General features: G+C 38.7%; 2 protein-coding genes across 2 annotated transcripts; both read right to left on the bottom strand.

Moving 5' to 3' along the window:
• Positions 1 to 1016: 1016 nt before the first annotated feature.
• On the bottom strand, positions 1017 to 36387 carry LOC139723005 (DNA replication ATP-dependent helicase/nuclease DNA2-like). Its single transcript, XM_071634284.1, has 27 exons — positions 36346 to 36387; positions 35502 to 35558; positions 35087 to 35147; positions 32015 to 33834; positions 31300 to 31454; positions 29625 to 29693; positions 28787 to 28948; positions 28314 to 28338; positions 25787 to 25849; positions 25075 to 25160; positions 23216 to 23338; positions 22640 to 22763; positions 21607 to 21705; positions 20434 to 20551; positions 19913 to 20090; positions 19114 to 19299; positions 17662 to 17772; positions 16800 to 16943; positions 12591 to 12710; positions 7954 to 8135; positions 7273 to 7388; positions 6534 to 6662; positions 5498 to 5691; positions 4394 to 4598; positions 3510 to 3671; positions 2505 to 2693; positions 1017 to 1205 (listed from the first exon to the last, which is right to left on the bottom strand). Exons 1-27 carry the CDS (start codon positions 36385 to 36387, stop codon positions 1017 to 1019), a joined length of 5109 nt encoding a protein of 1702 aa, XP_071490385.1.
• A 13820-nt stretch (positions 36388 to 50207) lies between these two features.
• Positions 50208 to 102427, bottom strand: LOC139723067 (uncharacterized). Its single transcript, XM_071634341.1, has 12 exons — positions 102280 to 102427; positions 101982 to 102015; positions 99503 to 99680; positions 62343 to 62458; positions 60572 to 60687; positions 60032 to 60120; positions 59058 to 59657; positions 57941 to 58096; positions 56365 to 57115; positions 52595 to 52805; positions 51389 to 51516; positions 50208 to 50790 (listed from the first exon to the last, which is right to left on the bottom strand). The coding sequence occupies exons 1-12, from the start codon at positions 102318 to 102320 to the stop codon at positions 50721 to 50723; spliced, it is 2490 nt and encodes an 829-aa protein (XP_071490442.1). The 5' UTR covers positions 102321 to 102427; the 3' UTR covers positions 50208 to 50720.
• Between the last annotated feature and the right edge of the window lie 7997 nt (positions 102428 to 110424).

Raw genomic sequence — 110424 nt, forward strand, 5'->3', positions numbered from 1 at the left:
AGCTGATGTGATGAGATGGTTAAGGATTCATTATGTCAGTATGAAGTTAGACCTGTCTATCTTCATAGACTCGTCAAAACTGTAAATCTAGATCACGCCGATTCTGTTCTTACAGTTTCACTTTAATACTGCAAGTCACGTTTGAAAGAAGAGATACAAATATACTGTAAATGCTGCTATTTTCACATACAAATATTTCAGCATATGACAGTTGACAGACATTTCTGGTTCCATGACATTTGCTCCTGCAACAATTGCTCCCATGAAATATCTGCACATTAGGCAAAACATAAATTCTACCCTAAAACATAGCCCTCACCCTAATCCTGATCCTCATATCAAACTGAACCTAAAACCCTATCACAACCCTAACCCCAACCCAAAGTCCTCCGAGAAAATAAGACCCAAGCAATTGTTGCAGGAGCAAATGTCTTGCCATCCCTTTAAGGCTGTATTTCTCACTAAATCACAATGATTTTTTTATTCTTTTTTTCCCAAGGAAACTGACAGATGCTTCAAATAAATCATGTCTGAGCTTTACTACTGGACGGTCATATCAATCATGTGAATTACCGGTAACTTTCTTGTTAACCATCAGCTGTCATGTTACATGATTTCTCCACATCAAGATGACTAAAACATTCTAATCTTTAACCTAATCAAATTTACTAGAAATATATGTTACCAAAGGACAGGAATGCATCCCCAGGTCATTAAACTAATGGGATTAACACATATGCCATGATAGACCTGCAAATCAAAGAAAAAGGAACAAAACAAAAATGCAAAAAACAAAAACAACAAAAGACAGTCCAAAAATTTGCCAGTACTGTATTTACAAGGAAGCAACCTGTGACCTTGGACTCTGCAAAAGACGGAATACTGAGGGCAGCATCAGCAAAACTAACAGGAGTCTAAATTTGACCACCTACACCTCAGTATAAAATTTCAACAATACCCAGAAGCTAAGTTTTTCATAATATAATATTTTAGTAATATGCACATACACTGTACTGTTAAACTTCAACTGTGGTCAAGAATTCGTGCAAAAAGGATATCAGGTTGTTTTGGTGCAAGAAGGTGATAAGTCTCTCGAGGGGCTGGAACTGCTTGAGGACCCGTAGACTGCCGATGAGGAGGAGTTTGTGCTTGGCTCGCGTGATGGCCACGTTCAGCCGTCGTATATCACTCAAGATGGAACCCCCCTGAAAGTGGAGGAGAAAGAATTATATCCAATGCAGATCAATTACCACCACTGCAACAAGAAAATGATCCATTAGAAGCAATACTGAGCTACCTTGAGCTTTACAAGCTCAAGTGTTATGCAAACCTTAACAGAAAGGTTGCCTGAAGCCTCCCCAAACAGAAACAAGTAATGCATACAAAGTGGATTCCAAGTATTAAGATGTATTCAGTACACACGTGAGTGGAGACAGCTTATCACTTGGTTGTCAAAGGAACTATATTCATGAATTTGACTACTTTACTAAAACGGTCAATCAGGCAGCAAATGGAAAATCAGTGATTCTTGCATAAACTTTAATTGATATTAACCCTTTGATCACAGGACGTTCCAAATATCCATAAGGGGGAAATCCACCCTGATCATATCGGGGCAATTCCCCCCCCTCCCCACCCCCCCCCCCCCCCCCCCCTTATTTTGTCACCACGGTCTTCCTGTTAGACTGAGGCACATTGCCACACCTGAGTGAGCTTGGCTGCTTTACAACGAGATTAAGTCTGGCAGTATAACTGAATGCTAATGAAGATGTTTGGTAGGTTAAGCTACTGCATACGCCATTATATTTTGTAAGTATAATTTTTCGCAAATCAAGACTACCTTTTCACAAGTGATTAAAGGTGCATGGTTCCCGTAGTTTAGTCAAATGCGTACGCGGGTGCACGGCGCAAGTTTCCTATAGAGACCTACGCTATCGATTCCTCTTTAGCGCTTACGCTTTGGCCCACTTCCCCAAGTCCGAAGAAGTCTGATTCACTGTAGTCAGTGGTCCGATCACAGTTCGGCTCATGATTCGGCTGAGGGGGATGACAGCTTCAGCAAACTTCTTTTGTGATGTCATAACAAGAAGCACATATGCACGCACCCTGGCATTACTACAGACTGCGCGATGCGCAAAGAAGACAACGAAGGCAACGTTACTTAGCAACACCTACGCACTTTACTCTTGATGACAGCTCAGTTTCGGTAATCTTCGTATCAATGCTAACGGTAATCGGCAGTATCATCAACAGCGCCCTCTACACTACCGGGACTTTGCACCTTTAAAGTCACAATCATGGAGTACAGTAATGAAAGGAGAAATGTGCACATGCACATCGCATTTGTGCCAGGATCAGGCTTAATATATTTGTGCATTCTTTGCTTCTTGAATAGTATCCCAGTCGCGAAATTTGAGAGAAAAAAAACAAACCACGAAACATATGGCGTGTACCTGAAGTGTCAAGGTACATAAAGGGTAAAGCATGCTTTTGGTCTTCATTACCTGGGAGTCGAGGGCGCTGTGGGAGAATGACACCACGATGACCTTCTTGTCACGTCCCTGGTATTTGTCCACTGTGTTGACCTCCACAGCCTTGACCCCTGACCCAAGGTCAGCCAGGGTGGAGGTCAGGAGCTTGCACTGTCTGCGATAGGGTGATATGACCCCAATGTTACCGGCATCACAGCCACACTTGTGTACGGAGTAAAAGATAAGCAATTGAGATATTAAATAAAGTAATGCAGAAAATATAAAACATGAAAATGATAAAGATATTACCCAAGTCTGCATCTAAAACCTTACACATTTCTTTCATTTTGGTTACATTGGTTCATACTCACAGGGCCTTTTCCTCATATTAGGATTAACATAGGCCACTTAATATACTAAGAATGACATATTAACCCGCTGAAGACAAGTCCCAAGAATATTCAGGCAGGTGTCATGGGAAATGCGTGTAATAGCAAAATCGGTCCGTCCTCAAAGGGGTAATATCAAACTTTTCGCAGGTTACATTCGTGTTGATGATCAATGCACAATGTCTATATGACCATGACACATACAGTGACATTTACAAGAGGAATTTACCCTTAACACATGTGGATTCAGTGAATTGAGGAAGTATTAATAAAAAAAGTTCCCCAAGTTTGAGGAAACTTTAATAGACAATCTATACAAAAGTTATGAATTCTTTTTGGAAAAATTCATGAGTCATCATTGCTGGATGAGAAGACAACTTTTCTTTGTGATGTCTGCAATTTAAAGGGGATGGCTAGTTACTGATCAGTGAGAATCAGTGGGAATGCTGGGGGATGATTGTTCCAATTCTTGTGGGATTCATTTAAGAGTACTTTATAAATCCATTGTTGTGTGAAAATTATTTGCTTCAGAATGGTCTCATATTCAAGTAATGTGCAGTTCAATGTTTCCAGGTTAGCATGCCTGTACAGTGACAGGGCGATCATTAACAGCCCGTTAACGTACACTGTAGTACATCATGTTTCATACCTCAATGAGGCTATGAATAATCTGTTTCACTAGTCTTGCTTCAAGCACATTTGTGTTTGCATCGGTTGTGTCTGTGCGGGAGGCAACCTGGTCGGTGTTGAGGAATGACACCACTGTCGAAGGACGAAGGGCCTCGACTAGCCATGCCTCAGCAGATGGAGTCTGTAGAGGACATAAAATGGAGGACAAAGATTGCATTTAAAGGGGAATGATACCCAAATAATATTATCAATTTTAATTGAATGAATACTGCAATAATTCTAAAACGTGTCAGTGAAGTTTTAGAAAAAAGCAGACAACCGGTTCAAAAATTATCAACCCTGGTACCGCCATCACTGGATGAGAAGACTACAACAGTGTGTGTATCACTGCAGGACAAACATACTGTATAAAGAAAATATAAAGACAATTCAACAAAATTTCATTCTTTATGAAAAGTGCATATTCCTACAAGCTGTTACTGACTAGCACTGAACTTAAAATCACCGAATGTTTGTTTTGGTTTCAACAATGTGTATGGAATGTTCTAAAATTTGTATTGTCATAAAAAAAAAAAAATATCATATGTATATACATTTGAGTTTATATATATGTATATGCCTATGTATAAATATCAACATATGTACATATGGGTATGCATGTATATATGTACTTCAACAATTTAACCATTGAGATTGAAGAAACCATTGCAATTGAAGTAATATTTTGTTTTTATGCTCAATCTATCATTTGCAATATTATGAAGTTGTGATTTAGACAAATGTTTCACTCATGGGAGGCCAACCTATGCAAGGCTCTCTATTCCTTATTCTCATCCCCCCCCCCCCCCCCCCCCCACACACACACACACAGACACACATTTAGCATCAGTTGATACCCCATACCTGGCACCAGTCATCAAACGATGGCATCCCGACTGTTGCCGTGGAGACCGTCTCATTGCCACACCTCATGGCTCCATCATAGACGAGGTGGTTAGACAGGGACATAATCTCGGCATTCATCCTGAACTGGAAGCTGAGCTTCACGGCGCATGAGTTGTGAGCAGACACCAGTCTCTGGAACAGACTCTCATCCATTCCCAGGTTCCTACCACACAAGAGATTATAAATTCACAAAAATCATGACTCACAGGTAAAAAGTCAAGAGTAGCATCCAATGCCTGCTTATGAAAATGACAAATATTCAAATGGTAAAGCATGCAATCACAAACATTACCTTAGCATCTCTTGTTGTGTTGATCTTCTTTCTTGTGTGCCAACTCTAACCTTGTACTAAACATGCATAAATTCTTGTTGGGGTCCTTGGGCAAGAACAGTTTCGATCCACAGGACTACAAAATTTATCACACTTTTTGAGAAGCGGATAACATCTGAGCATTGTGAGTGGTCCACGATTGTTATATGAACAACAGCCACTTGTTTACTTTTGCAGAAGTCCATAGAAAGAAACCCAAGTAAACAATTGAGGAAATGCATCGATATTAGTAGAACACACCAGCAAAGTTTGAAGAAAATCAGACAATCTGTTCAAAGGTTATGAATTTTCAAAGTATTGGTGCAGCCGTAGTTGGGTGAGAAGACTACAACACTTTGTGACATCATGTATGGAAAACGACATAAAGAAAATGTACAGATAATTTAACATGTTTTCACTTTCCTAGCATAATGAAAAAGCACTAGACTTACCTCTTCCTGAAAGCAGGGGTAATGATATTACCCTTCACATATGTCAGTAACCAATCAAGAGAATGTGCACTTTTCATAAAAAAATGAAATTTGTGGAATTATCTTTGTACTTTTGTTATATTGTTTTCCAGTGTAACACATGAATATGTTTACACAGACATGTGAATGTATGTGATACACATGAAATGTTAGAGAACCTCTCTATAGCAGCCACCCGTCTATAATGGTTACTCTTTTAGTCTCCCTTGGGTTAGCCGCTTCAGACAGGTTTGACTGTAATATATCACATCCAAACAGTACCTAGCTCTGGAGCTCTGCACAAGTGGAGGAAGCTGGCACTGGTCGCCCACCAGGACAAACTTGGACGCCGAGAAGAGTGGTCCGAGGCACACCAGCTGGCTGATCTGCGACGCCTCGTCCACGATGCACACGTCAAATGTGTGCCGCGTGAAGAGGGCGTGCTTCATCCCAAGAGCAGTGGAGGCAACAACTTGCTGTAGGGGGGTCAGCCAAAAATCAAAGAGGTATCGTGCAAATCATTGTCATGGAACATGTGATCTGCATTCTTTCAATTGAATCAACATCAGCACTGTTTGCCATTCTACACCACTGTTCCTATGCAATCCCTCATCCTACAAACCCAGTACTTTTTTTTAACACCCTTTGCTTTTCTATCTTTATCTTTATTGCACCTTGAAGTTTGCAGCATGTCAATAGTATATGTGCCAACAATTCTTTCTCAATTGAAGTTCAAATAAAAGCTCAGTAAAAAAGATACTAATTCATGCACTGAACACAGCCAAGAAGAGCTAACTGTATAGAATAAAAAGCTTTGGGAATGACAGATGCAAAGATCAAACTTACGAGCTAGACTGAACCCTTAAAACAGCTTACAAGGTCTCTTGAACAATGCCAAGACAAATTAGATGAGGACTCCCTCCTCTCTCCCCCCCCTCAAGAATTTCTCATTATATAACACTACATGAGTGAACATGTGGCAAAAATATAACCATAACATAAAGATATCTAGATGTTGCACAACACAATATATAAGTACTGTAAAACCAGAAACATTCGTGGCATGAAACTTTTGCAAAGTAGAGCTGACGGCCTTTTTCACGGAATCAAACTTTCACGACTCACCTCTGACATTCAATGCATTGTGTAGAAAAACACTTTTCTGAATCTTGGCTCCTGGTGAAATTCGCAAAAGTTTCATGCAAGTGCAAATTTCTGGTCTTTCCCATACTTTTTATCCCTTTGTTTGTCACTGCCACATCCCATGACTATTTCTCCTTCACTATATATTTTCTGCTCATGAGAAACACTTCATCACCTTCCCCTCCATCTCCACGGCAAGCTGAGCCACGCCCGACGTCTTCTTCATCAACCTGGAGTCCAGATGACGTCTTACTTTTGGGTGGACGTTGTGCTCTGCTCCCAGACGAAGGAAGTCTATGTCATACTATAAGAATTAAAACAAATAATAGTAAACGCATGGATTTTTTATCAAAATGTAAGGTACAAAGAGGGGCAGAGCAAGACACTGAAGATAGAATATGTCCATTTTAATTCTATATGAAAGTGTGAAAACTTTGGCATTTCTCGGGAGCATGGTCTGATTTTAAGAGATTCTAGCAGATACCAGCTATTTAATGTATGAGCAGATATAGTACCACTTGCCGTCAGGCAAAATTGCAGTGAGTGAAGCCTTAGATGCACTTTCAAGTGTTGCTTAAAGTTTACTGATGCCTCCTTTTTTTTTTTCTTCTTCTTTCTTTCTTATGAGCACTTCTGTGGAGACAATCATTATTACGAGCTCCCTTGTGGAGACATTTCATTAGCATAGGCTTAAATATTATTGTTTGATCTGTTTATATCATTTTATTTCGTATCAATACTGGCTGGGCAAAGTATTTTCAGTAAGGACCCATTCCCCCCCCCCCCCCCCATAAAAAACAATAACTTTACAATTTTACAAATGAGACACACCATACAAACCAAACTCATCTGACTGTGGATAGATAGATCAGTGCCATGCATTGCACATAAATCAATACAAAATGCTGTCTTACCTCGGCTAGCTTGAGAAGAACGTTGTCCACAGCAGAGTGGGTGTAGCTGGTCAGGAGGACGGACATATCGCAGGCCACAAGGATTCGCACCAGAGCTACAATAGTGGTCGTTTTTCCTGGAAAGCAAAGAAGATTGCCAACATTAACTCGTTGTCCTCCAGTAAAACATAAGCTGCTCTGACAGAGTACAAGATTAAAGACTGAATGTTATAAAATTGATGTTTAACAAACTAATAAAAGCCTTGATGGACTTACAAAGACACCACACAGACTAAACTGGCAGAGTTAACATCCTTTGAGAAGCCATTAAAACCTTAAAAATAAATCTAAAAAAATCCTTCTACCCGGAATATTATGTTGGCTGTCAATTGAATGTTGAATAGGGGGGGGGGGGGGGGGGGGGGGGGGGTTCAAGAAGCATGAACGCTTGCTAAAAAAAATGTCCGTGCAAACTTCTCTTCTGGGACCAGAGCTCATAAGAGTGTATATTAGTCATTTCCATTACAAGACATTCTGGCTTTCATCTGTTTTGACATGTCATTATTAACGATCCCATCATACCTCCAACTCTATATGTAGGCCATACAGTGGCTTTTGAAGGCATCGATTCTATGGGCTCATCAAACAAAGAACATTTTAAACACAACATCAGATATTGAAAGAGAGAGGGAGGCACTTTACCTGTGCCTGGCATTCCAATGATCAGTGTGTAGTCTTGGCTACGAAGAACTGCCTTGACCGCTGCACGCTGGTCCTCATTTAGTTCCTTGAACACTGCTGCCACCTTCCCCCTTGCCTTGGATGGCAGGTTGGGCTTCTGGATTGAGGTGGGGGCGTGTGTGTCCACAACAAGGTTCCGCAATCTACATGGGACAGCACATATACAAAAACATTAGACCTCCCAACAACTTTCAGTTAAAAGTGTCTTGAGAAAATGATTCTGTATGCACTGTAGATGTGAAATACAAACCACTTTAAATCACGCGTGAAATCCCTGATTCAGCGGAGACAAGTTGCCTTCCATAAGAACAAGAACGAGTGGAGAAAATTACGCAACAAAGTCCAACGGGAAATCGTGAGCGCCAAAGTGATGTTTTATCGCGATCGCGTCCAGAACCTAAAACGCGAGAACCCATCTGACTGGTACAAATTTCTGAAAGTTATGACCTCCCAAGAGAAGAAGAGCCTACCATAACGGTGCCGGGCATCTCATCCTCAGACAAAGCCGGGATAGCCGATGCCGTCAACTGCCACTTTGCAAATATCGCTGACGATATCCCCGAACTTGATCTCTCCAGTCTTCCTGCGTTTCTTCCCTCACCTGTGCCGATCCCTCACGTTCAACCCTGGGATGTTGAAAGGGAATTGAGGCGAATCAAACCTGGCAAATCCGGTGGGCCAGACGATATCCCTGCTCGGATTATTCGGACTTTTTCCGTTGAACTAGCTGAACCATTGTGCGAAGTGCTAAACTCGTCATACGAAAGCTGCTACGTACCACACCAATGGAAGGATGCAATTGTGTGCCCAGTTCCTAAAGAACAATCACCAGCACCTGTGGACAAACTACGCCCTATTTCTCTGACTAACCACTTTGCAAAAATCCTTGAGCTGTTCGTCTACAGACGCGTTATGTCAGAGTTAGCTCCTCAACTTGACCCAAAGCAATACAGAGCACGTGCTGGACATTCCACTACGCATTGCCTGGTTGACCTGATGGACTTCCTCTACAGGAACATGGAGACCGCCGGCCAAGAGATTACTGTTTTGTCAACTGATTTCAGCCGCGCATTTGATCGGGTCGACCACACAATCTTGGTGAGGAAACTCGTGGACTTACAGCTTTCCCCATCGATAATCAGATGGATCTGTGAGTTCCTCACTAGACGTAGATGTCGTGTCCGATACCAAGGAGCGTTGTCACCATGGCAACCTGTCACAGCCGGCGTCCCACAGGGTACTCGTCTTGGTCCTGCATTGTTCCTCGCTCTGATCAATGACGCGTTGTGTGGTGATCTTGACAGCAGATGGAAGTACGTGGATGACATGTCGCTCGCACTGTGCCCTGATCGCTGTTGCAACCCATACAACCGCATGCAGGATGTCCTCACCTCGTTGGAAGATTGGTGTGACAACAATCGTGTGAGGCTCAACCCCAAAAAGTGCAGTGTCATGAGGCTTTCCTTCGGGAAACGAAGCCTCCCAGATTTCGATTTTACACTTTGCAACGAAGTGATGAACGAAGTCACGTCAGTGAAGCTCCTAGGCGTCATGATACAAAGTGATCTCAAGTGGGAGTGCCATGTCCGTACCATGGTATCGCGGGCAAACCGTCGCATGCACATGCTCCGAATGTTGAAATCATTTAACATGCCTAGTGATGATCTTGTGTCTGTGTATATTGGGTTCATTCGACCGCTTCTGGAATACGCGTGCCCAGTGTGGCACTCAGGTCTCACGGTCGCACAGGCAGGTGTACTAGAACGGGTCCAGAAGAGGGCACTGAGGACCATTCTACCGCACTGCAACTACGATGTAGCACTGGAAACAGCCCAAATCTCCAGCCTAGAAGTGAGACGCGAGGAGTTGTCTCTGAAATTTGCGCAGAAATCGGCAAACTCTGTACACTTCCAGAAATGGTTTGTGTTGAACGCGTCCTCTCGAAAACTCAGACACACAAAGCGCTACATGGAAAAAAGATGTCGCACTAAACGCTTTGAGAATAGTGCAATTCCTTACCTCACAAGGCTGTTGAATTCTAAATTAATGTAAATTATTTTGAATTGTTATCCCGGGTTAAGATTACTGATAAGTCTCTGTGTGGTGAATGATGACACGCCCCTCATACTCATTCCTTACACTTTTTTTCTCTCTCTCTCCTTCAGCCTTTTCCTTCTTTCTTGTTCATAAAATGTCATCAAGGTCATAATTTTTACATCATTACCCGATTACATAATACAAATGAGTTCTATCATGCTATTTTCTTAATGGATAACTTTCCCGATCACGTCACTATTGGACTTCTGAGTAAGGTTGTACATGCATCTATGGCTGTGTTCGCATATGCATACCTATTTGTGTATACACACATTCACATATTCCTTTCTTTATCTCTCCTTCTCCTACTCTATCTTTACTAGACCCCTCATTTACCCATTCTACCCTGGTCTTTCCATCTGTTTTACCATCAGGTGAAAGCCTTCATTCACTCTGTTATCATTTTGATGGGGCCACCTTCCCTTTCACGTTGTTGTATCTCTTTATTTTTGCAATTTTTAAAGTGTGCGGTCCATGATAATATGTATGTATGCATTTATTACTGTGAAAGCTAAATAGGATATAATGTGTCATTTTTCATTCTGCATCCCCATACAAACGTCTCCATTTATGTACATGCATATGACTGTGTACGTATGTACAGTATGATTATACCTATATATGCATGTATTACATAAACATCAAAATATTGGTTAGACCCTTTTTTATCCAGTTTGCCCTGTCCTTCCCATCTGCTCCGGCAGGCGAAATTTTTCACTGATGTTATTATTTTGATGGGGCTATTTTTCTGATTATGTTGCTGTTCATTACCGATTATTTTTCTATTTTTTCAACATATATTAAAATCAGATGTGGTTTATGATATCTGTTTTACTGAGAAAGCTATGTAGAACATAAATATGTTATTTTTTTAACTCTGCCCCCCCCCCCTAGAAAGGTTCGTTGTGTGTACATGCAAATGACTGTGTATTTGTGTGTATTGTGTACACCTGTATATGTATTGTATACACATATCTACTTATTCCTATCTTTATCTCTCCTTCTCCCCCTATTCCTCTTGTATCTCTACTCCACATCTCTTCCGTATTGATACTTACGTTGAGAATCACTCTCACAACGTTATCGTTTCCCCATATTTCTGCAAATTCTGAATGGAGAAATATGAAATTTGTATCCATACTTTTGTACAGTTAGACGAATTTTTCTGTGAATTTGATGTTATTTTGATGATGTTTAAAGAAGAATGTGGGTTACGGGGCTTTGGAAGGGTCGGTTGAGAGTGCTATATGTAGGGTATATAAGTCATATGTGATAACTCAGCCATCAGAATGAAATTTTGTTATGAAATGTAAAAACAGTGATTTAATTATATTTGGGGTTGTGCAATCACATTTCGAAATACCTTTTATTTATCAGTCATGTAAACCTGATGTTTTGAGTATGATGTTTTGTAGTTTTAATGGAGTAGAGGCAAATCAGTCGTCACAGTATTTTTTGTGTAATTCTGTTTGTTTTGACAAATGCGGAATATGTTCTTATCTTGCATAATGCTCAACTTATTGATTTCTGTAATTATGATATTTTCCCACTTATTTCTATCACACGTGTAAATGCTTTATTCTGTAATTGTCTGAATGTTTGAATTTGTATGTACATATTTTATGTTATATTACACGCAATTTAGCCCTTGGGCTACGAGATGTGATATGAATAAATAAACCTTTCAATTTCAAAAAAAAAAAATTTGTCTTTTTTTTTCAATGATAAGACCATCTTTGAAATGACAAATGACTATCAGTGCTTTTTCTTGTTAACATAGCTCAATGGCAACAGAATTACCACCATGATGAAAATGAAACACAATAATTATTGGGGGCTACTATTAGCATACTCTCTATCTCAATCTCATGCCTGTGATGCCTTAAAGACCCCTGTTTCATTTAAGCTGTTTGTAAAGTTACGCATGACTTTACGAACGACTGGAATATGAAGTGCTGAATTGTGTGCCCATTTTTTTTTCTTACGTTTTAACAAAGTATGACTGCATGTCAATATTTCATCTACTGTACATTGGGGCAAAAACACACTTTGGCTTGCCATATTTAAGTCATTTGTAAAGTCATGCATAACTTTATGAACTACTTTATGAAACAGGGCCCTGTAGTGCGGGAAGAAAAGGATGGCCCAATTGCACTGATCTCCATTTGCAGCCCACCAGGGTACAGCGTACGTTCGAAAAACCACAACTATCGCAGGCCTGCTATAACAGAATTGCCTGTCAGCGAATTAGTGCATCAAAGCGTACGTTGATCTGTAAATCAGTAATGTTTGACTCTCGTCGAGATTTTTCTGCCACGTATGTACTTACATAGAAATCAGTGACGCAGCTGCGCACAATTCATTAGGTGGATTTTCTAATGTATCTGACTCCGGCCAGCCTTCCTATTGCATGACATCCCCACGCTCCCAGGAATTTTCAAGTATTGTGGTAGCTACCTTCAGAGCAGAGCTCTGATTTGCCAGAGTCTAGCGGGACTTACCTGGTGTACTCCGGCATCATGAGCTTGGCTAGATTCACCAGACTCGCTGCCATGCTGTTGTAGCTGGCATCCTTGTCAATGCGGTACATGGTGTGGCTGCCATTACATGGCTTTAAGTTGCTGCAACACAATAGAAATGTTGTGGATGACTTTTTATATTAAAGTCTTCTTGATTGTCAACCTGCCCTTTTTGCTTATTCTGAAGTTGCATTATGATAAAGATTTGTACATAATACTTATGATATTTGATACTTGATGGGGTAATCCCTCTTGCAGCTCTATGAAGCTATACTGGGATGAACTACACATGTGTGTCACTGGGGGTGTCATGGTCACAGCATCTTTATTTCACAACAAGAGTGTGCACTGTGTGAGTAAAATCTGAATATACCTTTCTCGAGAGAATAAGAGATCCAAAAGAAGGCTGCAAAGTTGCAATAAGTAGGTCATGGGCGTCACCAGGGGGGGTGCGTTGGGTGCGAACGCACCCCCCTTTAAAAAAAAAAGCGACCTCAACGCCGGACGCTAACTAATTATTCTTTTTTATTTTTTTTTATATTTTGCACCAGGGACATGACACACACACACACAAAAATCGTCGGCAAAAACAATTCGCACCCCTGGTTCTGGCAGCACTGATTTTTTTATACATATCTATTAGCATTCTACAGTGTTTACTATTTATCGACCTTACTGTACATCCGTACGATACGGAGCACTTATACACGTTTGCATGTACATGTGCTACTTACAAGTATGAGGGTCTATGTACGTTACTTCTGACCAATCCATATTGCCAGCCCAAGAGCGAGCCTTAGCCTCATTAAAAAAAAAGAAAAAAAATGGAGGGGCAAGCATATTTTAGTTTTGCCCCCCCCCCCCCAATAATTAATAATTCCCAAAATTAGAAGATTTTCTTGAAGTTGACAGAAAACAAAAATGTTGCCCCCATAAAAATATTGGAAGGCAAGCGCACCATTTGGACATTGTTCAAAAAGCCTGGACCCGACAAAAGATTGTGATTCCTGATTGGCATTCTGCATATAAGCAGGATGTGCGCAGTGTACTCAGAACATCCGAACAGCAAAAAGAGTCGTTACAATATTGCGCAATGTGATGTAGATTTTACACCTTTGTACCTTACGCTTCGTTATATCGAAGCTAGATAATTGATTTTGCAGTGTTGCTTTACATACTAGTCTATATAAAAATGTCTTGCATTGCCAATAAAAATACTTGACCTGGGCTAATTCCTAACTTTTCCATGTATATAATACACACACACAAACAAACACGCACAATAGTTTATAGGGGATGCTCTAAAGTGCAGATTTTGGACATCCTTTCCCCGCTTGGTCACTTCGACGCCACCTCGCTGGTCATACCTCCCCCAGTCATAAACATAAACCCACACCCTTGACTACCAGTGGCGGATCCAGGGGAGGGGCGCACCGGGCGTCCCCCCTTTAATTTCCAAAGCGAAAAAAAAATAGCTGCAAACGGCAGTTTTTGGACAGTAAAATGTAAAAATTTTCAAGCTCGCTCGCTCCTCTCGTTCGCATTTATTCGTAATGCCATTCTCCTGAAGTTGCTGCCACTAATTGCCGGCAGTTGCGCCTGGTGCGCCCCCCCCCCCCCCCTTAATTTCCAAAGCGAAAAAATATAGCTACAAACGGCAGTACGGGGACTGTAAAACGTCAAAATTTTCAAGCTCGCTCGCTCCGTTCACTCGCATTTAATCTTTATGCCATTCTTCTGATGTTGCTGCCAGTAATTGCCTGCAGTTGCGCCCGGTTCGCCCCCCTTAATTTCCAAAGCGAAAAAATATGGCTAAGAACGGCAGTTTTTGGACTGTAAAATGTAAAATTTTCAAGCTCGCTCTCTTCGCTCGCTCGCATTTAATTGTTATGCAATTCACCTGATGTTGCTGCCAGTAATTGCCAGCAGTTCAGCCCGGTGACCCTCCCCTTTAATTTCCAAAGCGAAAAAATATGGCTAAGAACGGCAGTTTTTGGACTGTAAAATGTAAAATTTTCAAGCTCGCTCATTCCGCTCGCTCGAATGTAATCATTATGCTCTCCTGATATTGCTGCCAGTAAGTAAGAAATATAGCTACAAACGGCAGTTTCTTTGTTTTTTACTGTAAAATGTCAAAATTTTCAAGCTCGCTCGCAGTTAATTGTTACGCAATTCTCCTGATGTTGCTGCCAGTAATTGCCGGCAGTTGCGCCCGGTGCGCCCCCCCCCCCCTCCTTTATTTCCGAAGCGATAAAATATGGCTCCAAATGGCAGTTTTTGGACTGTAAAATGTCAAAATTTTCAAGCTCGCTCGCTCACTCGCTCGCATTTACTTGTTATGCAGTTCTCCTGATGTTGTTGCCAGTAATTACCGGCATTTGCGCCTGTTGCGCCCCCACCCCTCCTTTATTTCCAAAGCGAAAAAATATGGTTCCAAATGGCAGTTTTTGGACTGTAAAATGTCAAAATTTTCAAGCTTGCTCTCTTCGCTCATTCGCATTTAATTGCTATGCCATTCACCTGATGTTGCTGCCAGTACTTGCCAGCAGTTGCGCCCGGTGCGCCCCCTTAATTTCCAAAGCAAATAAATATGGCTACAAACGGCAGTTTGAGGACTTTAAAATGTCAAAATTTTCAAGCTCGATCGCTCGCTCGCATTTAATTGTAATGCAATTCACCTGATGTTGCTGCTAGTAATTGCCAGCAGTTGCGCCCGGTGCGCCCCCCCCCCCCTTAATTTCCAAAGCAAAAAAATATGGCTACAAATGGCAGTTTTTGGACTGTAAAATGTCAAAATTTTCAGGCTCGCTCGCTCGCTCGCTCACTCGCATTTAATTGTTATGCAATTCTCCTGATGTTGCTGCCAGTAATTACCTGCAGTTGCGCCCGTTGCGCCCCCACCCCTCCTTTATTTCCAAAGCGAAAAAATATGGCTGTAAATGGCAGTTTTTGGACTGTAAAATGTCAAAATTTTCAAGCTTGCTCTCTTCGCTCATTCGCATTTAATTGCTATGCCATTCACCTGATGTTGCTGCCAGTACTTGCCAGCAGTTGCGCCCGGTGCGCCCCCTTAATTTCCAAAGCAAATAAATATGGCTACAAACGGCAGTTTGGGGACTTTAAAATGTCAAAACTTTCAAACTCGCTCTCTTTGCTCGCTCGCATTTAATTATTATGCCATTCACCTGATGTTGCTGCCAGTAATTGCCAGCAGTTGCGCCCGGTGCGTCCCCCCTCCCTTAATTTACAAAGCAAAAAAATATGGCTACAAACGGCAGTTTTTGGACTGTAAAATGTTAAAATTTTCAAGCTCGCTCGCTCCCCTCGCTCGCATGTAGTCGTTATGCCATTCTCCTGATATCGCTGCCAGTAATTTGTCATTTCACACCGTCATTACATAATCCATTTATAGGGGGTACAACCCCCTCCGGCACTTCCACACCCTCCCCCCACCCTTGCTCGCTCCCTCGCATACTAACCCCCCCCCCCCCCTTAAAATCCTAGCTACGCCGGTGCCCTTTCCCCACTTGGTTTCCCTCAAAAAACAGTAAAAGTCTAGGGAGTGAGAGCTTCCTATATTCCAAATGTCTTTCCAAAAAAATCACGTAAACATTTAGTGTCAAAGCGCACCCCCCTTGAAAAAAAGCTGGTGACGCCCCTGTAGGTGGATGAATAAAATATATGATACAATAAATCAATGTATTATCCCTTTGATACATAAATAATACATTTAACCCGTTGAAGATGAGTCCAGAGTATACACAGGCAAGTGTCAATGGCAAATGCGTGTTGTAGCAAAATCAGCCTGTCCTCAACGAGTAAAACAAAGAAATACACCAATAACATAAATCCCAACATTCCTGATAACCTAATGATTGTACAAAGGAAACTGTAATCAGTAAAACCCAGAACGTTTGCACGCATTTTAATTTCGCAAATTTTGCGTGAGAACAGATTGGCAAAATTAAAATGCACGCAAAAGTTTTTGTAAACACTGTATGCATTTAATTCCAGTGACAATTTACAAAAATTTCACACTGCGAAAAAGGCTGTCAGCTCCAATTCGCAAAAATTTCATACCGTGAAAATATATTTCTTTTACAGTACATGGTATGATGGTAAAAAATGTAGAGTTAAAATATTTTGTCATGAGCTTATTGAATCAATCCAAAATGATTGCCAGAAACTCACCTGTCAGTTGTAATCTTCACAGAGGAGTCTGACACTTCCTCAATGAACCCAACACAGATGGCCACTCTTCTGGTACCCTCTTCACTGACCACTACTCGATCTCCTTTGGTCAGCAGGCAGCGGTCAATGCCAGTTTCCTTCACACTGTGTTTGATATCACACAAGAGATTGAGAAACAGTTTGTGCTTCCTCTTCTTCATACATTACACTATAATGTCAGGCCCAGATGACTTTTCAAAACTTATGTGACTTGGTCGCCTGATACTTTGTGCAAGAAATAGGACAAATACTTGAGATTTTGTCGGTAAATTTCATAGTTACTTATCTTTTGTTTTATAATGTATAAGGACTTCTCTAACAAGACATAATTACACAACAATATGTTATAGATGTACCTGAGGTAAGGACACAGATATAACATAGGTCTCAAGAAAAGATGACATCTCTCAATAAATAATGACAAAAAACAAATAAATTAGGGAAAAAAACAGAAAATTTAACTGCTGTAGAAAGCGGTCCATTTTGGTTGATGGTTTCTATTCTGTTTCTGAAGTAAAGTTTTCGTAATGAATTGCATTCACTGCTAATATGTCAGACAAGACTCAAGACCAATTCAAGGAAATTTTTGGCAGCAGTGATAAAGCCTAACTAACGAAGCAAACATGCACAAAATTTGACTATATCAGAAAAAAAGTATGGGCCCTGTTGCATAAAAGTTCAGATCAATCATAAGTCAGAAATTCAAACATGATTCTCTGAATACTCAATTCTGATTGGCTGATACCCCACTTATGTTTGATTGCATGTTTTCATGCAACATGGGCCCTGCTCATGTGTAATGAGATGGGAAAGTTCATTTTACCCTGATGTGCCTTGCTGTCTACTGAAGGCCAGCAAGAAGCCACCATGTTGCTGGTCCTTGGGCGTGGTGCTCCTTAGCATCATACCACTCCAACACTCTCCATCCTTCTCTCTGCAAATGGAGCAACATCACAAACATAGAATTCAGATCTGCTTATCCACCTTAGATTTACCTGGTAACAACAAATCAACAGCTCAATCAAATTCAGATACCAACATTCGAAGGTCAACATCTGCTCTATAATCACAGCATTTACAAGTGCATGAGAAACAGTATGTGTTCTCCTGTGAATAGTTGACAATTTGAGGATAGGACAAAAAACATGTTGGCAATCTTCAAACTAAAAGCATTATGATCTAATGATAAATGTGACCCACTACAACAAAAAGGTCCTAAAGTCGCGCATGGTCGAAGCCGTGAAAATCGAGTTTGAAGTCAGAGCATTAAAATTGGTCAAAACTTAAGATTTTCTGATTTTGATATATTTTTGGAGTCTAACATGTCTTCTATTATCTGTCGAAATTTTGAAGCAAAATGATGAAAGGAAAGATTAAAAAATAGCGTTTTTCTGAGCCATGTTTTTTGGCATTTCAACGAAGCAGAAACTGGTTCGAAAATTTTGATTGAGCGCCACAGATAGGTTCCGCCCCTAACAACGACCAGAGTGATCTCATTGGTCAGTTTGTTGGTTGCTGCTAACCGAAGCGTGAAGCTCGCACACTGTCGACTGGTGCGTGCGGGCGGGGTGCGCTATGCTCAGCCGCTTCTCACATCCTGGTCACTGATTGGTTGGTGAGGAGACCGCCGACGCTGATGTGCTTGAATGAACTCTTCGGGGGTTGCTAGGGCTTACCTTCTATTGTCCAGAGGTGAAAACTGACTTGCGTGTCCCTTGATTGCGATTGCGTCGAAAGGAAGACTTTTAGGGCGCTTTTCTCGAAACAGTGATTTTCCAGACGTCTTGACATGCTCTCTTTTAAACATCGATATCTCAGCAGCCGATTATTTTTATAAAATGTGTTATATATCAATTTAAAGCAGAAAGATTAGGGGATTATATCATGCCATTTTCAAATAATCGACCTCACCCGACTTTAGGATCATTTTGTTGTAGCGGGTCACAAATTCATTTCACTAAGCTATCACTGAGCATGTGCACATCTTTTTCACAGGACCTCTGACAGTAACTACTCCCCCCCCCCCCCCCCCCCCCCCCCCCCATTATCATTTCCCTGTATGGTCTTTTGGTATAGACTTGATCATGCACACAAATTTTTGTGAATATACAAATAATACAAATCAAATCATATAATTTCAAGAGATTGAGCAGATTATTTGATCTGCTCTTGGATATGGCATACATTAAAATTGGGTGTTGACCCTATCTTGCTTTTAGAGTCAGGAACCACATAACATTCAGCAAATAATCTATAGGGATTTTTGTTACCTTACCTGTCACTAGCCTCCTTGCACCAGATGTTTCTGGTGGTATTCTGCTTCTGTGCTGCTTCGTGTTCCAGTGAGCACAGCAGGTACCAGTGAGCGAAGTACTGGAGGTGTGAGTCTAACAGGTGGTTGGTCTTTTCACTGAAGAGTTCTTGCATGGAGGAAGACAGCTGAGAAGCATATCCAGAGATCCTGCAGACAGAGGTGTGCATCAAAAGAGGTAAACTAAAAATTTCTGCAATACAATGATGGTGTATGCTGTGGCCTATAAGACAACATAAAAAGGACAGAAATATCAAAATTAATCAGTTTTATTATTTTTGTTTTCCAAGGGTGATGAGAAATTTTGCAATGTGGCACTTTCATGTTGACTGTATGTACCATCTACCTACAACATCTGGCAAAGATATGATGGTTGTGGAAATAAAGGTTGATGCACATTGTTAGTATGCTGTAACACAAAAACAAAACAAAGAAGAAACGGTTACAATGCAAGAGGGGCCTGAATATCATCCACCCAAGAGCTGTTTGAATACAAAAGGACCTAAACTCCAGATCGACATGACCTGAATTTAGGCTTTTGCCGTAACTCGTGGAGGACGAGTCCCGAGTATACTCGGGTAGGTGTGTATGGGAAATATGTGTTGTTGTAAAATCAGCCCATCCTCAGCAGGTTAAAAACTGGCATCCTGGAACTAAGATTTTGAGAAACACTTGTCTTGCCCATCAGCTCTTTCAAGTCCTGGTTGCCGTGGATCATCTTTTACTACCGACATCCACAAACAGGCACAAGTATCTCACTCACTTGCTCAGCATGCCACAAGAGACAGCATGCGCACAGCGACTGCAGGTGAAGTCGTCCTGGATTGGTTCCGGCAGAATGGGCGGGGCAAAGGTGGGCGGGGCATCTGGACTCTGGCCAGCCAATGGGCGGGCAGTTCTTGACAGGTGGAATGCAAGCTGGTTTCTGAGGTGAATCAACTCTGCAAACATATAAAAATCTCAATATATTATCTTTGAAAAATAAATGTGTCCATAAGCTTATATGAGCTTACAATCGTTCTAATTTTTAAACATCTGTTTTATACAGCTGCAGAGAAGCATGAAAAATAGACGATATGACAATCATTTCAGGATTTCAAGCATACCATTTTTTGACAAGCTTGCAAGGGACTGTTGAAGACTCACTAATAAAAGTTTCAGCAAAGACATAGAAATTGAGAATAACACTGTAATATAAGAGATGACAATAAGCCAGCTCGAAGTAAGCTCATGTACACATAGGTACAAATGACCTTTCTTTTTCTCAGTTGGTTCGCCACACACCTCTCTTGTCCAAGTGATTGGCAGGAACAGCTTTCATGGCAGCAGTCTTGAGGTAGAGCAGAAAGCCTAGGTCTGGGGATGGCTTTAGGTCCCCTAGCATCAGGCTGTACAGAATCAGCTGTGGGTCAGATACCAACGGTCAAGAAGTGAAACCTTCACTGCAGGGTCATTGTTCGTCATGAAAGACAAAGTCTACAATTGCAACTGATTCGATTGACAAATTGCCCCTTTATCAACATAAAGACACACCGATTGTTCAGTATTTTTCAGTAATAGCCATGATAAATATCATGGGCATACATATTTGGGTGGGATTCGAACCCATGACCTCCTGATCGCTGGATACGCGTCATATCCACTAGATTACTGAGCCTCGCCCAATAGCCTGTGATGATTCTTATCCCTTAGTGCAGCAGGTACTACATAGTTCTTCAAATTACTGATTCTTCCATTGAGTTGCTTTTTTGGTTGCAGCTGATTGACAAATTGACAATAGCCCCTGCTATGGGACCAGAACCATCAATGGCTATTGGGCATAAGCTCAGTAGTCTATTGATATGACACCAGTCTAGCGATCAGGATATCGTGGGTTCAAATCCCACTCGAGGGTGTACATACATGATTTTATCATGGCCACTACTAAAACACAATGAACAATTGGTGTGAATTTATGTTGATGAAGGGTACTTTGTCAATCAGTTGCAATAAAAAGCAACTTGATGCACGAATCATTAATTTCAAAAGTTCTAAAATGTTTCAGATAAGACATAATTTATCAGATATCAGAATGGGCACAACAGACACTGTTATAAGTATTTCTAATTCAGTATTAGACATACAAGATTTGAATAAGACTTGTGTGCATTATGCTCAGGAAATATAAGTCAATCCAGTGCTTGCAGACCTGGCTGACTTACATTGTGCTTGGTTCATTACTGCTATGATTCAGTCTTGAATATTTACACAAGTGGAATGGTTTTGTGTTAGTGCATATCAAAGCACTTCAAAATTTTAGACCTTCCCAGAGGTACAGTTCAGAGTCAAGGTAATTATTTTGTGACTATACCTCACAGGACATACTAAACATACAAACCAGACAGTCACATAAAATACCATAACACAATGAGCTGTTGGGTAGTCTTGATCAAAAACCTAGTTGTACTTCAGTCTCACCTGACTGCGATGCTCAATGGAATTAGTATCCCTCCCAGTCTTCAGTTCCAGTGGTACAGTGTGTATCACAGGTTCTGCTTTGGCATTAGGTTTGTGAATCTGAGGAAAGTTGTACAAAGACTACACTTAGACCAGAGTAACGCATATAAAGAAGCTGGCTGTGGGTAATGGGGGTAACTCCGTAGGCCATGTTGACATTAGTTGGACAAAAGGCTGAGGTGCCTTAGTTAGGCTACAGTTTACCTTTGTGGGTGGTTTTAGGTGGTATTGCCAAGGCAGTCATAGTCAAAATTGTGAAATTTTAACATATTCACTTAACTTGACCTTTGACCACATGGCCAAAATCTTTCTCTAAAGAATCACTGTGCAGTAATGCATTGAGCAATCTCCTAGGTATGGAGAAAGAGGGTGATTTCAGCATTAAATCATAGAATTGTAGCTTTTTAACCTGACCCTTGACCTTTGACCCCATGACCCCAAAGTTCCCAAGAGAATCATTGTCAGGCAGTAAGTGCATACATGTCTTTATACTAAGTTTCATGAAGATACCTTGAGCCATTTCCCCGACATGGAGAAAAAAAGTGAAACTTTTAACATTTTTACTTGAGCATTGACCTTTGACTCCATGGTCGAAAACCTTCTATAGAGAATCTTTAGCTGATATGCATGTATACACAGAGTTTCAAAGAAGACACCTTCAGGCATTGCATAGATATGGGGGAAATAGTGCAATTTTAAGAATTTAACCTTGACCTTTGACCTTGAGCATGTGCCCCAACCATGCAACCCAGCCACAACTTTGTCCACTCATACACAAATATGATGAGTTTGATCGAGACACCTCAAACGGTTTTTAAGTTACGCTGTCCACAAACTTGATTATGAACAGAAAGATGTACACAACAACAGAGGGACAGAAAGACAGACAGACAGACAACCCGAAAACATGATGCCTGCGGTGACACTTCATGGCAGAGGCATAAAAATAAAGTTATGGTGTAGTTTGATGCCATGATAATGACTTAAAAGTTACCTTGACGTCCACTGTGAGATCAACTTTGCCCTTCAACCCGAATCTTGGTGACCACACCGTCTCCTCAATGTCTCGGACATCAGACACGTTCACACCACATTTCTCAGACTTGACCGAACCGGGCCTGCAAACAAGAAAGCAGTGTTATAAAGACAGGTATTCACAAAGGCATTTAGACATGAAGACGCACATCAGTCTTGCTTCAATGGATTGTATGAAATAATACAGAAAATTTCTTTCTTCCTTTTGCACTACGCAACAACATATGATCATCAATTTCAAAGCTTCTCTTGAAATCAATTTTCTCCATATGGAATAACAAGCAGGGAAAGGGCCCAAGCTACCTAAATTTCTCAAATTGAGTTGGATTGAATGTATTGGTCATAAGAAACAAAGACAACCCCCCAAAAATCTCTTACAACCAAAGAGAGAAAATAGATTATTGCCAAATCAAAACTTTGCATAAGTTGGTAAGGAATTCTTTCACATAAAAACAACAGTCACACAGTTTGCACCCAGTTTTCTGCCACAATGAATTTCTCCCTTTTTTGTGCACAGGAGTTCACAAGTTCCTACCATTTGATGTCCACCTTCCCTCGCTGTGTCAACCCCAGGAACATGTCGTTCCATCGCTTGATGGATTCTGCGTAGGCCTCAACATCCTCCAACAAATTCTGCTCATCAATCTTCAGCGAGTACCTGGAGAGTGTGTCAGCGGTCAAACAAAAGTCAACACTGAAGGAATCCACTAGCTGGTAGAATGCAGGCTTATTTTATTTTGATTCTGATTTTAGTTTTCTTGTGCTGCAGGTGTCCCAGGTTCTGGGGTTGGCAGCAGGCAGCTAGAGTGTCTAACGCATGTCTAGAGACAAAAATAATGCCAGCAGCACCTTTAATGGCTGAGATAAAAAACAAACAAACAAACAAACAAACAAACAAACAAACAGAAAACACTTGCAACCTTTGACCTATCAATGTCTGCATTTTATATGAAATTAATCAATTACTGACACAAGAAGATTTCATGTAAGGTTCAGAGGGATGCCTGTAATAAGCCAGTTCGGGGTTCCAGTTTGAACATGAGCAGAAAGAGGTCATTTGTACCGAGAGACAGGTTGGTTTTTAATTTCACTGAGATAAGCATCTGTAATGCTATGATTATTCATGGAATCCTTATAAATGGTGCCTGCCAGTACATCCACCTGACAGCAAGCCTGGTATTTGGCATTGTTAATAGAAAAAGCTTGCTAATGTATTCAAACCAGCACAATGAAATAGATGCTTCCAAAGGTGTTGATTGACGAACCATTCTGGTCACTTCATCTACACAGGTTCATTCTTTGTTAGAATATGAGTTCCATAAATTGCTATGTTGGGCAAGCTGTTGCATTATGTCGCTTTGAATTAAGTGAAGCGCCTAACCAACTGAGAAAAATGAAAGGTCATTTGTACCCATGTGCACATTAGCTATCCCGAACTGGCTTATTGCAATCCCTTCTGCCGGTTAAAGGGAAATTGCATCTTGATGTAATATTATTTTGAGAGAAAACAGAAAAATCAGAGAAGTAAATCAGTGAAAATTATATTTTAGAGGCAAAAAAATCTGAAAAACAAAAAGTTTTAAGAATTGTTAAAGCTTAGAATGCATGACAAATTGGCAACTCTGTGTGATGTAGGGGTTGATCAGCTCTCCACTCATTTTGAATACAAAATTTCACTAATTCTCATTTTTGCATGAGATTTAAAAAAAAAAATTCAGACCTCTTTTATAATATAATAAATGTAATATGTTTTTGCATTTCCTGCTCAGTGGACAAATTCTGTCTGTGCCCAAATACTTGAGGAAAATGGAAGTATGGAAAATTTCACTGATTTACTTCTCTGATTTTCTTACAAAAAGCACCATAAAATCAGGATTCAATTCCCATTAAGACATAATGACAAACTTAGCACTTTCAAATTGCTCTTTTAAGCATAGAAATTATTTTAGTTGCTAACAAGACCTGAAGAAGATTAGTATTTATGCCTGAAACACTTAGCTACAATACACACATTTACACTCATGATACCTACTTTGAGAATATCTTATCTATGTTTATCTGTTGATGTACGTATATCTATTAAGGGCATGTAATCATGACTGTTCCGAGATTAAATGTCTTATCTGTACTTCCTCACATTCATAGCTCTCTCTTTAATGGCAGTTTGAGTTTCTTGTACAGTGCAACACAGCAAACACTGGCCAGTTCATAAAGTAAGAAGTTGAAAGAATATGGGAGAAATGAACAATATGTACTATGTATACACAAACACAAACAAAAAGAATTACATTCAGCATGCTGTGTATGTCACTTGACCAAATTTGTTATTTTTCATATCAAGACAAGAACGTCACACACATAATTATCACCAGACTACACCGGATTCTGACTCACATGTCCAGGAGGAAAGAGGGCTGCTTGAGAACATCTCGGGCAAGCTGCATCAGCTGAGCTTTTTGGAACTGGCTCTTCTGCAGTGCCTAGAGTACGACCAATACAGCGCTCATTTCAACTCACATTGAATTCACCATGTTACACAGATTTGAGATCATGATACTGTACCACTTGAAGTAAGTTTGCTACAACACACATTTCCCATGGACACTAGTCCGAGTACAATACTCAGGAGTGGTCTTCAATGGGTTAATAGATTCCTGCTACCCTCTGGTAGGACTCTCTCACAATTGAAGAAGAAGGGAAAAAATAAAAGTACTGCAATTACTGTAAAAGTGGATATTTTCGCGCGACTAATTTTTCGCGCTTGGCCGGGTCAGAAGAGTTTCGCGTGTTTTTAATTCCGCGGAATCAAGACGTCATGCACAGGAACATATGGCAAGCAAAAATATTCGCGGGCTTTTATTTTCACGCTAGTTTCTGGTTGCGTGAAATGCGCAAAAATTTCCACTTTTCCAGTACCCTAAATCTCTCACATCAAGAGTAATATCTGGTTTCCTATGCTTTTAACTCAAGGGAGAATTTTAGTCAAAATGCCAATGCTTAGTTCACTACATATTTCAAATGCTGACTTCATTCCCATCTAAATATTCAAGTTTCATGTATAGGAACTGTTCCCTCTGTGTTAGATTTTCTCTCTTTTTGAGCTCACCTGATCGAAGACTTCATGAAGCAGCGACCCAAGGAGCATAGCTCGGTTCCCTCGCTCCAAACCCTGCTCAACAAAACATGAAGATTGCAAATGTACATGGAATCAAGAATTTTGTCTGTGAATGTATTTCAAGTACTCACTTAATCAAGTCTACTGGAAATGAAGGCTGTGGAATGTTCCATTATGAAAATGGCACAGCTATACGGAGTGGTACACATTTCACAGAGAACTGCAAACGTTTTATGTATTCATGTTCTCGTTTTTTAGGGGCAGCTGTATTTACTTTTGCATAAGAGTCAAATGCTTGTCTTTGCTTGTTAAAATATACAAATGTACTGGTGTGCATACAAACATACAGTTGAAACAAAATTATTCATACCCCTGAAAAATTATTAGTTTTGAGCAGATTTCTTACAGGCGAAGGATGGAGTGATAGTGATTGGGTGTTAGTTTTATACTTTTAGTTGTCCTCTACTAATTGACATTACTTCCAGTTTCACCTCATTTGCATAACAATAGAAATGTTGAGATATTTGGATTTGGGCCTTTACAGAATTATTCATACCCTTATGAAAACACTGTTATTGTCATTGATTTATTCATTAGTGCAACTTTGAAGAGCCTTTTTGCTTTGCCACTGGGTTTGTGCAGGTCTTCAAAAGACATTGGTCCATGTTCTGTCAAAGGGGACCTCCAGTATTCCAGTAACTTGAGGTTTCAGAGTGTCCATGCCGACATGTGATCTTTATAGCTACAATGCACATTAGATATTCATTTAATACCTTGGAAATAGTTTGTCTACCCCAAAACATCAACAGCAATGTCCTGAGACCATTACTTGTAAATACCATACCAGACTATTTTGTGTCTCTGCTGGTAGAGAGGCTCTTTTCTGGTTATTGTCCATGGAATCCTGGACAGTGAAATGCTTCAAGGAGTTTGTCTCAGTATAAGTTGGATCTATTCCTGCCCAAGATGCATTTGGAATGTCTCTGATATGATATTCAGGTCATTGTCACTCATTAGCAATCTCTCCATGGTAAAGAAGGTGACAAATTTGATGTCCGGACACACCTTGAAGGATTCTGCTCTGTACTGAACAAAACGCACACCTTGGATGTATGCTGTTTAAAACGTTCGTGACTCTTGACCACCTCATATCACTACAGACATGTCTTTAAAGGTCTTTCATCTTTGCTGGGAGATGCAGTGTACTACTGCTAACCAGTTAGCCTGTTCAATGAGAAAGGAATGTGAGTACTCTTTGTCATAAATGTCTGTAGTTTCAATATCAACTACTGTTTCAAGAATGGACAGTTTCACATTGTGACTAATCTCTTTGGATATGTCTGGAACTCAAGGGTAAAGTTTTTTATGGCAACATTGGAACAATGCCATCCCAAAGATCACAATCAAAGCTATCCAGAACAATATCAAGGATAATAGAGTCAGACTATTGGGAGAAGACTTCCACAAGGATGTCATTAGAGCAATGCCTTCAAGAAGAACAGCCAGTTCAGAGTCACTTGGCCTAACCCAGGTGCAAAATATGTGGGTTTGATGTTGAAAGTAATGTTTATGGGGCATTTACAGCAAATGTACTCCAATGTATAATTAATTTCTACATTCTTGAAGCGATCTTTAATCTGAGTTGGGAACTAGATATCACATGTTGCCATGGACACTCTAAAATCTTTAGCTAGTGGAGGTCCTCTTGGCAGAAAGAGCAACAAATGCATTGGTGGAGACCTATACAAACTCAGTGACCAAGCACAAGAACACTTCTATGTCTGTCCTCTGAAAAAAAAAAAAAAATCAAAGACATTGACAGTGTGTTCATAAGGGTATGAATAATTCTGTAAAGGCCAAAATCTAAATATCTCAACATTTCTATTGTTATGCAAATAAGGTGAAACTGGAATTAATGTCAATTTATAGAGGACAAATAAGAGTAAAAAGTTAACACCCAATCACCATCACTCCATCCTTCATTTGTAAGAAATCTGCTCAAAACTAAAAATTTCCGAGGGGTATGAATAATTTTTTTGTTAACTGCATGTACATTTACATATATATAGACATTTCTTTCTGTTTTTCTTTTCCTTTCATATTCTGTGTACTGGTACCATCCTCTCTTAATTCATATTCTTAGCTCTAATCTAACAGCTATTAAAACGGAGTTCATTTTCACATGGTTGGAATATTTCCCCATGGTTTGTCATTTTAAAGCTAGAATAAGCATATCCCTTTCATACAAATGATAATAAATTCATTGAGAGCTAATATCTCAAAATTTCATGGATCAGTTAAAATAAAAATCTTTGAGAAATACCGGTAACTGTTTATCGCTGAAGATATTTCTGTCAATGAGAGAAGCTATTTTGTTGAACTGTCGATGTCATAACATGCTTAACATCAGCATAGATAAATGCATTGTACATTGATATGAGTTTAGATGGACTAAATGTTAAGCCTTGATCAAGACTAATGGTGTAAATGAAATGTTAATGATTAAACTTGCACATACCTTAAAATGTTCACTCAAAACAGACCTGCAGTGTGGAAAAAATGCACAAGAAAAGGCATCACAAAAATGAACAAGAAATGGCATCACAATAATGAATGACAAATACAAGTTATTCAATCATGCCTCATTTTTTGTCTTGTAGAACTCTCACAAGCACAGGATGTTGGATTCAAATCCTGCCTGGGAGTTTCCTATCTGGAAATGATGTCTTACCCATTGCACTCCTGTTAAAATCTGTACAGTTACAACATATATAACCAACATTTCTGTACAAAGAAGGAAAAAAAATTAAAGTCCTAAAATTATCATTTATATGTCTTTATATACTTATTGTTCAACTATAACGAAATTTCCAAATAGCAATAGAAAATTGCCAGTCCTGGGGACTTTGCTAAAATGGGAGTCGCTTGTAGACTAAAGGGCATGCCTGTAACAAAGGCTATCACAAGATCCGCCTTGGAATGTGAACTAACCTTCTCATACATCTAATACTGTTAGACACCGCCGTTCCCGTCAGCAGATGGTCTGGATTTACGACCAAGAATCCCCCCTGTCCATCCAGCCGACAGACTCCACCCGCATCAAAGGATCCATGGATAGCTACCACCATGCCTTCCTCCACTGCACTCTCTTGCCTGTTGGGAACAACATCAAATATTTCAGTCATAACAAGGGGAGGCGGGAGAAACTTGCTCAAAGCCACATTAAGCCATTACTAGAAACTGATATAATATCAGCTTGTTTCTTCTGTGTGGACTACAAATAAGATGAACTCATGCACGTATAATACATCAGGTTTCAACAAACTTGTTACAAGTATCATATTAGTACATGTATTTAAAATGAATACAGCACAGGTATCAGGTATGTGTAGTGAGCTGAAGATCACTCATTTGTATTGTAAGCACTGTAAAGGTGGATATTTTTGCATGAGTAATATTTCACGCTCAGTCAGATAAGATTGAGTTTCACATGTTTTTAATTACATGGAAAGAAGACATGAACAACTGGAACATATCGCAAGCAACAATATTCACATGCTTTTGTTTTTGCGCTGGTTCTGGTTGCACAGAACGAAGAAAAATTTCAACACAGCAAAATTTTCCTTTATTTCTCTATTTCTCTGGAGACAAAATCTTGCCAAAATTCATCAGGGCTACTTATAAACTGCAGTGTTTTATTGGCCTCGTTTGTGTTGTGTGGAAAGATTAATTCACTAAGCCAAAACCTGACCTATCACATCTGACCCATGTCCCAATCCCAGTCATAGATGTGCCTAAATAACCACATATCTAGTTTACCATGCCTTACCATGTGTCTCTCAGGATACACTTTAGCTTGGACTCGTCACTCAGGCTTGTTACTTCCAGAATCTTCTCACTAGTACAAACACACATGAAATAGAAGTTGGAAAACAATTACCATTGACTTGCACATGTGAAGAAACACTGCCTTTGGCAATGTTATAGCACTGATGTTAATCAAGTTCCACTACTGGCTTTCACTCATACACAGGCAAAGTCAAACAATAATTTACACTAAATATTTGCATTTGTTAGTTGGCTCTCACTTCTACTTTCTGGCCACACCTTTGTAAACTACTTTTAGGGCTCTCGCCTTGAACCCACCATCAACCCCTATATTCATGCTGTTGTTATTTCACCCTTTCTTACCCTTCACCTTCCAGTTGTTCCTTATCTTGTCTGATGCTGCCTCCCTATTCATCTTTATCCTTCACAGATTGCCCTCAATGATCCTTGTAATCATCACTGGCCCACCTCTGCTTTTTGTCTGCTCACCCCCTTGCTATAATCCCCTCCTTACCTGTTTGGCTCCTTGCCTTTGACACCTAACCTACCCCTTTTGTTTTCTTTGTTCGGTGTCCCTAGGGCCTTCCATACTATGCAAGTTGTGTGTAGTCCATATATGTGTCTCCTTACCCTATGTATACATGTATATATATTTGTAATTTTGCCTCTGACGAAGATTCTCCTAGGATCGAAAGCTCAGGCTTCTTTTGATTCCATTTTTTTTTTCTTTTTTACACCACTGGGTCTCCACTAATGGATAAGCAGTTTTCAGCAGCCATTTTTGCTACTATATATTCTCTAATTTAGCACAGCTAGTCTATCAGGTGAGAAATAGTGCCTTCTCAGTCTCACCTGAAAATCTATATGAAGGAATATAGAACTACCACATAAGAGAAGAATATTAAAGAAAAATCATGCCTCCGGCCACTTCGTTGGCGGAGGCATAAAAAAATCTATCTGATCAGCACCAGAATAAAACAGTATCTTGCAATGTTCCTCCAGATATTTTGAGGGGATATGAGAATCCTCAGACAGGAGTTCAGCCCACAGCAAACTCAGACAACAAAATGAACAGATATTACATTGCATGCATGGGCACTCATCAATCCCTACCTGAATGAATATCTGTATGAGACTTAGGGTGCGTTTATAAGATTTTGCGGGCCTAGAATCATTGTTTTGAAACACTGTTTTGAAACACTGTTTCAAATCACACTTTCGTCAGGAGAGCGTTTATAAGATGTTTTTCTCCGAGCGTGTTGGGGATCTCGCTCAGACTGTGCCATTGCGCAACTCACTCTGCGCAGTTTTTCCTCGGCAAAAGGTCAAGCAGGGTGCGCGCAAGGCATTGTGACGTCACATAAACAGTGTTTGCGATCGCGGTTGCGTTTATAAGATTTTTGAAACACTGATTCTACAGAAACACTGTTTGTAAACGCACTATTTTGTGCGTTTACAAACACTGTTTCAAAACACTGTTTCAAATCACGTCGAGCGTTTATAAGAATTTTTTTCGAGCTAGAATCACTGTTTGGCCAGAAACAGTGTTTCAAAACATTGTTTCTGGCCAGAAGAAAAATCTTATAAACGCACCCTTAGTGATAACAAGAAACGTATACACTTTATGATTTTGCATCTGTATATTCCATGTAGTCAGACAAAGAATGAGTTCAAACCTGTCAGTTTCCGTGATGCTGTTCACAAGGTATCGGCAAAGATCCGCTGGACGCTGGTCAAGTCGGGTAAGTTTGGCCCTCTCTGCTGTCTTGGACTTAAAGGGAGACATTCCTGCAAACTTTTGACCCAAACTGGCTACAGAGTTTCCTTGAGTCTGAAGCAAGAGTGAAAGACAATGAAATAAACACCAAGTATGTGACAAGAACAACTCATAAGATTTTGTATCCGTCACATGTAGCAGTCTTCAATCAGTGCTTAGCGCTGTCCATGATGTAATGCTCTTGGGACCCAAGCATCTTGTCACGTAAGAATTGTTCAGATGGAAAGGCCCTGCCAACTTAGGTGGAAAACAAACGCTCCAAGTTATTGTTTTCGGTCTTTGTTTTGTGAAATAATCTCTCTTGAAGCAGAGACTTACAAGCAAGGTGATCAATGCCAGCGTTTCTGACACATCTCATATGAATAATCATCAGCATGGAAATTGAATGGGGTATTGTACAAGTCTAGGACACAGTTGGAAGACTATCTTTAAGACAAACAAACAAACAAACAAACGTACAAACAGGAAGAAAATATGAGTATCCTTAGTTACATCTAAGGAGTATCATGCACACAAATATTTGTACGCTAACACATGTGTGAAACTATTATGGAGAGGATGTCAGCATTTGTACATCATCAATACATGGACTGATGAGTGAGGTGTTTTCCTACCAGTTTGTGCTCCTGCATGCCGTCCAACTCCTCAAAATCAAGATCTTCCAGGAAGGAGTCATCTATGCCATCCCACAGGGCAGCTGTGCCGGGGCTGCTGCTGCTACCATGCAGGGTAACACCTTCCCCTTGTCTGGCCCTCACCAAAGCACCAGTTCCTGGACTCTTGGGCTCACAAGTTGCACCATGCAGTGATTTTTTGGAAGAGTTTGTGTTTTCTTTTATCACACCCAGTGGATGTTGGGTTTCGTCACCTCCTACTGCATTTGTTTCCAAGTCCTCTTGGGAAGTCCTGCATATATGACCTTCTGCAATGGCTCTATGTGTAGACTCCATATGTCTCTTCGCATACACAGCATTCTGAATGACAGAAGATATCGGAAGGTTCACTGGACTTTCTAGAACATCCTCCATCTTACTGGACTTCAAATCTGTTTCTGTAGCAGTGGCTGGTTCCTCTTCATGTTTGTACATTGGCTCAGCTGGAACATTAGCACTTGGGAGTAAGCGTTTTTCTGCTCTTACTGCAGCATCCTCGGCATTGGTTACTACCCGTTTAGCATCAGGACATGATTTAATTTGCATTCTACCAGCTGCAGGTAAGTTATCTGGGATGAAGCTGTTGTTAATACAGGGCTGGCTGTCTGGTATGACTCGAGTGTCGGTCATAGAAAGATTCAGGCCAGGGCATGAGTCTGGGATGACAGAGATAAAATTGGGATCATCTGCTTCATCCATAATAACTTGATGTGTTTTTTCCTCAAATCCCTGATTTCCAGCATCATCCTTTGCTGAGATGCATGTTTCAGTCTCTGAAAATAATACCTTGTCATCTCTGTGTACTTCATTTGGTGGGGCAGTATTCTCACTGGTTATAGGGTCAATATCATCAATTGATTCTATTTGAGGAGTATCAATTCTTGATTGAGACTTTGATGTAGAAAGATCCCTCTCCTGGCTGTCACTTTGACCATACTGTTCCATCAAAGATTTCCTGACTTTCTGCACACCGTTGGTGGTCAAATCTGATTGAGGACCACTTTCACAGCTCTCCAACCCCTGGAATCGTTTGCTATAGGGTGAATTCCCTCTCAGTGGGGATCGCTTGACTGATCCCGAGCCCGTCTTTGGTGAACTCTTGTGGATCTTCCGTGACAAGCTCAGCTTAGACTCCTTCCTCTTGAAAGGGTTTCTGACCCTGACCAGCGCTGGTTTTAAGTCCACTGTCTCCTCACTTACAACCTCTCTGCTCTCCACCTTGGCGTCTTTGATCAGATGCTGGGACTGACCAAGACTTCCAGCGTTTTGCTGCTCCCCTGTTGCGCTACCACGAGGTGTGTGTGAATCTATTGCACTGGCCGACTTACTGCACTTTCTTGAGAGTTTGCTGACTCTCCTGCCTGGTTTCACTCCCGTAACCGCTTCACTCGGTCTGTTCTCATCTTGGAAAGGATACTTCGTGGCTTTCCCTGAGACTTTGAAGCTTGCCTGACCTACCATCCTTTTGTCCTTCTCTGTCTGCAGCTCCCCTTCCTGGTTCAGCCGAGTGGAACCTTCCCGCAGATTTGCCTCTGACAAGGGTTCCTTCCTCTCTCTCTGCACACACCCTCCTCCCCGTGCCATTTCCTTGGAGTCAATTCTTGCGGCTGTCAGTAAGCTGGTAAACTGTCTCCGTGGCACTGTGTTCTCTGGTGTATCAGGGATGATGAACTGTGAGCTGGGAGAATCATCTAAGACCATTTTTGTCTGGGATGGTTCAGCAGACTGGACCTTGTCCAGCAGGCCACTGGCTGTGCCTGACTCAGGGGTACGAGGTGTCGCTGCAAGAAAGGTTTCCAAGAACTTTGTATCAACGTTGATTCATAATAGTACTGTAAATGTACTATTAGCTGACAAGGAAGAGAACTAAGCACAAAACATTTATTTGGTAATCTACCACTAACATTTCATCCTCACTGCCCAAGTTTTTCCCAGGGGACCTGGTTAAAGTTTGGGGGATTTACGGTGGCTTGCTCATCAGCACTTTAAGTGCTTGCTCAGTGACCATACTGTATGAATCTAAATAAAAAAGAAAACAATAATTTGGCAGTCCTACGAACAGTACTACAGTTGATAGTTCTTGTGACACAAGGGTTAACATGGTTGCACAAAAGAAAGACTGAATACATACATCTTTTTTTTTTCTATTGGGAGGGAGAGAGCATGCTCTTTAGTATAGAATAAAAACAGGTTATTGAGCACTTTTTACAGGAACATGTCAAATTCAAATATGTTTTTGTCATTGCTGGTTTTCGTTTTCTTCCACTGACTTCAGCTGTACTGCCACAGTTCATTGTTTGCATACAGAGTTAGTAAAAGAGATGTGTAGCTAACCTTTGACATTGCTTTGATCTGCTGACACATGACCTTCATGCTGGTTGCATAATGTGGATGATGGATTGCTACCGCTGGTTCGTTTTGGAAGGGATAATGTTGCCTTACTCTTTAATGTCACTCCTAGAATTAAGAAAGGGAACTTGTATCAATCATCAAAGCAATAAGAAATTTCTGCAAAAACAATGCTGCACATTGGCACTGGTCTGACGGTCCAGGACCAGTAAAAATAACTGTCGGACCAGTAATTTTTTCAGGAATGGACCAGTAAAAAATGGAAGAACTGGGTACCTACTGGCAAGTACAGGTCAGACCAGTAGAAAAAAATGGGTTAGTGTGCAGCCCTGGCATATATATTAGCCAAGGATTTAATACATATTCACAGGTCACAATCATCTCTGTAAAGAGTTAAGGAAGAAAAGATAGGAAATGCTGTGTAATTTATGTAAATAAAAGCTTCAAAATCGTATTGAATTGCACAATTTTTACGAGTCTACTTTTTAAGAGACCTTTCTGCAAACTGTAAGGATCTACTAGCAGTATATAAATCTTTATCTCTTGCTTACATTCCTGTAGAAATAAAGATTTTTTAAAATTCCATTATATCATTTATGGTGTAAAGATATCTTATGCCATCTAAAAACACACATGAAACATGAAGTGCAAAATGACATGATTTCTGCTTATCAAAATTCATACCTGTACCTTTCTGGGGAACAGGCATCACTTGTGTAAACAGTGCTGAAGGCATTTCAGATTTCTGGAAAAAGAAAACAAACAATGTAACAATGTGTCACCCAATGACATCCTGGAATACACATCTTGAATACCTGCTTGAATACCTGCAACTGATAACACATAAAATGAAAAATTCAATGACAACACAAATGAGTACAGAGAAACAGTTGGCAGTCGAATAAGCAAACAACTGAGAACAAAAATAAACTTGTATAGTATCGGTGGATGCAAACCACTGTTGCTCTTATAGAAAAGGTGTGATCACGGATGCAATGAAGACCTCAACAGTCTCTCTAAATTCTGTTTGTGATGCTATACAAGTAGTGACAGAATTTTCACATGAATCAGTCTTCACCTACCCATCTGCAGCTTTTACCTTTTTGAAGAAGTTCTCAATTGTTGACTGATGTCCATGCCTACCACTGGAGGTTTCCTGTGGGCAATTCAGAAAGAAAAAAGATTCTTTAGTATGCAGTTTTAGGTTAGTATTTAAACCCCATATCAGGTGCCAAGGCATTCACTGTAGCTTAACTTGCCAAGATTTTCAATCACCACTCACTAATTCAGATTGGCGAGCCCACTTAGGTGTAGCAATGTGCCCCAGTCCAACAGGAAGGCCATGGCAACACAACTACAATGTGTAGGGATTGGGGGGGGGGGGGGGAGGATTTAATAAAATCACACAATCCACACCAAAAATCAACAGCACAATGGTGTATTAAGCATCAATTGAAAATTGACATATTTTGCAGTGTCCAGCTGCGGTGAGTATGCATGTGTGTGTGTATGTTTTTTGGGGGGAGGGGCTCATCCTACAAGCACACATCATGAATGCCAACAGATATCCCATAATGAATGCTGTCAACAATATTTTACTTTGATCTGAAACATTCAATGAGATTTAGCTTTTGTCTCTAGGTTTAGAAAGTCACCGCCAACACTATTCCAGGGATTAATTTATGAATTTCACTTACCAATCCTTTCCTCCTAGTGTTATATGGAGTCAGAATTTACTGGAGGGGCGTACATTTGATTCCATAGTTATAATCACTTGTCAATCTGATACATGATGACAAATATGTTCTCTGTCTCTTATTTTGCTACCTTACAAACTGTTACATTTATCTTTACATTACTGTCAAAAACATACTGTATCGATGAAGAATGGTTTGTTATCTGTGTGTGCCTGTATTGCTTTATGCACCAGTATATTTAGTTACCTTAGTCTTCACAGACTTCGAAGTCTTGGCCGGTTTCACCATTGTGTATCAAAAGTTGAAGCTCTGCCTGGCCAGAAGTCATGGGCTTGATGCTTTGAAAGAAAACATTTTTAACATTATTAGTGAACATAAAATTGCAAGGTTACACTGCAATATCTATATCTTGTAATGTGTGCTACTTTTTTAATGATTCTTTACATTGATTTGATTAGTAGAATCTCAAAGAGTTGACACACAAATTATGATCATGCTTCCCTTTACAAAAGGCCTTGATTTTTTTATATTTGTAGGTTGAACTCGGGTGGGGGGGGGGGGGGGTGGTTCACGAAGATTACAGAAAGTTTGACCTAACTTCATCTAAGTTGGTTTCAGGTTGTGGGTGGCCACTCATAGAATCCGAATTGAATTTAGGGGCATATACATGTATTCCAATTTCATATGGGCAGAGACAGCCATCTGTAGCTGGAGTGCAATTTAAGTTGAGCTTAAATTTAAGGGCACTTATGTACTTTCGTACCAATGTATCGGCACCCGCATCGTGGTTCGACCTCAAGTGCCAAGGTTTGACCGTGCACAAAATCTTCTAGTCAAAAGCATCAGGTTTCTTCTACATGCAGTAGAATTTTGGACGGCGTTGTGGTCAAATTATGGGCGGCTTGCATTAGATTTCTCAAATTCCATAGAACCAAATTGCACCATAATCACCAAAAATAGCTTATACCGCGACTGGTACTATTATAGCTTATTTCCGATTAAAAATTTGAACCAAATTCAAATTGGTGTTGAGAAGCATTGATATTGACGTCAACTTTGAGATGTCGTCGTTCAAAAAAAACAAAAACAACTCACTCTTCGCTTTTACTACTTAATTCAATGATACCGGTGCATAAATTCAACTTAGTTAATTTGTCAGTAATGGACGTGCCAGAAGTGTGCTTTAATTATCCTCTCTTCTAACAAGTAACATTACTACTATACTAGTTCCGTTCTAGCTCTACACAATTCACAACTCACAGTCACACACATTAGCAGTATCGCCTCGCCTCGACGGGGCCAGGCGCAGGCTCTCCTTGTAAACGCCTACAGGTTAATTTTACTGTAGTTTAGGGGCTACTTGTCTTCAGTAGACAGTGACATGTACTAGACCCCGTAATGCCATAGCGTAGCGTTCCTTCCCACAGTGCAGTTATAACTTGTACTGTCATGACTGTGTGTGGGAATGCTTCGCATTCGGGCTGGTCGCAGTTACTTGTAGATCGACTAGGGCCTACACAGTTATAAAAACTCACACCCCTGGGGATGTTTCACAAAGTCGAATTTGAATTTTTGACTAAAAATTATGGTATGCCACTGTACTGCCACTGGCTCTAACGTCAATTACGGTATGTTCGCCACTGCGGTAAGGTCGCCAGACATTCACATCGCGTGTAACGCGTGCCGCGATCGGAGATCAGGTTGGGCGACGGATTTTCATCACTCTCAAAATACATTCGTAATTCACCTTTTTCCTCCGTAAAAACACAAATAATTGTAATCAAAATATATTTTACCATATGTAACAGGTGATAAAACCATCTTTAATGCGAGGATGTTTTTGATTTAGAAAGGATTTCAGGTGGCAGATTAAGGGAGATTTTCAAACGCGGTGACCGACAATGCCTCCTTCATTGAAGCGTATGTATAACACACACGCTAATAATATGTTGCAGGCTATGGGCGGCGAACTAATTCAGTGCCGATATTAGTTCGCCAGCGCGGACGTGCACAAGAATTACACACAAGTGGCGACCATACGGTAATTGACGCTAGTTTGTTTCCCTGTTCAATTTTTATTAGCCTCATCACCACCACCCACGGCCCACTTCCAGGTTCAAATTATCATTAATGTTTACAGAATAATTCCATTTTTATTTTATCTTGTATTATCAATGGCTACACGAAAAAAAGTCTCCAAAATCTTCATTGTCATTAGAAAGTTGAGCAACATTTGAGACACACACAGCATACCGTAATAAAATCATAATTTTTAGAATTTTAACGTTAGGCACCTAGATTCTAGTCAATCTTGAGTTGAATTTGAAGTTCGACTAAATTCTTCGTGAAACACGCCCAGTTCAATTATTCTATTCTGTAGCTATTAACTACGGGGTCAATACATCTGAATTAGATTTAGTTGCTCTATTTCTGCCTCATCTAACAACAGATAACGTCAGTCATTAAAAACTTGTCGACGATCAGAATGTTATCGTCATTGCTTGCGATGATAATCCGCTAGTCCCGTGTACGAAAAACTGTGTTAGAACATCAATTGACACCGTGCACTGCAGTGCAGTGCAGTGCAGTGCAGGAGCAACACAACACAACACTGGCTCGAAATGTTTTTTAAAAGATGCATATCTGTCCATTACCTAAATCGCCCGTTAATCCTCGGAGTCATTAATCACTTGCCAGAACCATTTCCTCAATCAAAGGAGAGGAAGACGAATATCAACTTCAAACTGGATCCATGTTGTCGAAGCGAAGTCGAGATTAGAGCAGGAAAATTGTAAATAACCGCGCGCTACTTGTAACAGTTTGAACAACAGATGGCGTTTCGTTGCCTGAAGCTAGCTCGTGAAGCTTTGTACAATGTATCTTGTTTCACGAACTGAAAATATTGATAGGAATCTAAGCGGGCATGGTAACCTCTTTGACAGGAATACACAATATACCAGAGAAAGATAGTGTTGGTTGTGGGATAAGAAATTGATTCTGTCTCTTTCAAGACATAGCTGTGTATCACATACCTTGTATTTTTTTTTTTGTTAACAATGGAAATGCTACAATGCATTTTCCTTTTTATTTTCCTGCGGACATATCACTGAAAAGTTTTTATGATGTAGCCTAATTGATGTCCTATTGCATGTACCTTTTTTTTTGTTTTACTTTTGATTGAAATAGCAAAGATTCTGTTTATAGACTCAAACACTCCATTACGCATATGTCTTTTTTTAATATTTCTTTCTTTCTTTCTTTAAAAATCAGAAGAAAAAAATCAGAAGCTAATGAAATACAATGATTTACCAACAGAAATAAAATCCATGTACCCCGGTACCACAGATTGATAATATGGCATGCTCTTTCGTGGAAATAATCTACGCCACTACGCAGATAAATCATAATCAGCTCAGGAAAATATGGCTCAAATCATTCTTTAAACATTATCAAGACAGAGAAATGTGTAATTGGAATCAATCTAAAATTCTCAATGAATCGAAATGACAAGAAAAAAAAATCTATTTGTGAAGGAATTTCAAAAATAGGAAATAAAGACTTCATGTGATTTTTCTGACATATCAGGCTAGAAACAAATGAAGAGTTTGTTCGCAAAAACCGATAAGTCCATTTTTGAAGATTTTGAAGTACGGTCTCTGTCATAAAGTACAAAATAATACCTTTTAAATGATATATTGGTCACTACATATAAAGGTACATTTTTGAAGTTATGGTCAAAAGAAGCAAAAATTTTCTTATTATTCTCTTTATTTTTCTTGACCTTTAATCGCAAATATCTCCATTTGGCAAATATGGACTTATCGGTTTCTGCAAACAAACTCTTCAAATTAACACATCCAATGGCCAAGGCAAAAAGAAAGGAAAAGAAAAGAAAATGGCAACAAAAGAAAAAGAAGGAGAATATAAGCAGCAGCAGCAGAAAAAAAAAGAAGTCTCATTACAGTTACAGTAAGCTAATCTATTCAGCAAAAAAAAAAAAGAAAGAAGAAAGTAAACACTTTTTTGAGATCATATTTTTCATAGAAGATTTTGATGAAAATCTATGGAAAAATCTATGGATGATTATATTTACCATACGAAAGGTAATTTAATTGGCTATCAATCTAGCAGGTCAATATAAAGGGAAACTACGCATGGGTGAACACATTTGTTTTTGCCCTACATGACACAAAAGTAAAAATGGCAAAACTTGACGTGTTGTCTTTCATTTGCAAATGCACTTCCAGATAACAATGATATCAAAAGACCAGTTTAACACAATGAAAGACATGAATGAAATATCAAAAATTTGTTTTCTTTCTCTTTATCTCTTTATAGCCTGAAACAAAATCAAAGTGGGAAACTAAAGGGGGAGAATAAGAAATTGTCTGTCAACTCAAACTTCAAATGACATAGGGAGTAAGGGCCCAACGTATTAAATGAAAAGAATATCTTTATTTCACTCTTTTAACATAGTAATTTAAGCATTCATGAGACAGATTCAAGAACCAAATATTAATCACAATTTTCCTACTTTGAGAAATCAATTCAAATTCCTACCATTTTTGTTAATATTGCATCTTCTCTCATTTCATTTGAATTTGGATTTGACAGAAGATTCTTCATTCTCCTCCAATTTTTTTAGCCTTTATTAATCTTTTGGGCTTCGTAGATATCATAGAGATCAAAGTTTTACTTCTTCAACTCAATTCATTCTTTTTTATTGTGTTAAATTTGACTTCTGCTCTTATTGTTACATGGAAGAGCACTTATGGATGAATGACAACTTGTTCATTTTTGCAATTTTTACTTTTGTGCCTTTGAAGAGAAAAACAAAGGTGTTCACTTATGCATAAAATTTCCCTTTTTATTGACCTACTAGGTTCATAGCCAACAAAATTACCTTTCATATGGTATATAATACATACATTTTTAGCCAAATATGAGAAATAAAGACTTGAAAAAGTGTTTACTTTCTTTTTTGGGCTGAGTGTATGAAGCAAAGAAGAGTTGATTAAACATCAATGAAAAGAAAATATAGGTGTGTAGCGGCGCAGTGTATTGCTAGATGATGGCTTATAAGTGTCATGCCTTGAGCATGCTATCTTCTTCCTTTCTGTACAATTATACTAGTAATACATGATCTGATTTCGAAAAATTTTTTCCAACGACATCTTTTAAAAATTCCATCCATGTTTTTTTCTATTTATATGGACATTGTGACATTGTTTGACAGAATTTTGAGGTAGTATTGGGGTACTTTTGTGAATTAGCATGCTGTGATTCTGTCAATATCTTGTCATGTTTGTCCTGCACAGAATTGTTTCTTTATCTGAAGTAGAAAAAAAAAATAAACGGTTTGAAGTTGGGCACAAACTAATCCGAGAGGACAACAGACGACCATTGTACTATAACTTGCACATAATTATTTTATAAAGTGTATAAGTCCTGTCGGTGATGGCCAGGAATTTGTTTTCATGTTTGATATGCATGTATAGTTAATCCTCGTTATCATGATTGGATTTTGTCAAAATTGTACTTCTGGCTCGACCTCACACCATGCACTTCTAAACTTGAACTTTATCTATTGCGCACTTTGCAACATCCGATTTAATATGATAACTGCAATCACACACATAATTTAAGTAGTTAGCTGAAATCATCATCAAACTACTACCTTAGATATTTATATTGCAGAATAATCATACCAGAATGGAAAGACGAATCAAAACATTTTATTCTCAATCCACCAGACAAACAACAAACCACTCTACAAACATCCAACAAAGCAGAAACATAAAGGGCTTATTGAATGGGGCCCACTCGGCACACTCGACATAGATATACAGCCTGTCATTCTTGTACTCCTCTAGATGCAGGTGTAAATGTTCAATACCAGGGTACTTGTTTGGTCTTTTTGGTGTGTATGATCCGACATAATGCACTTGTGACCATGGGTACATGTAATTGAGGAGCTGTGCATCCTTTTTTTTTTTTTAAACCTGCCTTTATTCTGTAAGTTTGTCCTCCTTAAGAGTATATTTTCCTGTACACAGCATTCTCTTGTTCATCTTTGTGTAGCACATTGTGTAGCTATCTCGATTGATCACAGTGAAGACAATATTTTTGTCAGTACATGTGTATCAAAATTTTGTTTTCCCTGCTCTCTCTTTGATTTTACATATGTATATATATATATATATATATATATATATATATATATATATACATATATATATATAAATATATATATAAATATATATATATATATATATATACATGTATATATATATACCTATATATACCTATATATATATTTATATATATATATATATATATATATATATATATATATATATACCTATACCTATATATACCTATGGTATGTTGATGAGTACATATGTCGATATCATAACTTGTGATAAAACAAATTAATTGAACACCATTGTTACGTAATAAACATGTCAATGTCCTCCTCCTTATGCGTGGGGTGCCTTGACTACATTGCGTCTACATGGCAACATCATTGTAAAGGGTACGCACTCTCATAGCAACCAATTCTGTGTATATGAGTGCGCGCTCTTCATGTTCAATTTATGTTTTGGCATTGACATTCCGCGTAGAGACTCCTGAAGAAGGTGGATGGAAGCCATCAAAAATTTGATTTGCTCAATAAACTCATTCTTTCTTTATATTGGTGAAATATTGCATTACCGGTTTATTCTTCATTACATACATATATATATATATATATATATATATATATATATATATATATATATATATATAAAATTATTGTTCTTATTATATATTCAGTAAGTGGTATGAATGGTAAATGGTTTCTTTTATGCTTTACCATTCATCGTTGATATTGTTGGTTGATATGATTATTCATTCTTTTGGAGTAACAAATGTGTGACAAAAGGTTATTTACCATACATTACAGTTTCCCCCCTGGTTGCACCAATGAAAGCTCCTCATGCCTGCTCTTAGTGATGTTTGTTATACCCGAGATATGTACAAATGTAGCTTCAATATTACAGTAGAGTTGATTACGTTGCAAGTTGAATTACATACACAAATCATTCATGCCATGTCACTTTTTTTGACACAAGATCTGTAAACCCCCTCCCCACACACACTTCAAACTAGCCTCTTTTAACCAGGCCTTACATCTGAAAGTCAATGTCCGACTCTTGAACCAGACTTACAGCCAGAGTGAGGGGTGAAGTAGTAAGTAGCTCCAGCTACTGTGACATTAATCACCTGCACAGTTACTCTTGACCCTGTGCATCGAAAGCTACTTAGAGTAAATTCCTTTCACAGTGCAGGATAAAATCCTTTGTGGCAAGGTCTGGTCCAAAGGCTACACACGCACACACTGAGCCGGATTGGCCAGAAGATATGATATTTTAAGCAGGCAAATAGACGTACCGACAGCTGACCAAGGATACTCATTACAATATTCTTTTTGAAAAAAAAAAATGATAAAAGGAAAAGAAATTTATAGATAAGTGTTTGGCGTAAATATTCTAAAGAGAATGGAAAACGCCACTAAACACAAAACAACAACAACAACAACAACACACGCACGCATGCACGCACACACACACACACATTCACACTCAAAATGAAGAAAACAAAGAGTCTTGGCTAACATTGCATACAATTTTAATCTCCCACATTTTCCTTATCTCGTTGGATAAAGAACTTACAATTGACAAATGAATCTCTTTTTGACCTTTTCTTAAAATATTGTACAAGATAGTTCAGCGGGCTACGAAACATCAATGTAAAATACTGGTGCCCTTTTATACACAGAACAAAAGAAAAATACATAACCCTTAGTTCATCAGTTGATTGCCAATATTTTTTTTTCTTTCTTTCCTTTTTTTTTGTAACTGTCAAACTGACTGCCAGTGCTATGCTGTGAAAACAAAATGAGTTACAGAGGCTGTAAATAATCCTAGCGTGTGCTCTAAAATTTCAAAGACGACATCTTGACGTGATCACAGCCAATCCCCTGCTGTATTACCAATGATTCCATCAACCTTACTTCCGATTCTTACGGTGCATTATTTGCTTCAAAATTCAAACACAGTTAACTCATTACCTGCTCTGAACCGCCACTGACTGATACATTCCCACTGTTCGAATCTAAGACATCCTATCGCAAATCAATGCATGAACTAAACGAATACACATTCCTTCTCATACCATACAGCTTCAAACAGATATCTCCACTTGCTCAAATCTCCCGCACAATGTCGTCACATCTAAGCCGTTGCTGCAAATGAGGAGGAAGTATAAATTACTACTTAAAACAAAGTCACTAAGAAAGCTACTGAACCATAAAGGTGGTTGTTTAAAGTGAGGTAATAAAAAAAAAGAGACTGTTTCATCAATTTACCTGGTAAATCGGAAAAAAACAACATAAGAATTAAACAAAAATTGAGCAAGCTATAACAAAAGTACATACTGCGATCGATGCCATGTGGAGAAAAAAAAAAAAGACCCACCATTGATGAAAACATACACGAAGATGAACTGAGCGACATGGAAGAAAAAACAAAATGATAAATCAACAAAATTCAATTTTGCGCCCCCAAACCATGATACATCTAAAACACTTTACCTCCTCCTGAAGTTCTTGAGGTTTTTGCGTACAACTGCGTCTTCAAGAGTGATAGTGATTCCCGCACTCCTATGATATGCTGTGAACTCTGTTTTAAACTGGAGTGGTGTCACAGACATGACATAGATCATAAACTATCTAACACAGGGCCTGCTTCTCTTTAAATTGAATTTCCATACGGATATAACATGTCAGACATTAGTACTAACATTTTCCACATCCCTGATAGTAGAAAATCAATGTTACCACACATATCTTTAGGTTCCATCCCAACAAAATTGTCACTTATGTTTTTGTAGCACTTTACTCCCCACCCCTAATATCTCAAGGAACAAGTACACGTGTATCTGCAGCTAAGTAGCATTTAACCAGCAATTGAATAAGCATTTGCTGTTACAATGAAACTTGCTCCCAACAATTTTCTTCACTCTCTTTTTCTTTAAACCCTTTGGATTAAAAGACACAATCTGATTTCAAATCTGCACTCCTTTTCTTTTCTTTTTTGAGTGTGTGCATGAGTGTGTTTGCTTTCCTGATGCTCATGTCAAGGCAAAAAACTAACATTATTGTATCCTGACTACAGCGTGCTTCTATTGTTTCACAAGCAAAAAAAAAAAAAAAAATGAAACTTGCATCCCAACAAAAATAGAATCTGTAGGCATCACTTTGTTCCTGACCTTTGACCCTCTGGTCTGTGGATCATGATGTTGAATAGTAGTAACCAATACAAGCAGCACATTGATGTTCTCCCACATAATCTCATACCATGAATGGTTCACTTCTGCTGAATCTGTTTTACATCAATCAAGAACGATGCAAACCAAGTAAATGACCGTGACTGAAATTGTCAAACTCCCACTCGTATGAGTGAGCATAGCATTCCATCCAGAGTACAGTACCCCAACAAACAAGACTACCACAAGCATTCAAATTACTGCATACAGTAGGTACATGTAGCAAACTTTAACCCTCTGACCACTATCTTTCTCTAAGAGATACAGGTACCTCCCCATATCAAGTTCATGTTCCGTAAGCTCTGTTACAATGGCTGTTTCAGCAGTTTGAAAAAACAAAATTATGTCAAGTCCTTCAAAAACATCACACAAGACAGAAATATCTTAGAATTGGACCTCAATCAATGAACTTGGACCTCATGATTTCTAAATCTAATAAAGTGACCCGAGTGGACATGCAAACACACATGAAGATTAACTGGGATATCTTTTCACTGTTTTTCAGCACATTGCAATAACAAGGACACTTTCACACAATGTTTCTGAAACACAGAACCTGGACTGATTTTTGCACAAATTCTATTTAAAATCTCCTCCAGTGAATCAAAAGAACAGATGACTCACATGAAACAGGTTTGAAGAGAGGTTCTGATGATATTACAAGAAAGATAAGGAAGTCAAGATTGTGGTTGGAGTGCACGAAAGGGTGGATGAGAGGCCACGTTTAACATCCTTCCATGGCAGAAAGAGACAAACAATAAAAACAAGTCTGGAGAGGTGACAAAAATTTGTTAAAGATTACATTACGTAACAGATTTACATTCTTATATACTCGCAGAGGGATAAATTTTCCCTGACTTATTAGAAGGCATAAAGCGCAGAACACCACAGGCATAATCAGAGTAACAATTTGGTATGAGAATTAAGCTTGACATTGTGCCTACTCAAACATATTGCTAGGAAAGCCATCTTACTTGTTCAATTTTTACATTTCACACCATACCTCCTAATCAAGGAAGGTAAGTTTTTGTCATTCCAAGTACTATAATAGGGGCCTCTTTCATTTGAAGTCAGTGCCACAGTGAACTGACAATGGTATTTACCCAAGGGTAAGTCACAAAATTATTAACTCCATATCAAACATTCAATGGAAGCATGAAATAAATGGGACATGATCACAAAGTGGTTCACTGTGAGTGTACACATATCTTTTTGAAGCAGAATTGATTACTTTCTTGAATATCTTCACACATGCCACACATTCATATCACACACCATATATGCTAAACCAAGAAATTGAGGGATGCATTTAAATCCTCAATATTCTTCTTTTGCAAGGGACTTCCACAACCCCAAAGCCTGCATGAGGTTTCAACCAGGCTTGCCTCACCTAAAACAATAAATGTTGTATCAGACAAATTTTAGCTACAGGCACAGAAATAAGAAAGTAAATTATGCAAGTGAAACTAATGGTTGTTCCCTACCATGTCAAATGGAAACAACAAAGAATTTGAATACATTGATAGACCAGTGCACTGTTTAGATTGTCCTTCAAGTTCCAGAAAGTTATCTCCATGCCTATTGTTTTAAGTGACTGCAATGTAGAATCTTTGACAATTGCATTTCATCAATGCAATTGTTATGAATTTTTGAATGTTTTGTAGTAATAAAATACCACTTACTTTCAATTCCATCATATCATTCCAATCAGTTTCATGAAAGCTCAAAATTGAGAATTTAACCCATATTAGGCATTATTCTATGCAGCATTAATGACTACATGCAGTGTACTATTTCTCATACAACACTGAAAATAGAAAATGTTTGAATTATTACTTCATTTCACTGCTTCATTAATAAAAGGTAGACTGGATCAATACACCAATCAATGTCCATCATGGGTCAGTGATAAAAGCAGCAAATTTCATCGACATCAACACATAGAATTACAAAGAGATAAATTGCCACAGTGACCGCATTGGTACCCATTCTTCTCCACACCAATGCATCAAGCCAGTACATCTCAACCAAGTTCTTACTACTATCAGTGTATCAGCTAGGGTAGTGGAGAACTTGTGAAAGAAAAAAAAATGTAGACTCCATCAAATCATTTGTTAACATTACACTTAATTTGCTACAAAGTTTTCGGACATAAAATGCAAGGAAATCCTATTCAACTTGGGAAAAGAAATGCCTATATAGCCTAATGTCTTCTGCAAATTATTTCCCTATAAGATGTGTGCACTACCCAGGTTCTCTTGTAATCAACTGATTTCCATTTATTTTGTTTGTTTGTTTGTTTGTTTGTGTTTTTTTTTTGGGGGGGGGGGGAATGGAAGGGAGGAAAGAGAGGATGGATTGTCATGACACATACCCAATAGACACTAAAAAAAAAACCCACAGTTATTACCACTGGTTCACTACTAGGGAATTAATCCTACTAGCCTCATATAGGGCATTGTGAGGTTGATCAATGCCAGGTCTTCACACACAATGAAAGGTCAGTCTTGACCGACAGAGGGTCATCCACCAAGTGTCTTTTTTTGACCAAGAGAGCTCATGCAGAGAGATTTCTCTTGCCTTTCTGACAGCTACAACATTCACGGATGTCACAGGGATGTGTCAATACATTTATGCCCATGTAGAGCTTTGGAAACCATCTGAACAGAAAGACATTCATTCTTACAAAGGCTTGTTTATGGTGCACAATTAGAGTCCATGAAAATTTGTTGAATCTCATTCAAAGTAACCCACATTAAAAAAGTTGTACAGCCAAGACATCAATGATCAAAACACTGGCACATGACATTCCTAAACAAAAAATATATCTGATTATTTGATTAGCATTGTAACGCCTATGTCCCACGGATTCATACCATCTATTTGAAAAGATTGTCTTGTGTGTTCATCGCTGCCCAACCCTATGGAAAACACTTTGGAACTTGCTTTACACACCAGTGGGAGCAATACTTTGAAGAAAGTCTTTGAGATCATACCATCCTTGAATACCAAACTCACACCGAGCTTTCACAGGTCATCATCCTTCAGAACCAAAAAATGAGCCATGTGAGTCTCCCACGCAAACTGTATTATTTCCAATGCAAATGGAATACCAATCACTGCCACTATGTCAAAGCACGCAAGAAGGTACTAAAAAATTAGACAAGTAGAATAGCGTCATAATTACTGGGGGAAAAAGCTTCTTGCATGCTCTCAGTGATGAAGAAGGAAAAAAAAGGAAAAGCAAGAGACTTCAGCTACATTTATCTTAGATGCTACAGATATTTAGAATTTTCGAGGGCACCACGAAAGCTTGTGAACAAGAACCATGACCAACTACAATTTGTGTCGCTCACTGAACATTATAACTATCTGGCAAACTACAGCAGATGTGTACCTCAGCTCTACGTGTCTCTCAATCAACAGTCCAAAATATACACAACATTTTCATAACTGTCACCTTGTGGTTGTAAGAGTTATATATTAGGACTCAATTTTCCTCTGTCACCCAAATGACAATCCTGCGACAATGCAGGAACTACAAAAATAATGTGCAATTGATCGATGAATCCTCTCAAAAGTAAAAGTATTTAAAAAGTTCTTGACATATGAAGTATGGGAAGAAGCATAAACACACTGGAGTGGCAAAATGCAGATATAAAGCCTTTGCATGACTGAACAGATGTAATAGAAGAGCAAAGAGCTGCTGAAAAATCCCCAAAGATAAATTCCGGAAAGGGCATATATTTTTTTCCTGTTGAGAAATATGGTACAGCTGCCATTACAGGCCATGATAATTCTTGCTTTCAAAACTGGTCTCCAAGTTTCAGGTAACAATTTCAAAAGAAATTGACTCTAGATTTACACATTTGACTGAAGGAAGTTGATGTTGAGCTTTTCCTCAAAACGACCCAACAAACAAAAATTCAGAAAAATCTTGAGGAAGTATCATCTATGAAAGAGACATGTTCTCATGTAGAAATGTTCTCATGTAGAATGAAAAACACACACCATATCTTTGCTACGTGCAGTTTGACTGCTGAACCCAAGCTTGCTACGTGGAACTGAAAACCTTCAGTCTTGATTCACTAATAGATAGATAGTCTGAAATGTATGCACACAAGCCTCCATAAACATTTTCTTCCACTTATGCACTGGTTGCTAACACTCTGGCATTATCAAGAGTACAAACTCACAGTGCATTGGTGAAAATAAAACGAGCGTATACTTCTGATATGTCCATCATCAGCCAAGTTTCCTACCAAGAGAATCCTTCCAGCAAGAGAACAGGTTTTTGTTTCTTGTTTTTGCATTAAAACGGGATATTGAATCCTGCCTGACTTGAATCACAGGTAATTCCAACACTTGCGACAAATGAATCCCTCCAGTCATTACACAATAACACACCTGCCTATCTTTTCCCCTGCATCATAGCCAGTCATGGCCATTCGTCCCACCTCATATCAACACCTGGGCGCATAGAAAATTGCCAAAGTTACTTCTACGGTACACTTTTCAAACTGTTCTGTTACTTTACTAATCATTAGACAATGCAACAGCCAACACTTCCTCCGATACTGAAAAAAAATAAATAACTGAAGAAAAAATAAATGAAACTGACGACTAAATGGTCTTTATCCGTACTTGTACTTTAGTCTCTCTAGAACAGGTTGGCATGTTGTGCAAGTTAAGAGTGAAGACAGGTGATGTAAAGTGATTAGAACATAGCATACCGATGTTCGTGTCTCCTCATTCACTTTTGGCACTCTGAATGTAGTTTAGGAAAGAGGAAACATTTTTGTTTTCTTTGTTTTATCTTGTGAAGTTCTGCTCAAAACACATCCTCAGAACGCAAAATGACGATAATAACACTGAAATAATTGAGTGTTGATTCACCACTCAGTCTTCCACTCTAAAACATCCTTGAGTCTGCAGTTTCAAAGTTTGCTCACAACACATATGAAGTGACATTGAGAAGCCCTTTAAAATTTCCCATATAAGAGTGTTGCATGTTAAAGCATCATCTAAGTTTCCTATTCACGTTTATATAATTTTTTTTTCCACATTAGAGGAGGCAACGTAGAGAAGGATACAAGAAGGACAAGCTTGACTTAGGATCTTTGACAACAAGAATGGCAAAATGGATACTAACATTTCCACAAATCTTGTCTGTGACATCTTTGAATAGTGTAACAAAAAATATATTGTATATAATAATCTTAGAATATTTTTGACTAACGATCTGGGTGCTGCTATGTCATGAATGCGTTCTCATTCTTCAACTTCTCCAGTTCCAGCACTTGTTTTCGCAGGAATAATACTCTGAAAGATACAAAAGAGACACAACATGCAACATGACTATGTGACATACCAGTACATAACACAAACCAGTACCAGTACCAGTTCTAGAAAAAGTATTAGAGTACCAGTACATAACATAAATGCGTCACTTGCACATTCCTAACATTTGCTTACATCATCTTTGCCGTATGTGAAAACATACAATAATGTAAACATAGCAGATGAGCCAAATAAATCATATTCAATCAACTACAGACTGTACACCTGTTAAGGACAAACTACCATGGTACATAAAAATAAAGCGTTGAAGCACATTCGGTACTCCATCTCTTGTTTACACTTTCGACGTTCCAATCACACAGGTGAAAATAACTCTGCAAATGCTTTGCAGGGGAATAGCACTGCATGAATCAATATCTGTCTCTTGACTCATTTAATTTCAAAACTCTGCTTAATCTGCTTATCAATCAAAACTGAAGGAAAGACCACACAAAAAGCATACTGTAAGTAAATAATCAGATGAATCTTTTTGCCAAATGTTGGAATAAGCAAGCAAGCACATGAAAACAAAAGTTACTGAAAATATGCAAATTTTCAACGATACTGTTGTATTTCTCACCTTTCTTCTTGTAAGTTGGCTTGAATTTCTGATACCCTTACTAATGATCTTGCAAACTTCAGATCCACAGATAACTGTGAGCTGCTTTCTGCTCCTAGTACATGCGAATCTTCATTTGTCTTTAGTGCCTGGAAAGAGAGCAAAAAAAAGAGAACCTGAGTCAAAACTGTGAGGCATGGTACATGTAATTTACCCTAAAAAGAAGAAAACAATGGGTCTAGCGTTCACATGAGCATTGCACGTCACCTCCATGGCATTCATGTACGTATCTGATCAACCTGAGGCAACCTATTGCAAAAACTATTGCAAATTGTGTTTGTGACACCATCAGTATCAGAATATACATATATCTTGAAATAATCTCCACTCTTCTCCTCACATGATGAAGAGAGGGTATGGTACATACACTCCAAAAGCCTTCAATTCACACTTCATTGTATTTGCACACGTCTCCTAAAATAAGTTACAGGACAAGTCCACCTTCATATACATAAGGATTGAGAGAATGCAGCAATATTAGTAGAACACATCAGTGAAAGTTTGGGGAAAATTGGACAATCCGTTCAAAAGTTACAAATATTTTAAGTATCTGCACAGTCACTGCTGGAAGAGAAGACTACTACAGTGTATGATGTCATATGCGTACAACTATATAAGGAAAATAAAAAGAGAATTTCACAAAACTTTACTTTTTGAATAAAGCGCACATTTCTTCAACTTGCTACTGACGTATGTTAAGGGTAATATTGTTCCCCCTGCCTTCTGAAAGAGAGAAGTCGAGTGGTCTTTTGTTATGCGAGAAAAATGGAAATATGTTTAATTTCCTTTATTCTTTCTTTATATCGTTGTACTCATGTGACATCACAAGCTATAGTAGTCTTTTCATCCAGCCATGACTGAGCAGAAACTTCAAAAATTCTTAACTTTTTAATGGATTGTCCGATTTTGCTCAGTGACCAGAGCATCTCAGCCAATCAAAACCAAGGATTTTGCTGAAATTGGTCAGCGCTGACAGTTAGCGCTGACAAACGTTGATGAAACACCCCCTAAATGTTATATTTTAAGACCCCGAAGTAGCACATGTTAGACGGTTTAATCATATTGGCAGTTATCAAAGCAAAAATCTGATTGTAGTTGTACTGTACATTCTTTAGGTCATGTCATGATGGCATGTGTCGTCAGTTCACCAAGACTTGAGACACTCACCTGTTTCTCTGCAAAGTCTGAGGGCCACCCGCTCACATGCTTCGTCAGGTCTTCGGACAGGTGTACTGCAAGTGAGGATGTTAGCTGCAGTAGCGTGTGCTTTCCCTCAGGCCCTGCTTCAGACGGAGCAGGCTCACTGGTGGGCTGGTCTGGGCCCTCTTTGCCCTCTGTCTGCGCTGTCTTCTTGTCTTGGGTTTCCTCACTGGTGGAGCTACAGAAATGCAATCGATTTGTGGAACAGTAAAAATATGTTCAAAACCACAAATTTTGGGGTGACAGCAGTGTACAATTGTACTTTGTCATTGGCGTCAATGGTGCACTATAGCAGTCAATTGCTTATTCTTCAGTTTTTCAGCGTTATACAGACTGTACAAGCAAAAAGCACCTGAAAGGAATGGATACAACATCGCACTATTCAGTCAGTTTAAAAAAAAAAAAAAAATGTTCGCTCCCTCTACAGCAAAAGGAAAAAAAAAAATCAAAAAATCAAAACACAAAATCATATTTTGGTATTCACCAAATTATTGACAAGATGACTAGATAATCAATGTTCTCTGCTGTATCTATACATATTGGCTGTGAAGGCAGAGTGAACCATGCATTTGAAAAAGGTACATAACGATATGAACATGACACCTGAAGTACTGGGTATATTTACTATGAATAGCCTTCTAGTTTGTGAAATGCTTTTATTGGGATAATCTTTAACACAATTTGGTTTCAAATATCGACCTCAAAGATTGCTCTATAGTAGTGGTCACAGTGAAATAGTGAAATGATATCTTTTTTTTTCTTCCTTTCATTTAAAACATTATTATCATCCAGACTCTGTGTATCTTTTCAGTTTATCTTTTTTTTGGAAAATAACACAGAGAGAAATCTAGGATTACCAGTATCAGAATCATATCTACAGTGTACTACATCATATACATGTACCGGTATCTTCTCCACTGTCTGGTCAAACAGAACAGCAAATATTGCATGAAACAGTGCCATTGGCCATCATGAAAAACACTGGTAAGCTACATGCATAAGTTACAGCGCTTCAGAAAACTCCAAACAAACAAACAAAAACAAAAACAGCAATTTTTTGGATGCATAGTAGGAGCTGGCATAGATATCAGTGTGATGGGTATTACATGTAGTTTGGCATCAACAACATTACTATTCCATGATTTACAGTGACAACATATCAAACAAAATATTACCATCTTGTAATGCATAAATCTAAATGAAGCATCCAGAATAGTAAATTGCAAAACACAGATAGTAAAACTATTACACTTTCTTCCTGCAAATACTGCACAACCTCTTGAATCCTCGATTGTACAAATTTGACAATTTAAAACAAGCATGTTCCGAAATGTGAAACCATTGCATCAGATTGTAGACATTCTTTTTTTTTTCTATGAAAATTCTATGCAGACATTTGGTGGCACAATCAAAACATCTCATTTGTTTGTTTTTTGTTTGTTTGTTTGTTTTTATTCAACTTCGACATGTCCAAATAAATTTAACAGAATGTGCCAGGCTATATAAAACTTCATAATGTAATCTGACAGTTGTTACATCAAAAGTTGTATTTTACCTTATCACTCAATCTGCAGTCACATATCAGTCACAGATACAATATTTATCATGATGACATTTATGGATGTGCTGCAGCACAAGAATTAATGCAGATATATAATGTAGTAGGCACATCATGTCACTTGTGCCAAAAAGTGCTTTCTGTACAAAAATAACTCCACATGGCACCATATGACAATAACTCCATATGACAACTGAGCAAAGTCTGTCTTAGAATTTAAATCAAAACAAGCATGTTCAAAAATGTGAGTTACAGGAAAACATAATACCAGCAAGTCCTTGCCACTGTTACAGGTAGTACCTCTATACATTCGATCACATCATTTTCATTACATTTAACCAAAAAATATTGTGGTTTGTTACAGGAATATCTGCAGTCCTCTGATGTAAATAACATGCAAGAAAAATACAAAGGATGAAAGATGCTACTGTGACATCTGTCTTGTAGATGTGTATGACAGAGTATGTATAGATCAGTGTATGAGTGCATGCAGGATGGTGAGCTGCTAAACACTGCGCAGCAAACATACTGCATTGACGTCTCAGGAGATGCGTCGTCAAGGTACTCTCATTGGATAACAAGATTTGTTAACCTCTTTACATGACTAAGACAAACAAAAAGGTTATTAACCCTTGATGGTAGAAGGTCACAGGGTTCCTCGTTAGAACTTGGTTCATATCTGAATGAAGTAAGAGCCCAGGTGGCAGACCCTGCACTTTTTATCCATGGTACTCATGTCACATATCATTTTATCAAAGGGCAACTGGAAAAACAATCCAGTGTGCTCTAATTTAGCTCATTGGAAGCATATTTTCATGGAGTAGTCTTGGAGAATACCACATCAATACAAATATCTTACCTCACCAACAAAATGTTGATGCTACTGAAGTTGATTAAGCTTGTATACAATGTTCATCTCAGTAGTAAGAGACTACAGCGTACTTAGTTATGAATGCATATCTCATGCCAGTAAATGCAATATGTAACCACATCATAAGCAGCACAAGACCTTCTACGCACCATTATAGAAATTGTCACACTGAGTCAACATATAAAATTGGGAAAATATAATCCAATTACACTTTACAATTATGTGTGTGGGAAATAAAACTCGTTGTGAGTCATAGCTGTAGACACTTGCAAAATATGCAAATTCTATGCAAATAAGTTTGGACAGAATTCTTGAATATAAGCTTCTTTTTTAATTTGTCCTTATTTTTTTTCAAGTATAGAAGTACTTCTCTCTATTTTAAGACAGACACAAATTGTCAGCATTTTGAATACAATTTTACTGATTATCATCGGCATGGCTTTAATCATCATTGCATGTAGACTGACTGCTCATGAATAGGAAAAGAAAACCTACAAAGTCATAACTTTTCCATGTAAATCCAAGATGTTACAATTTCTCTCAGTTATCAAACGTGTCAATTATCTTTTCCATCATATCACTCATAATCTTCATAATCTTCTGTTACTATGAGGGCTTCCCTGCCTTAGACTGGGAGAGAACACAATAAAACTTGAAAGAATCATTACAAGTCATCCTCATACAGCTTGGAATCTTCAGATGAAATTGTGGAGACTAGCCCCAGAGGGCTTGATTTGGACTGGAGGAATTTATTGAACTGCTACAGTCAGTCACAGGATTTCATCACTTTGGGTGTACAGGAGACAAACTTTCCAATTTACTCAATCCTAATTTTTGTTGATGTTATTTGTACATAATGCTGAATTTTGATTCAATATTTTTCCATTTTAATGCGCTTAGAAATGTCGGTATTGAGCACTATATAAGTGTTATTAATCATTACCATCATTATCATCTTCATCATCATCATCATCATCATCATCATCATCATCATCATCATCATTATTATCAAATGAATGTAGGTAACACACACAAACTGACATTTGACAAAAGGCTTTTAAAGGTACCTTGCACAAGAAACGTTATCTCCTGCACGTTACAAAGAGCACAGTGGCATGCACAAAGAATCAAGGTGAATACCTCAATCTATTCATTGGCGAGTAGATCATTACGAGGGTGAATACCACAACACATTCATGGCTGAGTAGATCAGTGGGAAATTAGGAGACAGGAAGTTTGCTTCACTGATAACCATAATCACCATTTACAGATAATTGACTGCATAAAATTTGAATAATCAAGACTCACCTAGAATCTGGACTGGTTCCTTTCTCCTTGCTGTCTGCAGGAGGTTTGTCACCACTCTGATTTTCAGGCTGCTTGTCAGTCTCTGTTTGTGGTTTATCAACAGTGGAGTTATTCTCTGATATCACAGTCTTGTCATTTCCCGATACATTCCTCTCCCGCTGCTTGTCCCTATCGCGGGCTAATTCAGAGTCCCGACTCCGGTCCCGTTCTCGGTCGCGATCCCGCTCCTTCTCCCTTTCCCTTTCTCTGTCTCGGTCGCGATCACGTTCGCGTTCTCGTTCACGTTCACGTTCCCGCTCCTTGTCCCTCTCGCGTTCCCTTTCCCTGTCTCTTTCCCGTTCCCTGTCACGCTCCCTGTCCCGTTCTCTGTCCCTTTCTCTGTCTCTATCCCGGTCCCTGTCACGTTCCCTGTCACGGTCCCTTTCCCGCTCCCTTTCCCGCTCCCGTTCCCTCTCCCGCTCCCGTTCCCTATCTCTTTCCCTTTCTCGGTCTCGGTCTCTACTTTGTGAATAGTTTCTTGAACTACTTGTCACCGATGACGACGCTGATGTCGGGGTGTGATTAGAACTTCCTCTATTTGTTTGGTTCTTTCTCTGCCTGTCATCAGCAGACGGTGTATGGGGTGTCCTATCTCCTGCCCCGTGGTGATGGGAACGCGAACCTCCTGGTGTAGACTGCTGAAGTCTTGGGGAAGGGTGGGACGGAGCTGGAGATATTGACGCTGTCGACAATGGTGACTGACTGGATAACCCTGCAGATTTAGAATATCAAAGGATTAATAGCAAAATTATACATGGTCTTTATGGTCTATAAATGACAAAAGCTTGAGTTTGTTCTAATGTAATTGCCCTGCTGTGTCTCCAAAGCTTAAACATTTGATTTCTTCTAAAGTGTATAGTGTATATGAGAGGAACATTATGAAATTTTCCTTATCAAAAGGGTGTTATTCTTGAGGTGATATAAAATATCTCTGTTCTATGAATGAATTTGCTTCATATGTTGATAATGTGAGAGTGAATTGTCTATTCACCAATGTTCTCAGTGAAGAAAATGTGTACTCTATCAACAAGTGAAAGCTCAAATGATATAACACATAGATACATGCACATGCGTATGCAGATTAATTCACAGATATATTCTGTAATGTCCTTAATGTTGTGTTCTTTTGACTGTAATCAGCTAAGTTCAATTTTTCTTGCAAACCTTTGGAAAGTATGATATAGAGCCAACATTTTTGCCTTATATTGTATCTTACAAAATTCAATTATCCCGTTGAGGATGGGCTGATTTTGCTATAACACGCATTTCCCATAAACACATGTCCGAGTATACTGGGGACTCGTCCTCAACGGGTTAAGAAATGCACAGAACACTGAAATCCAAATAGACAGTACGACAGTCTAATAGGTGTCTTGACTGCAGACGCAACACTGATATACGCATCTCCATTCAAAGATCAGAACTGTATGATGAAGTAGTTTGTTTGAGACTTTCCGACAATTTTTACTGATGTATCAGGGCTGGTTGCTGAGGATTCTTTGATTCCGTCAGGGTGTGGTTGTTACGGCACACTTACTGTCATTCAGTTCATCATTCCTCTCGCTGTGGTGCCCGGTGTGCCGTTCATTGGAGGGCGACCGCGAGGGGAAATGCCTGGTCTGGTTCTGGAATCGTGGCGTGACTGGCGATGGGGTGCCAGCAGGAGAGGGGGTGCCCTGTATCCTGGGGGAGTCTGGGTGGGGTGAATGAATCAGAAGAACAATGTACAAGAGCAACTGTTCGATTTTTAGCTTCATGCTGTACCGTATGTCCCCCAAAAAATTACAACGGGACCCTCCGCAATGATAACTTTAAAGATAGTTAATCAATCAAAATATGATTTCAGGGTATGAAGCTATAACTCATTGCGCACATCTTACAGAAAACCCCATTCTATTTGCTTGAGTGGTCAAAGAGAAATGAGGAGTTTTGTAGAGCATGTCAGGAATCTCTTCCCTCCAAGTTCTGTCCATTATGTTTACACATTAATATGCAGTTCCAAGAGCATCCAAGTGCTAAACTTGGAAGAATTAGACTCATAACATGCTTTACAACAATCCACATTTCTCTGTGACCGCTTAACAAAGTTTAATGGGGTTTTCTGCAAAATAGAGCTAAGATGTTATATTTTAAGACCCTGAAGTAGCATTTGGACAGTTTAATCATATTGGGTATTATCAATGCGAAAATCAGATTGTAATTTTTTTTTTGACATACTGTATAACGATGCATCCTACCATCTAAAAATACTGTACAGTTCAATGCTGGGTTATAATCATCTCTTGAATTAGGATTACATGACGGTGTGGATGCTAATGCATATCACACATTTGTTTGAAGAAGCATCTTCATTCACACAAAGGGGAGCAAAATCCAAATATGAGTGACTGCACAAATACTGGCAGAACCACATCAGTGAAGCTTGAAGAACATCAGACAATCTATTCAAAAGTTAGAGATAAGCCAAGTGCTTTTTCATTATACAACAAATGAAAATACTTTGAATTCTCAATATAAGAAACTAAAATCTTTACCTTCTATGGCTAGATATTAAATTAACAAAGATATGTACATATGGAAACAGACCGGCAAACACACACACAACCTAAAACAAACTCTCTTTCCTTCTACTTTGAAAGGCAAACAATACTTACCTCTATCAGATCGATCTCCCTTGGGTGGATGTGACACAGTGACAAGATTTTTTAACCTCCCATACATGTCAGTTGCAAGAGACACGCTGCCCGCATGGGGTAAGCCCATCTTGAACAACCCCCCTTGGGACCCGTGTGGGTCTCTTTTTGGATGGTCAGTTCGATTGGTTTGGGGCTTATCTATGCTCTGCCCCCGTGGTATCGACTGATGGTACGAAGGGTTGCCGCTGCTCTTGCTTGGCGTTTGATGGTTGCCACTGGACCGAGGCTGGGGGAGGGAGTGGCCAAGTGCATTGCTTGTGTATGATGACGACGATGACGACGAAGATGACGACGACGATGAATGGGACTGACTGCTTCCGTATCTGAGCTGTTGTGATTGGCTGCTGGCTGACGAGGTGGTGCTTGCTGACGATGCGTTCCCAGAAGAGGGCTTTGTGTGCAGTCCGCTGGCCTGAGATTTGCTCTGTGATAGGCTGGAGTTATAATTCCTCTCATGCGACTGGCCATCAGCCCCTTTCTCATGTTTGTCGGACACATTAGGCTGGGTTTGGCCGCCATCAGACTTGCTATTACTGGAATGCTTGTCATTAGATGTAGCTGGAAAAGAAGTACACAATTATCAACATTAGTCACATTGCTCGAGACAAACATGTGATCAGTAACCATTTTGCATTAATGCATCCAGAGTTTAAAACATAAAATACTCAGACTTGGAAGACGCGCCAACCCAGTGGAATAAAAGGGACTCATATTGACTTTAAAGCACCCACAACCTAAATCTCTATGCAGTTCTGTTGTCTTCCTTCCTCTCTGCATCTCACACTTCAGTACAAATGCAATTGACAACGCATGTTTTCTAAATGAAACGATGAATTCTGGCAAAAACAAATCAGCATATGAAAGTTATCAAACTGTAAGAAATTCTGTGGCAGCAGCATAGTCCAACCAGAAAGTGAGTTGTTCATAATTACCTTTAGATGACATATTAGGAGTATTAGAGAGCTGAGGTGAGTCACTGGTACCCAGTCTCTCCTTTCCCACAGCCCGCTGCAGCTTCTCCCTGTTGGTGTAAAAGTAAAATATATATTTGCTATCATCAGTATGACTTCACATCTTGTACAAGGGATGGCTTTGCTTTGGATACACTGAGTAAATGGTACTTTGACAGCAGCTGACGGCAGATAAATTAAAATCATAACATTCTCTACATGATGTTCCATGCAACCAAAATGGAAGCACTGTGAAGAGCATAATATTTCAAGTAACTGCCTTTCACTTTCCAGGATGCCCAAAGAACCTTCTTGCACTCACCTCAGATGAGGAATATTTACAAAGAATAACAGCAATCAATGCTGACGTTTTGCTTAAATTACGGGTTTTAGAAATAAGTAATAAAAGATCACTAGCATCTTCGCAACGAACAGGTATTATCCAACACAGTCTAGTTCCCATCAACATACATCTAGAAGACTGTTGCATTTAGTGGCAATTCAGTTTGTGGTACGTCTCACCTTTCAACCCACTCTTTGGGTTTTTCCCACTGTGATACTTCTGTTTTACAGTTGTAGTAATATTTCTTTCCCGATGAACTCTTGTGCTCTGACCATTCTTTCGCCTTCTCCAGTATCTGCAGGGAAATAATAATCCATTCATTTATCAGACCATCGTTTTATTCCATTTACAATATTGTTTTCCGTACTTCGGTACATGTACTTTCTGTGCTATACTGAGAAAAGTGTTGTCATTATTAAAGGACAAGTCCACCTTCATAGACATGTGGATTGAGCGAATGCAGCAATATTAGTAGAACACATCAGTGAGGGTTTGAGGAAAATTGGACAACCCGTTCAAAAGTTATGAATTTTTGAAGTTTCAGCTCAGTCACTGCTGGATGAGAAGACTACTACAGCCTGTAATGTCATATGTGTACAACGATATAAAGAAAATATAAAGAAAATTCAACATATTTTCACTTTTCTCGCATAATAAAAGAACGCTTGACTTGCCTCCTTGCAGAAGGCAGGTGGAATAATATTACCCATAACATACGTCAGCGACAAGTCGAGGAAATGTGCACTTTTTTCAAAAAATAAAAATTTGTGAAATTCTCTTTATATTTTCCTTATATTGTTGTACACATGTGACATCATACACTGCAGTAGTCTTCTCATCCAGCAGTGACTGCGCAGACACTTTAAAAATTCATAACTTGTGAATGGATTGTCCGATTTTCTCCAAACTTTCACTGATGTGTTCTAATAATATGCTGCATTCACTCATTCCACATGTATATAAAGGTGAACTTGTCCTTTAAACTACATGAAATAGATGCATTGTGAACTGTGCATTTGTTTAAAGCACATACATTGTACAAATACTTTAAATCCCAACAACTAACCAACTGGAGCTTCCAGTAGCTAGAATCATTTGCTGTCCACAAATATTTTGCTTGAAATCAAGAGGGCTCTTGCAGCACACAAGTGTCATCTTCAGTTGCATTCCAGCTCATACTCTAGGTAGATCATATTGTATCAGACGGTAATTTCAAACAAAACCAGTTTTGTCCTGGTAGTAGCTGCATATAGGGTGTCATTCTTATATTTGGGAAGGCATTTCCCTGTTTCTCATCATAGTCTAGAAACCTGAACTTTGCAAAGCATTGTTCTGAACCTTCCTCTGATTTGATGTCTATACAAGTAACCTCCATTACTGTAAAAGTGGAAATTTTTGCGGTGCTAAAATTTTCGCTCATTTCACGCAACCCAAAACTACATGTCACGCGAAAATAAAAACATGCGAATATTTTTGCTTGCCATACGTTCCAGTAGTTGATGTCTTGATTCCGCAGAATTAAAAATATGCGAAACTCTTCTTACCCGACAGAGCCCGAAAAATTAGTTGCGCGACAATATCCACTTTTACAGTATATCGTACACACTGCAGAGTATTTAAAGCAACGCTGTCCTGGAGTGATATTTACACCCTACGATAAAAATACTTGAAATAACAGCTACGTATTAAAATGGCCTGCAATGCTCTGTACATGTAAATCTATCATCCAACTGTTTCAGTCAGTTGGTATTTAGTCCATGATAAATTGTTCTTTCTAAATCATCTTCTTCCAAGCATTTCTACTATAACGACCTGCACCTACAATGAACTCTCAAATGAAGCAAACTTTGTACTTTTATGTGTTTCAACACATTTTCAAAGACCCTTCGTTTTAATTGTCATGGTCTGACAAAAGCAAAGATGGTTACTGGTAACCAGTAGGTAACTTACCGTCTTGATATGCCGCTCATGGTCTGACGAGGGGTGAGAGTTTTGCAGAACATGGGCTTGGTGATTTGCAGTCCTGTTTTCTGCAGCATGGATAGAGTTGCTTGCATTGAGAGCATCTGTGCATGAAACAGGATGAAATACAACAAACAACTGAATAATGTGGAGGCAAGAACACAGGGCTGACATACTACAGCGCATACATGTATACTGATTCCGTACAAATCCAAACGTATCAGCACGAAGTGGATTAATGCACTTGCCCTACAAACGCGAATGCATGTATGCACAAAGTCAAGATGTCATAATATCATACTGCTTTGGTTGCAAGTATGTCTCACTAAGATTCGAACATACAAAATCTCTCTGCCATATGAACTTTAACAGAGAGCCTTGCCCAAATCTACAATGTAAGTAGAGGCATAAAAAACAAAAAAAGACAGAAGTTCCACATGCACCAGTCACACTCTACTGAATGTAGTCACAATTACATATCAGTATTGTCATTCATAACTGCATCCATCGGCCTTATTCATTATGTGCCCTGCATTAAAAAGCAGGACAGAAACATGGAATGAACGGCAAGGTGTGACTGCTCCTATACAATCATGCCTTCAACTCCCTATCCTCACTTCTTGATGTAGATGTTAAAAGTACACTGACAGAAGCAGCCATTGTGACAGGCAAAACTCTTGAATGCTACATAAATCAGCTGTTGACAGGTTACTGAAAGCATATTCCATTTTCACATGGCAAAAGTGTCTCATTTGTAAACCCATTTATGACATGCACTTTATAGGCTGTTACAGATCTATACAAGTAGTTCAGATGCTGAAATTACTGTAGGCTTCTCTCCAACTACACACTGAAATGACATTCCATTCAACAGTCATGTCCCAAACTCTATGCTGTTCAGTAGACACACAGCTCTACACAAAGACACACATGTACATTGTACATACACAGCTGTATGTATGTACATTCAATATCGTGTACCTTTAATATTCTGTGAAAAATGCAACTAGTCTTGTCAGTGGAAGTGAAAATAAGGTCAAGCTAAGCTTTATCTCCCCAACTGTGTTTTAGGCATCACATTATTCAGTAGATGAGTACATGTACAATTGTACAGTGTACAGCATACAAATGTATGCACCCAATACAAAGTAAAATCAAATTTGCAGAGCATGATTACAGTTTCAAGTTGCTATCAGATGCACAAGAACAGCATGACTAGCATCATATCATTTCTTTGCATCATTTTACAGACAAAGTCTGTTTGCCTTCTGGAGCTAGGACCATATTCAGGTGTTACTCTTTAACACCAGTTTGCAATAATTTAATCAATTGGGAAGGAGGTAGAAGGAACCTGAGAGTCCTGTCATTATCATTATGAAGTATTCAATATTTGTACTTTCTGTGCTTGAGTTATATTTCCTCTTAGAATATTTCTACCCCACCTGAAGCTCTGAGATAATGTACACAATTGAGTGTGATTGTGTGATTTGTTGGGATAGAAATTATGCCTCCCCCCCCCCCCAAAAAAAAAAAAAAAAAAATCCACTTTGACAGTAAATAAAGCATGAAAAGAAACCTCATTTATTTGCAATCAAGGCATGTTTTCTCATGTCAAAGCTTGACTCACATCAAAATAAATATGGCCAGCTCAGGTGGTACAATGTACAAGTACATACAGTATTGCTCGAAAGAAAGTGGACACCCGATTTTGGTCTCCCGCGGGGGACCACCGACACACGCGAGTGAACACGGCCGCACGCGTTACTGTGCGAGATTCATCGTCTGATCGATAGTGGAAGGAATTCTCACATAATCGATTACAAAGGACCGATAACAAACCTCGCACTCTGCTTGCAATGCTTGCTTCCGTGTTCTGTTGCTTTGTAGTCGCGAGTGGGATGAATCTGTTTTGCAGACGCCTGAGCAGACATGCCTAAGAGTAAAAATACTGCAATTTGTAATCTGCACGCATTTTTGCCTGCCTGCGTTCGGCAGCTTGTAAATTTCCTATCGATGGATGGCCATCCGCCTACTAGTAGTGTGGATAAAATTAATTTTGTGGGCAGTTGGACGATTAACGCATGCAGGGAGGTTGAGAGAGATCCCCACTTACCTGGTGCCATTTGGCATATCTAATAAAGATATACGGAAATAATTTCACATGCCATGACTTGCGAGAAACCAATCACTGTAGGAACTTTCTCATCTCTCATCTGGCACCTTGCACTTTCTCGCGAGGTACATCCGCTATTTACATCGTGTATTTTAGCATCTGAGTCGATTGATACCGCTAATCATTTCCAAATGTAAAAGAAACAATTTGTTATTCATTTTAGCATCGTACGGAGTAGAATATTACCGTTATTCATTTCCAAATTTAAAAGCAAACATTGGACATTTATTTTATTATCGTACGGAGCCGAATGCTACTGCCGTCCACTTCCGGAAGTGAAACGAATCATCTGACAATCATAAAGCATCGTACGGAGCCGAATATTACTGTTTTTCATTTTTGAACGTCAAGGTAGACATCAGACATTTATTTTACCATCAAACAGATGAATGCTACTGTTATTCATTTCGAAATGTAATACTTGTAGTAAATATCAGACATTTATTTTAGCATCATATAGAACAGTATGTTACTGCTATTCACTTCCAAACGTAAAAGCAAACATCTGACTGTGCGGAGTTGAATATTATTGTTATTCATTTCAGAACGCCAAAGGGATCATTCGACATTTATTTTAGCATCTTTCGGAGCTGAATGTTATTGTACTTTTGACCGTAAAAGCGAACATCCGACATTTATTTTATCATCGTACGGAGTTGAATATTATTATCATTCATTTCCGAACGTCAAAGCAAATATCCGACATTGATCTTAGCATTTTCCGGAGCTGAATGTTATTGCCATATCATTCGAACATAAATCAAACAAAGACATTTTATTCTATCATCGTACGGAGTTGAATAGTATTGTTATTCATTTCCGAACGTAATTCGACATTTATTTTAGCATCTTCCGGAGCTGAATGTTATTGCTATTTACTTCCTAACGTAAAAAGCAAACATCCGGCATTTATTTATCATCGTAGGGACTCCTAATTGTTATTCATTTCCGAAAGTCAGAGCAAACATCAAACGTTTATTTTACCATCGAGCGCAGCTAAGTATTACTGTTATTCATTTCGAAATTTAAAAGCTAACATCCGACAATTATTTCAGCATCGCATGGATCAGAATATTACTGCTTTTCACTTCCGAACGTAAAAGCAAACATTTGACATTTATTTCAGCATCTTCCGCAGTCGAATGTCATTGCTATATAATTTCGAAAGTAAAAGTAACATCCGACATTTACTTAATCATCGTACGGAGTTGAATATTATTGTTATTCATTTCCGAATGTCAATGGATCATTCAACATTTTACTTTAGCATCTTCCGGAGCTGAATGTTATTGTTATTTATTTTCTTGCGTAAACGCAAACATCTGGCATTTATTTTATCATGGTATATGGAGTTGAATATTATTATCATTCATTTCCGGAAGTCGAAGCAAACATTCGACATTATTTCACCATCTTCCGGAGCCTAATGTTTTCCTTCTTCATTTCCGAACGCAAATCAAATATCTTACATTAATTTCAGCACCGTACGGAGCTGAATCTTACCATTATTCATTTCTAAAAGTATAAACAAACATCCGACATTTATTTTAGTATCAAACAGAGTCGAATATTATCGTTATTCATTTCCAACATTAAAAGCAAATATCTGACATTCTTACGGAGCCAATTCTTACCGCTGTTCATTTCCAAAAGTATAATGGAAAACATCCGACTTTTTAGGTGGCCTGATCGGGCCACAAATATCTTCATCTGAAATTTTGGTGGCCCGACGTACAGCGTACGTTTTTGATGGCCCCGGGCCACTATGCCACCGTAAGTGTCGAGCCCTGCCTATGGCTTCGTTGATTTTGACACCTTTGATCACTATGCATGCTAAATTTGAATACTGGTGCTGTTATACATGCACCCAAGGTAATCTAAATACCGTCAACGGGTCGTGTCTGACAACATATCCTTATAGTTACGAGATTGTCGGCTCATTTTTTGATCATGTGATTCGTCTATTAATCAATTGCTGACTGGTTCGTTTCTTGAGAAGCTTTTTTAGTCCCGGTCCCGCTTTCAGGATCAAAAGAACAACCAGAACAAAGAAAAAAAATCATTGTCCCGGCCTGTGCTCCCGGAGCGTTAACTCACGAGGGATTAAACCATCAATAGCAGGGAGGTAGGAACTCCACCGCTTCTTTTGACTGCATGGCGGGCGGGACAATGTTGCAACAAGTCTATTCAAATCAGCTCAACTTTGTCTGTGATACCTTTCGCTGGGCATGAAGTGAATTTTGCAAGTCATACACGTGGAGTCGCATGAATGCAAAACGTAGTCCATGTTAGCCAAATCACCTTCCGTACCGCAAAATTCTGAACACTTTTGGTTACATCCATATGCCGTCATCACTATGTATACAGACTACCATAAATTCGTGACGTTACACCATATGCAGGGCTCGACACTATTATAACGGTGGGCCGGGGCCACCAAAAACGCGCGTCTGGCCACCAAAATTTCAGAAATGAAGATTTTGGTGGCCCAATCGGGCCACCAAAAAGTCGGATAATTGCCTTTTACTTTTGTAGATGGACAGCGGTAACATTCGGCTCCGTAAGATGCTAAAATAAATGTCAGATGTTTGCTTTTTATTTTGGAAATGAATAACGGTAATATTCGACTCCGTATGATACTAAAATAAGTGTCGGATGTTTGATTTTGCGTTCGGAAATGAATAAGGATAACATTCGGCTCCAGAAGATGATGAACTAATGTGGAATGGTAGCTTTGACGTTCGGAAATGAATATTAATAATATTCAACTCCGTACGATGAGATAATAAATGCCGGATGTTTGCTTTTTATTTTGGAAATGAAGAACGGTAATATTCGGCTCCGTATAATACTAAAAGAAGTGTCGGATGTTTGGTTTTGCGTTCGGAAATGAGTAAGGATAACATTCGGCTCCAGAAGATGCTGAAATAAATGTGGAATGTTAGCTTTGACGTTCGGAAATGAATACAAATAATATTCAACTCCGTACGATGAGAAAATAAATGCCGGATGTTTGCTTTTACGTTGGAAAGTAAATAACAACAACATTCAGCTCCAGAAGATGCTAAAGTAAGTGTCGAATGATCCCTTTGACGTTCGGAAATGAATAAACATGATATTCAACTCCATTGATAAAATAAATACCGGATGTTCACGTTCAGGTGAATGATAAGAATAATGTCTCATGTTTGCTTTTATGTTCGAATGTAAATAGCAACAACATTCAGCTCCGGAAGATGCTGAAATAGATGTCGGATATTAATTCTGCTCTGACGTTCGGAAATGAACAACAATTATATTCAACTCCATCGTAGTAAAATAAATACCGGATGTTCACGTTCAGGTTTGAAGTAAATAGCAATAACAGATCAGCTGCGGAAGATGCTAAAATAAATGTCGTTAATGATCCCTTGCCCTTTGATGTTCGGAAATGAATAACAATGATATTCAACCCCGAATGATGATTAAATAAACGTCGGATGTTTGCTTTTACTTTCGAAAGTAAATAGCAATAACATTCGGCTAAGGAAGATGCTAAAATAAATGTCAGATGATTGCTTTTACGTTCGGAAGTGAATAGCAGTAATATTCTGCTCAATACGATGCTAAAATGAATGTCAGATGATATTTGCTATTACATTTCGAAATGAATAACAGTAACTTTCAGCTGCGTTGATGGTAAAATATTTAATGTCTGATGTCTACCTTGACGTTCAAAAACGAAAAACAGCAAAATTCGGCTCCGTACAATGCTAAATTGTCAGACAATTATCTTTTCACTTTTGGAAGTGGACAGCAGTAACGTTCGGCTCCGTACGATAATAAAACAAATGTCGGATGTTTGCTTTTTTAATTTTAAAATGAATAACGGTAATATTCCGCCCCGTGATGCTAAAATGAAACTGATTATTGCTTTTACATTCGGAAATGATTAACGGTATCAATCGGCTCAGTTATCTAGATGCTGAAATAAATGGGGGATGTTTGCTTTCACGTTCATGAGAAATGAATAAGGATAACATTAGCTCCGTAAGATGCTAAAATGAATGTCAGTTCCTTGTTTTTACATTTGAAAAAAAAAATAATAGTAACATTCGGCTCCGTACGGTGTTAAAATACTAGTAAATGTTGGATAATTGCTTTTACAATCACAAAATGAATAACGGTAACTTCCAGCTGTTTATAATGCCAAAACAGATGTCGGATGTTCACAAATGTCTGCAAATGCTCCCACTCTATTGTTTAAAACGTAAGTTTTGACCACCTAACTAGGCATCAACTTTTATAATAATCTATAAGCCTAGTTGCTAAATCTTAGAACGCAAAATAACGGTGTTAAGATGATTGAATTGACATGGGTACATGTATCACTTCAGTAATACTTATTCCATTTCATTTTCTATGTTCAGTAGGACCGATTTCGTATTTCTTATGTTTTTCTTGATTTTTTTTTTCGGGCCACCAGATTTTACTTTCGGGCCTCCCAAGAAATAAAAATCAATGATTTTGGTGGCCCGATCGGGCCACCAAAAATAAAAGTTAGTGTCGAATCCTGACTAAAGAAATAAAAACAAAGACAACTTTTATCATTGACATAAAACATATAACATATACATTGAGTGAGCATGGATTCATGATGACTTAATTCCATCAGAACGTTGGTGATCAATGTGTTCAAGTTGAGAGGTCATGCTGTTATTGCACAAGACACAAACTCAATAATCGTCCACAGGTGTCTCACGTGGTGACGCCGTATCCACAGTTAAAGACATAATCATTAATGTCGGCTTATTTTGATCATGTGATTTCTATCAGTCGCTGTCTGGTTCGGTCATTAAGAAGCTCTTTAGTCCCGATCCCGCTTTCAGGATCAATAGGACAACCAAGACAAAGAAGAAATCATTGTCCCGGTCTGTGCTTCCCAGAGCGTACACTCACAAAGGATTAAACCAGGGAGGTGGGGTCTTTTCCCACCTCCCTGATTAAACTACGAGTAAACCGCTTCTATTGACTGCATGGCGAGCGGGACAATGTTGCAACAAGTCTATTGAAATCAGCAGAACTTTGTCTGTGACTATCTTTCCCTGCTATTTCAGGGCATGAAGTGAATTTCGCCATGCATATAACGATCGCATGGATATAAAACGTTGTCTACGGCAGCAAAATCACAATCCATGCAAGTTTTGAAAACTTTTGGTTACATCCACATGCTGCCGTCGCTGGGTATAAGGACCATACATTACTTTGTAATGTCGTTTGTGAAAAAAAAAAGGAAAACAGAAAAAATAAACAAAACAAACAAACAATGGATTGAGCAACGGACAAAAATGGACAAGATGATCAAATAGACTAATAAATCAACGTTTTGGACTATACAGCAGTTAACTATACTCTATGATTTGAAGAAATAAAAACAACTAAAGTAATAGTAATAATGTCAGCGAGTACTTCAGTACGAATAACGAATGCATATTAGTGAACTCGCCATTATAATCGTAGAGGAATTAGAGGTTATTTTTTTTGTCTTTATTTTTCATTGACAGCAGATATAACTTGCTTTAATATACTTTTGTAATAGTAGACTGTGAACTCGCCATCATATTCGTTAAGGAATTAGAGGTTGTTATTTTTTGTCTGTATTTTTTTTAATTGACAGCGGATAAACCTTGCTTCAAGATACTTGTACAAACTATAATAGTAGACTGTGATATCATTTTGCTGGAATTAGACTCGAGTTAATTTTCCCGTTTTGTGTAGGCGCCTATACGCATGGTTGTCACCAAAACACGAAGGTTTCCGTCTTTTAACCAGAGAAGTGAATTCTAGTGTTCTAGTGTCTTTATCTTTCATGACAGTACACAAACTATATGGAGCTGTCTTGGACGGTCCGTTATACGCGGTATGGTCGGCCCCCCGCTATATAGAAAGCGAATGGTCCCCCGCGAGAAAAGTGATCACACAATAGGTCCCCCGCGAGAAAGTGCGTATACACAATAGGTCCCCGGCGAGAAAACGTTTGGTCCCCCGCGAGAAAGTGCGAACACAATATTGACCCCCAGAAAGGAAGCGTTTGGTCCCCCACGGCAATGTTCATACACTATCCTCTCGAGGGCATGGAACGAGAAAGAACGCAATCACTTAAAATGCGTCAACCCAAATTACGTATTGGTATATTATCTGTCTTTTCATTTTCTCGTATTAACACGTCCATACCAACATTCTTCAAGCATGATTATTGTGAGCCTAAATTGTTATGAATGCTTCATGTAAGGAAATCTTATTTAAGATGAATGAGCTGGAATTCGCTGGAAATACAACTTGATTAGGCCTATTCTGTTTCGTGTACTCATGAAGTCACCAAAACACGAAGCAGACTGTCTACACTAATATCATAAATCGTCATCTCTTTTCTTTCCATTTTCCCATACAAACACATACCAGCACTTTTAAAGCATGATTATTGTGAGACTAGATTGTTATGAATACCTCTTATGGAAATCTTCTTTTACTGAACTGTAATTATTTCTGTAATCCGACTAGAATTATTCTGTTTCGTGTATTCTTGATCGTCACCAAAACACGAAGATTGCTGCCTTTAAACCTGATAAGTGAAGTCGATTTTATATTCGTAGAGGAATAACAGGTTTATATTTTTTTTTCGTGTTTATTTTTCATTGGCAGCGAATAAACTTGCTTCGATATACTTAGTAATAGTTTAGTAGACTGTAATATCATTTGCTGGAAGCCGAGTTGATTTCTTTCTTCTTCTTTTTTGTATGGGCACCTACTCATGATCGTCACCAAATCACGGAAGTTGCTATGTTTTACAATGTAGTTAGTCTTTATCTTTCAGTGACACAAACTTGCTTCACGGAAGCTCCCATAGAGCTGTCTTGGACGGTCCGTACGCGATTCGGTTGGTCCCCCGCGAGAAAAGTGCTTACACAATAGGTCCCCCGCGAGAAAGTGCGTATACACAAAAGGTTTCCCGCGAGAAGACATTGGTCCCCCGCGAGATAGTGCAAACACAATGCCCCCCCCCCCCCGAAAGGAAGCGTTTGGTCACCCGCGACAGTGTTCATACACGGTACGCCAAGGGCATGTTAAACGAGAAAAGAACAAAATCCCTTCGTGCCAATAAAAAGCATCAACCCAATTTACGTACACATATATTCGTATATAAGAATTGTCATCTGTCTTTTCTTTTCATTTTCTCATACAAAAACATACCAGCACAGTTTTTAAAGTATGATTGTTGTGAGCCTAGGGAAATCTTTTTGTGAACCGTATTTGCTTGAATCCGACTTAATTTTTTGTTTCGTGTGCTTATGACCGTCACCAAAACACAAAGATTACTGTCTTTAACGTTCTTGGTGAACTCGCCATTATTCGTCGAGGAATACGAGAGTTTTGTCTATAATATTTTTCATTGACAGCAAATAAAACTTACGTTAGATACACTTTTGTAATAGCAGACTGTAAAAAATATCATTTTTGCTGGGATCCGAGATGATTTTTCCGTTTTGTGTAGGCGCCTACTCATAATCGTTACCAAAACACGAAAGATTATGATAAGTGAATTCGCAACTATAATTTTAGAGGACGAAGAGGTTGTTATGTTCTAGTGCCTTTATCTTTCAGTGACAGTACACAAACTTGCGTCAGGTGAGTTCCTATATGGTGCAGTCTTGGACGGTCCGTACGCGATGTGGTTGGTCCCCCGCGAGAAAAGTGCTCACACAATAGGTCCCCCGCGAGAAAGTGCGTATACACAAAAGGTTCCCCGCGAGAAAACGTTTGGTCCCCCGCGAGATAGTGCGAACACAATGCCTCCTCCCCCCCCCCCCGAAAGGAAGCGTTTGGTCACCCGCGACAGTGTTCATACACGGTACGCCAAGGGCATGTTAAACGAGAAAAGAACAAAATCCCTTCGTGTCAATAAAAAGCATCAACCCAATTAACGTATTCGTATATAAGAATCGTCATCTGTCTTTTCTTTTCATTTTCTCATACAAAAACATACCAGCACAGTTTTTAAAGTATGATTGTTGTGAGCCTAGGGAAATCTTTTTGTGAACCGTATTTGCTTGAATCCGACTTAATTTTTTGTTTCGTGTGCTTATGACCGTCACCAAAACACAAAGATTACTGTCTTTAACGTTCTTGGTGAACTCGCCATTATTCGTCGAGGAATACGAGAGTTTTGTCTATAATATTTTTCATTGACAGTAAATAAAACTTACGTTAGATACACTTTTGTAATAGCAGACTGTAAAAAATATCATTTTTGCTGGGATCCGAGATGATTTTTCCGTTTTGTGTAGGCGCCTACTCATAATCGTTACCAAAACACGAAAGATTATGATAAGTGAATTCGCAACTATAATTTTAGAGGACGAAGAGGTTGTTATGTTCTAGTGCCTTTATCTTTCAGTGACAGTACACAAACTTGCGTCAGGTGAGTTCCTATATGGTGCAGTCTTGGACGGTCCGTACGCGATGTGGTTGGTCCCCCGCGAGAAAAGTGCTCACACAATAGGTCCCCCGCGAGAAAGTGCGTATACACAAAAGGTTCCCCGCGAGAAAACGTTTGGTCCCCCGCGAGATAGTGCGAACACAATGCCTCCTCCCCCCCCCCCCCCCCGAAAGGAAGCGTTTGGTCACCCGCGACAGTGTTCATACACGGTACGCCAAGGGCATGTTAAACGAGAAAAGAACAAAATCCCTTCGTGTCAATAAAAAGCATCAACCCAATTAACGTATTCGTATATATAAGAATCGTCATCTGTCTTTTCTTTTCATTTTCTCATACAAAAACATACCAGCACAGTGTTTAAAGTATGATTGTTGTGAGCCTAGGGAAATCTTTTTGTGAACCGTATTTGCTTGAATCCGACTTAATTTTTTGTTTCGTGTACTTACGATCGTCACCAAAACACGAAGATTACTGTCTTTGTTTGTTTGTTTGTTTGTTTTATTTAAACACGGGTAAAAAATACTTGCACTCAGCCGTTAGGCTGTTTTTCAGCAAGTCCGTATGATATACACTGTACAAAAAACATAATGTGGTACAATCAACGTATAGATAATACATAGACAATAATCGGTATAGCGAAACAAAAAGATGAGAGAAAAAATACATTTTGTATATACACAACACTCTTTACAAAACAGTCAGACGGTAGAATGCAGTAAGAAGAAAAAAAAGTCTCGGAAAGGGAGTGATAAAAAAAAAGATATTACTCAGAAATAGAAAAACTCATAACTCAATTAAGAAAACAGAATCGATATCCTTCAGAAATTGTGCTAACCTTGAACATTTTCTCGTGGCTTCCGGTAATAATTGATTGAATAATTGAGCTGCTATGTAAACAGTACATGTGTACTACTTTTGCAGAAATTGGGTCTTTGGTTTTGGTAACAATACCTTAAATGCCGAGTTCCTCAGAGTATAATTAAATACTTTTACGTTCACTTGAAAAGTCAGAAAATCAGGCAAGAGGTTACTAGTATTCAAAACTTTGTAAATAAAAACAACAAGATCTTTTTTCACTTTGGCACTGAGGCAGTCAATAGGCAGCCTCCCATACAAATCTCGTCTATTGTAACGATGATCCACTTTCAGAACAGATCGCAAGGCTCTGTTTTGAAGTATGTGCAGTCTTTTTATGTTTATTGGTGAACTCGCCATTATATTCGTCGAGGAATAAGAGTTTTTTTTTGTCTTTATTTTTCATTGACAGCAAATAAAACTTACGTTAAATACACTTCTGTAAGAGCAGACTGTAAAAAAATATTTTTTTTTTTTTTTGTTTTTTTGCTGGGATCCGAGATGATTTTTCCGTTTTGTGTAGGCGCCTACTCATAATCGTTACCAAAACACGAAAGATTATGATAAGTGAATTCGCAATTATAATTTTAGAGGACGAAGAGGTTGTTATGTTCTAGTGCCTTTATCTTTCAGTGACAGTACACAAACTTGCTTCAGGTGAGTTCCTATATGGTGCAGTCTTGGACGGTCCGTACGCGATGTGGTTGGTCCCTCGCGAGAAAGCGAATGGTCCCCCGCGAGAAAAGTGCTCACACAATAGGTCCCCCGCGAGAAAGTGCGTATACACAAAAGGTTTCCCGCGAGAAAACGTTTGGTCCCCCGCGAGATAGTGCGAACACAATGCCCCCCCCCCCCCCCGAAAGGAAGCGTTTGGTCACCCGCGACAGTGTTCATACACGGTACGCCAAGGGCATGTTAAACGAGATTGTTGTGAGCCTAGGGAAATCTTTTTGTGAACCGTATTTGCTTGAATCCGACTTAATTTTTTGTTTCGTGTACTTACGATCGTCACCAAAACACGAAGATTACTGTCTTTGTTTGTTTGTTTGTTTGTTTTATTTAAACACGGGTAAAAAATACTTGCACTCAGCCGTTAGGCTGTTTTTCAGCAAGTCCGTATGATATACACTGTACAAAAAACATAATGTGGTACAATCAACGTATAGATAATACATAGACAATAATCGGTATAGCGAAACAAAAAGATGAGAGAAAAAATACATTTTGTATACACACAACACTCTTTACAAAACAGTCAGACGGTAGAATGCAGTAAGAAGAAAAAAAAGTCTCGGAAAGGGAGTGATAAAAAAAAAGATATTACTCAGAAATAGAAAAACTCATAACTCAATTAAGAAAACAGAATCGATATCCTTCAGAAATTGTGCTAACCTTGAACATTTTCTCGTGGCTTCCGGTAATAATTGATTGAATAATTGAGCTGCTATGTAAACAGTACATGTGTACTACTTTTGCAGAAATTGGTCTTTGGTTTTGGTAACAATACCTTAAATGCCGAGTTCCTCAGAGTATAATTAAATACTTTTACGTTCACTTGAAAAGTCAGAAAATCAGGCAAGAGGTTACTAGTATTCAAAACTTTGTAAATAAAAACAACAAGATCTTTTTTCACTTTGGCACTGAGGCAGTCAATAGGCAGCCTCCCATACAAATCTCGTCTATTGTAACGATGATCCACTTTCAGAACAGATCGCAAGGCTCTGTTTTGAAGTATGTGCAGTCTTTTTATGTTTATTGGTGAACTCGCCATTATATTCGTCGAGGAATAAGAGTTTTTTTTTGTCTTTATTTTTCATTGACAGCAAATAAAACTTACGTTAAATACACTTCTGTAAGAGCAGACTGTAAAAAAATATTTTTTTTTTTTTTTTGTTTTTTTGCTGGGATCCGAGATGATTTTTCCGTTTTGTGTAGGCGCCTACTCATAATCGTTACCAAAACACGAAAGATTATGATAAGTGAATTCGCAATTATAATTTTAGAGGACGAAGAGGTTGTTATGTTCTAGTGCCTTTATCTTTCAGTGACAGTACACAAACTTGCTTCAGGTGAGTTCCTATATGGTGCAGTCTTGGACGGTCCGTACGCGATGTGGTTGGTCCCTCGCGAGAAAGCGAATGGTCCCCCGCGAGAAAAGTGCTCACACAATAGGTCCCCCGCGAGAAAGTGCGTATACACAAAAGGTTTCCCGCGAGAAAACGTTTGGTCCCCCGCGAGATAGTGCGAACACAATGCCCCCCCCCCCCCGAAAGGAAGCGTTTGGTCACCCGCGACAGTGTTCATACACGGTACGCCAAGGGCATGTTAAACGAGAAAAGAACAAAATCCCTTCGTGTCAATAAAAAAAACATCAACCCAATTAACGTATTCGTATATAAGAATCGTCATCTGTCTTTTTTCATTTTCTCATACAAAAACATACCAGCACAGTTTTTAAAGTATGATTGTTGTGTGGGAAATCTTTTTGTGAACCGTATTTGCTTGAATCCGACTTATTTTTTTTTTGTTTCGTGTACTTATGATCGTCACCAAAACACGAAGATTACTGTCTTTAACGTTTATTGGTGAACTCGCCATTATATTCGTCGAGGAATAAGAGTTTTTTTTGTCTTTATTTTTTATTGACAGCAAATAAAACTTACGTTAATACACTTTTGTAAGACTGTAAAAATTATCTTTTTTTTTTTTTTTTTTTTTGCTGGGATCCGAGACGATTTTTCCGTTTTGTGTAGGCGCCTACTCATGATCGTCACCAAAACACGAGAGATTATGATTAGTGAATTCGCAATTATAATTTTAGAGGACGAAGAGGTTGTTATGTTCTAGTGCCTTTATCTTTCAGTGACAGTACACAAACTTGCTTCAGGCGAGTTCCTATACGGTGCAGTCTTGGACGGTCCGCACGCGATGTGGTTGGTCCCTCGCGAGAAAGCGAATGGTCCCCCGCGAGAAAAGTGCTCACACAATAGGTCCCCCGCGAGAAAGTGCATTATACACAAAAGGTTCCCCGCGAGAAAACGTTTGGTCCCCCGCGAGAAAGTGCGAACACAATGCCCCCACGCCCCCCGCCTGCCAGAATTAGCGTTTTGTTCCCCGCGAGAACGTTCATAGACTGATTGGTCTCGCGAGGGGCATGGTGAACGAGAAAATTCTTTTCATGTCAATAAACTGCATCAACCCAAATAAAATATTCGCATCATCTGTCATATTTCTCATATAAAAAAATATCATTAGTATGAAATCCGAACATATAAAAAAAAAATCGTCTTCTCGGTCATAGATAGCTGTGATATCATTTTCTTGAATCCCAAGTTATGTGTCATGATCGTCGCCAAAACACGAAGGATGGTGTCTTCTAAGTCAGTTAGTGAACTGGCAATATTCTGAGAGTAATAAAAGTTGATATGCTTCGTTATTTTTTCATCGATAACACAGACTTAATACCTTACTCTGCCATTGACATTACTGAAAACGCGCGAGTTTTTGCGTGGAGTCCACCAAGATTTGCGAAAGAAAAATGCATGTAATTTTTTTTTAAATTTGTTTTCGTTTTCCTTTTGTCTACACAATGCATTACATGCCAGTGACAATTCATGGAAGCTTCATGCCACAAATATATCTATTTTACAGTGATATTTTTTTTGTTGATGGACACGTGGACTTACACTCTGATAACCAAACAGTAAAAAGCGAGAAAACGAGGTGAATCAAGACATCATTTTCCCTATATTCCTTTGTCCCTCGTGAGAGGAGGTGTGTGTACCAACTGGTCTTCATCGAGTGGCAGGTGAACGTGAAGAATTAGAACCTGCTTGTCATGAAAATAATCGAATGCGGTAAACAGTTGTACATTGTATTACGTTAGATATGGAGAAATCATTTAGGTCTTTTTGGCGAGGGGAAAAAAAAAACAACAAATCCAAAACCACTCACGAACGAATGTTGATAGCCAAAACTTTGAAAAGTAATAAGCAGCTTTGATGACCGTGAAATTAATTGTCATGATTTTGCTGTCTAACCGGCTGGTGGCTTCATCACATAGGACTTACTCGTACGTAGTTAATTTTTCTATACGAGACCTTTCATGTATTTTTGTGATTGCATGTCTAGTCCAGCGATTAATCAATCCTTTTCATTGTCCAGGGAACAAATAAAATTATTCCAACAAGTACAGTGTACACTATAATCGACTGTTCGATGTTTCCTACCATGCACCAAAAGAAAGGCTATGGAATCATATCTTTGCAATGATCAACTCAGAGGAAGTTCTTTGATCGATATTTCCGTGTTATTTACACGCTGTTTAATTACAGAATCCAGGGCGCGCATTCTTTCGTCTGGCACGCACCTGGGTGTGGCACCTGGTTTTGTGGAAATTTCCAGAGGGGAGATGGGTGGGGTGTCAAGTTTCTTCGGTCCGAAGAGACCGCATAATAGCACTAGTATACAATCTCTTCACTGGATACTGTCATTTGTTTATTTTCCCTTTATTTTTTTGGCTGATAATGAACCTTAGATATAACTTTACGAGAGTTGTTACACGTGGTTCGTTTGGTGAACAACAATATTTGCGATGATGCTGCATAAGGTAAGTACAATGATCAGCTCACTGCATGCAGTACAATATTGTACTCGTTAGAATATCCTCGCCTTTGCATTAGTTTTGACACGGAGCTAATCTTTGACGGCGCGTCCCTCTCCACAAGCGCGCGCAACCGATCGGAAATTTACAAGCTTCCGAACGCAGACAAGCAAAAATGCCACCAGTACTGGTTCATCCAAATCAACATGAACTACACTGTTTCTGGCCTCCGAACTCGATCTTTTTTCACAATTACCGCGGGTAGAAGTATGTTGGTGAAGTCACCACGCAGCTATAGCAACAGCAGGTTGTACAACAGGCAGTACGGTGCACGCTCAGCTAGCCAGCGTAGCAATGAGACAAGCGATCAGCGATCTGCCTTTTCATGATCGATTACACGGTAATACATTTAGCAATCGATCGCGTGTGGATAAAAATCTCGTGGAAGCCTTGTGTGCGCCCGACCGTGGTGTCTCGCGGGGGACCGTGGTCCCCCGCGGGAAACTGTCCACTTTCTTTCGAGCAATACTGTACGTACAGTGTATAGTGAACATGTACAACACATACAAAATTGTATGCGAGTGAGCTTCTGCTGACAGTGATGCACGCAGGACAAAAAAAAGAAAGAAAAAAGAATGTGCTGCTTCTAAAGGGCATGGCTGCTTTTCATTTTTTTATAAACAATTGCAAAAATGACAATGGGCGTAGAGGACATACAATGTAGCCAAGTGCAACCTGGGCATATCCAACATCACAATACAAAAGAAACATGGCCTCGAGAACAAAGTGAAATGCATTTCCAAGAGCAGTCATAATTGTATTCAAGGAGAGTCACACACAGAATAAAGGCTCTGTGTAAGAAATGTTTGTCTCAATCAATCAATAATATGAATTAAAAAATGATCACAGAGAAGCACTCTTCCTATAAATAATACACCATGTTGAAACTGCTTTTCAATCTACAGTAATCCAATCCAATCAAATCACTGTATTCTCTGTCACTGCTGTGAACACTCTAGTATTACAGCTGTATGACCTCCTACTGTACTACTCTCCGGAATGCAACTGGAAACAACAGAGTACCTTTTCAATACTTGTTTTTGAAAGAACTTTACAGGTACAAAGTATGATTGCCCTGGCTCCTAAAATCAAAGTTTTACATGCAGGTCCTCAAACATGGGGAACTGGTCAACCATAGGATCTAGAGGGAGACAAATTGAAGAAACTCACACCTGAACCTTCACCCCTCTGAATAATTTTTTTCCCCTTTTTTTTTCATTTGATGTGCCTTGTCCATCTTGGACTACACGTACAACAATGTCGGAATGTCCGAGCTTGAGTATTAGTTCCATGTTGATCGTGTCACTGCCAACAACCAGGGACAGCCTGGTGGTAGTGTCGCTGCCCGGAAAGCAGACTTAGACGACAGGTTCAAGTCCTACTGGTTCCTTCTTCTGACATGTAACCCGTAGAGGACGGTTTGATTTTGCTACAACATGCATTTCCCATAGACACTTGTCCTCAATCGTTAAATTTACAGATCAGCAGTTGCAATCTTAACAAATTTAATTTGTAGAGGGAGACAATCTGAAGAAACTCCCACCTGAACCTTCACCCCTCTGAATAGAGCTTCCTTTCATAGGATCTGTTGTGTACATTAATTCCCACTGATATTGCACTTCATCATATCAGCTATACAAATCTGGACAGTTATAAAGGAGATTATGAGAAAGCATGCTGCTTTTAATAGGACATTAGGATAGTGACAAGGTTTTTGAACCCTGAACAGAAAGCATAATGTGCAATTTAGAAGACCATGAAATTTCCATCAAAAATGCACAAACACATGTCCAGTCTGTTTATACCTTGTAGCATTAGGAAACAAATTATAACAAAAAAAAACAAGAGACCCGCGGGTCTAGCGCTCACCTGAGTATCGCAAGTTCACCTTTCACGCAGTCACTAATCTAAATTATTCACAGCTCTACCAAAATTTGACGAGGCATTCTCAAGTGGAAGATGAAAATGTACAATAAGGGCCCAATTTTTTCAAGATTCCTTAATTTGGGGGAATTGGGGCCCCCTGGGGCCCTCTGGGTGGGGCATGGTGCCCAGTTTGATAAATTGAGATCCTGACCACCTAGGGATGCTACCTGCCAAGTTTGACAAAAATCCATCATGAGGTTTTCAGGAAGAAGATGAAAATGTACAATTCAGGCCCCCATTTGGACCCTTCCAACCACCCCCCTCCCCCCTACCCCCAAGAGGGGCACCCCTGGATCTCCTATGAACAAACTTGAAACTACAGTCATTAATGTACTCACTCATAGTATTATCTCAGCTCTATAACTTCTGATTCTAGAGAAGATTTTTAAAGATTCCTTCATTTGGGGGGTTTGGGCCCCCTGGGGGCCCCCTGGGCGGGGCATGGTGCCCATTTTAACAAATTGAGATCCTAACCCCCTAGGAATGCTACCTGCCAAGTTTGGTGAAAATGGGTCATGGGGTTTTCAAGAAGAAGATAAAAATGTACAATTTAGGCCCCATTAGGACCCCTCCTCACCCCCACCCCCCCCCCCTGGGTCCCAAGGGGGGCACCCCTGATTCTGCCATGAACAAACTTGAAACTACAGTCATCAATGTGCTAACTCATAGTATTAACCTAGCTCTATCACTTCTGGTTCTAGAGAAGAAGGTTTTTGCGGATTCCTTAATTTTGGGGGGTTTGGGCCCCCTGGGGGCCCCCTGGGTGGGTCATGGTGCCCATTTTAACAAATGGAGTTCCTAACCCCCTAGGGATGCTACCTGCCAAGTTTGGTGAAAATGGGTCATGGAGTTCTCAAGAAGAAGATGAAAATGTACAATTTAGGCCCCATTAGAACCCTTCCCCACCCCCCTCCCCTGGGTCCCAAGGGGGGCACCCCTGATTCTGCCATGAACAAACTTGAAACTACAGTCATCAATGTACTAACTCATAGTATTAACTTCGCTCTATCACTTCTGGTTCTAGAGAAGAAGATTTTTACAGATTCCTTAATTTTGGGGGGTTTGGGCCCCCCTGGGGGCCCCCTGGGTGGGGCATGGTGCCCATTTTAACAAATTGAGTTCCTAACCCCCTAGGGATGCTACCTGCCAAGTTTGATGAAAATCGGTCATGGGGTTTTCAAGAAGAAGATGAAAATGTAAAAAGTTTACGCACGACGCACGACGGACGACGGACGACGGACGACGGACGACGGACGACGCACGACGCACGACGCACGACGGACGCCGGACGAAGGGCGATCGCAATAGCTCACTTGAGCCTTTGGCTCAGGTGAGCTAAAAAAGACCATACTGACAAAGTTGGAGCTACACACTTGTAAGTTCAAGCATCTACATGAACCATCATCTAGAGTTCAACTTTTGAATGGTGACTACAATATCAAATGTGAAAAATAAAAAGACACAATGTTCATGTATACCGGTACATCTTTTCCATGCTGGTATATTCACTATTGGAAATAAAAAGTAGTGATCAAGCATGTCGCAGCGACATGCTGAAACACCTCATGGACCACCCTGTTATAGCAGTATGCTATCCTCGGGGGGTGGGGGGAGGGGTTGGGGGGGATGAAAGGGGATCCCCATTCCTTCTGTGATAAGACATATTTCATGTCTCATCATGCGACATGAACCTTTCAATACAATTTGTGGATATAATGTATTATACATTATGTAGTTTATACTGCAAATTATATTGGTACTAGAATTACTACAGTCATACAATAACCTACAGTACCTGGATTGGGATAACATACATACATACACAGTCAATGTAACACTACACTCTATGTACACAGAACTGAGGCTACAGTTGTAGCTAAAATTCAGTTGGAAATGTACACTATCTACACAATAAGGTCCTTGCCATGATTGAACATCTCCTTGCTTGAATAATGTTTGACTGAATATCAACGACACACTACAGTACATCTGTACACTGTACATGCACATTTCATGATAACCAGTTTTGTACACAAGCCGTTTGTACAGTACCGTCTTGACCGGCATAGAGGCCGCATTTTATCATTTTTAAATAAGAATTAAGAGCAGTGTCACTGTGTAGGTGCGGCCTACATGCAGCGATAGTCAAAGTCTAACTATTTCAAATCAGTGAATCGCTGGTACAATGTACATTCATAAAGAATAACAGGCATACACACACATGGGCCGGTGCATCAGATGCAACCTCTCTACAATGAAGGAATACGTCTGACAAATACAGCATTTTTACGCGACCTGACTGATGTGATAACCTCTTAAAGCACTGTTATCAGCTACATTTGTATAAAATTACTCATTTTCTATGCTAGGGACTAGGGACTAGCAGCAATGGTTTTGGCAAAATTATACGTGAACAACACAATGACAGCACAGATTAGATGGCTAGCAGACCCCTGTTACTTGTAACAGAGCAAAGCAAGCTTTGTTCGCACACAGTGAATGTATGTATACATAGATGCATGTTATATGTAAATCAATCAAAAGCCTTCTAACACGCTAAACATTACATCAGACTCTAAAGGGGGAAAAAAATCTGAATAAGGATATCCCACACTTGTATTCCTTACAGTAAGTGTCAAAAAGAACATTTGGATATAAACAAGTGCCACAAGCTCATGAATTTTCTTTCTGAGAGCCAAGGGCACAGCAATGAACTACAGCTACGATTTCTAAGCTAGCCTAAAAAAAAAAATATATATATATATTTATGACATTATCACAAATGCTACAATTTGAATTATTTTTCTTCTTGGCTTACACCTGTACACAAGAAACATTTAATCACTATATTTTCTTGTTTAAGCCAAGAGAAACAATGCAGATAATGCCTCTGGCAACATTTTGCAGCAGAGGCATAAAGATTTAGTTTACATATATGTATTCATGTATCACAATCTGAAATGAAGGTACAAAGGTAACCTTGTCAAAAGCCGTATGTCTCAAATCACGAGAGAGAATGAAATTACACTTCAAAGGTGAAATACAAAATTGTACTGAGGGGTTGTATGCTAAAATTTGAATTACTGTTCATGTAACTGTAACCTTTGATATCGGCTTTTAATATGAATACGGTACACTTCAAGGTGATTTTGTGATCAACGGTTCTAGTTTTGGTGCATCATGCATAACATGCGCATGTTTCAAGCTTCACACTGTGCGGCAAATTGCAATTATTGCGGCAGACATTCACATTTCAGCACACAGTATGAAAGTACTGTAATATGATGTCTTTGGAATTATGTTTTGAATTCAAAAGACAAGAGGATCATATATTATGCATAATTATGCACTTGAAAATAAATTACTGAATATGCCATATATTTTGGCAAGTATTAATTTTAGCGAATCAGGACTTCTTGATGATTTCGCGAGTGGTTAAATTTGCGATTGTGAAGCACAGTATCGGGATCAGAGTCAATATTCTCATGTGCTTTTAATTTTGCGAATAACACCTGACTCGCAAAATTTGCAAAAATAAAAACCTCACAAAATATTTGGCGTACACAGTAAGCTGCCTAACAAAGGCCTAATATTCACTCACATGGAAGCAACTTGCCAGACATAAAAATATTGATTTGCATGTACTTGTAGGTAGATATGCACATACAAAATGTATTTGATTATTGAAGGACAAATTGGCAAATGAAAGGCAAATTTGCACAAAATTGTTCGTTTTGCTACACTTTTGTCAAGCTTTAGAGTGATGCTATTTAACCAAGGTGCCATGGAAATGCCAAAATCCACAATTCAAATCCTCAATCTTGACAATTTTGTCACATTTCTACCTGTAAGCAATGCAAGTTAAGCTACAAGCAACATTGACAGCAGAATGTTGCTCAGTTAGTTGCATCAATTTTTTTCTTTTTGTTCTTCTTTTCCTTTTTTTTTTTTCCCCTTAACTGTGCGCTAGTCGGGGTACGGCTAAGAAGGAGGATAAGGCCTATACAAATATACACTGTATGTTACAATGTATATGAAGGTTCATACTAAAGTGTGTTCTTCATTTGTAAGGGTCCTACCGGCGAGTGGTGTCTTGGAAATATAAGTGGGATTCACACATACACGTACGCGAATTAGTGGGATACAAATCTCAAGGTTTGCATCGCGATCAGGTTTTCAAGATTTTTGCCATTGTGGACTCAAAAATCCCATCAATTATTGTGCTCAGCATCACAATACAAATTCCAAGAAATCTTGCATTTAATTTTGAGTTATCCCGATAATTTGCCCAGTGGTGACTGTGCAAATGTTGGACCAAATAATCTCAAGATTTTATATCCCATCATTCAAAGCACACATTATCACGATAGTGTGCGCACCATACCACTGTGACATGCAAGAACAAAGGGCAAAGAGAAGCTCACATGCACACTGTGTGAGTCAATTAGCAGGATACTCTTGTCCATGTTAACTCTTACAAAACATCTCAAGATATGGATTGCAATCATTCTCCCGCTATTTTGAACGTGAATGTAGCTATAGGAGTTACAATAGGCATTTTCACATCAGCCCGATGTATCGAAATAGCGCGCTATTTTCTGACTTGAGAAATTATCCCAATAGCGAAATAGCGCGCTATTTGATAATGTGAACACAAATTAGCGCGCTAATTGTATCGCTCTGATCGAGAAAATTTCTCGAGTCCAACTCGGGAAATTTCTGAAATAGCGGGGATAGTAGCGCGCTATTTGATAATGTGAAAATGACTAGAGAAATTAGCGTGATGCATCCCATCATGCCTAGCGTGTGTGACTCGATCGATCGAGGCAAACTGCACACAAATCATGAGGAATTTTTGAGAGGGCACACACATTACTGATGCTGTTTGCACATACTCAGCTGTCGAATTAGCTTGAAAAAAATTCGGGCTAATTCTCTTCGGGCTGATGTGAATAAGAAATGAAATAACGCGCTAATTTGCAATCGCAAAAAATATCTCAAGCTTGGATTTTTATCGAATGATGTGAAAACGCCTAGTGTATATTCTTAGCAGACAACAGTCATGGCTATTCTTCAAATTTTGTAAACTGTACTAAGATGTGGCTTCATCATGCAGCATGAAGAAAAAACAAACAAACAAAACCGGTGACAATACCTAAGTGTGTGCCTCATACTGTAATGTATTTGCTCATGTTCGCATGACTAGGATTGCAAAGCCCAGTGGCACTGGCACCTGGAAACTTGCACACTGATTTTCAGCTGGGCTGTGCAAACATCAGAGACAAAACTACTGATCATCATGGGTGCAAGATCAAGTTTTCCACTTTGCTGTTCAAAAGATATCATCATGGATGCTTTTATCATCAGGAACGGGAGCGCACTTCTAGACCACTCATGATTACCTTCAGGCAAAACTGAGATATATTCTTTGATGATTCAGACACTGAGGCAATAATGCCTCCTTAGTCAGCACAGATTACTGTTACAGATAATCTACAAACACACTGCTGAAAGAGTAATGAAAAATGTAGCGAGGTTCTGCATGCAAATGATGTGCGAAATTGCACAGAGACACATGATTGAATGGCTAAATTCACTGATGCATGCCTGAGCTGCAGTATGCACATGTACATGTACGGTAACAAGTGAAGTACAATGCAGCTCCTACTTCACATAGGAAATGCGCTATTCCCCTTACGTCTGTGTATACCAATCATGTATGTATTAGGCTGTAGTGTTAACCTGTTTGCTATGACACTTGAAAAGCATTAATTCCTGATAAGTTAAAACTGGATGGCATTGTGTGTGCTCATTAACAAATTTGTTTGATTTTCCCACCATTCCAATATTACTTTCTACAGAAATCATGGATTACAGGGCATTCTTTTTTGTTTCCTTTCACTAACAGTTTGCATAGTATTCAATAGGTAAATTCTTTAAAGGACAAAGAACGCAGGATTTGAATTAAGAAAATCATATATGAAAAAAAAACAAGAGACCCGCGGGTCTAGTGCTCACCTGAGTATCGCAAGTTCACCTTTCACGCAGTCACTAATCTAAATTATTCACAGCTCTACCAAAATTTGACCAGGCATTCTCAAGTAGAAGATGAAAATGTACAATAAGGGCCCAAATTTTGTAAGATTCCTTAATTTGGGGGGATTGGGGCCCCCTGGGGCCCTCTGGGTGGGGCATGGTGCCCATTTTTATAAATTGAGATCCTGACCCCCTAGGGATGCTACCTGCCAAGTTTGACGAAAATACATCATGAGGTTTTCAGGAAGAAGATGAAAATGTACAATTCAGGCCCCCATTTGGACCTTCCCAACCAACTCCCCCCCCCCCCCCCCTGCCCCCAAGAGGGGCACCCCTGGATCTTCTATGAACAAACTTGAAACTACAATCATTTATGTACTCACTCATAGTATTATCTTAGCTCTATAACTTCTGATTCTAGAGAAGATTTTTAAAGATTCCTTCATTTTGGGGGTTTGGGCTCCCCTGGGGGTCCCCTGGGTGGGGCATGGCACCCATTTTAACAAATTGAGATCCTAACCCCCTAGGGATGCTACCTGCCAAGTTTGGTGAAAATGGGTCGTGGGGTTCTCAAGAAGAAGATAAAAATGTACAATTTAGGCCCCATTAGGACCGAACCTCACCCCCCTCCCCTGGGTCCCAAGGGGGGCACCCCTGATTCTGCCATGAACAAACTTGAAACTACAGTCATCAATGTACAAACTCATAGTATTAACTTAGCTCTATCACTTCTGGTTCTAGAGAAGAAGATTTTTACAGATTCCTTAATTTTGGGGCGTTTGGGCCCCCTGGGGCCCCCCTGGGTGGGGCATGGTGCCCATTTTAATAACTGGAGTTCCTAATTCCCTAGGGATGCTACCTGCCAAGTTTGGTGAAAATGGGTCATGGGGTTCTCAAGAAGAAGATGAAAATGTACAATGTAGGCCCCATCAGAACCCCTCCCCACCCCCCTCCCCTGGGTCCCAAGGGGGGCACCCCTGATTCTGCCATGAACAAACTTGAAACTATAGTCATCAATGTACTATCTCATAGTATTAACGTAGCTCTATCACTTCTGGTTCTAGAGAAGAAGATTTTTACAGATTCCTTAATTTTGGGGGGTTTGGGCCCCCCTGGGGGCCCCCTGGGTGGGGCATGGTGCCCATTTTTACAAATTGAGTTCCTAACCCCCTAGGGATGCTACCTGCCAAGTTTGATGAAAATCGGTCTTGGGGTTTTCAAGAAGAAGATGAAAATGTAAAAAGTTTACGCACGACGCACGACGCACGACGGACGACGGACGACGGACGACGCACGACGCACGACGCACGACGGACGCCGGACGAAGGGCGATCGCAATAGCTCACTTGAGCCTTTGGCTCAGGTGAGCTAAAAAGGTGTCATAGCAGAGGGAAATGTTTCCTAAAACAGATTTTTAATGTGACCTATTAGAAGATATTTGCGCCACTGAGAAATTGCGAGATAAAACTGATCAATTCACTTCACCCATTTTTGCCCCCGAACAGCTGTCTTTTTCGAGCCCTAAATTATGACGTCACAAAAGGCTCAAAACCCTTTACGAGTGCAACAGTACATTGAGGCCGTCATTCATAAAGCATGTATTCCCAGGCGAGCAAATGTAATATTTGGCCTGTCTTTCTTCGCGTCGGCTTTCTCGGCTGAGCCATTAAAACATCCAATTTTTACCTTATATTGTATGATAAGACTTTGAGTTCGATATCGAGAGTGAATAGAGTGAACTGAGTGATGACAGTGACAATGACACCGATAGTGACGGTGGCAAAGTCGGGGTGGTAGAAGAAGTAAGGGTGAGGCGATGGAGCCCACTGTCTGTCTGTACTGTGTCCGTGTTGATGTGTTTTGCTATGGTGCACCAAAAGGAACCATGTCTGGTTTGGTTACAATATCACTTCCCCACAAATAATTTTGTGAAAAGAAAACATCTTCAACTAATGATGTTGATGCCCTTGATTTTGACATAAGAGTAACATTTTGGGTGATTTTGTACTGAATTACTGATTTCACTCCAGCTAAATAGCTACCGTAAGTGGCATGCACACGTACATAGATGTACGTGTTCATTTGCTATAATTATGTACCCGACTAAGTTTGTGTGTTACGACATAAAGTGAAACCTAAATGAAACACTGACCTTGCATGTCTAACCGTTGGCGTTAATTGTAGGCCAACGTGATTACGAGAAGCTAGGGTTCTGCAGATTTAGCTTCTGGTTCTAGTTCAAGTAGAGTACCTACAATCAGTGTAGGCCTATGAGTCATTTGAGAAGAGAGACTGAGGCGCAAAAGTGCAAGTAGAAGTCTAAAAAGATAACATCTGTATACTTACTAGTAATTCTAAGCAAGATGGATTCAATAAGTAAAAATTTGCAAAACTTATAACCAACTTGTACCTGATTCTGTGAAGAAGAGACTTCGCCTCCCATGCAGATCATGCAGAATTCACACTTTGAACCATGGCACTGCGTAGCAACAGCGCATCAGCTCATGGCTATAAAATTCGTTCCTTGTGTGACATCATAATTTCGGTCCCCAAAATTTCGCCGTTAGATCGGGTTCTGGCGGTCAGAAAAGGGTGTCAAAACACCATCTCTCCATCGTTCTAGAGACGTTTTCATGTTCACGTTCCTAGAGACTAAGTTTTCCAGAAATGTATAATTCACTTTATTTATGATTATCAAGCTATTTTTCGCATGATGACTACTTTAATTTTGCTGAATTGCACACCACCATGTAATACTTCTGGTTTGAGTGCTAGACCTAATGACATACTAGGGTGTACTCACAGGACATTATCTTTAGGATACTATGCTCTAGCATGATAGATCCACTATGTACAGTAATTCTAAGTGGTGGATCATGCATCAATACGCAGTCGCAGCGGATAGGTACAACTACTGTATACGCCATATATTTCGCGAGTCAAATTTTTGCGAATCGGGAATTCCTGACAGTTTCGCGAGTGGTTAAATTCGCGATCGTGGAGTCCTGTACTGAACGGAGAAATGTACACGCGATCAGAGTCAATATTTTTGCGTGTCTTTAATTTCACGAATAGGACCCGACTCGCGAAATTCGCGAAAATAAAAACCTTGCAAAATATTCAGCGTAAACAGCAACTCACCGTTTTCATTTTGCCATGATCTTGCTTCCCCCCTGAATGAATGCGTTGTGTACAAGAAACCGCTGGGAAAGTGTCGCAGCAAAATTGCTATAACTCCACAATTTAGTTCATACTTTGTAATTATTTTTACTTTTTTGAAAATGAAAAACCTCATTCTGACTCATCATTACGCTACATTTTTTGAATAATGATGAAAAATATTCAAAAATGGAGCAAAACTTGACTTTTGAAACAGAAAATGATTGTCAGAAAGTTGTTACGATTTCACATTTTCACAACGTGAACAACAAAAATCTTACAAGTATGTTACTAAGTATGTATTTCTTTACATAGTTCTAAGATCCCCATCCACAAAATGATTCACAAAATAACCCTTCAAGAGTTCAAGCACATGCCTATGACCCTGTCAATGCTGAGAAATAGACAGCACTACTAACTTGAACATGTCACACCATTCGAGTGAACATGTGTACACCATAACACTTAGTTTACAACGAAAACATGTTTCTCATAGCGTAATATTCTTTTTCTGACTATTTGTCCTTTCTCTACCACACACATACTAACATCCACAAACACTCACACTACACGTACAGACACACAAAGAGGAGAGTATGGACCGCACCTGGAGATGGTGACTCTTCATACTTGCACTGAAGCGGTGGTACACGTAAGTGCATACTACTAGACTAATTACAATGTACATTAGGAATTACAGAAGCTACTGGTCCTCAATATGACTGCCACAGGACAATGAAATACATTGTACTGCCCAACAGCATGACTGTGCAATTAGTAGAATCTGACCAGGATTGCTTAGAAAATAACCCTTGGGGTGAGGAAATGAAATGTTTGTGACTATTTCTAACGATTTAGTTGCCACTTTTGAATATTAGTGATGGACAGTGGAAAGTACAATTGGCCAATAAAGCCATGAAAATAACATGTAAATTTGTTGCACTTGGGTGGTGTTTCATCTATTAAAAGCTATTCCCGCTTGTCAGGTGAGCACTACATACTTTCCTTTTATTTTGAATCTGGTCATTGTTATTATTATATTATTATTAGCACTGTTATTATCATGATTATGGGCATGATTTGAACTATAAACTACACGTATGAATATTATTATCAGCATGATTCATTGTGTAGGTGTGAGGGTTTCGTGACATTTGCTCCTGCGATAATTGCTCCCATGAAATATCTGCATATTTTCATTTTTTTATTATTTTCATTTTTATGTGGGTGTGTTTAGGCCAAAATAAATAATATGTTGGTTTCCGGTAACATGACCTCAAGAACAGTGGGTCAGAAGGTAGGGGAAAAATTTTATTTTTCAAAAAAATTTTACCCTCTGGTAACCAAACCCCTACAATAGTGGGTTGGAAGGTAGGGAAAAAATTTTATTTTCCAAAAAAATTTTACCCTATATTTTATTTTGTCTGTATTTGCTTCCTGAAGCACAACTAAAATCTGTGGGATAGGAAATCCGAAAAAAAAAGGGACATATAGCTGCCAACCGTTCCGAAAAATTCGTATTTGTTACGAAAAATCGAAGGGAATACGAAAATACGAATTCACAGTGGGAAAAAATAATGGGTAAAAAAATGGCAAACGCACATCGCATAACGGCGTGTGCCATGTTATCTGAACTCGGCTGGGATATCGATGCAACGCGTATGCACCGTATGTGGAAAGCGCTGAATAGAAAAGTGTGCGCACATGCAAGTGTACACCGAATGGAACTTCACGCGCGTGAATCCCTATCGCCTATGGACCCTGGATGTTTACATCGATCGCCGAGGTATCCCCATGTGTGGCCGGCTGGAGAGCGCGTACACTGTAGCCAGCTGCCACTACAGTATCCTATTTCGTTTTGAGGCGGGGTAGAAGGCGTTCCGTTGTGCAATGTCTGCTTCTTTTTCTCTTCTTCTTCATCCGCTTTTCCCTTGCCTCCCAAGTACGAAATGATTTTTAGAGTGTGGTGTGTTTTTTTATAACGTTGATATTGCATCATTTTTCTGCAAGGAAGAGGTGAGTTTCTGTTTGTGTATTGATGTGCACTGCAGTAAAATTATGTGCAGGTGAAAAGCGTTCGAACTTTCTTTCCCCGAGTATCGTGGAAATTCGATGCATTTCTAGGCCTATTAAAGGAGATCTCATAGAACAGAATACTTAGGACAAACTTTTTTCCGGTCAAATTGAATTAATTTCCTTTGTTTTGTATCGTTTACTGACTTGATCCCATGGATCTCGTCGCAATACCGAGTTTCCAAAGTGTATTTATTTTTGCGTAGCTTTCGGTGCTGCAAACTTTTGCTAAGGCCTAAGCTTACTACTAAACTTTGTTTTTATTTCTGTCGTTTCTCACACCTCGTTTGGTACGATTTCTTCCATTTTATATCGCTTTATCTGTTCCCTTTATATTTTGAAGTATTTAAATGTAATTCTTTCAAGTGTATCCGCTGTTATTTTCGTAACGGTGATTTTTCCGCTTTGCTGCAATACTTTTTCGAATCGAAGTGACGGAGTTTGATCCCAGCCGCTTCGATGTGCTTTGTGTTGTCTTTTCTAAATGCTTGTGTTGTTGGGAGGTGTTGATACTTTGTAGGTCCTATTTGTTATTTATTTTCCTAGGTGTTTATCTCGAGGGACTATGCGTGTTTCTTAATGTTGATAGGAAAAGGCTAAAATGATCTGAGTGATGTCTGATGGTGATGATGATAACTATGCTGGTGTAAAAAGACGGCTTGCTGTGAATGCTGAGCGTACGTGCCGTTCATTTTACTTCACTCTCCCTCTCAACTCTTCTTTCCCCTCCCAAGAATGATAAAAAAGAAATTACATACACCTCACAACAAAAAGAACCACGTGCTAGCAACCTTCGTAAAGTTAAATCTAACTCTTCAATATCAGCAAAGAATATACAAGGGAAACACGATTGACAATAAATAAAAGCGAAGAGATTGTGTATGAAGTCTCTTCGGCTCGAAGAAACTTGACACCCCACCCCTCTCCCCTTGTGGAAATTTCCACAAAAGCAGGTGTCACACCCAGGTGCGTGCCAGACGAAAGAATGCGCGCACTGGAATAAACAGCGTGTAAATATCCTGGAAATATCGATCGAAGAACCAGCTCATTAGTTGAATAAAAGGAATAATTGCAAAGATATCATGATTCTATAGCCTTTCTTTTGGCGCATAGTAGGAAACATCGAACAGTTGATAAGAGTGTACTTGATTGAATATCTTATGTTCCCTGACAATAAAGAAAAAAGGATTGATTATTCAGTCAATTAAAAATGCAATCACAGAAATACATGAAAGGTCTCTTACGCCCAGACAAATTCACTACGAGTACAATGTAGGTCCAATGAGATGCAGTCATCACCTGGTTAGACAGCAAAATGATGACAATTAATTTCAGTTCACGCTCATCAAAACTGCTTATTACTTTTCAAAGTTCTGGCTATCAACATTCGTTCGTGGGTTTTTTTTGTTTGTTTGTTTTGTATGTTCTTCCCTCGTGAAAGACGTAATGGTTTCTTCGTATCGAACGTAAACTGCATGTTTACCGTAAACAAGCCATTCAGCTCAGCTTATGGCGCATTCGATCCATCGAACTTGCAGTACTAGTAACCTCTTAGGCAGGAGCACATGGCGAATTCCTTTAAACTTGAAAGTGAAACCACGTGTTTGCATATCGGCGCTTCCACACACAGCGCGGCATTTTGCGATCATCGTTATAGCAGACTTTCCGATTCCAGTCAGGGGGGAAAGGAATTGGAATACTTCGGAAAATACTGATGTTTAAAATCCAATAAAATGAAAAAGCCTGAAAACAACGCATGATTATGTTTTATAGTAAACAATAATTGGAAACACCGAACAGAGTTTTGCATTCGCTCACACAGAAGCTCTCTTGAGAAGATGAAAGCATTCCCCCTCCCCTGCTAGATAGTGGAAGCTTCCATTAGACTTGTAGCTCTGCAGCATACGTTACAGGAACGTATGCAAGTCGCACAATATTGCAATGCACACACAGTCATCCAAATGCATTTTATACCGTACACACATGCATTGCATTGTGCAAAAAATGTATCGGGTACGCTATATACGGTACTTCGCAGTAAATTGCGTGAAGTACAACGTTGTAGTGTAGTTGTACTTGTGCGCGCTGGTGCAATTTCTTCTGTCATTCTTCGTATGGATCATAAAATTTCTGTTGAAAGTCTTGGAGATAGATTGCTTACACGAACGGACTACTGAAAATTTTATTTTTTCTCTATGAGAATTTCTAACACGGACATACTACTGAAAATTTTATTTTTCTCTATGAGGATAAAATTTACCGGGTCGGCACCATTTGGTCGGGTCGGTCGGGTTACCGGAAACCAAGATATTATTTGTTTTGGCCTTACTAATTTACGGCATTTTTGTAAAGTGAGCTTTTATTCACATATTGCATGAATTGTGCGATGATGTTTATGTGAAAAACATTTGAACAAGGGCTCTGATGTGCAAACATACTGTATAGATGGAATATTTCGCGAGGTTGTGATTTTCACGAATTTCGAGAGCCAGGTGCTATTTGCAAATACTGATCCCCGATATGAATGTGACGTATGCGTATTCTCCATTCAGTATAGGACTCCGTGATCTCAAATTTAACCACTCTTGAAATCATTGGGAAGTCCTTATTCGAGAAAATTTAGACTTACTAAATATATCGCACATACACTATTTGTTTTCATGTATCATTTTATGTTTTAAAGAGTTATACCATGTCGGAATATATAATTCATTTATATAATGATAATAATTATCATATAATTTCCATCTCACTTCAGTTCTCACTCATACCTCCTTCGGTACGATTTCTCTTTTTCAGTATTTCTGATAATTTTGATGGAGCATTCAGAGGTTTTAGACATTTTAGTATGTTTATTTGTAGAAATGTGCTATCTTCAAACCACTTGTGTGCTGGTCTTATATGATTCGCTGGCTGTGGCATTTGCTCGAATAATTATGAGCGTGGTTCTGCATGTTCGGGAAAGGATAAATTATTTGAACAGCGATAGTAATGGTGATTATTGATGACAGTGTTAAAATAAACAACTTACTCAGCACGGCATTATCTATACCTAGCAACTTGATTCTTTTCTTAAGGCCATCTAAAAAAAAAATAAATGAAACAATGAAAATTGTAACAGTAAACAGTAAATTCCCATAGCTGACATGTCTATTCACCCTGTAAGAGATTAATGTATCAATTCATAGGAAATATGAAAGTACATGTCAAAAGAAGAAAACACAGAGCTATGCCAATGAAAATATTTATCACTAAACAATGGCAGTCACATGATGGCATATATAGGCTTACATGTGTGTTTACTCAGTTGTGAGACGATATAATTGCAAGTGGTTTGTATGGAGTTGCGAAACATGCCACTGTTTAATGAAAACATCATAAGTTTAGAATTCCATAACTATAATTTGTAAGTCCCTTTCTCGTGAGATGTCTCCTATTTTGATTGTTTGATCGTCCTGTATTTATTTGAAGAGATTCTTCAACCTGGAGTGGCTGTTACTTTTACAAATCAGAAATTGAAAGCCATGCTTGTTCAGTTGTCTGGTTATTTTAAAAGTGTTGACCACTGCCCACATGGGAGGGAAATGGTATCAATACTGTCAATACTGACGACCCTGTAGGGAACATAGACACACAGTGTGTTTGATGTTAGGCAATACAGTATGTACAATATTTACAAAGCATTAAGACACTATTTACACCAAGTATCACATCACTTTACAAAATCACAAATAACTTATCATAAAACACGTATCAATGACATATTCTCACAATGGAATACTGCTAGCAACTTGTGACTTAAAGAGCTTAAAGAAATATGAGTAATTAGTAAGGTTTCCCTTAGAGACTATGATGCATCAAGCTCATATTTTTGGAATACACAAAGAAACTTATCTATGTCTAATATACCCAAAATTTAATCTTGTGTTTATGATCTTAGTCTGATGACTGACTGAATATAATGTGAAGGCTCATGAAGCATATTCCACGTATGATTTTAAAGAAACAAGGACATTTTACATTTTTGTATCATACACACACACACACAAAAAGAAAACTTCTTATGAATGTGGTATGAAGAGATAGTGTAAGGAGTTCCTTGAAAAGGGTTGGGACATGTGATTTGCATCTGATAGCAGTACAGTGTAACTCCATGGGCAGCATGGGTTTTAATAGCGCATGACTCCCATTCATATTCTGTCCTTGGCAATTAAAGGCAATATGGGTGACTGCATGATATTGTTTGAAAATTAAACTTCAGCCAATATGCTGATAAAAAAAAAAGAAAAACAGAGAACAGAAAAGCTAAATTGGTGCCAGAAAGTGATAGACCAGAAAAGGTTTGAGAAAAAGTAAATAATCATTAGACAGGCTACTGTATTGAAAGATCACCAAGATCACCAAGACATCCCTCGAAATATGCATCTCATTTGTATAAATTGTGATGTCATTTGCCTAGAAGTCCCAGCAATATTTTGACAAACAAAAACAAACTCTAGATGATTTTGGCTGCTCTGATCATGCAGGAAGAACCTTGCTTCTCATGTCTTCCAGACTGGACTGGACTATAGCATCTTTGCCCCATTTTCCATGAAGTCAAGACTCGAGGAATACTCTCATCATCATCTTCTTCTTCTTCTCTTGTAAATTAGACATCGATCATAGCATGCACAAAACAAAAGGCCTTTTCTTACAGCCACTGCACTATCATGTTACCAGAACAACTCTTCTGAGGTGCTTGAGTACATTACACATGTATGTGTACATGTATGTAGCTTAAAGACATCCAAATAAGTTTATATTTTCCCTTACTATTGGCCAGCAGGGGACATGCATAGAAATTTTAAATCAGGCTCAAGTTGACATCCATGGGGGTTTTTTCAAAAAAGGAGAAAAAACAAAGAAAATGTGATTAAACAAGAGAGTGAAATTTACATCACAACTGGAAAAAATGAAAGAATATGGAATTATAAAGTTTCTCCAGTTTTTCAGGAGACAGTGACATCTATCAAAATGCACTAATATCATGACTTTACATAGCTCTGTTATGATGTTGTAAAAAGAACATTGTCAAAAAATTATTTTCTGTGACTGATAATGTAGCAATTTTTGTAAGCCCTCCCCCATTAAAAGACATCACAGCTAAGCCATTACAATTCCATAATGATTGAATGCAACTGATATTTTTTAATTCATTCCAAACATGAAAACTCACTGAAGCCCACAACTGACATTATGTCATCTTCTTTGAATCTAATTCTGCCACATTTTGAATTGTGAATGTATGTGAAAATCCAAAAATATTAGAACTGTAACAGTCAGATTTATGACAAGCTCTTTATGTTTTGTGTGTTTTAATTGACATGATGAAGTCAACTGCATCATAGAGTAGTGTCTCTCTTTAAATTGGCAACAAGTTGTCACTCTTTATACTTATACTTCTCACTGATATTGTACTTTATTTCTTTTTCCTCGGGGATTGACATCCTGCCCTTATAAATTTGTTCCTAATGAGTATCAAAAGAAAAAAGAGAATACACCTTACCACAAGAAAAGGAAAAGAGTGCCTCTACTGTTTTGACATGCTCTACTACACGAACAGTTCTTCGTGGGGGGGGGGGGGGGGGGGGGGGGGGAGGGGGGAAGGGGGGTGTGTTTTCATTTTGAAATAAATTGAATAAAAAAGACATTTGAGGCAAACCATACACACACAAACGGAATCACAATCATATCATACATGTGCATGCAAAGCCCTGACAAGGAAGTCTCTCATCAATAGTAGCAAGAACTGATTCACAATTGCCTCATTATTAGAATGAAGGACAAGAAAAAAAATACATGTGAACATGGTCAAAGTTTACAAAATAGGAAGACAAAGGCAAGGTAAACTCAGGACTGTGTTAAAAGGATTGTAGTTTTGGTTAGGATTCAGATTTTAAATTTTTGTGCAATAATTAGAAACAATTATGAAATATTGAAGAGCATACAGTTCTAAGAGAAATTCAAAGTTTATTTGATGAAAATTGATTTGAAATGACAGAGATATCCAAAAACTTAATAAAACAAAGAGATCCTCATAGAAAGTGGGTCCCACCTTTTATTAAGATCCCTTTGTTCTTAGATATCTCATCCATGTCAAAACCAGTTTTCATCGAGCTTTGAATTCCTGTTAGAATTGTATGCTCTTTCATATTTCATAAGAGGCTTTCTCATTATCTCACACACAAACACACAAAAATGGAAACCTGAAGCCCCATCTGAACCAAAACTATACCATCCCTTAAAGGGACGCAGTCCTCACGAAATTTAAAAAAATATGTTGTTGTTGGTACCTCCAATGAACTACTTTCATCAAAAACAAACTTTCAAATCACCAAATAAGCTCGTACATTTCGGTTAAAAAAGTGTGACTCTGCAAATGAGCAAGTCTTGGCGGAGAGTCATACGTCATCGATGCACAACTCTTTCCAGCGGTGTTCTGCTCGTCATCCCTAGTTATTTATAAATACATGTATACTATTTATTTTTATATTAATTGTATATATGAATAAGCTTGAAATATTTTGTTTGAAATAATAAAACCACATATTGTCACATTTTATGAAAAAATCAGATATGATCAGTTTGAACACTTAAATTGGTTTTCTGAGGCACGGCTGTCAACTTGAGAGTAGGGCATCAATGACATTGCACCTTTTGGCAGGCTCTTACACGATCGCTTGCAGGAATTATTTTTTTTTAAATCGCGTACGGAGACAATTTTTGATGTCCACGCGTATGAATTGGTGAAAGGTTATATCTTTTACTCTTCTTAATTATCAGTACAGTGAAAATCTCAGGACTGCTTCCCTTTAAAGTGTTTATCCAAGCAAGTTTATCACATTGTACAAGAGTGCTACATGTTGAGTCAATTACTTCCACATTGAGTCTTTCTGAAGAAGAAAAATTCACAGTTACTGGAGAAAATTCTTTGGATAGTGTTCTTGCAAAGGATGCTAAAATCACCCACTGTTAATGATTTACATCACACTATGGGGGGGGGGGACTTTTTGTCCATGAGTACAACTCTGGAAGAATACATGATACATGTATTTAGAGTGAAAAAAAAGTGTGATGCATGTTTTGTGGGAAAATTTTGATGCAACAGATTTGCATTGTGTTATACACATTCTTTGGCTATAAAGAAAAATACAGTAACTTGATTTCAGTGTCATGTCAGTCATCTTACAAATGTACACTATCATACTCTTTTTGAAGTCATTATGTCATAATTGAAAAAAAAAAAAAAAAAAAAAAAAAAAACCTTAGATCTTGTATATTGCTTATAGGGAGCCAGGTGTCCCTGAAGGATTTGAAGAAAATCAAGAATTTTCATTCAATGGTGCAAAACATGTAGACAATTTTCATCTTAATTCTGACAACTACTACATATCCAATGATTAAATTATTTATAACTAAGTATAGAGCTTGTTTACTACTGTAGAAGATTGAGGTGCTTTCAAAGAAGTTGGAGCTTTATTGAGTATTCTGTGGAAAGGGTACAAAGAACTACACTTCATTTGAAGTCTTATGTGTCTGAAGTAAATTTGGCTCTCCCATTTTGACAATATTCTGAAATTGCCATGAGACGAATAAAAAAAAGGGGTGAAATATGAGGTTAATAGCACAGACACCATTCTTGTCCATCTCTGACCACCATCAGCCACCCATTCCATAGCACTGTTATATAAAATTGTCTTTTCAACCCTTGAGTATTATCAGATTTTTTTAACTAATTTATTTTTTACCTGACTTCTGCTTATCCTTTTGACGTTGGATATACATGGTCTTCGTAATGACGTTCCTGGGGCTGTTCTGATTGGTCGATGAATGGCTTCCAGTAGCGTTTGAAGGTGTTGGCTTCTTCCTCTCCCTCTCCGATGCCATCTCGTTGTTTTCTCGCCCTTTGGAGTGACTGTCAACACCCTGTCAAATTCAGTTCAAGATAAACAACCATCAGTGATGCTCCAGACAACATACATATTAGAATACATTATTTTAACAATTAATTGAACTGTTTCATGCATTAAGAAAACATATCCTGCCTTCTGTAGTTCTAAAAGTCCTATAAACACTAGGACAGACCTAAATACAGTAGCAGTCTTCTATAGCCTTTATATTTACATGGTTGCTGGTTCAAACCATATCTTTACGTGCCTGTGACTGCAATAATACATCGAAATACAACTTCCTCAAATATTATATAGGCCTACTACAAATGCATTCACCAAATTCACTTCAGCACACCTCCAAATCACAGCATTATGACTATTTGATTTTTGTTGGGCACGTTTCTAATTTGAAAGGGTGTGAGCCCATTTCCTGGAAACACTGACAACTGACCTACGTTATGTATACCACATCCAAGTTGAAGTAGAAAATGGTTGAATGAACTCATTCTCTAATAAAAGAATGGCAACAGAACTACAAAATACAAGTTGCTTGTAAACCTAGATAGTATGTACCTTGTGCAAAAAGACTAAAGCGAAACATTCAATTCAAACTAGGCACATCTTTGAATTATACCTTTCTCAAAAGACTTTTAACACACATGTACACCCAAGCAGCACAAGAACAATTTTTGAACGAGCAGATCCAGGCATGTCACGAGCACCATACATCTCTATAACATTTCTACAAACCTGTTTACAATGGCATGTAGTTTTTCTTTTTATTTCTATTAGAAACACAATCATCCCTCTACCACAGAAGCTCCAAGTATGCTATCAAACATTCTGGAATACACACTAGCAGTCCCACATAAAACCATTCTGTATAATGTTACAGGGATATTATATAAGTTCTCTGATCAAGACTTAGAAAGGTTTTAAACGTTGTTTTGTATCTTAGGTGTATGATAAAGAATTATCTTGGATGTTAAGTGCACTGAGAACTGTCAGATCAGAAATGCACAATTAAAAGCAGCATCATCACCATTCATCTGCACTAAAACTACTGTCCAATGATGTGCACTTAAAAGCACACATTCAGCTCTGTGAATCCGTATCAGTATGAGCAATATTGCTGAACAAAGTCAGACCCCTTTTTAGCCCATGAACAGATAAAAACTATTATTAGGATTCAAGTTGGAGTCCAGCCATTTGTCTGCATCTTTAAAGCTACCTGCATTCTTGAAGAGGGTGTCCTATAATGAAGCCACTGTTTAAAGTACTAAACTTGGTACAGTGTTGTACAGACTAGTTATCTACACATGTATCAACAGGTCTTGGGTAATATTAGGCCCCTAGTAGGAATTTATTGCTTACTGTACTTAAAAGACAAGATAAATGTCTGTTCACGCTACATTCAGTCTTCACTACATGAACTTCTGAGACAGTGCACCTCACTGCACTCGGTACAACTATCCCTGCTTAGAGGGATGTACTTCAATGAAAAAAGGTGGTGCTGGATGCTTGAAAAATGTGGGTATTTCATGAAAGTCGCATGATGGGCTTCTAAACTTCTACAAATAAGATTACCTTCCTTCACATTTCCAGTCATACTATCCACGAAGGGAGAAAATACGACCACCATTGCTAATATATAGATGTTTCTATATCCATGGAAGATCACAAAGGGGAAAGTTTTTAACCAAACTGGCACTGGCTGCCTTACAACTGAATCATTCTGTAAAAATTATCTGAAAGTAGAAACTTGCCCGACTCTCTTTGTAATTTACACCAATAGGCATTATTCAAGTTCAACTTCTGTATTTCTCTAGACGGGCCTTACTCAAATCAAACACCCGGTGCACCCAGTGCAGACCTTCAATCGCTCACTCAAGATCTGCACTAATTTACCACCATTTCATACCACACAGCAAGACTTTGTCATGTTTTGCCCAACATTCAACAAGTTACAAGACATTAGACACTAGGATCTAGAGTCTAACCGTTAGGCGTTACTATGTTAATGAATAGAAACTACGTAGTACTAATAGGCAGTAGGCAGAAGTAATCAGCATGAAACTTGAAAGTCTTCACTTCATGTTCCCTTGTAAATTACTGTTGTAACCGTTAGGCCTTGGCCCTTGCCCTTGTATGAAAGTTGTAAACAACCAAATGAAATAATTTTACTAAATTTATACCATAACTTACCTGCACATTAACAAATTATACTTCATTTAATTATACTTAATTTGAGGTTGAGACATTGTTATTACACAGTAATTTTACTGGCACTGTAATTAAAATCTCATTTTCAGATCTCAATTCAATCACTACAAACCTGAAAGGGATGGGCTTCATTCCGCTCATGGAACCTGCAATGAAAATGAAGGGGGGAAAAACTTTTATTACACATCAAGACATGACAAATACAGTACAAAATGCCTTAGAATGAAAACATTAAGCCGCAGAAAACAAATCGGGCTCCATCCTCTCCTGGAACATTGTTTGGAGCAGACTGCAAAACATGTAGAATCTACTGTTCTACAGTCCCACCACAGAAAATCAATCCCAACATGCATAAAAAGTAGGGAAAGATTGTTGATTGAATAAAATTTGCTAGCTGAGAAGAAATTTACCCATCACGGAGTCTTGGTTGTTTGCTTGCATACATCACCATCAATGCAAGTATGTTAGAAGTGAATCAGACACGGAAAAGCATTACAGGAAAGCTGTGAATTTGATGCCTCTTTTCACCCCTAACATAACACACAACATTTCACCTAGGTGGTGTCGCCATGTTCAATCCGGGTACTTGATGACCTTTCGCACTTGGTCAGGTTTTTGTGCTGCAGTGCGATAGTACAATTTTACGTTTCCTGTTCTATTTCACTTTACAATGTAATTTAACTGAAAATATTTATTAGATGTCATAACTTTTTGAAAGAAATGTACAAATTATCCGTATAAAATAACAAATTTGCTCTTAAAATGCAATTTATTTCATGATAACGAAAGGGGTATATCAACTTTAGTATCGTATATTTTCTACTGTAAATGCGCCACATATGTTGAATTCTTTCATTTAGAATAGCTTCTTAGTGGAATTAGAACAAAAGTATGTGATCTGAAATTTCTTTTCAATTCAGAAATCGAGGGTTATAGAACTTATTTAAATCAATATAACGATCAGTTCTCATGCGTTTGTCAATAGTTACCCATATCAGAATGGACGTGCCTGGTAATTGATCGATTGACTTGCTTGTCTGTGTGATCGATCTCCTGTTTTCACTAGCATGCAGGAAAACCCACGCGAACAAAACACGCACAACAACAACAACCACGTTTCGATTTGATGGGTTGATCACATCACGATTCTCGATCTCAAACACACTACCTTTACCTGATACGGCTTCATTGCATGCTTGTGAATTGATGTGTTGTGCACCCCTGGATGGCCAAGGACGAAACCTTCGAGACAAATTAACATGGGATCTTTCGCTCGTCTTTGTTTGTTTAGCCAGTAATCATCAAGACTGCCAATTACAACACATGACTCCTGCCGTCGTCTGACACTCATTTATATCAGGTAACTGGCCAGGAACAGTTAAAAAATCGCATACTTATAGGTTGTGATGATGTCTTGGGCACACTGGAATGACGTGCAGCTCGCCGCTGCGGGCCCGGCGCCCGGCCCCGCACGCACGGGCGGACGAGTACGAAAGGAGCCTGCTGCATGCTGGCTACACAGTACAGATTGATCACAAACCCTGACCTTGTCGGTCGTAATTAAAAGGAGTCTTTACCAAAGCATCTCTTTCATATTCCCTCCTTTCTTTCACATTCCTTCCATTTTATTTGCCCTGTTTTTAAACGACTTCCAAAGCTGGATTATTAACAATACTGAACCCCAGATAGTGTTATATGGTATGAAAGGCATGTCTCATTACTCTCAATCTCATCTATTTAATTTTAGTAATACTCATAGTATTGTCATGATTGTTCGATAAAGTTAATAGGGCAAGGAGACTGCGTCCTAGGCCCCCTACTGTTCACCCGGCCCTATGGCCTCTAAATAATGCAGATAACGCCATTGTTTTAACGTGTTAGGTGGAAGTCCTCAAGAATTGATAGGATACAAAAAGCTTTAATGTTTGATTCTGTTTTTCGTTATTGCCATAGCTGCATAGCCATTGCCATTTATGGCATCTTTCCATAAACGCCTGTAATCAAAAGCAGTGATTTTTTTAAAGGGTGAGGAAACAAGTTTCCAACTGTGGTCTTTGGAGAGGATAAACTTGGTGTCTGGTATATTTGGGAATAACATTTGATTATAACAATGTATTCAAAAAGGCCATTGATAAACAGGTTTGTCAGGCAGCACATGCCTTTTTATGAAATTGAAGCTTGATCATGTATGCTTTGATCCTTAACTCCTGTTATTAAATATAAATATACAACTTAAAGCTGTTTGATCAATTAGAATTTAGATCTACCCAGGGGCGGATCCAGGGAGGACCGCAACCGGCGCATGCCCCCCCTTTATTTTTTGTTGAAACAAAGGAAATTAAAAAAAAAATGGGGGAGGGGTGCGTGCGCCCCCCTTTAATTTCAATGCGCCCCCTCTTTACGGAATTCCTGGATCCGCCCCTGGATCTACCTGTCTTTCTTGTATGGATGTGAGGTACATGTAGGGGATTTGAAAAGCTGTCTCAAATTGGGTCTTTGTGTTTAAGATTTTGAAAAAAAAAAATGTTGGGCATGCATTTAAGAACACACAAAGTTGTATGGTTTATGGGGACCTCGGGTTTACAAATAAATATGTCATTGCAAATCGTATGCTGCTCTGTATACAGACTCGTCCATGGCATTCTTTTAACTCTTCATTGTTTGTTGATAGCACTCGTATCATACCGGGGACTTAAAAGATAACAGGACTTCTTGATAGTTTGGGTTTCACTGATATTTGGGAAAATCAAGCATGGGATATTACACTGTCAAAATTTAAGTCAACGACTCAGAGGTTGTTGGGTATTACATTTAAAAGGACTGGCATGATGAAGTATATTATTCTAACATATATTTTAAGTATGAACTTGAATTTGAGAATTATTTGATTGAATCAAGTCCTACTGATTATAGAAAATTTTTCTGTTGCTTTAGGTGTTTAAATGACAAGTTACCTGTGGTGGCAGGATGGTACTGAAACATCCCAAGAAGTGAAAAAAGAAAAAAGGTGAAAATTGCTCTCTAGATTAGATCAGTGATAAATTTCATTATTCATGTCAATGTCCACTTTTTCAAAATTCTCATACGCATTGGTAAAGATGACGAAATTCTATATAGAAATTGTTAAATATTTTGAAAAGTGATCAATCATATTATTTCAGTGATTAATCATTAATCAGTTTTTAGACCAATAACAGACCCGGAATTCGTGCGAACCCAAAGGCAATTTTGCTTTTTCTTTTTTAACTCCAAGTAAAGGAATGTCTCTGAATTTTGCTAGTTCCTGACTCTTACTGCAATAAAATTGGCAAACGTGTCAATATGATGCAATATTAGCAAACATCGCATACACCATGTATTAGAGGGACATTGAAGATTTCATGCCATTTTTTGGAGTCAAACATGAAGGAATTTTTTGAAATACAACACTGAACTTTGTGAGCGGTTCTGATAATCTGGATTCTTATTTTCCATTTTGTTTTGATCACAGGAATATTTATTGATATTTTCTCTTTCATTAGATGGTAACATTGTTGAAAATTGACCAGAAATATTTGTTCTACACAAATTTGTTTATGACCACGTATCTGTTCATTACGTTTCATAAAATGGGTTCAAGAATGTAGCCAATTGGAAGCGCTGAAATGAGTCACGTGTGCGTGCATTAATTTCTCACTAACATGCACGGCCTGACATCACAATGTTTACACTAGCAGTGCGCACTCAATCAGTTATTACAAGTGCGTCGCGCGCTACTATACGCACTGTCAATCCTGTAAACAACTTCTAGTTCGGGCTGCCGGCCGGCCTTTCTTGTGCGCATAACATGTGTGGCGTACGTATACTCTTATACGTACAGTACTTATATGTGCGGGATTTCCGAGTGCGACGTGCGTAAATGTTTGGGACGTACATCTTCGGACATCGATTCTTGAGCGAGTGCTACATGTAGCTGACTGGTATTGACCCACAAAGGTACGTGAAAAATGCTGTTAGTTTTCAACCCATTTTATAAAACAAATAATGCACAGGATTATTTCGTGGCGTTCACTAACGCACTCTATCCTGTGCATCATTTGTATATTCAAGCACAGCTGAGCTGTACATAAGACTTGAATGAATATGTGCAATTTCGCTTGCGCTGCAGTCTGACTGTAAACCATTTGTGTAGTGACTGACTCTACTCGGTTGAAATATGCAAGTAGAAAAACACATTGTGTTTTGCAAGATTACTGAAATATGGCAGATTAATGTCAGATAATGAAGTTGTACATGTAGGTAGTAAAGAGTTGGGTTTTTCTTTTAATTAAAAGACAAGGCAAAGAAGAAATGATTGGTTATGAAATTCTTCACTGCATATCCAAGAAGTTTAGATGAAAAAATAAACCGAAAATTTTTGAACATCTATAGCAGTATGAAACCATATTGGATTTTTATAGATTAATGAAACACGACAGGTCATCATCAGTTAATGAGGTGGTATCTCGAAGAGCTTTTTTAATTGAAAGAGCATGGCAAAGGAGAAATGATTGATCATGAAATTCTTCACAGCACATCCAAGGAGTTTAGTTGAAAAAATAACCCCAAAAATTTGATAACATTTCTAGCAGTATAAAGCCATTAGATGTATTCTTTCCTCTAGCTACAAAAGTGAAACGACCTGCTCAAAGCAAAAATTTTTGTGTTTTTTTTGGTTGTTGTTTTTGGTCATTTGTTTCATTTTTTGTTGGTTTTTTCATGAATTGTGTTTTTTTTTTTGTGAGGGGGTTGTTTTTCAGATCATGTAAAAATCACTGTCAAAACCATGATATCTCGGAAAGTATTTTTCAATTTGTAATATTAAGTAGTGCAATATTTTTATATCAAAGATTTTATTTAGGGCTTTTGTGTGTGTTTTTGTTTGAAAAGGAAACCCCATAGAAAATTGATAGCAGTGTTGATAAAAGCAAAAATTTAATGTGATGTTGGAGTGTAATGCTAACTAAGATGTACAGTATTTGTCATTTTCCACAATGAATTTCAACTTGTTTTGTATGTTTTGTGTAAATACACTCTGACTTGTTTTGGGACTTTAAGCAAGGAACAAACATCTTTTATTTAAAAAAAAAGAAACTAGGACAGGTTTCAAACTGGTATCTTCCATAAATTAATTTTATTCTTTGTTTTTTGTTGTTTTTTTTCTGCTTTGGGAGATTAGACAAAGGTAAATCAAATACAGGACAAGTTTTATAAATAATATTAGACAAATATTGATAAAAGTATTAGTAACTGAAAGCACTTTTTCCATGCCCCTCCTCAAACAAAGAAAAAGAAAGATGAATGCGTAAATAAATAAATGAATAACCTGAAAGAGGATGATGTAGAGTAATCCCCCCAAAAAAGGTGTTATTTTTCAAACTCCAACTTCATCTAGGTTTCCTTTTAGTTTGTACATTTGTTTTGTGTCCTTTTCAATCATGCTCTGAACATTCCACATGCATCATGAAATATCCACAAAGGATGGGGTTTGGGCATTTCGTTAAAGGACAAGTTCACCTTCATAGACATGTGGGTTGAGTGAATGCAGCAATATTAGTAGAACACATCAGTGAGAGTTTGGTAAAAATCGGACAATCCGTTCAAAAGTTACGAATTTTTGAAGTTTCTGCTCAGTTACGGCTGGATGAGAAGACTACTATAGCTTGTGATGTCACATGTGTACAACGATATAAAGAAAGTATAAAGAAAATTCAACATATTTTCACTTTTCTCGCATAACAAAAGAACACTTGACTTCTCTCTTTCAGAAGGCAAGGGGAATAATATTACCCTTAACATACGTCAGTAGCAAGTCGAAGAAATGAGCACTTTAATAAAAAAATAAAGTTTTGTGAAATTCTCTTTGTATATTCCTTATATCATTGTACGCATGTGACATCACAAGCTACAGTAGTCTTCTCATCCAGCCGTGAGTGAGCAGAACCTTCAAAAAATCATAACTTTTGAACAAATTGTCCTATTTTCCTCAAACTCTCACTGATGTGTTCTACTAATATTGCTGCATTCACCCAATCCACATGTATATGAAGGTGGACTTGTCCTTTTAGTGTAGGCCTATCCAGTGTATTGAAAGCAAAATTCTTTTTTCCTTTTTCCTTTTTGTTGGTGTGGAATGTACAATACATTTCTTATCACCTCTGAGTTGTCTCCCATATGTTTTGGAAGAATGATGTGCAAAAACTTTCCCCCTCTCTCTCTTTCCTTAACTTTTTTTTTGCATTAATGTTATTCATTATTGGTTGTCAAACAGTCAAGTTTTGTGCTTGTTCTTGCCAATCGTTCTGTATGGCAATTAAAGGACAAGTTCATCTTAAAGGACAAGTTCACCTTCATAGACATGTGGATTGAGTGAATGCCGCAAATATCACTAGACCGATCAGTGAAAGTTTTGAGGAAAATCAGACAGTCCATTGAAAAGTTATGAATTTTTAAAGTTTCTGCTCAGTCACTGCTGGATGAGAAGACCACTACAGCTTGTGATATCACAATTATAGAACAATATAGAGAAAATATAAAGAAACTTCAACATATTTTCACTTTTCTCGAATATTAAAAGAACACTCGACTTGCCTCTTTCAGGAGGCAGGGGGAATAATATTTCCCTTAACATGTGTCAGTAACAAGTTTAGGGAATGTGCATTTTTTATAAAAAATAAAATTTTGTGAAATTCTCTTTGTATTTTCTTTTATCGTTCTATGCATGTGACATCATACACTGTAGTAGTCTTCTCATCAAGCAGTGACTTCACAGATACTTTAAAAGTTCATAGCTTTTGAATGGATTGTCCGATTTTCCTCAAAGTTTCACTAATTAATGTGCTCTAATGATATTGCTGCATTCACTTAATCCACATACATGTATATGAAGGTGGACTTGTCCTTTAAAGGACAAGTTCACCTTCATAGACATGTGGGTTTTGTGAATGCAGCAATATTAGTAGAACACATCGGTGAGAGTTTGAGGAAAATCGAACAATCCGTTCAAAAGTTATGAATTTTTGAAGTTTCTGCTCAGTCACGACTGGATTAGAAGACTACTATAGCTTGTGATGTCACATGTGTACAACGACATAGAGAAAGTGTTTAGAAAAATTCAACATATTTTCACTTTTCACGCGTAACAAAAGAACACTCGACTTCTCTCTTTCAGAAGGTAAGGGGAATAATATCACCATTAACATACGTCAGTAACAAGCCGAAGAAATGTGCACTTTATTCAAAAAGTAAAGTTTCGTGAAATTCTCTTTTTATTTTCCTTATTTCGTTGTACGCATGTGACATCATACACTGTCGTAGTCTTCTCATCCAGCAGTGACTGCGCAGATATAATTCATACATTTTGAACGGATTGTCTGATTTTCCCCAAACTTTCACTTATGTGTTTTACTAATATTGTTGCCTTCACTCAATCCACATGTATATGAAGGCGGACTTGTCCTTTAAAGGGACTGTACAGTACTGGTTGAGGTAGGAATTCATGTTTTGAACATTCCTAAGTGAGATAATGAAAAGCCTCTTATGAAATATGGAAGAGCATGTAATTTTAAGAAGGATTCAACATTTATTTGATGAAAATTGGTTTTCAGATGGCTGAGATATCCAAAAAAGTGCTAATAATAAAAGGCGACATGCCCCAACTTTATTAGGATCTCTTTGTTTCACTTTGTTTTTGGATATCTCAGCAATTTCAAAACCTATTTTCATCGAATAAACTTTTGATACCCCTTAGAACTGCGTGCTCTTTGACATCTCATAGAGTGGTTTCTGAATATCTCACAAAACGTTAAAAGCTAAATCTTCACCTCGACCAGAACTGTACACACCCTTTAATACGCATGCAGATTGAGTGATTGCAGCAATATCATTAAAGCACATTAGTGAAAGTTTGAGGAAAATAGGACAATCTGTTCAAAAGATATGCATTTTTCTGTGCAGTCACTGCTTGATGAAAAGACTACTAGACAATCTATGATATAATGTCACATGCATAGAACGATATAAGGAAAATATAAAGAGAATTCCACAAAATGTCTTCTTTTTTTTTTTTTTGGAAGGAGTGACTACACATTCCCTCGACTTGTAACAGACGTTTGTCAAGGGTAATATCATTCCCCCTGCCTTCCGAAAGAGGCAAGTCAAGTGCTTTTTTGTAACATGAGAAAGTGAAAATATGTTGAATTTTCTTTATATTTTCTGTATATCTTTCTATGCATGTGACATCACAAGCTGTAGTACACGTAGTCTTCTAATCCAGCGATTGCGGCCCTGAAACTTCAAAAATTCATGACTTTTGAACGGACAGTGCAATTTTCTTCAAACTTTCATGTAGTCTCCTAAATGTTGCTGCATTCTCTCAATCCACATGTACATCAAGGTGAACTTTTCCTTTAAGAAGTAACACATGTGATTATATTACAGACGTAAGTTTATAATGAAAATTGTTGAACATAATCATACTACTGTGTAATGCCATATTTTTGTACATTGTTTATGAAATTGCAGAGAATTGATGTACT

Source organism: Diadema antillarum, unplaced genomic scaffold (assembly GCF_040938485.1).
Source record: "Diadema antillarum isolate AM-2024a unplaced genomic scaffold, OU_Dant_1.0 scf00000180, whole genome shotgun sequence".
Taxonomy (NCBI): Eukaryota; Metazoa; Echinodermata; class Echinoidea; order Diadematoida; family Diadematidae; genus Diadema; species Diadema antillarum.

Coding starts and splice junctions, on each gene's coding strand:
- LOC139723005 (XM_071634284.1), bottom strand. CDS start 36,387: ATGGTGAAACCGGCCAAGACTTCGAAGTCTGTGAAGACTAAG. Junction 8,136..12,590: donor ATGATGCCGGAGTACACCAG/GTAAGTCCCGCT, acceptor TGTCCCATGTAG/ATTGCGGAACCTTGTTGTGG. Junction 7,389..7,953: donor CATTGGAATGCCAGGCACAG/GTAAAGTGCCTC, acceptor TTTGCTTTCCAG/GAAAAACGACCACTATTGTA.
- LOC139723067 (XM_071634341.1), bottom strand. CDS start 102,320: ATGGTGATGTATGCAAGCAAACAACCAAGACTCCGTGATGG. Junction 60,121..60,571: donor CCCAAAGAGTGGGTTGAAAG/GTGAGACGTACC, acceptor TTACACCAACAG/GGAGAAGCTGCAGCGGGCTG. Junction 57,116..57,940: donor GAATGATGAACTGAATGACA/GTAAGTGTGCCG, acceptor CTAAATCTGCAG/GGTTATCCAGTCAGTCACCA.